Raw genomic sequence first — 144,179 nt, 5'->3', positions numbered from 1 at the left:
AGTGGCGGCGATATCGGCAGCGGCGGATTAGTGGTTAATCATTTTATTTAGGTAGCGGCGATATCGGGAGAAGCAGATTAGGGGTCAATAACTGTATGCAGGTGTCAGCGATGTTGGGGGCAGCAGATTAGGGGTGTTTAGACGTAGGGTTTATGTTAGGGTGTTAGGTTTAAACCGTATTTTTATTTCCCCATAGACATTGAAGAGGCTGCGTTACGGAAATTTTGTTTCCGCGATCGCAGGTGTTATTTTTTTTTTGCCGGCTCTCTCCATTGATGTCTATGGGGAAATTGTGCACGAGCATGTCAAACACAGTGCTTGTTTTGAGTGTGGTATGTTGCTCAACGCAACCATATCATACGCAAAAGGCGTATGTTTGAAAAATTGTAATGGCAACGCTAAAGAAAATAAAATAACGTAACTTTTGCTGCATTCGTTAATTTCTCTATAGCGCTCAAAACTCGTAATCTAGCTGATATTAAGTAATCGTATGAGTTTGACATAAATATAAATGAATTAGTTTACTACATATACGCATTCACATTCTGCATGAGTCTGTCAATCACATTTCCAGAACGAATGCGCAGTAAGCAGGAGAGACAGTATTTGTAGGTATTGCAGAATTGTCCCCCTGTGTAAACGAGCATTATTGTTATTTTAAGCTGTTTTTTATTTTTGGTAATGTTTTCTTTTCTTTTTTTTTATTGTAACTTAGAGGGTCTTAGGTTAGGGGTCTTGGGGGGTTGGCTGTTTTGGGGCTAGGTAGTGTAAGGTTTATTGTGGTGGGGGTAATGGGGGGTTAGGGATTAAGTAGTGTAGCTGTTATTAAGGTTTAGGGGTTAATAGTGTAGCAGCATATTTTGCAATTGAGGATGTGGCAGTTTAGGGGTTAATTTTAATCTAGGTCTAAATGTTTGTGCAGTTGTAAAATGGAAAAGATATGTGAAAGTATGTGAACTGGGTGTGAAAAGGAAGCTTTAAACCAACAGAAAATCTTTTTATTGATTTATAGCGCATGGTTAATGGGACATAATACTCATATTCTAAATCACTTGAAACTGATGCAGCATAACTGTAAAAAGCTGACAGGAAAATATCACCTGAGCATCTCTAAAAAAGGAAGATATTTTACCTCACAATTTCCTCAGCTCAGCAGAGTAAGTTATGTGTAAAAAGTTATACTCAGCTGCAGCCCAGGTGCAGGTAAATTTTTTTTTTTTAAAAAATGAAGAAATGAACAGCAGCCAATCAGCATCAACAGTGCTGATGTCATGAACTCGTTTACTGTGATCTCATGAGATTTCACTTAACTCTCATGAGATTTCATAGTAAACTTACTTACACTGAATAGGGAAATAACATGAGAGTGCATGAGGCTCAACCCCTTAGCTGTCCCGGGACAGACATACTGATTTGCTGCTTAGAAGTCCTTTACAATAGGATGTGGCTACTGAGGAACTTTTGAGGTAAAATATCTTTCTTTTTTACATAGAGATGTTCAGGTGATATTTTCTAGTCAGCTTTTTACAGCTATACTACATCACTTTCAAGTGTTTCAACATTTGGATATTATGGCCCTTTAATACTAATGTAAATTTGGCCAGTTGGTTTAATTGCTGCAAAGTGAATAAACACAGATACAGTCCGACTCAAAAGCACTAAACATTCCAGCACTCTGTGCAGGAAACCTCTTGTAATTGGTCCTTGTACAAATGCCGGCTCTGATTGGCTCACTTCACCAGCCCTTTCCTGCTCTAGATTTGTAATGCTAGATGTTACATAGATATATACAGGCTATTATCTTGTCTTTTCCTCGCACACATTATAGCACTTGTGTGAACCACTAAGAGATTTTATCAGACATAGAACTGGTTGTTGTGCAGTGGGCGTCGCTAATTCAGACCTAGTGATACAAGGATACAATTTAGGCGCCAGTCTCATTTCCATGCCCTGAGGAGCCAGGTGTTTGTAATCTGTGGCATCATATTTGTTAGCAATGAAGAATAGCAGAAATGCTCATGTATCTGCTAAAGTCCATTGCGGAAGACTTATGTTATCCATATGAGCACCTCTGATGAGACCCCTTTAAAATACTTAAAGCTACGGTCAGTAATAAAAAAACTATATCCCCTTAAATCTATTCTAATGTGCCATAATCTGCAAATATGACATTTGTATGAGTCTTCTTTACTTACCCAACTGAATCATGGTGTTCCATTTAACTGGACGTGATCGTGGTGTGATTATATAAGGTGACAGCTATATTAGAACAATGTGACACTGTAATTCTATATAAACATGTGTGACAGCAGCAGGATACATGTATGTGACAGCAGCAGGATACATGTGTGTGACAGCAGCAGGATACATGTGTGTGACAGCAGCACAATACATGTGTGTGACAGCAGCAGGTTATATTTGTGTGACAGCAGCAAGATACATGTGTGTGACAGCAGCAGGATACATGTGTGTGACAGCAGCAGGATACATGTGTGTGACAGCAGCACAATACATGTGTGTGACAGCAGCAGGTTATATTTGTGTGACAGCAGCAAGATACATGTGTGTGACAGCAGCAGGATACATGTGTGTGACAGCAGCAGGATACATGTGTGTGACAGCAGCACAATACATGTGTGTGACAGCAGCAGGTTATATTTGTGTGACAGCAGCAAGATACATGTGTGTGACAGCAGCAGGATACATGTGTGTGACAGCAGCAGGATACATGTGTGTGACAGCAGCACAATACATGTGTGTGACAGCAGCAGGTTATATTTGTGTGACAGCAGCAAGATACATGTGTGTGACAGCAGCAGGATACATGTGTGTGACAGCAGCAGGTTATATGTGTGTGACCGAAACAGGATACATGTGTGACAACAGCAGGTTACATGTGTGTAAAAGCAGGAGGATACATGTGTGTGACAGCAGCAGGATACATACGTGTGAAAGCAGCAGAATACATGTGTGTGACAGCAGCAGGTTACATGTGTGTGACAGCAGCAGGATACATGTGTGTGACCGCAGCAGGTTACATGTGTGTAAAAGCAGCAGGATACATGTGTGTAACAACAGCAGGATAAATGTGTGTGACAGCAGCAGGATACATGTGTGTGACAGCAGCAGGTTACATGTGTGTGACAGCAGCAGGATACATGTGTGTGACAGCAGCAGGATACATGTGTGTGACAGCAGCAGGTTACATGTGTGTGACAGCAGCAAGTTATATCTGTGTGACAGCTGCAGGATACAAGTGAGTGACAGCAGCAGGATACAAGTGTGTGACAGCAGCAGGTTACATGTGTGTGACAGCAGTAGGATACATGTGTGTGACAACAGCAGGTTACATGTGTGTGAAAGAAGCAGGATACAAGTGTGTGACAGCAGCAGGATACATGTGTGTGACAGCAGCAGGTTACATGTGTGTGAAAGCAGCAGGTTATATGTGTGTGACAGCAGCAGGATACATGTGTGTGACAGCAGCAGGATACATGTGTGTGACAGCAGCAGGTTATATGTGTGTGAAAGCAGCAGGTTACATGTGTGTGACAGCAGCAGGTTATATGTGTGTGACAGCAGCAGGATACATGTGTGTGACAGCAGCAGGATACATGTGTGTGACAGCAGCAGGATACATGTGTGTGACAGCAGCAGGTTACATGTGTGTGACAGCAGCAGGTTATATGTGTTTGACAGCAGCAGGTTATATGTGTGTGACAGCAGCAGGGTACATGTGTGACAGCAGTAGGGTACATGTGTGACAACAGTAGGGTATATATGACAGCAGCAGGTTACATGTGGGACATCAGCAAGTTATATGTGGGGCAGCAGCAGGTTATGTGTGTGTGACAGCAGTAGGGTACATGTGTGTGACAGCAGTAGGGTACATGTGTGTGATAGCAGTAGGCTATATATGTGGCAGCAACAGGAAACATGTTTGTGACACCAGCAGGACACATGTGTGACAGCAGCAGTATACATATATGTGACACCAGCAGGATACATGCATGTGACAGCAGTAGGGTACATATGACAGCAGCAGGATAAAGCAGCAGATTACATGTGTGACAGCAGCAGCAGGGTACATGTGTGACAGCAGTAGGGTACATGTGTGACAGCAGCAGGTTACATGTGTGACAGCAGCAGGATACATGTATGTGACACCAGCAGGTTACATGTGTGACAGCAGCAGGTTAAATGTGTGACAACAGCAGGTTTCATGTTTGACAGCAGCAGGTTACATGTGTGACAACAGCAGGTTACATGTGTGACAGCAGCAGGTTACATGTGTGACAGCAGCAGGTTGCATGTGTGACAGCAGCAGGTTACATGTGTGTGACAGCAGCAGGTTATATGTGTGACAACTAGTGACATCAAATTAAAAATTGGGAAAAGGCATTCTTTTGTTGTCACTGGTTGTCTCACATGTACCCTACTGCTGTCACACATGCAACCTCCTGCTGTCACACATGTACCCTGCTGCTGTCACACATGTACCCTACTGCTGTCACTCATGCAACCTGGTGCTGTCACACATGTACCCTGCTGCTGTCACACATGTACCCTACTGCTGTCACACATGTACCCTGCTGCTGTCACACATGTACCCTGCTGCTGTCACTCATGCAACCTGGTGCTGTCACACATGTACCCTGCTGCTGTCACACATGTACCCTACTGCTGTCACACATGTATCCTGCTGCTGTCACACATGTACCCTGCTGCTGTCACACATGTACTCTGCTGCTGTCACACATGTATCCTGCTGCTGTCACACATGTACCCTGCTGCTGTCACACCTGTACCCTGCTGCTGTCACACATGTACCCTGCTGCTGTCACACATGTATCCTGCTGCTGTCACATATGCAACCTGCTGCTGTCACACATGTACCCTGCTGCTGTCACACATGTAACCTGCTGCTGTCACACATGTAACCTGCTGCTGTCACACATGCAACCTGCTGCTGTCACATATGCAACCTGCTGCTGTCACACATGCAATCTGCTTTTGTCACACATGTATCCTGCTGCTTTCATATGTACACTACTGCTGTCACATGCATGTATCCTGCTGGTGTCACACATGTATCCTGCTGCTGTCACACATGTAACCTGCTGCTGTCACACATGTAACCTGCTGCTGTCACACATGCAACCCGCTGCTGTAACACATGCAATCTGCTGTTGTCACACATGTAACCTGCTGCTGTCACACATGTACCCTGCTGCTATCACACATGTAACCTGCTGCTGTCACACATGTAACCTGCTGCTGTCACACATGTAACCTGCTGCTGCTGTCACACATATACCCTGCTGCTGTCACACATGTACCCTGCTACTATCACACATGCAACCTGCTTCTGTCACACATGTACCCTGCTGTTGTCACACATGCAACCTGCTGCTGTCACACATGTACCCTGCTGCTGTCACACATGTAACCTGCTGCTGTCACACATGTAACCTGCTGCTGTCACACATGTACCCTGCTGCTGTCACACATGTACCCTGCTACTATCACACATGCAACCTGCTTCTGTCACACATGTACCCTGCTGTTGTCACACATGCAACCTGCTGCTGTCACACATGTACCCTGCTGCTGTCACACATGCAACCTGCTGCTGTCACACATGCAACCTGCTGCTGTCACACATGTAACCTGCTGCTGTCACACATGTAACCTGCTGCTTTCACACATGCATCCTGCTGCTGTCACACATGTAACCTGCTGCTGTCACACATGCAACCTGCTGCTGTCACACATGTAACCTGCTGCTGTCACACATGTACCCTGCTGCTGTCACACATGCAACCTGCTGCTGTCACACATGCAACCTGCTGCTGTCACACATGTATCCTGCTGCTGTCACACATGTAACCTGCTGCTGTCACACATGTAACCTACTGCTGTCACACATGTATCCTGCTGCTGTCACACATGTAACCTGCTGCTGTCAGGTTGAAGCTGACTCAGCTGTGAAGTAGAACTGCGCAAGTGCAGTTTGCTACGCTATTTGCTCAGCGTAAACAGTGAATCTGCTTTACCTTAACGATTCACTGTCTAAAACGGCTAAGGCCTCGCTTCCATTGAGTCGTTAAAAATGGAGCCGTAAGCTACCGAAGCGGCCGACAGCTAAAAGTAATTTACGGCTCCATTTTAGTACCAGGTTTGCATTGAAATTTTTTTCGGATAGCGTGCAGTCGCTCTTTTCGTGTAGCTGTAAGTTAACGTTGTGTTAATGCTTCCATCTGATGTCGGATTTCTTGAAAATCAATTAGTTGCTAAGGTAACCCGACCTTACGCTATAGAATTTACGTTTAACGTCCGTGCTCCTTACCGGTGATCACCTCTCAAGAAAAATAAAGATACACTTATCCATATTTTTAATAATCAAATACTATTTTTTTAATATAATTATATTTACCACTTCATAAATATAAGTAATATGTATTGCTGCCCTAGGCATAGGTCTAGTTTGCATTCTGTAGATATGTTCTTGCATATATTATTATATTTAAATATATACTGATATTTCTATTAGAATATAAGTTCAACTATTTCTATACATGAGACAACAATAAATATTACTTATAACAATTTATTTCTACATTAAAACACTTGCATTATTTGCAAGTTTTATAATTTCAATAGAAAATAGGTCTGAAAAAGCACAATTTTCCTCTTTTACACCTAGTTGAGCTGGGTGTAATATTTCTCAATGTATCGACAGCCTCCGACAGTATATTAACGGTTTGCGCTTTCATTGGAAACCTGGTATAATTTATCGATTAACGGCTTCTATTACTTTCTATGGGACGCGAAGATTTTTTCGGCAGCCGGAGTCCAGCTGCCGATATTGAGGTATAACGCGCCATTGGAAACAGTCGATAAACGATATTGCTTTCAACAGCATATTTAACGGTTTGCGAGTGCACACAAACTGAATTACGACTCAATTGAAGCGAGGCTTAAGTCGGCTTCAAGTTACCAGCAGGGGAGTTTACTGCAGTAACTTACATAGGGCATACGGTGCAGCTCCTATTGGCTACCACGGCTGCTTGTCAAACTGAAGTATAAGAAATTGTGAGACAGAGGCACTATTGAAGCAGGTAAGGGAGCCTCATTAAAAGGGGGTCTTAAAATAGATGTATTGGGTTTGTGACATAAATAAGCACATCAATATGCTTAATTCATTAATTAAAAGTACTTTCATAATATGCAAAATTACTTAGGTGAATTTACCCTCACTTTAATCAGGTGAAAACAAAAATTCTAAAAATGATACCATTCATCCATTTATTCTTATTATTTATTGAAATCATATTCACACACATACTATTAATAACACTTGAGCTCAGCAATTGTTTGAAGTAAATAAATAACAGGTAGTACCTTGTTGTAGGGGAGAGGAAATAACTTGACTGTAAGGGCTAGATTTATCAAGCCCCTACGGCAGCCCTACGGCAGCAAGTTCTCACAAGAACTTGCTCGCCGTGATTTATCAAGCAGCGGTCACCAGACCGCTGCTTCCCTAAGCTCTTCGCTACCTCTAAACTGGCGAAATTCAATCTCCTCGGTCGAGTCCGACCGAGGAGATTGACAGCTCCTGCCCGCGCGTGATTGGCTGTGCGCGGGCAGGGGGCGGGATTGCACGTGAGCGCAAAATTGCGCTCGTGTGCAATGCCAAATACCTGCGGGTAATTTCGCCCCGCCACAGGCGAGCTGAGGCGTACAGGGGCGCATATACGCGCCCCTGTACGCCTCAGCTATAATAAATCTAGCCCTAAGTATTGCCCGGAGTGCTGAAATATCTAACCCTTCTTGGCTAAACTCCTTCTATAGCAGGAGCTTTTTTATCATTTTCTAGCCTTATGGTACATCAATGCGTTAAATAAATCTAAGCTCCTACTATGGCGGGAGCTATATTATTTTTTATCTGTGCCAAAGGAAGGTGAGATGTAAAATAATCAATTTCAGCTACTCACTAATCATTAATTAAATATTTTCTTTAATGATTCAGATAGAGCAGCAATTTTAAGCAACTTTCTAATTTACACCTACTATAAATGTTTCTTTGTTCTCTTGCTATCTTTATTTAAATAACAGGAATTTAAAGCTTAGGAGCCAGCCAATTTAAGATTCAGCACCCTGGATAGTGCTTGCGTATTGGTGGCTACATTTAGCAAAACAATAAGCAAGCATAACCCAGGTTCTCAACCAAAAATGGTCCGACTCTTAAGCTTTACATTCCTGCTTTTTAAATAAAGATAACAAGAGAATGAAGAAAAAATGATAATAGGAGTAAATTAGAAAATAGCTTATAATTGCATGCTCTTTCTGTATCATTAAATAAAAAATGTGGGTTTAGTGTCCCTTTAATGGTTACAATTGTATCAGTATCATTTTCAAGTTGGCTTGAGCAAGCTAGTTAATAAAGAGAGACGACTTTCAGAGCGTTCCCCTGACACACGTTTCACAATAATGCTTCTTCAGATGGAGTGCACGCAGATGGAATATCCTTTTATTTATAGGCTTTCAAATCCCGCCAAGGCAGTTAAAAAACAAAGAGGCAAGAGCACCGGATTTTGGAAAAGTAAAAAATATTTCTTTATTTGTTTCATAAAACATGGAGGAAAACCCGGTTACAACAGATACCGGACAGGCGTATTCTTGTAGTGTGGGTAATCACGTACCCTCTGGCTGATGCGTTTCGGCTGTTGCCGTAATCGTAGCTGATGGGTACCTGTAACCAAACTCTATTTAAATGCCAAAAACAGTGCTCATAGGTTAAAACAACACTCGTGACCTTACCCTCACACCTGTAGTTTGGAAAACTAAACCCGCCTATATTGGAGGTGGACACCTTGTTCAAAAAATAGCTCCATAAACAAAAACTGTTCCTATTAATCCCTATCTAATGGATCTCATTGCTATATCTCCTGGCAAAACATTTTATAACTTGACTGTATTATTGCATTGCGTTATTTACTGAGCCATCTTGGCATACTTTTGGATATCTACACAACTATTTAATTTTCGCTCCCTGCATACACTGGATTACATGTAAACTTCCCAATTGGTGTGAGCTAATTTGTTTTCACGAAGAAGTCCTGTTTATTACTGTTGCAATTCCGTTATGTATATCTGTGTATAGATGTGCAGCTCTGGGGAGAGGTACTGTTGAACTGGATATATGTACTGAGGGGCTAATTGAGTGTTACAACTGATTGGAGCTCTTTGTGCTACTTGCATATTTTTTGACGGTGGGACTATACAATCATATTGCTGTGGATATACAACAGGCTCGACCATATATTGGTATACTGCTATATGAACTATTTAAAAAAAAATTCTTGGTGATATTGACAGGTGCTGCATTAACTATTTGTTTAAGTGTTTTAGTTACAAATCCCGCCCTCTCATTGTAATAGGTTTAATCAGAGTGTCATCCTTCTCTGATTCGGTTACACAAACATCAATCAATTGAATGGGACCAATAATATGCACAATAATACAATCATATGATCCTTATAGCAGGCAATAGGCAACTCATAGGACTTCATGAAATTGTGTCATTGGACTGATCATTGTAAACAAGATGTACTATGACAGCATTGCAACATTGTCTATGCTGATATTGATGCTAAATTACTGACTCACTTTACAATTAAGAAACAATACTTATGTCATGTTTAGTTAAGTTAATTTGCATAAAAACTATTGGAATATGCAATTCATTATCTTAGATCACATTATTAACTGATCATAAATATGAGTACTCATAGTATTTTTAAACTAAAGTATCAATATGCTTTTGATCAAAAATATGAAGTTAAAAACTCATCAGGTTTTAATAGATACAGTATGTTGCACAAATACACCTTCGATTTACCAAAGATCTTAATAATAAACTTACGTGACAAACTCTCTAAACATCTATTGGTTATGTTGTGTTTATTAGAATTGACAGTCTTCCTATTATATTAGAGACAGTCTACTTGCAAATTGATATTGTTTGTTTTAAAATATAGATAATCCCTTTATTACCCATTCTCCAGTTTTGCATAACATACACTGTTATGAAATCACAATACAGCTCTGCTCTGGTCAATAATGGGTTAAGACTTAAGATATATGATAATATCGGTGCTAAGGTCTAGAAGTTGAAGTATAAATTGAAAAAATAAATAAAAGAAACCTTATAGTAGCACTCTTTGTCTAATAAACCTTTTTACTGTATCATTATAGTTAACATACACTATAACAATAAAAAAAAATTGCCGTGTTTATTCCTTTCCTTTCTCAGGGTACTTGGTGTATTTATGGTGTGATATGTATTCCACATTTAGATTATTATGATGACATTGTAAGCTGTGCACAGTATTATTGTTATAGTGTATGTTAACTATAACATACACTGTTATATTATTACACTTTTTACCTCTGTGATTACCTTGTATCTAAGCCTCTGCAGACTGTCCCCTTATCTAAGTGTTTTGACAGACTTGCATTTTAGCCAATCAGTGCTGACTCATAAATAACTCCACAGGAGTGAGCCCAATGTTATCTATATGGCACACATGAACAATCACTATCTAGCTGTGAAAAACTGTCAAAATGCACTGAGCTAAGAGACAGCCTTTAAGGACTTAGAAAATAGCATATGAGCCTACCTGGGTTTAGCTTTCAACAAAGAATACCAAGAAAACATACGGCTAGATTACAAGTTTTTGTTGGTAAGACTTGTGGTGCTAACGTGCAGTATATGCTCACCGCTCACCTACAAACAACACTGGTATTACAGGTTTTTTAAACCCGGCGTTAGCTGCAAAAAAAGTGAGCAGAGAGCAAAACTTAGCTCCACATCTCACCTCAATACCAGTGCTGCTTACGGTAGCGGTGAGCTGGCTAAACGTGCTAGTGCACAATTTCCCCATAGGAATCAATGGGGCTGATTCGGCTGAAAAAAAGTCTAACACCTGCAAAAAAGCAGCGTTCAGCTCCTAACGCAGCCCCATTGATTCCTATGGTGAAATACTTTTCTTTCATGTAATTGGCAAGAGTCCATGAGCTAGTGACGTATGGGATATACAATCCTACCAGGAGGGGCAAAGTTTCCCAAACCTCAAAATGCCTATAAATACACCCCTCACCACACCCACAATTCAGTTTTACAAACTTTGCCTCCTATGGAGGTGGTGAAGTAAGTTTGTGCTAAGATTTCTACGTTGATATGCGCTTCTCAGCATTGTTGAAGCCTGATTCCTCTCAGAGTACAGCGAATGTCAGAGGGACGTGAGGGAGTATCACCTATTGAATACGATGATTTCCCTAACGGGGGTCTTTTTCATGGGTTCTCTGTTATCGGTCATAGAGATTCATCTCCTACCTTCCTTTTCAGATCGACGATATACTCTCAATTTACCATTACCTCTACTGATAACTGTTTCAGTACTGGTTTGGCTATCTGCTATATGTGGATGAGTGTCTTTTGGTAAGTATGTTTTTATTACTTAAGACACCTCAGCTATGGTTTGGCACTTTATGCATTTATATAAAGTTCTAAATATATGTATTGTACTTATATTTGCCATGAGTCAGGTTCATGTATTTCCTTCTGCAGACTGTCAGTTTCATATTTGGGGAATATAAACATTTTTTTAAGAAATTTATTTCTTAGCTGGGGTTTAGTCTTTTTTTCATGTGACTACTTCTTGCATATTGCGGGCGGTATTAGGCCCGCGGGTGCGTCAAATGCTAAACTTTATTGCGTCATTCTTGGCGTGAAAATATTTTTGGCGTGAAAAGATACGTCTATGACGCAACTTCGTCATTTCCGGCGTCATACTTGACGCCGAGACCTTTCACACGGACGGACCTTTCACACTGGATATATGTACTGAGGGGCTAATTGAGTGTTACAACTGATTGGAGCTCTTTGTGCTACTTGCATATTTTTGACGGTGGGACTATACAATCATATTGCTGTGGATATACAACAGGCTCGACCATATATTGGTATACTGCTATATGGACTATTTAAAAAAAAATCTTGGTGATATTGACAGGTGCTGCATTAACTATTTGTTTAAGTGTTTTAGTTACAAATCCCGCCCTCTCATTGTAATAGGTTTAATCAGAGTGTCATCCTTCTCTGATTCGGTTACACAAACATCAATCAATTGAATAGGACCAATAATATGCACAATAATACAATCATATGATCCTTATAGCAGGCAATAGGCAACTCATAGGACTTCATGAAATTGTGTCATTGGACTGATCATTGTAAACAAGATGTACTATGACAGCATTGCAACATTGTCTATGCTGATATTGATGCTAAATTACTGACTCACTTTACAATTAAGAAACAATACTTATGTCATGTTTAGTTAAGTTAATTTGCATAAAAACTATTGGAATATGCAATTCATTATCTTAGATCACATTATTAACTGATCATAAATATGAGTACTCATAGTATTTTTAAACTAAAGTATCAATATGCTTTTGATCAAAAATATGAAGTTAAAAACTCATCAGGTTTTAATAGATACAGTATGTTGCACAAATACACCTTCGATTTACCAAAGATCTTAATAATAAACTTACGTGAAAAACTCTCTAAACATCTATTGGTTATGTTGTGTTTATTAGAATTGACAGTCTTCCTATTATATTAGAGACAGTCTACTTGCAAATTGATATTGTTTGTTTTAAAATATAGATAATCCCTTTATTACCCATTCTCCAGTTTTGCATAACATACACTGTTATGAAATCACAATACAGCTCTGCTCTGGTCAATAATGGGTTAAGACTTAAGATATATGATAATATCGGTGCTAAGGTCTAGAAGTTGAAGTATAAATTGAAAAAATAAATAAAAGAAACCTTATAGTAGCACTCTTTGTCTAATAAACCTTTTTACTGTATCATTATAGTTAACATACACTATAACAATAAAAAAAAATTGCAGTGTTTATTCCTTTCCGTTCTCAGGGTACTTGGTGTATTTATGGTGTGATATGTATTCCACATTTAGATTATTATGATGACATTGTAAGCTGTGCACAGTATTATTGTTATAGTGTATGTTAACTATAACATACACTGTTATATTATTACACTTTTTACCTCTGTGATTACCTTGTATCTAAGCCTCTGCAGACTGTCCCCTTATCTAAGTGTTTTGACAGACTTGCATTTTAGCCAATCAGTTCTGACTCATAAATAACTCCACAGGAGTGAGCCCAATGTTATCTATATGGCACACATGAACAATCACTATCTAGCTGTGAAAAACTGTCAAAATGCACTGAGCTAAGAGACAGCCTTTAAGGACTTAGAAAATAGCATATGAGCCTACCTGGGTTTAGCTTTCAACAAAGAATACCAAGAAAACATACGGCTAGATTACAAGTTTTTGTTGGTAAGACTTGTGGTGCTAACGCGCAGTATATGCTCACCGCTCACCTACAAACAACACTGGTATTACAGGTTTTTAAAACCCGGCGTTAGCTGCAAAAAAAGTGAGCAGAGAGCAAAATTTAGCTCCACATCTCACCTCAATACCAGTGCTGCTTACGGTAGCGGTGAGCTGGCTAAACGTGCTAGTGCACAATTTCCCCATAGGAATCAATGGGGCTGATTCGGCTGAAAAAAAGTCTAACACCTGCAAAAAAGCAGCGTTCAGCTCCTAACGCAGCCCCATTGATTCCTATGGTGAAATACTTTTCTTTCATGTAATTGGCAAGAGTCCATGAGCTAGTGACGTATGGGATATACAATCCTACCAGGAGGGGCAAAGTTTCCCAAACCTCAAAATGCCTATAAATACACCCCTCACCACACCCACAATTCAGTTTTACAAACTTTGCCTCCTATGGAGGTGGTGAAGTAAGTTTGTGCTAAGATTTCTACGTTGATATGCGCTTCTCAGCATTGTTGAAGCCTGATTCCTCTCAGAGTACAGCGAATGTCAGAGGGACGTGAGGGAGTATCACCTATTGAATACGATGATTTCCCTAACGGGGGTCTTTTTCATGGGTTCTCTGTTATCGGTCATAGAGATTCATCTCCTACCTTCCTTTTCAGATCGACGATATACTCTCAATTTACCATTACCTCTACTGATAACTGTTTCAGTACTGGTTTGGCTATCTGCTATATGTGGATGAGTGTCTTTTGGTAAGTATGTTTTTATTACTTAAGACACCTCAGCTATGTTTTGGCACTTTATGCATTTATATAAAGTTCTAAATATATGTATTGTACTTATATTTGCCATGAGTCAGGTTCATGTATTTCCTTCTGCAGACTGTCAGTTTCATATTTGGGGAATATAAACATTTTTTTAAGAAATTTATTTCTTAGCTGGGGTTTAGTCTTTTTTTCATGTGACTACTTCTTGCATATTGCGGGCGGTATTAGGCCCGCGGGTGCGTCAAATGCTAAACTTTATTGCGTCATTCTTGGCGTGAAAATATTTTTGGCGTGAAAAGATACGTCTATGACGCAACTTCGTCATTTCCGGCGTCATACTTGACGCCGAGACCTTTCACACGGTTGCGTCATTAGTGACGTGAGTGTGTCATTTCCGGTTATTTTTGGCGCCAAAAAAATTTAAGTTACGTTGTGCGTCATACTTGGCGCCAAACTTTTTCATTATTTCAATACCCCATTGATGTTTGCCTCCTGCCTTTTTCTCTATCAGAGGGCTATGCTATTTGCATTTTTTCCCATTCCTGAAACTGTCATGTAAGGAAATAGATAATTTTGCTTTATATGTTGTTTTTTCTCTTACATTTTGCAAGATGTCTCAATCTGATCCTGCCTCAGAAGTTTCTGCTGGAACATTGCTGCCTGGCATCGGTTCTACCAAAGCTAAGTGCATTTGTTGTAAAATTGTTGAAATTATTTCGCCGAATGTCATTTGTAATAGTTGTCATGATAAACTTTTACATGCAGTTAGTATATCCATCAGTAATAGTACATTGCCAGTTGCAGTTCCTTCAACTTCTAATGTGCATGATATACCTGTAAATTTTAAAGAATTTGTTTCTGATTCTATTATGAAGGCTTTGTCTGCATTTCCACCTTCTAATAAACGTAAAAGGTCTTTTAAAACTTCTCATTTAGTTGATGAAATTTCAAATGACCAACAACATAATAATTTATCCTCTTCTGATGAGGATCTTTCTGATACAGAAGATCCTTCCTCAGACATTGACACTGAAAAATCTACTTATTTATTTAAAATAGAGTATATGCGTTCTTTATTAAAAGAAGTGTTAATTACTTTGGATACTGAGGTAACCAGTCCTCTTGACGTTCAGTCTAATAAATGTTTAAATGCTGTTTTTAAACCTCCTGTGGTTTCTCCAGGGGTTTTTCCTATTCCTGAGGCTATTTCTGATATGATTTCGAAGGAATGGAATAAGCCAGGTACTTCTTTTATTCCTTCTTCAAGGTTTAAAAAATGGTATCCTTTACCAGCAAAATCTATAGAGTTTTGGGAAAAAATCCCCAAAGTTGATGGGGCTATTTCTACACTTGCTAAACGTACCACTCTTCCTATAGAAGATAGTACTTCCTTTAAGGATCCTTTAGATAGGAAGCTTGAATCTTATCTAAGGAAGGCCTATTTATATTCAGGTCATCTTCTCAGACCTGCAATTTCTTTGGCTGATGTTGCAGCTGCATCAACTTTCTGGTTGGAGAATTTAGCGCAACAGGAATTGGATTCTGACTTATCTAGCATTATTCGCTTACTGCAATATGCTAATCATTTTATTTGTGATGCCATTTTTGATATTATCAAAATTGATGTTAGATCAAAATTGATGTTAGATCCATGTCCTTAGCTATATTAGCTAGAAGAGCTTTGTGGCTTAAATCTTGGAATGCTGATATGACATCTAAATCTAGATTACTATCTCTTTTTTCCAAGGTAATAATTTATTTGGTTCTCAGTTGGATTCTATTATTTCAACTGTCACTGGGGGAAAGGGAGTTTTTCTGCCTCAGGATAAAAAACCTAAGGGTAAATCTAAGGCTTCTAACCATTTTCGTTCCTTTCATCAGAATAAGGAACAAAAACTCAATCCTCCCCCCCCAAGGAATCTGCTTCCAATTGGAAGTCTTCCCCAAATTGGAATAAATCCAAGCCATTTAGGAAACCAAAGTCAGCCCCTAAGTCCCCATGAAGGTGCGGCCCTCATTCCAACTCAGCTGGTAGGGGGCAGATTAAGGTTTTTCAAGGATATTTGGATAAAATCTGTCCAAAATCAATGGATTCAGAGCATTGTCTCTCAAGGGTATCGAATAGGATTCAGAGTAAGACCTCCTGTGAGAAGATTTTTTCTCTCAAGTATCCCATTAAATCCAGTAAAAGCTCAGGCTTTCCTGAAGTGTGTTTCAGACCTGGAGTCTTCAGGGGTAATCATGCCAGTTCCTTTTCAGGAACAAGGTTTGGGGTTTTATTCAAATCTATTCATTGTCTCAAAAAAGGAAAATTTATTCAGACCAGTTCTGGATCTGAAAATTTTGAATCGTTATGTAAGAGTACCAACTTTTAAGATGGTGACTATAAGGACTATTCTGCCTTTTGTTCAGCGAGGACATTATATGTCCACATTAGACTTGCAGGATGCATACCTTCATATTCCGATTCATCCAGAACATTATCAGTTTCTGAGATTCTCTTTTTCTAAACAAGCATTACCAATTTGTTGCTCTTCCATTTGGCCTAGCAACAGCTCCAAGAATCTTTTCAAAGGTTCTGGGTGCCCTACTCTCTGTAATCAGAGAACAGGGTATTGCTGTGTTTCCTTATTTGGACGATATCTTGGTACTAGCTCAGTCTTTACGTACTGCAGAATCTCACACGAATCAACTAGTGTTGTTTCTTCGAAACATGGTTGGAGGATCAATTTACCAAAAAGTTTCTTGATTCCTCAGACAAGGGTCACCTTTTTAGGCTTCCAGATAGATTCAGTGTCCATGACTCTGTCTCTAACAGACAAGAGACGTTTAAAATTGGTTGCAGCCTGCCGGCACCTTCAGTCTCAGTCATTCCCTTCGGTGGCTATGTGCATGGAAGTTTTAGGCCTCTACAGCTTTGTATGCTGAACCAATGGTGCAGGGATTATACAAAGATATCACAATTAATATCCTTAAATTCCAATGTACGACACTCTCTGACGTGGTGGATAGATCACCATCGTTTAGTTCAAGGGACTTCTTCGGCCAACCTGGACTGTGATCACAACAGATGCGAGTCTTTCAGGTTGGGGAGCTGTTTGGGGATCTCTGACAGCACAAGGGGTTTGGAAATCTCAAGAGGCGAGATTACCAATAAATATTTTAGAACTCTGTGCAATTCTCAGAGCTCTTCAGTTTTGGCCTCTGTTAAGAGAGAACCGTTCATTTGTTTTCAGACAGACAATATTACAACAGTGGCATATGTCAATCATCAGGGTGGGACTCACAGTCCCCAAGCTATTAAAGAAGTATCTCGGATACTTGCTTGGGCGGAATCCAGCTCCTGTCTAATCTCTGCGGTGCATATCCTAGGTGTAGACAATTGGGAGGCGGATTATCTCAGCCACCAGACTTTACATCCAGGGGAGTGGTCTCTTTATCCAGATGTATTTTCTCAGATTGTTCAGATGTGGAGTCTTCCAGAGATAGATCTCATGGCCTCTCATCTAGACAAGAAACTTCCCAGATACCTGTCCAGGTCCAGGGATGTTCAGGCGGAAGCAGTGGATGCACTGACACTTCCTTGGTGTTATCATCCTGCTTACATTTTCCCGCCTCTAGTTCTCCTTCCAAGAGTGATCTCCAAAATCATCATGGAACAATCATTTGTGTTGTTGGTGGCTCCAGCATGGCCACACAGGTTTTGGTATGCGGATCTGGTTCGGATGTCCAGTTACCCGCCTTGGCCACTTCCGTTACGGCCAGACCTACTATCTCAAGGTCCATTTTCCATCAGGATCTCAAATCATTAAATTTGAAGGTATGGAAATTGAACGCTTAGTACTAAGTCATAGAGGTTTCTCTGACTCAGTGATTAATACTATGTTACAAGCTCGTAAATCTGTCTCTAGAAAGATTTATTATAGAGTTTGGAAGACTTGCATTTCATGGTGTTCTTCTCATAAATTCTCCTGGCATTCTTTTAGAATTCCTAGAATTTTACAGTTTCTTCAGGATGGTTTGGATAAGGGTTTGTCTGCAAGTTCCTTGAAAGGACAAATCTCCGCTCTGTCTGTTTTATTTCACAGAAAGATTGTTATACTTCCTGATATACACTGTTTTGTGCAGGCTTTAGTTCGTATTAAGCCTGTCATTAAATCAATTTCTCCTCCTTGGAGTCTTAATTTGGTTCTGAAGGCTTTACAGGCTCCTCCATTTGAACCTATGCATTCTTTGGACATTAAACTACTTTCTTGGAAAGTGTTGTTCCTTTTGGCCATCTCTTCTGCTAGAAGAGTTTCTGAGCTATCTGCTCTTTCTTGTGAGTCTCCTTTACTGATTTTTCATCAGGATAAGGCAGTTTTGCAGACTTCTTTTCAATTTTTACCTAAGGTTGTGAATTCTAACAACATTAATAGAGAAATTGTTGTCCCTTCCTTATGTCCTTATCCTAAGAATTCTTTGGAAAGATCCTTACATTCTTGGGATGTGGTAAGAGCTTTAAAATATTATGTGGAAGCTACTAAAGATTTCAGGAAGACTTCCAGTCTATTTGTTTTATTTTCTGGTCCTAGGAAAGGTCAGAAGGCTTCTGCTATTTCCTTGGCTTCTTGGTTGAAACTTTTGATTCATCAAGCTTATTTGGAGTTGGGTCAGGCCCCGCCTCAGAGAATTACAGCTCATTCTACTAGATCAATCTCTTGGTCCTCTTTGCATACATTTACTAAATTCTACCGTTTTGATGTATTTGCTTCTTCGGAAGCAGTTTTTGGTAGAAAAGTTCTTCAGGCAGCTGTTTCAGTTTGGTTCTTTTGATTTAATTTTTTTTCTTTCAATTATGAAAATAAACTTATTTTTTTGGGATTATTTTTTTTAGCGTTAAATGGCTGTTTTTATTTTATTCCCTCCCTCTCTAGTGACTCTTGAGTGGAGATCCACATCTTGGGTATTGCTATCCCATACGTCACTAGCTCATGGACTCTTGCCAATTACATGAAAGAAAACATAATTTATGTAAGAACTTACCTGATAAATTAATTTCATTCATATTGGCAAGAGTCCATGAGGCCCACCCTTTTTTATGGTGGTTATGATTCTTTTTATAAAGCACAATTATTTCCAAATTTCTTTTGTTGATGCTTTCTACTCCTTTCTTTTTTACCCCACTGCTTGGCTATTCATGAAACTGAATTGTGGGTGTGGTGAGGGGTGTATTTATAGGCATTTTGAGGTTTGGGAAACTTTGCCCCTCCTGGTAGGATTGTATATCCCATACGTCACTAGCTCATGGACTCTTGCCAATATGAAAGAAATGAATTTATCAGGTAAATTCTTACATAAATTATGTTTTTATGTCTACACCTAACACCCTAACATGAACCCCGAGTCTAAACACCCATAATCTTACACTTATTAACCCCTAATCCGCCGCCCCCAACATCGCCGACACCTGCATTATATTATTAACCCCTAATCTGCAGCTCCGGACACCGCCGCCACCTACATTATACTTATTAACCCCTAATCTGTCCCCCAACATCGCCGACACCTACATTATAGTTATTAACCCCTATTCTGCCGCCCCCAATGTCGTTGCAACCTACCTACAATTATTAACCCCTAATCTGCCACCCCCAACGTCGCCGCCACTATAATAAAGTTATTAACCCCTAAACCTAAGTCTAAGCCTAACCCTAACTTAAAAATAATTTAAATAAATCTAAATAAAAATACTATTATTCAATAAATTATTCCTATTTAAAACTAAATACTTACCTATAAAATAAACCATAAGATAGCTACAATATAACTAATAGTTACATTGTATCTATCTTAGGGTTTATTTTTATTTTACAGGCAACTTTGTATTTATTTTAACTAGGTAGAATAGTTATTAAATAGTTATTAACTATTTAATAACTTACTAGTTAAAGTAAATACAAATATACCTGTAAAATAAATCCTAACCTAAGCTACAATTACACCTAACGCAACACTATAATTAAATAAATTACCTAAATTAACTACAATTAATTACAATTAAATTAAATAAACTAAATTACGAAGAAAACCCCCCCACTAAATTACAGAAAATAATAAAATAATTACAATTTTTTTAAACTACTTACACCTAATCTAATCCCCCTAATAAAATAAAAAGCCCCCCAAAATAATAAAAATCCCTACCCTATATTAAATTACAAATAGCATCCTCTTCGTTCGACGGCGACTGGAACAATGACGGTTCCTTTAAATGACATCATCCAAGATGGCATCCCTTCAATTCCGATTGGCTGATAGAAGTTCAATCCTATTGGCTGAATTGTATCAGCCAATCGGAATTATGGTAGAAAAAATCCCATTGGCTGATCCAATCTGCCAATAGGATTGAGCTTGCATTCTATTGGCTGTTCTAATCAGTAAATAGGATTGAACTTCTCTCAGCCAATCGGAATTGAAGGGACGCCATCTTGGATGATGTCATTTAAAGGAACCGTCATTGTTCCAGTCGCCGTTGAACGAAGAGGATGCTCCGCGTCGGATGTCTTGAAGATGGACCCGCTCTGCTCCGGATGGATTTAGATAGAAGATGCCATCTGGATGAAGACTTCTGGTCGTCTGGAGGACCTCTTCTGCCCGGATAGGATGAAGACTTTGGAACATCTGGAGGACCACTTCTGCCCGGTTGGGTGAAGACGTCTCAAGGTAGGGTGATCTTCAAGGGGTTAGTGTTAGGTTTTATTAAGGGGGAATTGGGTGTGTTTTAGAGTAGGGTTGGGTGTGTGGGTGGTGGGTTGTAATGTTGGGGCAGGGTATAGTATTTTTTTTTACAGGTAAAAGAGCTGATTACTTTGGGGCAATGCCCCTCAAAAAGCCCTTTTAAGGACTATTTGTAATTTAGTATAAGGTAGGGATTTTTATTATTTTGGCGGGCTTTTTTATTTTATTAGGGGGATTAGATTAGGTGTAATTAGTTTAAAAAACATTGTAATTATTTTATTATTTTCTGTAATTTAGTGTTTTTCCCCCCCGTAATTTAGTTTATTTAATTTAATTGTAATTAATTGTAGTTAATTTAGGTAATTTACTTAATTATAGTGTAGTGTTAGGTGTAATTGTAATTTAGGTTAGGATTTATTTTACAGGTAAATTTGTATTTATTTTAACTAGTAAGTTATTAAATAGTTAATAACTATTTAATAACTATTCTACCTAGTTAAAATATATACAAAGTTGCCTGTAAAATAAAAATAAACCCAGCGATAGCTACAATGTAACTATTAGTTATATTGTAGCTAGTTTAGGGTTTATTTTATAGGTAAGAATTTAGTTTTAAATAGGAATAATTTATTTAATTGTAGTAATTTTATTTCAATTTATTTAAATAATATTTAAGTTAGGGGGTGTTAGGGTTAGGGTTAGACTTGGATTTTGGGGTTAATAAATTTAATATAGTGGCGGCGACATTGAGATCGGCAGATTAGGGTTCAATAAATGTAGGTAGGTGTCGGCGATGTTAGGGACAGCAGATTAGGGGTTAATAATATTTAACTAGTGTTTGTGAGGCGGGAGTGCGGCGGTTTAGGGGTTAATGCATTTATTGAAGTGGCGGCTATGCCCGTTAGGCAGATTAGGGGTTAAAAATTTTAATATAGTGTTTGCGATGTGGGGGGGCCTCGGTTTAGGGGTTAATAGGTAGTTTATGGGTGTTAGTGTACTTTTTAGCACTTTAGTTAAGAGTTTTATGTTACGGCGTTAGCCCATAAAACTCTTAACTACTGACTTTTAAATGCGGTAGGAGTCTTGACAGGAGAGGGTCTACCGCTCACTTTTTCCAAGACTCGTAATACCATTGTTAGGAAAAGCCCATCGAAAAGATAGGATACACAATTTACGTAAGTGGATTTGCGGTATGTTCGAGTCACGGAAAAAAAGTGAGCGGTACACCTGTACCTGACAGACTCGTAATACCAGCGGGCGTTAAAAAGCAGCGCTGGCACCTCTCAACGCTGCTTTTTAAGGCTAATACAAGACTTGTAATCTAGGCGAAAGGAAATTTGATGATAAAAGTAAATTGGAACGTTGTTTAAGATTGCATGCCCTATCTGAATCACTAGAGTGTCAAGTAGATACAGTATATCCATTTGCAATCTGCTCATAAGAGTAATTTTTATATACTTCCTTTTATTCCCAGACAGATCACTGAATACGTTAATTGTTTAGAAGATCTTTGATGTAATGAAAATGCCTGGAGTAGTGATTGCTTTAATTTAAGCTTAATCTTTGTTGGCATGTTTAATATTATTGGCAAATTCTAAACTTCTTATTCTCGTTTCCCTGGTCGTCATGCCCACATAGACTTTTTGGCATGAACAAGTTAAAACATGAATAACTCCCAAAGAACAATATGTATAGTGATGTAAATTATTAACTTTTCCTGTTTTATCAGTAATTTCTTTTATTTTTGTCACATAGGGACATGCAGAGTATGTACTATACATTTACTTTATAGGATCTAGAACTCCTTTTTTGGGATATGAGTGTAGTGACTAATTGGTCCTTCAAATTCCTTGTTCTTTGTACCCAGTCATAATCCTATTGCAGAATATGACAATTTCCATTTAGGATTTAAATTATCTGATAGATTTGAAGATTATAGACCAGATTATTAATGGAGTGCAAAATTGCTCTTTCGTGAGCTGATATTTGTGCTCCACTTGTAATACCAGCGTACGAAATTAAAAAGGACCCGCAAAACGAAAACACAACCTCGCGTTTGCATTGCATGGAAGCTTTGTGCTCACAAGAGAGTGCTTCCATAGGCTCCAATGGGTGCCTCGTTCTGGTGCCGTCATACACGGTACAGAACCTAAGCGCAGCAAATGGGGTAAATATGTATATGATTATATACATATATATTTATATGTGTTTATATGTGTATATACAAATATTAACACATACATATGTATGTATTTAAGCATATGCATAGATATATTTATAGAGAACACACAGTTCCCCATAGAACGCAATGTAAAGGCACTTTTCAGTGCCGTTTTGTTTCTAACACCCTACAGCCTCTCACTTTACCCCTAAAAACTGCTTCATGCAGTTTTATTTTAAAAATGAAAGATGTTACTTTCTTTTTTATTAATAATAAAAGCTTACAATTAAAGTGAAGGTAAACTTTCATGAATGAGTGCCCGGTTTTTAAAAATACTATTAAAAACAGGGGCACTTTAATTAACCTTTTCTTCCTGCAAGCTGGAGCAGTGATTTCTCCCGCCCGCCGCTCGTCTCTTCATACGTCAGCAATGAAGAATCCGACTTCCTCCAATCACGGTGTGGCCTTAGGCAATGTTTGCTCTGGGGGGGAAGCCATGATTGGAGGAAGCCGGATTCGTCATTGATGACGTATGAAGAGACGAGCGGCGGACGGGGGAATCGCTGCTCCGGCTTGCAGGAAGAAAAGGTAAGTATTTTAACAAAACCGGTGAAATGTAAACTTTCATGAATGAAAGTGCCTCTGTTTTTAATAGTATTATTAAGAACCGGGCACTCATTCGGGAAAGTTTACATTCACTTTAAGTTTGGGGGCAATTGGGGCACATTGTGAAAATTAGCCTGAGATCTGATCTCTGGTTAATTTTCTGAGCACTAATTATTACCGCAAGCTCTCTGTAGCAATAACCACTTGTAATGGCTGGTTATTTATCCTGCGCCCATAAACGCGCGATTTTGCCTGTTTACGGTAGCGAGATAAATTAGCTCTCCACTTGTAAACTAGCCCTATATGTGGTAATTAAAGGGACATGAAACCCAACATTTTTCTTTCATTATTCAGGAAGAGAATACAATTTTAAACAATGTTCCAATTTACTTCTATTATCTAATTTGCTTCAGATTCTTGTTTGAAGAAGCAGCATTGCACTACTGGGAGCTAGTTAACACATTGGGTGAGCCAATAACATGAGGCATATATATGCCTCCTGAGCCTACCTAGGTATCCTTTTCAACAAAGAATACCAAGAGAACAAAACAAATTAGATAATAGAAGTAAACTGGAAATGTATTTAAAATCACAGGCTCTTATAAATACGTACATTTGGGAATTTGAAAAAATTCTACATATTTTAAGGAACTACCCAAATGGTATGGCTGTTACCAGTGATGATTTCCAAAATCAGAGTCTATAAGTGGTGATATTATGGTGCAATGACGCCCCCTGCAGATTTGCGGCCAGTCAGCCGCTAGCAGAGGGTGTCAAACAACTCGATCGTATTCAATCTGGTTAATTTCTGTCTGCCGTACGGAGCTTGATAAATATGCCCCTATAAGTGATGATATCATGTATCCTCTAGATGTAGAAACAATAGATATTTAATTAGAGTCTATAAATGGTGATATCATGTATCCTCTAGATGTAGAAACAATAGATATTTAATTAGAGTCTATAAGGGGTGATATCATGTATCCTCTAGATGTAGAAACAATATATATTTAATTAGAGTCTATAAGGGGTGATATTATGTATCCTCTAGATGTAGAAACAATAGATATTTAATTAGAGTCTATAAGTGGTGATATTATGTATCATCTAGATGTAGAAACAATCGCCTAGATTTAGAGTTCTGCGGCCAAAGGGGTGCGTTAGCTACGCGTGCTTTTTTTCCCACGCACCTTTTAAATACCGCTGGTATTTAGAGTTCACAGAATGGCTGGGTTTTCAGTGCGTTAGGCTCCAAAAAGGGAGCGTAGAGCATAATTTAACGCCACTGCAACTCTAGATATCAGCGGTGCTTACGGACGCGGCCAGCTTAAAAAACGTGCTCGTGCACGATTCCCCCATAGAAAACAATGGGGCCATTTGAGCTGAAAAAAAAGCCGCGTTCAGCTCCTAACGCAGCCCCATTGTTTGCTATGGGGAAACACTTCCTACTTCTGCACCTAACACTCTAACATGTACCCCGAGTCTAAACACCCCTAACCTTACACTTATTAACCCCTATTCTGCCGCCCCCGCTATCGCTGACCCCTGCATATTATTTTTAACCCCTAATCTGCCGCTCCGTACACCACCGCCACCTACATTATAGCTATGTACCCCTAATCTGCTGCCCCTAACACCGCCGACCCCTATATTATATTTATTAACCCCTAATCTGCCCCCCTCAACGTCGCCTCCACCTGCCTACACTTATTAACCCCTAATCTGCAGAGCGGACCGCACCGCTACTATAATAAAGTTATTAACCCCTAATCCGCCTCACTCCCGCCTCAATAACCCTATAATAAATAGTATTAACCCCTAATCTGCCCTCCCTAACATCACCGACACCTAACTTCAATTATTAACCCCTAATCTGCCGACCGAATCTCGCCGCTACTGTAATAAATGGATTAACCCCTAAAGCTAAGTCTAACCCTAACACTAACACCTCCCTAAATTAAATATAATTTAAATCTAACGAAATAAATTAACTCTTATTAAATAAATTATTCCTATTTAAAGCTAAATACTTACCTGTAAAATAAACCCTAATATAGCTGCAATATAAATTATAATTATATTATAGCTATTTTAGGATTTATATTTATTTTACAGGTAACTTTGTATTTATTTTAACCAGGTACAATAGCTATTAAATAGTTAAGAACTATTTAATAGCTAAAATAGTTAAAATAATTACAAAATTACCTGTAAAATAAATCCTAACCTAAGTTACAATTAAACCTAACACTACACTATCAATAAATTAATTAAATAAAATACCTACAATTACCTACAATTAAACCTAACACTACACTATCAATAAATTAATTAAATACAATATCTACAAATAAATACAATGAAATAAACTAACTAAAGTACAAAAAATAAAAAAGAACTAAGTTACAAAAAATAAAAAAATATTTACAAACATCAGAAAAATATTACAACAATTTTAAACTAATTACACCTACTCTAAGCCCCCTAATAAAATAACAAAGCCCCCCAAAATAAAAAAATGCCCTACCCTATTCTAAATTAAAAAAGTTCAAAGCTCTTTTACCTTACCAGCCCTTAAAAGGACCTTTTGTGGGGCATGCCCCAAAGAATTCAGCTCTTTTGCCTGTAAAAAAAACCATACAATACCCCCCCCAACATTACAACCCACCACCCACATACCCCTAATCTAACCCAAACCCCCCTTAAATAAACCTAACACTAAGCCCCTGAAGATCTTCCTACCTTATCTTCACCTCGCCGGGTATCACCGATCGGTCCTGGCTCTGAAATCTTCATCCAACCCAAGTGGGGGCTGGCGATCCATAATCCTGCAGCTGAAGAGGTCCAGAAGAGGCTCCAAAGTCTTCATCCTATCCGGGAAGAAGAGGCGATCCAGACCGGCAACCATCTTGATCCAAGCGGCATCTTCTATCTTCATCCGATGAGGAACGGCTCCATCGTGAAGACCTCCAGCGCGGATCAATCTTCTTCCTCTGACGTCCAACTGAAGAATGACGGTTCCTTTAAGGGACGTCATCCAAGATGGCGTCCCTCGAATTCCGATTGGCTGATAGGATTCTATCAGCCAATCGGATTTAAGGTAGGAAAATTCTGATTGGCTGATGGAATCAGCCAATCAGATTCAAGTTCAATCCGATTGGCTGATCCAATCAGCCAATCAGATTGAGCTCACATTCTATTGGCTGTTCCGATCAGCCAATAGAATGCAAGCTCAATCTGATTGGCTGATCGGATCAGCCAATCGGATTGAACTTGATTCTGATTGGCTGATTCCATCAGCCAATCAGAATATTCCTACCTTAATTCCGATTGGCTAATAGAATCCTATCAGCCAATCGGAATTCGAGGGACGCCATCTTGGATGACATCATTTAAAGGAACTGTCATTCGGCGAGTAGGCGTTGGTTGAAGAGGATGTTCCGCGTCGGCTTGGAAGAAGATGGCTCCTCTCCCGTCCGGAAGAAAGAAGATTGAAGATGCGGCTTGGATGATGGAGTTCTTCAGCCGCCGCTTGGATCCAGACTTCAGCCCGAGGATGGACATCACTCTTCAGCCCCCCGCTTGGGCTTGGATCAAGACTTCGGACCCTCTTCTGGACAGATCGGGACCCGGTGAGGTGAAGACAAGGTAGGGAGATCTTCAGGGGCTTAGTCTTAGGTTTATTTAAGGGGGGTTTGGGTTAGATTAGGGGTATGCGGGTGGTGGGTTGTAATGTTGGGGGGGGGTATTGTATGTGTTTTTTTTACAGGCAAAAGAGCTGAATTCTTTGGGGCATGCCCTGCAAAGGGCCCTTTTCAGGGCTGGTAAGGTAAAAGAGCTTTGAACTTTTTTATTTTAGAATAGGGTAGGGCATTTTTTTATTTTGGGGGGCTTTGTTATTTTATTAGGGGGCTTAGAGTAGGTATAATTAGTTTAAAATTGTTGTAATATTTTTCTAATGTTTGTAAATATTTTTTTATTTTTTGTAACTTAGTTCTTTTTTATTTTTTGTACTTTAGTTAGTTTATTTAATTGTATTTATTTGTAGGTATTGTATTTAATTAATTTATTGATAGTGTAGTGTTAGGTTTAATTATACATAATTGTAGGTATTGTATTTAATTAATTTATTGATAGTGTAGTGTTAGGTTTAATTATAGATAATTGTAGGTATTGTATTTAATTAATTTATTGATAGTGTAGTGTTAGGTTTAATTGTAACTTAGGTTAGGATTTATTTTACAGGTAATTTTGTAATTATTTTAGCTATTAAATAGTTATTAACTATTTAATAGCTATTGTACCTGGTTAAAATAAATACAAAGTTACCTATAAAATAAATATAAATCCTAAAATAGCTATAATATAATTATAATTTATATTGTAGCTATATTAGGGTTTATTTTACAGGTAAGTATTTAGCTTTAAATATGAATAATTTATTTAATAAGAGTTAATTTATTTAGTTAGAATAAAATTATATTTAGCTTAGGGGGGTGTTAGGGTTAGGGTTAGACTTAGCTTTAGGGGTTAAAAAATTTATTAGAGTAGCAGTGAGCTCCGATCGGCAGATTAGGGGTTAATACTTGAAGTTAGGTGTCGGCGATGTTAGGGAGGGCAGATTAGGGGTTAATACTATTTATTATAGGGTTATTGAGGCGGGAGTGAGGCGAATTAGGGGTTAATAACTTTATTATAGTAGCGGTGCGGTCCGCTCGGCATAGTAGGGGTTAATAAGTGTAGGCAGGTGGAGGCGACATTGAGGGGGGCAGATTAGGGGTTAATAAATATAATATAGGGGTCGGCGGTGTTAGGGGCAGCAGATTAGGGGTACATAAGGATAACGTAGGTGGCGGTCGGCAGATTAGGGGTTAAAAAATTTTAATCAAGTGGCGGCGATGTGGGGGGACCTCGGTTTAGGGGTACATAGGTAGTTTATGGGTGTTAGTGTACTTTAGAGCACAGTAGTTAAGAGCTTTATAAACCGGCGTTAGCCCAGAAAGCTCTTAACTACTGACTTTTTTCTGCGGCTGCAGTTTTGTCGTTAGATTTCTAACGCTCACTTCAGCCACGACTCTAAATACCGGCGTTAGAAAGATCCCATTGAAAAGATAGGATACGCAATTGACGTAAGGGGATATGCGGTATGGAAAAGTCGCGGCTGAAAAGTGAGCGTTAGACCCTTTAATGACTGGCTCCAAATACCAGAGGGCGGTAAAAACCAGCGTTAGGAGCCTCTAACGCTGGTTTTGACGGCTACCGCCCAACTCTAAATCTAGGCCAATATATATTTAATTAGAGTCTATAAGGCGTGATATCATGTATCCTCTAGATGTAGAAACAATAGATATTTAATTAGAGTCTATAAGGGGTGATATCATGTATCCTCTAGATTATTATTATTCTTTATTTGTAAAGCGCCAACAGATTCTGCAGCGCTGCCCATGGGTACAAGGATAACAGTACAATGGAGAAACAATACAATAAAAGACAACATTTTACAGACAAAATACAGGGGGAATTGAGGGCCCTATTCCCGTGGGAACTTACAATCTAGATGTGTAGGAGGATGGGAAACAGGAGGCGGGGACTGCAAAGGTGAGAATGATATTAGTGAGGAGATAGAGGGCAACTGTTAGTTAAGTGAAGTTAGTTTGTTAATAAGTCGGGTGATAAGCTTCCCTGAACAAAAAGGTCTTTAGGGAACATTTAAAGGAGTAGAGGTTAGGGGAAAGTCTGACAGCACGAGGAAGTGCGTTCCAGAGGGTTGGTGCTGCACAAGAGAAGTCCTGTAGTCTAGCATGAGAGGAGGTGATGGTAGAGGACGGGATAAGGAGGTCATTGTTGGATCTTAGGGGGCGGTCAGGAGTGTATTTGTTGATAAGTGAGGACAGGTAGGGTGGGGCAGCATTGGTGAGGGCTTTGTAGGTCAGAGTAAGAATTTTGAATTTAACTCTGCTGTGAATGGGGAGCCAGTGAAGGAACTCACAGAGAGGTGCAGCAGAAACAGACCATTGAGAGAGGTGGATTAGCCTTGCAGATGCATTTAGGATGGATTGGAGGGGAGAGAGGCGGGAGAGAGGGAGGCAAGTTAGTAAGTTGTTACAGTAGTCAAGTCGGGAAATTACCAGGGAGTGGATTAGCTGTTTAGTAGTTTCAGCACTCAGAAATGGATGCATTTTGGAGATATTGTGTAGGTGGTTGTGGCAGTATGAAGAGAGCAATTGGATGTGGGGAATGAAGGACAGATTTAAGTCAAGCGTGACTCCAAGGCAGCGGATTTGGGGTGATGGGGAGATAGAGGTGCCGCCAACAGTGATAGAAAAATTAGAAATTGGAGTAGAGTTAGAGGGGGGATTAGAAGTAGTTTATTCTTGGACATGTTTATTTTTAGGTGGTGAGAGGCCATCCAGGAGGAAATGCCAGATAAGCATTCGCTGATAGTCGCTGATGTGAGAATTGACAGAAGGAGAGAGTGCAGGGGTGGAAAGGTAGATCTGGGTATCATCAGCATAGAGGTGATAGTTGAAGCCATAGCTGTTGATAAGTTTACCCAGTGAAGAAGTGTAAATAGAGAAGAGTAGAGGACCCTGGGCAGAGCCTTGAGGTACTCCAACAGACAGAGGCAATAGAGAGGATGAGTCACCAACAAAAGAGACGGAGAAGGATCTGTTAGAGAGATAAGAGTGAATCCAGGAGAGGGCAGTGTCACAGAGCCCAAGAGAGCTGAGAGTCCATAGGAGAAGGAGATGGTCAACAGTGTCAAAGGCAGCAGAGAGGTCATGTAAGATGAGTATAGAGTAGTAGCCTTTGTCTTTAGCAGAAAGGAGATTGTTAGTAACCTTTGTGAGGGCAGTCTCAGTTGAGTGTTGGGGAAGGAAGCCAGATTGCAGGGGGTCGAGCAATGAGTTGGAGGACAGGAACTGGGTTAGGCGATCAAAAACTAGTTTTTCAAGGATTTTTGAAGCTAGCGGGAGCAGTGATATGGTGCGGTAGTTTGCAGGAAAGTTAGGGTCGAGGGAGGGTTTTTGGAGGATGGGGGTGACCTTTGCATGTTTTAAGGAGGCAGGGAATAAGCCGGTAGAAAGCGATAGGTTGAATATGTGAGTAAGACCCGGAGTGAGGGTGGGAGACAGAGAAGGTATTAGATGTGAAGGAATAGGGTCAAGTGGGCAGGTAGTGAGGTGTTAGGAAGACAAAAGGGAAGCCACTTCACTCTCAGTGGTTGGGAGGAGGGTGCAGAGAGCGGCAGAGGGGGTGACTGGGAGTGAAGTTGGGAGATTGCAGGCTTGTGTTGGGATGTTTCTTCGGATGGTAAGTGTTTTATTGAAAAAAGTAGTCAGCCAGGTCTTGAGCACTGAATGCAGATGAGAGGGGTGGTGCAAGTGGGTAGAGGAGAGAGTTGAAAATGGAGATGAATCTTTTAGGGTTTGAGGAGTGAGTGGATCTAAGAGAAGAGAAGTAGGTTTGCTTAGGTAAGTGAAGAGCAGAGGTGTAAGAGTAAAGAATGAACTTATAGTGCATGAAATCAGGTTCAGAGCGGGATTTCCTCCAGGCATGTTCAGCAGTGCGGGAGCATTTTTGTAGGTTGCGCGTTTACTGGGAGTGCCAGGGCTGGATGTGACGATGAGGGGCTTTGCGAAGTTGGTACGGAGCGAGAGTGTCAAGTGCAGAGGAGAGAGTATTGTTATAGTGGGTTATAGCAAGGTCAGGGCAGGATATCGTGGAAGTGTGGGGGAAGTGTATTTGAATAAGGTTGGAGAGTTGGGGAGGGTCCACAGTGTGCAGGTTTCTACAGGTGCTGGGACGAGGGGTATTGAGGCAATGTGATATTTCCTGTCCACAAATTTTCACAGTAACCAAGAACTCAATTATTTTATTGTCCAATTACTGAAATTTGTACTGACTCATAAAATCTTTACATTCAAAGAGCAATTATCTGCAAATTCAGGGAACAGCAATGGGCACAGCTTGTGCCCCTACATATGCCAACCTGTTCATTGGATTTTGGGAATCTTTTAATGTATTTATTACAAGTATGGACACTTTCACAAAACTTGATCACTAAATCCAAACATAAAATAAAAATGATAAAAAGTAATGTACCAGGCTGTTCTAACATCGATATTTATTTTGGTTGTACTATTACCAAACGGCTAGATTACGAGTTTTGCATTATGAGGGGTGCAGTGCTAACTTGCACGCTATTGTCACCGCTCACTTACCTACAGTGCTGGTATTACAGGTTTTTATAAACCTGGCGTTAAAAGACAAGAAGTGAGCGTAGAGCAAACTTGTGCTCCATACCGCACTCCAATACCAGCGCTGCTTAAGTCAGTGGTGAGCTGGTTGTACTTGCTCATGCATGATTTCCTCATAGACATCAATGGGGAGAGCCGGCTGAAAAAAACACCTGCAATAAAGCAGCATAAAACTCCGTAACGCAGCCCCATTGATTCCTATGGGGAAACTAAATTTATGTTTACACCTAACACCCTAACATGAACCCCGAGTCTAAACACCCCTAATCTTTTACTTATTAAACCCTAATCTGCCGACGCCGACACCTACATAATGTTATTAACCCCTAATCTGCCGCTCCGGACATCGTCACCACTATAATAAACATATTAACCCCTAAACCGCCGCAATCCCGCATCACAAACATTAGTTAAATATTATTAACCCCTAATCTGCCGCCCCTAACATTGCCACCATCTATCTACATTTATTAACCCCTAACCTGCCGCCCCCAAAGTCGCCGCCACTATACTAAAGTTATTAACCCCTAAACCTAAGTCTAACCCTAACACCCACTAGCTTAAATATAATTAAAATAAATCTAAAGAAAACATACTATTAATACCTAAATAGTTTATATTTAAAACTAAATACTTACCTGTAAAATAAACCCTAAGCTAGCTACAATCTTACTAATAGTTACATTGTATCTATCTTAGGGTTTATTTTTATTTTACAGGCAAGTTTGTATTTATTTTAACTAGGTAGAATAGTTACTAAATAGTTATTAACTATTTAATAACTACCTAGCTAAAATAAATACAAATTTACCTGTAAACTAAAACCTAACTTGTCTTATACTAACACCTAACCTTACACTACAATTAAATAAATTACCTAAATTAAATACAATTAACTAAATTACAAAAAAACAAACACTAAATTACACAAAATAAAAAACAAATTACAAGATATTTAAGCTAATTACACCTAATCTAATAGCCCTATCAAAATAAAAAAGCCCCCCCAAAATAAAAAAAAAACCCTAGCCTAAACTAAACTACCAATAGCCCCAAATAAATCAGCTCTTTTACCTGTAAAAAAAATATAAACAACCCCCCAACAGTAAAACCCACCACCCACACAACCAACCCCCAAATAAAACCCTAACTAAAAAAACCTAAGCTCCCCATTGCCCTGAAAAGGGCATTTGGATGGGCATTGCCCTTAAAAGGGCATTTAGCTGCCCAAACCCTAACCTAAAAATAAAACCCACTCAATAAACACTTACCCCCGAAGATCCACTTACAGTTTTGAAGACCGGACATCTATCCTCAACGAAACCGGGAGAAGTCCTCAATGAAGTGGCAAAAAGTCCTCAACGAAGCCGGGAGAAGTCTTCATCCAACCCAGCAGAAGTGGTCCTCCAGACGGGCAGAAGTCTTCATCCAGGCGGCATCTTCTATCTTCATCCGACGCGGAGCGGGTCCATCTTCAAGACATCCGGCTCGGAGCATCCTCTTCTTCCAACGACTCCCAACGAATGAAGGTTCCTTTAAGTGATGTCATCCAAGATGGCGTCCCTTAGATTCCGATTGGCTGATTCCAATCAGCCAATAGAATGCGAGCTCAATCCTAATTGTATTTAATTTAGATAATTTATTTAATTGTAGTGTAAGGTTAGGTGTTAGTGTAAGAAAGGTTAGGTTTTATTTTACAGGTAAATTTGTATTTATTTTTGCTAGGTAGTTATTAAATAGTTAATAACTATTTAGTAATTATTCTACCTAGTTAAAATAAATACAAACTTGCCTGTAAAATAAAAATAAACCCTAAGCTAGCTACAATGTAACTATTAGCTAGCTTAGGGTTTATTTTATAGGTATTTAGTTTTAAATAGGGATTATTTAGTTATTAATAGTAGGTTTTCTTTAGATTTATTTTAATTATATTTAAATTAGTGGGTGTTAGGGTTAGACTTAGGTTTAGGGGTTAATGACTTTAGTATAGTGGCTGCGACATTGGGGGCGGCAGATTAGGGGTTAATAAATGTAGATAGGTGGCGGCGATGTTAGGGATGGCAGATTAGGGGTTAATAATATTTATCTAGTGTTTGCGATGCGGGAGTACGGCGGTTTAGGGGTTAATATGTTTATTATAGTGGCAGCGATGTCGGGAGCGGCAGATTAGGGGTTAATAATTTAATTTTAGTGTTTGCGATGCGGGAGGGCCTCGGTTTAGGGGTTAATAGGTATTTTATGGATGTTAGTGTACTTTTTAGCACTTTAGTTATGAGTTTTATGTTACAGCTTTGTAGCGTAAAACTCATACTACTGACTTTAGAATGCGTTAGGGATCTTGATGGTATAGGGTGTACCGCTCACTTTTTGGCCTCCCAGGAAAAGATTGTAATATCGGCGCTATGAAAATCCCATTGAAAAAAGACTTTACGCAATTTGCATAAGTTGATTTACGTTATGGCCAAAAAAGTGTGCAGTGCCCCATAACCTGTAAGACTCGTAATAGCAGCGGTAGTGAAAAAGCAGCGTTATAACCTGATAACGCTGCTTTTTCACCATAACGCAAAACTCGTAATCTAGCCGAAAGATACTACAGGCACTATCAGTACTATAATGTATTGCAAAACAGCAGCGACTAATAAGTTGTTACATAGCACAAGTGCTCATCCACAAAGCACGTTAAAAGCCATATCATTTGGGGAGCTCCTTAGATTACATAGAAATTGTTCAAATTTCCAAATGTATTTCCAAAAAAGTAATTTACTGGCAGAAAGACAAATTCAGAGAGGCTATAGCAAAAGGGCAGTCAAAAGAGCAAAGATGCAAGCTCTACATAGAGCAAGGAAAAATAGCATTACAACCTAATAGCAAAAGTCCACATGAAAAGTGTCCAAGATTAATTACCACATGTAATCCTCAAACGTATCGGGTAATTAAAATCCTAAATGGAAGTTGGCATATTCTGCAAAGTGACCATAATTTAGCTCCTATTATAGGCAATAAGATTATGACTGGATAGAGGAGACCAAGGAGTTTGAAGGACCAATTAGTACATATGCCTATAATGTAACCGTATGGTACATACTCTGCATGTACCTATGTGACAAAAATAAAACAAATTACTGATAAAACAGGAAAAGTGCATCATTTACATCACTGCACATATTGTTCTTCAGGCTTTATTTATGTTGCAACTTGTTCATGCCAAAAAGTCTATGTGGGCATGACGATAATATGAAAAATGCCAACAAAGATTAAGCTAATAGGAATGCAATTATTACTCTAGTCAAGCATTTTCATTACAACATCAAAGCTCATCTGAACAATTAAAGTATTCAGTGATCTATTTGGGAATAAAAGTAAGTAATATATAAAAATGACTCTTATGGGCAGAGTGCAAATGGATATGATTTAACGTCAAAAGGTCTCAATGACAACAAGTATTATTTATATCCTGAACAAAGCTTGTATCTGATCTATTGTTTTCCAATAAAAAATAATCATGGAATTCTTATATATTATATCTCTTTACTACACTGCATATTTAACAAAACTCTCTTGCACCCCTTGTGGAATAATATATTACCACTTTATTAACTAAATAAAATATTCTATATAATAAAAGGCCAAGTATGTTTGTCTGATGCAGTCATGCGCAGTAGAAACTGCACAAGGACAAACATACCTGGCCTTTATGATCTGACAGCAGAGCAGAGAGGGTGTGCAGAAGCGGTTGAAGCAGGGGCGTGGCCAGGCAGAGCGGCTGTGATGAGGGGCCATGGCCGACAGGAGTGCCATGATGGGCCATGGCCGGAAGGGAACGGTTTGAGTTGGCATGGCCAGGACATAGCCGGGCGGAGTGGACATGACGAGGTAGTATGGCCGGCAGGAGTGCCGTGATGGGGCGTGGCCGGGCGGGAACAGGTCGGGTGGGCCTGGTCGGACGGGAGTGGGCATCGTCTGAGAGAGTGCAAAAGAGGGGGAGAGAGCGCAAAAGATGGAGGAGAGAGAGCAAAAGAGGGGGGAGAGAGAGAGCAAAAGAGGGGGGAGAGAGAGCAAAAGAGGGGAGAGAGAGCAAAAGAAATGGGAGAGAGAGCAAAGGAGAGGGGAGAGAGCACAAAAGAGGGGGGTGAGAGAACAAAAGAGAGGGAGGAGAGACTGTTCAAAAGGGGGGAGAGCAAAAGAGGAGGGAGAGACAGAGCAAAAGAGAGGGGAGAGAGAGCAAAAGATGTGGAGAGAGAGAGAAAAATAGGGGGGAGAGAGAGAGAAAAAGAGAGGGGAGAGAGGGCAAAAGAGAGGGGAGAGAGAGAGCAAAAGAGAGAGGAGAGAGAGTGAAAGAGGGGGAGAGCAAAAGAGAGGGGGAGAGAGAGCAAAAGAGAGGGGAAGATAGAGAGCAAAGAGAGGGGAGAGAGAGCAAAAGAAAGGGGAAAGAGAGAGAGAGGAGAGTGAAAGAGCAAAAGAGAGGGGGAGAGAGAAAGAGAGAGAGCAAAAGAGAGGGGGAGAGAGAGAGCAAAAGAGAGGGGGATAAAGAGAGCAAAAGAGAGGGGGGAGAGAGAGAGCAAAAGAGAGGGGGAGAGAGAGAGAGAGAGAGCGAAAGAGAGGGGGGAGAGAGAGCTTAAAAGAAAGGGGGAACAGAAAGAGAGCCAAAGAGAGAGAGAGAGCAACATTTTGTGTTTTTTTATTGATTTCATTTTTTTCACACACTTAATTATTAATGTTAGCACTCTTTACTCTGGGGCCTATTTATTAATGTGCGAGCGGACATGATCTGATATTGCGGATCATGTTAGCCGCACATCGATAAATGCCGACAGCATACGCTGTCGGTATTTATCATTGCACCAGCAGTACTTGTGAACTTCTGGGGCAATACCGCCCCCTGCAGATTTGCGGCCAATTGGCCACTAGCAGGGGGCGTCTATCAACCCGATCGTATTGGATTGGGTTGATTTCCGGCAATGTCTGTACGCCACCTCAGAGCAGGCGGACAGGTTATAGAGCAGCGGTCTTTAGACAGCTGCTTCATAACTTGTGTTTCTGGCGAGCCTGCAGGCTTGCCAGAAAAACGGGACATCAAGCTGATAAATAGGCCCCTATGTGTATAATTATTATTTTTAAGTTCAGTAATAGAAAAGGAAGACAACATTCGTAGCTAAACAATAGAATTTTACTAACACTAAGGCCTAGATTTGAAGTTTGGCGGTAGCCGTGAAAACCAGCGTTAGAGGCTCCTAACGCTGGTTTTAGGCTACCTCCGGTATTTGGAGTCATTAAAAAAAGGGTCTAACGCTCACTTTTCAGCCGCGACTTTTCCATACCGCAGATCCCCTTATGTAAATTGCGTATCCTATCTTTTCAATGGGATTTTTCTAACTCCGGTATTTAGAGTCGTGTCTGAAGTGAGCGTTAGAATTCTAACGACAAAACTCCAGCCGCAGAAAAAAGTCAGTAGTTAAGAGCTTTCTGGGCTAACGCCGGTTCATAAAGCTCTTAACTACTGTACTCTAAAGTATATTTAACAAAACTCTCTTGCACCCAGCCAATCAGAATATTCCTACCTTAATTCCGATTGGCTGATAGAATCCTATCAGCCAATCGGAATTCGAGGGACGCCATCTTGGATGACGTCATTTAAAGGAACCGTCATTCGGCTAGTAGGCGTCGGGAGAAGAGGATGTTCCGCGTCGGATGGAAGATGATGGCTCCCGAAGAAAGAAGATTGAAGATGCCGTTGATAGAAGACTTCATCCGGATCATGGACCTCTTCAGCTCCCGCTTGGATGAAGACTTCAGCTGGATCATGGACCTCTTCAGCTCCCGCTTGGATGATGACTTCAGCCGGATCATGGACCTCTTCAGCCCCCCGCTTGGGCTTGGATCAGGACATCGGAGGAGCTCTTCTGGATCGATCGGTGAACCTGGTATGGTGAAGATAAGGTAGGAAGATCTTCAGGGGCTTAGTGTTAGGTTTATTTAAGTGGGGTTTGGGTTAGATTAGGGTTATGTGGGTGGTGGGTTGTAATGTTGGGGGGGGTATTGTATGTTTTTTTTTACAGGCAAAAGAGCTGAACTTCTTGGGGCATGCCCCGCAAAGGGCCCTGTTCAGGGCTGGTAAGGTAAAAGAGCTTTGAACTTTTTTAATTTAGAATAGGGTAGGGCATTTTTTTATTTTGGGGGGCTTTGTTATTTTATTAGGGGGCTTAGAGTAGGTGTAATTAGTTTAAAATTGTTGTAATATTTTTCTTATGTTTGTAAATATTTTTTTATTTTTTGTAACTTAGTTCTTTTTTATTTTTTGTACTTTAGATAGTTTATTTCATTGTATTTATTTGTAGGTATTGTATTTAATTTATTTATTGATAGTGTAGTGTTAGGTTTAATTGTAACTTAGGTTAGGATTTATTTTACAGGTAATTTTGTAATTATTTTAACTATTTTAGCTATTAAATAGTTCTTAACTATTTAATAGCTATTGTACCTGGTTAAAATAAATACAAAGTTACCTGTAAAATAAATATTAATCCTAAAATAGCTATAATATCATTATAATTTATATTGTAGCTATATTAGGATTTATTTTACAGGTAAGTATTTATCTTTAAATAGGAATAATTTATTTAATAAGAGTTAATTAATTTCGTTAGATTAAAATTAAATTTAATTTAGGGGGGTGTTAGTGTTAGGGTTAGACTTAGCTTTAGGGGTTAATACATTTATTAGAATAGCGGTGAGCTCCAGTCGGCAGATTAGGGGTTAATAATTGAAGTTAGGTGTTGGCGATGTTAGGGAGGGCAGATTAGGGGTTAATACTATTTATTATAGGGTTAGTGAGGCGGATTAGGGGTTAATAACTTTATTATGATAGCGGTGCGGTCTGGTCGGCAGATTAGGGGTTAATAAGTGTAGGCAGGTGGAGGCGACGTTGCGGGGGGCAGATTAGGGGTTAATAAATATAATATAGGGGTCGGTGGTGTTAGGGGCAGCAGATTAGGGGAACATAAGGATAATGTAAGTAGCGGCGGTTTACGAAGCGGCAGATTAGGGGTTAAAAATAATATGCAGGGGTCAGCGATAGCGGGGGCGGCAGATTAGGGGTTAATAAGTGTAAGGGTAGGAGTGTTTAGACTCGGGGTACATGTTAGGGTGTTAGGTGCAGACGTAGGAAGTGTTTCCCCATAGCAAACAATAGGGCTGCGTTAGGAGCTGAACGCAGCTTTTTTGCAGGTGTTAGGTTTTTTTTCAGCTCAAACAGCCCCATTGTTTCCTATGGGGGAATCGTGCACGAGCACGTTTTTGAGGCTGGCCGCGTCCGTAAGCAACTCTGGTATCGAGAGTTGAAGCTGCGTTAAATATGCTCTACACTCCTTTTTTGGAGCCTAACGCAGCCTTTATGTGGACTCTCAATACCAGAGTTATTTTTATGGTGCGGCCAGAAAAAAGCCGGTGTTAGCTACGCGGGTCCTTACCGACAAAACTCTAAATCTAGCCGTAAGTTATTCTTTCCTCCTCTCCTGGAAAAAGTTACGGCCAGATTACGTATTTTGCATTAGGAGCTATGCGGTGCTAACAAGCAGTTTTTTCTCACCGTTCACTTACACGCAGCGCTGGTATTACAGGTTTTTACAAACCCGGCGTTAAAAGGCAAGAAGTGAGCGCTGAGCAAAATTTTGCTCCATACAGCACTCCAATACTAGCGCTGCTTAAGTCAGCAGTGAGCTGGTCATAGGTGCTCGTGCACGATTTCCCCATAGACATCAATGGGTAGAGCCAGCTGAGAAAAAGTCTAACACCTGCAAAAAAGCAGCGTAAAGCTCCGTAACGCAGCCCCATTGATTCCTATGGGGAAATAAAAGTTATGTTTACACCTAACACCCTAACATGAACCCGAGTCTAAACACCCCTAATCTTACACTTATTAACCCCTTATCTGCCGCCCCTGACATTGCCGACACCTACATTATATTTATTAACCCCTAATCTGCCGCTACGGACACCGCCGCCACCTACATTATACTTATTAACCCCTAATCTGCTGCCCCCAACATCGCCGCCACTATATTAAATGTATTAACCCCTAAATCTAACCCTAACACCCCCTAACAAATATAATTTAAATAAATCTAAATAAGATTACTATTATTAACTAAATTATTCCTATTTAAAACTAAATACTTACCTATAAAATAAACCCTAAGCTAGCTACAATATAACTAATAGTTACATTGTAGCTATCTTAGGGTTTATTTTTATTTTACAGGCAAGTTTGTATTTATGTTAACAAGGTAGAATAGTTATTAAATAGTTATTAACTATTTAATAACTACCTAGCTAAAATAAAGACAAATTTAATTGTAAAATAAAACCTAACCTATGTTACACTAACACCTAACACTACAGTACAATTAAATAAATTAACTAAATTAAATACTATTAAATAAATTAAATTAAATTAGCTAAATCACAATAAAAAACAAACACTAAATTACAAAAAATAAAAAACAAATTACAGATCTTTAAACTAATTACACCTAATCTAATAGCTCTATCAAAATAAAAAAAAGCCTCCCCAAAATAAAAAAAAACCAGAGCCTAAACTAAACTATCAAAAGCCCTTAAAATAGCCTTTTGCGGGGCATTGCCCCAAAGTAATCAGCTCTTTTACCTGTAAAAAAAAAATACAAACAACTCCCCCAACAGTAAAACCCACCACCCACACAACCAACCCCTCAAATAAAAAGCTAACTAAAAAAACCTAAGCAAGGGCATTTGGATGGGCATTGCCCTTAAAAGGGCATTTAGCTCTTTTGCAGGCCCAAACCCCTAATCTAAAAAAATAAACCCACCCAATAAACCCTTAAAAACATCCTAACACTAACCCCCAAAGATTCACTTACCGGGAGAAGTCTTCATCCAAGCGGCAAGATGTCCTCAACGAAGCGGCAGAAGTGGTCCTCCAGACGGGCAGAAGTAGTCCTCCAGCTTGGCAGAAGTCTTCATCCTGATGGCATCTTCTATCTTCATCCTTCCGGCGCGGAGCGGGTCCTTCTTCAAGACATCCGACATGGAGCATCCTCTTTAAACGACGGATTCTTCGTAATGAATATCTCTTTAAGTGACGTCATCCAAGATGGCGTCCCTTAGATTCTGATTGGCTGATGGAATTGTATCAGCCAATCAGAATTAAGGTAGAAAAAATCCTATTAGCTGATTGGATCAGCCAATAGGATTGAGCTTGCATTCTATTGGCTGATTGGAACAGCCAATAGAATGCCAGCTCATTCCTATTGGCTGATTGCATAGTTAATTTATTTAATTGTAGTGTAGTGTTAGGTGTTAGTGTAACTCAGGTTAGGTTTTATTTTACAGGTAAATTTGTCTTTATTTTAGCTAGGTAATTATTAAATAGTTAACAACTATTTAATAACTATTCTACCTAGTTAAAATAAATACAAACTTGCCTGTAAAATAAAAATAAACCCTAAGCTAGCTACAATGTAACTATTAGTTATATTGTAGCTAGCTTAGGGTTTATTTTATAGGTAAGTATTTAGTTTTAAATAGGAATAATGTAGTTAATGATAGTAATTTTATTTAGATTTATTTTAATTATATTTAAGTTAGGGGGTGTTAGGGTTAGACTTAGGTTTAGTGGTTAATAAATTTAATATAGTGGTGGCGACGTTGGGGGCGGAAGATTGGGTAAATAATATTTAGCTAGTGTTTGCAAGGCGGGAGTGCGGCGGTTTAGGGGTTAATATGTTTATTCTAGTGGCGGCGATTAGGGGTTAAAATTTTTATTATAGTGTTTGCGATGCAAGAGGACCTTGGTTTAGGGGTTAATAGGTAGTTTATGGGTGTTAGTGTACTTTTTAGCACTTTAGTTATGAGTTTTATGCTACGGCGTTGAAGTGTAAAACTGTAATGTTAAAGATACTATGTTGTAATATGAAAAAAATATAAATGAATCACAACTGCTGAGTTAATAGGAATTGTAGCAAGGTTTAGACTAGATAATAACATGGATTACTAAAAGAAGTAATGTCAGAATCCGAGTGTAAACTTTGCAATTTTGTTATATGGATAAATAGCATTAGATATTTCTATAGCTGTATCGAGTAAATGATTACTGGAGGAACAACAGAAAAACCATGACTATAACCAAAGGAAAAAATGAAACAGTGTTAACACAAAAATAGCTAATATGAAAGTATAAAGCTTTACCACAATATAACAGGAAATTATGGGCAGGTATGCGTAACAGTTATTGCAAAAAAGATAATAGCATGAAAAATAAGTAAGAGGTTACAGACTGTACCTTGAGGGTAAACAAAGTATTTAGAAAGTTTAAGGAAAAATCTCACAGCTTGAATTGGGGAAGCGGTTGCAGCGCTGATGCCGAAAATGTTGGCGTGTGACGTCACAGCTCCACGATGCAGGGCGGAGGATTAGGCTGAATGAAGTAAGCTGACAGCAACGGCTTGGGAAAAAAGGTCAATCTGGTAACACAAGATGTAGGTTGATTTCAGCAAAAAAAGTTTGGTGAATCCGAAAAGATATATTTTAGGATGAAATCCAAAGAGGTAAATTAGAGCTCAGTTTGAACCACACTATGGTTAGTGGAAAACAATAACAAGCAAAGTGGAGAGGGGGGAGGAGGCTTAAATAGCATAGCAAGTAAATTGATCAGAGAATTAAAGGGATATTCTCAGTACAAGTAACTGGTTGTTATTAAACGATATGTAAACGTGACAGGATGCTCCCCTAAATGATCCACTCCGTGGATCAGGGATGAGGACGATCCGGATTCTGTTGATGGAATTGCGAGATGAGTTTGGGGGCAGATATATTAACAGCTGGCTCCCAAGAGTCATGTTCCGAAGTGTAGCCTTTCCAACTTATCAGATACTGTAAGTTACCCCTATACATTCTAGAGTCAAGTATGGATTTCACCTCATATTCAATGTTGGGATCAATGGAGATAGGAGGAATACTTTGGCGTGAAGTGGCATCACGTACAGAACGGTAGGGTTTTAGTAGGGAAACATGGAAGGTAGGGTGTATTTTCAGAGTGCTAGGTAATTGTAACCTAACTGCATTCTCATTTATGATTTTGATTATCTGAAAAGGTCCAATGAATAAAGGTGAAAGTTTCTTGCTAGGAGTGTTAAGATGTAAGTTTTTGGTTGACAGCCAAACTAAATCTCCAAGGGAGTACCGTGGTGGTGCCATCCTTCTTAAGTCGTATTAAAGTTTCTGTTTGGTTTTAGCTTGTTCAATAGCGGTCCTGACTTTTGCAAAATTAGAAGTGATGGAATTTGTTAAATCAGAGATATATGGTAGTGAACTGATTTGGGGTAGTAGTTGAAATGTTGGATGGAATCCATAGTTAATGAAGAATGGAGTCTGGTTGGTTGTGGAATGTACTGTGTTGTTGAAGGTAAATTCAGCATAGGGCAGATGTTGAGACCAAGAGTGTTGGTCGAAATGACAATAAGACCTTAGGAATTGTTCAATGCTTTGGTTAGACCTTTCAGTCTGACCATTAGTCTGAGGATGATAAGAGGTTGAAAGTCTTTTGTCAATATTGAAAATCTTGCAAAATTCAGTCCAGAGAGAACTAGTAAACTGGGAGCCACGGTCTGTTAAAATGCGTCGAGGGAGACCGTGAAGTCTGAAGACGTGTAGTAAGAGCAAATGTATAGTTTCGGCAGCGGTAGGTAGCTTGTGGTACGGTATAAGATGTATCATCTTACTGAATAAGTCCACCACGACAAGGATAGTAGTATTATTGGAGGATCTGGGGAGATCAACGACATAATCCAAGGCTATGTCGGCCCAAGGTCGTGATGGAGTAGGTAAAGGCATGAGTAACCCATAGGGCCTATGTTTTGATCTTTTAGTGGTAGCACAAACTGAACAGGTGTTAATGTACTTCATTATGTCGGTATTCATATCAGGCCACCAGTAACTTCTTTTAATAAGCTCTTGTGTCTTGTGGATTCCAGTATGTCCCGCAAGTAAGGATTCATGGGCTGAATGTAATATCAAATCTCTGATAGAAGGGGGTACATATAACTTCTCATCAAAATAATAAAGGGAATCCTGTTTCATTTGTAACTGTTGAAGAGGCTTAGTTTGATCTTTATGTTGTTCTTCTCTTAGGAATGGAATAGAATCAATGAGAAACAACAGGTATTTATTCTCTGGGATTACAGATTCTTTTGGAAGACAGAGATCGGAGGGAGTAGGCAGTCGTGAGAGAGCGTCTGCCTTCTTGTTCTTACTAGCCGGTCTGTAAGTGATAAGGAAATCAAATCTGGAGAAATACAGATTCCAACGAACATGTCGGGCAGTGAGGGTTTTCGTACTTTTGAGGTACTGTAAATTCCTATGATCAGTATACACTATGGTTGGGTATGTCACACCTTCAAGGAGATGATGCCACTGTTCAAAAGCAACCTTGATAGCCAGTAACTCTTTGTCACCCACGGGGTAATGCAACTCAGGAGCCGTCAAACATCTTGAATAAAAAGCTACGGGATGTAGAGGTTTCTTTAGGTGTTCTCTTTGTGAAAGAACGGCTCCAATAGCATAATCGGAGGCATCGACCTCTAATACATATTGGAGTTGGTTGTTAGGGTAACGTAATATAGGTGCAGAGGTAAATTTTTGTTTTAGGAGATCAAAAGCCTTTTGGGATTCAGCAGTCCAGATGAACTTAGTATTTGATTTTGTGAGGTTGGTAAGTGGTTTGGCAATTGCTGCAAAATTATTTATAAATTTTCGGTAAAAATTTGCAAAGCCAAGGAAGCTTTGTACCTGTTTCTTATTACTTGGCTCTGGCCACTGTCTTATGGTGGTGATTTTTGAGTCATCCATCTGTATGCCAAATTCTGAAATCTGATAACCAAGAAAGGTGATCTGGTTTGTGTGAAATATACATTTCTCGGCTTTAGCATATAAAGAATGTGAGCGTAAGCGTGATAATACCTGTCTGACGTGTTTTATGTGATCTTCTAATGTTTTTGAATAGATCAAAATATCATCAAGATAGATTACAATATAGGTGTCAAGAATATCTTTGAAAATATCGTTAATAAAGTGTTGGAAGGTTGCCGGGGCGTTGCAGAGACCGAATGGCATGACGGTATATTCGTACAAGCCATAACGAGTACGGAATGCCGTCAGCCATTCGTCTCCAGCCCTCATACGAACGAGATTATATGCACCTCGAAGGTCAAGTTTAGTGAAGACCTTGGCACCTTCCAAACGCTCAATTAGCTCTGAAATAAGGGGCAAAGGATACCGATTTTTAACAGTAACCTTGTTCAGCTGCCGGTAGTCCACTATGGGTCTTAAACTGCCATCTTTATTTTTTACAAAAAACATACCGGCCGCAGCGGGGGAAGTAGATGGTCTGATGAACCCCTTCTGTAGATTTTCCTCAATATATGATTTTAAGTGTTCCAGTTCAGGTTTGGACAACGGGAACACATGACCACAAGGTATGACTGCACCTGGTAATAAATCAATAGGGCAGTCGTAAATACGATGCGGCGGTAGATTTTGAGATTCTTTTTTACTGAAAACATCAATAAAGTCAGCATAAACATCAGGTATCTCTATATCAGTGGAGATTTGAGGTGGTTGTAAAAGCAGAGTAGGGTAGCAAGTGGATAAGCAGTAATCAGAATTAAGCTTTACAGTTAGATCTGACCATGAAATCAGAGGGTTATGTAATTTTAACCATTGTAGGCCTAAAATGAGAGGGAAGACGGGGGATGTAATGACATCAAAGGAAATGTACTCCCTATGGTGGTCTGGTGTGGATAGGAGCAATGGTATTGTTTCATACATTACCGGTCCAGAGGACAAAACCTCCCCATCAATACCCCTTAAAGGTACAGGAGCCTTTTTTTTTATAAGCGGAATTTTATTTTTTGTGGCAAAAGACACATCAATGTAAGAGGCAGAAGCACCAGAGTCAATTATCCCTGAAACGTTCACTCGAAGTTGATCCCACTGCAAGAGAAGGCATAGGTTACAGTAGCTTGCAAAGTGTGACACAGCATTTAAGGAATAAAAAGGATGGGAGTTCTTACCCTTATTCTGTTTCTGGAGAATGGGACAGGCCTTGACAGTATGCTCTTCTGATGCACAGTACATGCATAAATTCTGGGAGCGCCTTCTTAACTTTTCTTGATTGCTTAATGGGCCTTTAAGAAACCCAATTTCCATAGGTTCAGTGGTGTTTTTAACATGAGAATGTGTAGGTAAAGAAGGGTTTTGTTTTTTATGTGTTGATTCATGATAACCTTTCTCGTTTTGTCTCTCCCTAAGCCTTCTGTCAATACTGATACTGAGATTAATTAGTTCCTCCAAAGTGTGAGGAATTTCAATGCGAGAAAGTTCGTCTTTAATAGATTCTGACAAACCCAGTCTAAACTGTTTTTTTAGAGACAAATTATTCCATTGGGTGTCAGTAGCTAGCCTCTTAAAATCTGCAATATAATCTTCTACATCTCTTCTTCTCTGTTTAAGAGAGCGCATTGCAGTTTCAGCGGTTAATTGTTTGTAAGGGTCGTCATAAAGCTGACCAAGGGTAGAAAAGAAGGAATCTAGAGAGTTAAGTATATCATCGTTTGTTTCCAGGAAGGAATTAGCCCAGCTTCTGGGTTCTGCTCTTAAATAGGAAATGGTAGTCATCACCTTAACTCTGTCAGTGGGATATGTGTATGGTTTTAGTGCAAACAACAGAAGACAAGAGTTTTTAAAATCTCTAAATTGTTTTCTGTCCCCTGAGAATACATCTGGGAGACTAACTTGTGGTTCCTGGAACCGGGTTCTACTATCTACAAAGTCTTTAATATAAGTTTTCAGTCCCTGGTTTTCTTGTTTGAGGGTATTGAGGCCATCAGTTAAGGCATCCACTTTTTGAGAGAGAGTTTGTATCTGATTAGACATCTCAGCTGGATCCATATTTTAGGGCTTGTTATTCTGTAATGTTAAAGATACTATGTTGTAGTATGAAAAAAATATAAATGAATCACAACTGCTGAGTTAATAGGAATTGTAGCAAGGTTTAGACTAGATAATAACATGGATTACTAAAAGAAGTAATGTCAGAATCCGAGTGTAAACTTTGCAATTTTGTTATATGGATAAATAGCATTAGATATTTCTATAGCTGTATCGAGTAAATGATTACTGGAGGAACAACAGAAAAACCATGACTATAACCAAAGGAAAAAATGAAACAGTGTTAACACAAAAATAGCTAATATGAAAGTATAAAGCTTTACCACAATATAACAGGAAATTATGGGCAGGTATGCGTAACAGTTATTGCAAAAAAGATAATAGCATGAAAAATAAGTAAGAGGTTACAGACTGTACCTTGAGGGTAAACAAAGTATTTAGAAAGTTTAAGGAAAAATCTCACAGCTTGAATTGGGGAAGCGGTTGCAGCGCTGATGCCGAAAATGTTGGCGTGTGACGTCACAGCTCCACGATGCAGGGCGGAGGATTAGGCTGAATGAAGTAAGCTGACAGCAACGGCTTGGGAAAAAAGGTCAATCTGGTAACACAAGATGTAGGTTGATTTCAGCAAGAAAAGTTTGGTGAATCCGAAAAGATATATTTTAGGATGAAATCCAAAGAGGTAAATTAGAGCTCAGTTTGAACCACACTATGGTTAGTGGAAAACAATAACAAGCAAAGTGGAGAGGGGGGAGGAGGCTTAAATAGCATAGCAAGTAAATTGATCAGAGAATTAAAGGGATATTCTCAGTACAAGTAACTGGTTGTTATTAAACGATATGTAAACGTGACAAAAACTCATAACTACTTAACACAGACGGAGGGTGCTGGAGGGGCTGTGGAGAGGAGGGATCACTTCTGCACATCTGGTGGACTTGTCCGCGAATAAGACCATTTTGGGAGGAGGTGCTGGGAGAGATGAACAAAATTCTCAGACTCATTATCCCCCCCAAACCATCTTACCTACTCTTTCATGACCTACCTAAAGTGGTGGGAGAGCACAGACATATACTTTTTCTCATTATGCTGGGTTGCGCGAAGGGACTAATTTCCGCGCATTGGAAGGTCCCCGAGACACCGACAATCCAGGAATGGAGACACAAAGTAGGGGACCTACTCAAACTAGAACGATATCACTTTCTCAAAACAGGAAAACTTGTCACCCATGAGATGATGACGTTGACTTGGGAGGGCCGGGAGCTGTGACGGCGGTCCCTGTGACTTCTTATGGAGTGTCTCTCCAGTCTTTCTTTGCGCTTCACTCCCTCCTGTTTCTTCTTCCCCCCACTCTCTTCTCCCTCCCCCCCCCCTTTTTTTTTTTTTTTTTTTTTTTCTTCTTCTCCTTTCCACTTCCCTGTTCTCCTCTTTATTGTCTTCTTATACTTGTTACTGGTCGTGACATCAGACTATATGGTTTATCAGCAACATGTAGAAAACGTGCTGAAAACACACACGAGTAAACTATCTTAATTATCTGATGTCAAGCTTCTAATTTGATACTCTAACTGTTGATAATGTTTGTCCTATATTGCCGAACTACTAGTTCGTGGAAACAAGCTCAGACTATCTACAATGTTCCTAATATAAAGTTGACAAGACATCGAGAGATTTGCTGGACTTTGAATATAAAATATCTTCTCTCTGTATTATATATACTTAATCATTGTGATATTGATGATGGGAAAATATTTGATACTTTGCACTATGTAAGAAAATAGTATGTAATATTCAAGCAAACACTGTATATGATTTTTTTTCTGTATGTCATTTTTGTCAACCTTAATAAAGCTTGTTTGGAAAAAAAAACAAAAAAACTCATAACTACTGACTTTAGAATGCGTTACGAATCTTGGAGGATACTCTGGTTTCTCTTCAGATCAAATAAATCTTTCGCTTTTTACAGAAAAAAAAAATGGATCGTGGGTGTACCGCTCACTTTTTGGCCTCCCAGGACAGACTCGTAATACCAGCGCTATGGAAGTCCCATAGAAAAAAGGGTTTACGAAGTTTATGTAAGTCGTTTTGCGGTAAGGCCAGAAAAGTGTGCGGTGCCCTTAAGCCTGCCAGACTCGTAATAGCAGCGGTAGTGAAAAAGCAGCTTTTCAGCTTTTTTTTTTATATCTTTATTAACGCAGAAAAAAAAAAATATACAAACAAAACAAAAACTCATACAAAGAGAAAAACATACGCCTAGATTTAGAGTTTGGCGTTAGCCGTCAAAAGAAGCGTTAAGGGGTCCTAACGCTGCTTTTTACCGGCCGCTGGTATTTAGAGAAAGGCAGGAAAGGGTCTACCGCTCACTTTCTTTCCGCGACTCGAGGCTACCGCAGATCCCCTTACGTCAATTGCGTATCCTATATTTTCTATGGGATTTGCCTAATGCTGGTATTACGAGTCTTGGAAGAAGTGAGCGGTAGAGCCTCTACCGACAAGACTCCTACCGTCAAAAAAAGTCAGTAGTTAAGAGCTTTATGGGCTAATGCGAGAACATCTTAACTACTGTGCTATAAAGTACACTAACACCCATAAACTACCTATGAACCCCTAAACTGAGGCCCCCCCACATCTCCAACCCTATAATAAAAATTTTTAACCCCTAATCTGCCGCTCCGGACACCGCCACAACCTACATTATACCTATGAACCCCTAATCTGCTGCCCCTAACATCGGCGACACCTACATTATATTTATTAACCCTTAATCTGCCCCCCCAACGTCGCCGCCACCTACCTACAATTATTAACCCCTAATCTGCTGACTGGACCTCGCCGCCATTATAATAAATGTATTAACCCCTAAACCGCCGCACTCCCGCCTCGCAAACACTATAATAAATTGTATTAACCCCTAATCTGCCCTCCCTAACATTGCTGCTACCTACCTACAAATATTAACCCCTAATCTCCCGCCCCAACGTCGCCACTACTATAATAAAGTTATTAACCCCTAAACCTAAGTCTAACCCTAACACCCCCCTAAGTTAAATATAATTTAAATTAATTTAAATAAATGTACTATAATTAAATAAATTATTCCTATTTAAAACTAAATACTTACCTATAAAATAAACCCTAATATAGCTACAATATAACTAATAGTTACATTGTAGCTATTTTAGGATTTATATTTATTTTACAGGCAACTTTGTATTTATTTTAACTAGGTACAATAGCTATTAAATAGTTAATAACTATTTAATAGCTACCTAGTTAAAATAATTACAAAATTACCTGTAAAATAAATCCTAACCTAAGTTACAAATACACCTAACACTACACTATCAATAAATTAATTAAATAATTTATTATTCTATCAGCCAATCAGAATTAAGGTAAGAAAAATCTGATTGGCTGATCCAATCAGCCAATTGGATTGACCTTGCATTCTATTGGCTGATCGGAACAGCCAATAGAATGTGAGGTCAATCCAATTGGCTGATAGGATCAGCCAATCGGATTGAACTTCAATCTGATTGGCTGATTGAATCAGCCAATCAGATTTTTCTTACCTTAATTCCAATTGGCTGATAGAATCCTATCAGCCAATCGGAATTCGAGGGACGCCATCTTGGATGATGTCCCTTAAAGGAACCGTCATTCGTCGTTGGTCTGTCAGTTGAAGAGGATGGCTCCACGTCGGCTGTATGGAAGATGGGTCCGCTCCGCTCCGGATGGATGAAGAAAGAAGACCCCGCTTGGATGAAGACTTCTACCGCATGGAGGACCTCTTCTTGCCCTGCTTGGATGAAGACTTCTACCGGATGGAGGACCTCTTCTTGCTCCGCTTGGATGAAGAATTCAGCTCGGCTGGGTGAAGACGACTCAAGGTAGGGAGATCTTCAGGGGGTTAGTGTTAGGTTTATTTAAAGGGCCACTAAACCAAAAATCTTTCTTTCATGATTCAGAAAGAGAATACAAATTTAAACAACATTACAATTTACTTCTATTATTTATTTTGCTTCATTTTTGAGATATCCTTAGTTGAAGAAAAAGCAATGCACAGGGGTAAGCCAATCACACAAGGCTTCTATGTGCAGCAACCAATCAGCAGCTACTGAGCATATCTAGATATGCTTTTCAGCAAAGAATATCAAGAGAATAAAACAAATTAGATAATAGAAGTAAATTAGAAAGATGTTTCTAAATCATGAAAGAAAAAATTTGGGTTTCATGTCCCGACTCCCTTTAAGGCCGGTTTGGGTGGGTTAGAGTAGGGGTATGTGGGTGGTGGGTTTTAATGTTGGGGAGGTTGTATTTTTATTTACAGGTAAAAGAGCTGATTATTTGGGGCAATGCCCTGCAAAAAGCCCTTTTAAGAGCTGATTACTTTGTCATTTAGAATAGGGTAGGGCATTTTATTATTTTGGGGGGCTTTTTTATTTTATTAGGGGGCTTAGATTAGGTGTAATTAGTTTAAACTTATTGTAATTTTTTTTATTTTCTGTAATTTTGTGTTTTGTTTTTTTTTGTATTATAGATTAGTTTATTTAATTGTATTTTAGTTTAGCTAATTATAGGTAATTTATTTAATTAATTTATTGATAGTGTAGTGTTAGGTGTATTTGTAACTTAGGTTAGGATTTATTTTACAGGTAATTTTGTAATTATTTTAACTAGGTAGCTATTAGTTATTAACTATTTAATAGCTATTGTACCTAGTTAAAATAAATACAAAGTTGCCTGTAAAATAAATATAAATCCTAAAATAGCTACAATGTAACTATTAGTTATATTGTAGCTATATTAGGGTTTATTTTATAGGTAAGTATTTAGTTTTACATAGGAATAATTTATTTAATTATAGTACAGTTATTTAGATTAATTTAAATTATGATAATCCAAAAATACCCAGACCGGCATCAAACGTATAAGTAAAAGTTGCTCCTTTTACTTATACGTTTGGTGCCAGTCTGGGTATTTTTGGATTATCGTTATTTGTGAACATTAAGGAGACTCATAGGGCACCTTCGTTAGGTACCGGATACATGTTGGAGACCTGAGCTTTGAGTGCCGATTTGAGTTCCGGAGGACCGGAGGTACTTTTATGCTCAGCCAAGAGAGCTGGGTCTGAGAGCAAGATCTTGTATCGGAATACCTACACGGAAGGGGATCAGCGAGGACAAGCTTTCACCCGCAGTAAGTGACCTCAATGTGTACTTTTTGCTAATAGGCTGCTGGGGTTGATTAATGCTAATAAGGAGGATTGAAACTTTATTTACAGTCTAAAGGTGTTTAGCTGTTAATGACTGTCGGACTATATTAAATTGATAGTAGTCTGAATTTCCTCTGAACATATTTGTCCAGCTTTGTTGATGAACGACGCAGGAGTGTGTGAGTGGAGATGGACTATGTAATGTAAATTATATTTAACTTAGGGGGTGTTAGGGTTAGACTTAGGTTTAGGGGTTAATAACTTTATTATAGTAGCGGCGACATTGGGGGTGGCAGATTAGGGGTTAATATTTGTAGGTAGGTGGCGGCGATGTTAGGGAGGGCAGATTAGGGGTTAATAAAATTTATTATAGTGTTTGCGAGGTGGGAGTGCGGCGGTTTAGGGGTTAATACATTTATTATAGTGGCGGCGAGGTCCGGTCTGCAGGTTAGGGATTAATAAGTGTAGGTAGGTGGCGGCGAAGTTGGGGGCGGCAGATTAGGGGTTAATAAATATAATGTAGGTGTCAGCGATGTTAGGGGCAGCAGATTAGGGGTTCATAGCTATAATGTAGGTTGCAGCGGTGTCCGGAGCAGCAGATTATGGGTTAATAGTATAATGCAGGTGTCAGCGATAGCGGGGGCAAAAGATTAGGGGTTAATAAGTGTAAGATTAGGGGTGTTTAGACTCGGGGTTCATGTTAGGGTGTTAGGTGTAGACTTAGAGAGTGTTTCCCCATAGGAAACAATGGGGCTGCGTTAGGAGCTGAACGCTGCTTTTTTGCAGGTGTTAGGTTTTTTTCAGCCAGCTCAGCACCATTGTTTCCTATGGGGATATCGTGCACAAGCACGTTTTTCCAGCTTACCGCTACCGTAGGCAACGCTGGTATTGAGGGTTGAAGTGGAGCTAAACTCTACGTGGGGTTAAATAGTCCCTATGCACCACTCTAAATTGTGTTTGTCTATAATATGATGAAGAAAAAGAGTCTTTGAGTTTTTTTTTAAGGCTATTCAACAATACTTTATCTAGTTCCTCAAGATCTACCATTTTTGTCCAATGAGAAACTAACTCCCCTATTGTGGAACTTTCTTCTATGGACAGGAGAAACCCAAAAATAACGGACAATAGCCTCTTCCCTAATTTTTTGGAATCCATAAGGGGATGATCGATCCATATTTGAGGAAATATCTTAGTTAAACTAAGAATATAACTCCTTATCTGTAGAAAATAAAATATATGTTTTCTCTGCACCACTGGAAAGATTTTTTGAAAGTTATTAAAAGTATATAGCTTATCAGATTTATAGTCGAAGAAATCTCTCACGATCAGTTGTTTAGATGGTGACCATCTTTCAAAAATATCTGACATGTTACCCAGCGGGAAATGACCATTTCCCTTTATCGGTAACCATTTAGAAAAAATTTGCACCATTCCCAAACGTTTAGATAGATTTCTCCAAACCCATAGTATATCTCTATATAGAGGGTGCACAGAAATGTCCCCCCACCCTCCCGATCTCTATTTGGAGCAAATATTACAAAATTCAAAGAAAAAGGGGAACAGACGTGATTTTCTAAAGACTCATCTGAATATATAAAAGACCATCGCAGCCAGTCCACCGGAAAACGCAGAATAGAAGCATGATTATACCACTCTAAATTAGATAATGCTATCCCTCCTTTGCAGTAAGGTTGATATAACTTATCAAGTTTAATTCTTGCTTTCCTCCCACTCCAAAGGATGTACCTCAATGATTGATTGAAGCGCCAAAGATCAATTTTCTTAATCAAGAGCAGGAGCATCCTCAATATGTAAAGGAATTTTGGAATAATAAACATTTTAAACAAAGCCACTTTACCTGTTAAGGAAACTGGGAAAGTTGCTAAGGAAACTGGGAAATTTGCCCAGGTTTTCAGCTTGTCTCGAGTATCACTCAAAACCATTAGAATGTTATCCCTATACCAGTTTACCATATTGGCAGAGATTTTCAGCCCCAAATAAGTTTTAGTTTCTATAAATTGATAGTGCTGAGACTCCCCCGGGCTTTCTTTCAACCAAAGAATTTTGGATTTTGCAAGATTCATTTTATAACCTGAAACTATACTTTACTGATCCAGAAGGTTTACAATCTCATTGATATGATTTTTTGGATTGGCTACAAATAGCAGAAGATTGTCTGCAAATAAAGCGGTTTTAAGTGTCACCTCCCCTATGCTAATTCCGATCAGCATTTTTCTCAGTCTTATAGCCAAGGGCTCAATTATCAAATCAAACAATAAAGGAGACAAGTTGGGTTCCTCTTGTCAAGCAAAAGGCATCTAAGATACCATTATTAATCAATATAGAAGCTTTAATATCTGAGTAAACATTTATAACAAACTCTCTAAAATGCCCTACAATCCCAAATCTCCCCAGAACCTGAAAGAGGAAGGGCCACTCCACTCTGTCGAAGGCCTTCTCTGCATCCAAGGATAGCAGGAAGGCCTCAGGCAGAGCAGAGCGCCCCCCCCCCCCACACCGACAGATTACATGTAGGATTTTCCTTATATTACCCTCTGAGGCGCTTCCCATAATAAACCCCACATGATCTTGATGAATGACTTTTGGTAATATTGGTTTCAATCTATCCGCCAAAATCTTCATTAAAATGTTATAATCAAGACCAAGCAGGGAAATAGGTCTATATGAGGCAATATCTGAATGATCCCTATTGTTCTTGGGAATTAAGATGATATTAGCTCTCTTAAAGTTTTCAGATATTTTGTGATTTGTTCTAAAGTAAGCATTATAGAGATTCGTCAAAACTGGACCGATTTCTACCCGCAATATTTGATAAAACTCAAGAGGCAAACTATCCGGGCCTAGAGTTTTCCCCCTAGCCATCAAACTAATTGTTTTTTGGACCTCATTTTCAGTTATTGGTTGACTCAAAATTTCACAATCTAAATCTGAAACCTTGGGAATCTCAACATTGTCCAAAAATTCTTTATTTTTTTTCTGGCACTGGACACTGAGATGTATATAGATCAGTGTAGAAGCTCTGAAATAGTTGTGCAATTTTCTCTTGTTCTGTATAGATTTCATCTTTTTATTTTCAAAGCTGCCACTGGTTTTCTCCTGGTTTGCCTCTTAAACAATGAGGCCATCAGCTTGCCAGCCTTATTGCCAAATTTTTAAAATCTAGCAGCATTTTTATAAATAAGTTCCTGTGCCTCTCCCATAAGAAATACCTCTCTTTCTTTCCTGTACGAAAAGTAATTATTTGCTGGGATTTTCTAAATACAAAATATAAGCTTCCCTTACCTTGTCTCACAGATCTTTATCGTTCCTTGACTTCTCCTTCTTTAATCTTGCCACATAAGTGTTAATTTCTGCTTTTAAATAGACTTTAGCAGTCTCCCAAAATAATTGAATATTCTCTCTACAATGATGATTAAATATTTTAAATTCTCCCCACAAATTTTTTGAATTTAACAGAATCCCTTAAATATGTGGGAAAGAAAAAGGAGTTTTTACTTTGAATGATAGAATCACCGGGGCATGGTCTGACAGAACGAAGTCAAGAATATTACATTTCTCAATTCTAGAAATAAATGACTCCGAGATCAAAAACAAATCCAGACTCGAAAGAGTATTATGAGTTTTTGAACAGCACGTATATTCCAGGCTATTTGGATTTAGCAATCTCCATATATCCACCAAATTCAGTGACTCCTTAAGTAGATTAAAAATCTTCTTTTCAAATTTAAGATGAGAAGTTTTATATTTACTTTTAGTACTATCAGTCCCCATTTTCCTTCTATTCAAATAGGAGTTAGGAGTAACATTAAAGTCACCTAGCAGTATTATCTTGGCTTTAGAAAAATTAAACATGTTTTTCACTAGCAAATTCCAAAACCCTTCATTAGGATTGTTTGGGCCATAAATATTAACTAGTAAATATTCTTAATTTTGAATAATCAGCCTAATAATTAAATATCTTCCTTCCTTGTCTCTTAAAACTTTAAGGCCTAGATTTAGAGTTTGGCGGTAGCCGTGAAAACCAGCGTTAGAGGATCCTAACGCTGGTTTTAGGCTACCGCCGGTATTTGGAGTCAGTCATTAAAGGGTCTAACGCTCACTTTTCAGCCGCGACTTTTCCATACCGCAGATCCCCTTACGTCAATTGCGTATCCTATCTTTTCAATGGGATCTTTCTAACTCCGGTATTTAGAGTCATGGCTGAAGTGAGCGTTAGAATTCTAACGACAAAACTCCAGCCGCAGAAAAAAGTCAGTAGTTAAGAGCTTTCTGGGCTAAAGCCGGTTTATAAAGCTCTTAACTACTGTGCTCTAAAGTACACTAACACCCATAAACTACCTATGTACCCCTAAACCGAGGTCCCCCCACATCGCCACCACTCTATTAAATTTTTTTAACTCCTAATCTGCCGACCGCCAGCTACATTATAGCTATGTACCCCTAATCTGCTGCCCCTAACACCGCCGACCCCTATATTATATTTATTAACCCCTAATCTGCCCCCCACAACGTCGCCGCCAGCTACCTACACTTATTAACCCCTAATCTGCCGTCCGCACGCCGCCTCCAGCTACATTATAGCTATGTACCCCTAATCTGCTGCCCCTAACACCGCCGACCCCTATATTATATTTATTAACCCCTAATCTGCCCCCCACAACGTCGCCTCCACCTGCCTACACTTATTAACCCCTAATCTGCCGAGCGGACCGCACCGCTATTATAATAAAGTTATTAACCCCTAATCCGCCTCACTCCCACCTCAATAACCCTATAATAAATAGTATTAACCCCTAATCTGCCCTCCCTAACATCGCCGACACCTAACTTCAAGTATTAACCCCTAATCTGCCGATCGGAGCTCACCGCTACTCTAATAAATTTTTTAACCCCAAACTAATTTTAAACCTAACCCTAACACCCCTCTAAATTAAATATAATTTTATTCTAATTAAATAAATTAACTCTTATTAAATAAATTATTCCTATTTAAAGCTAAATACTTACCTGTAAAATAAACCCTAATATAGCTACAATATAAATTATAATTATATTATAGCTATTTTAGGATTAATATTTATTTTACAGGTAACTTCGTATTTATTTTAACCAGGTACAATAGCTATTAAATAGTTAAGAACTATTTAATAGCTAAAATAGTTAAAATAATTACAAAATTACCTGTAAAATAAATCCTAACCTAAGTTACAATTAAACCTAACACTACACTATCAATAAATTAATTAAATTAAAATACCTACAATTACCTACAATTAAACCTAACACTACACTATCAATAAATTAATTAAATACAATATCTACAAATAAATACAATGAAATAAACTAACTAAAGTACAAAAAATAAAAAAGAACTAAGTTACAAAAAATAAAAAAATATTTACAAACATTATAAAAATATTACAACAATTTTAAACTAATTACACCTACTCTAAGCCCCCTAATAAAATAACAAAGCCCCCCAAAATAAAAAAATGCCCTACCCTATTCTAAATGACAAAAGTTCAAAGCTCTTTTACCTTACCAGCCCTGAACAGGGCCCTTTGCGGGGCATGCCCCAAAGAATTCAGCTCTTTTGCCTGTAAAAAAAAAACACATACAATACCCCCCCCAACATTACAACCCACCACCCACATACCCCTAATCTAACCCAAACCCCCCTTAAATAAACCTAACACTAAGCCCCTGAAGATCTTCCTACCTTATCTTCACCATACCAGGTTCACCGATCGATCCAGAAGAGCTCCTCCGATGTCTTGATCCAAGCCCAAGCGGGGGGCTGAAGATGTCCATGATCCGGCTGAAGTCTTCATCCAAGCGGGAGCTGAAGAGGTCCATGATCCGGCTGAAGTCTTCTATCAAGCCGCATCTTCAATCTTCTTTCTTCTGGAGCGGAGCGGAACCATCTTCTTCCAAGCCGACGCGGAACATCCTCTTCAACCGACGACTAGATGACAAATGACGGTTCCTTTAAATGACGTCATCCAAGATGGCGTCCCTCGAATTCCGATTGGCTGATAGGATTCTATCAGCCAATCGGAATTAAGGTAGGAATATTCTGATTGGCTGATGGAATCAGCCAATCAGAATCAAGTTCAATCCGATTGGCTGATCCAATCAGCCAATCAGATTGAGCTCGCATTCTATTGGCTGATCGGAACAGCCAATAGAATGCAAGCTCAATCTGATTGGCTGATTGGATCAGCCAATCGGATTGAACTTGATACTGATTGGCTGATTCCATCAGCCAATCAGAATATTCCTACCTTAATTCCGATTGGCTGATAGAATCCTATCAGCCAATCGGAATTCGAGGGACGCCATCTTGGATGACGTCATTTAAAGGAACCGTCATTCGTCGTCTAGTCGTTGGTTGAAGAGGATGTTCCGCGTCGGCTTGGAAGAAGATGGTTCCGCTCCGCTCCAGAAGAAAGAAGATTGAAGATGCGGCTTGATAGAAGACTTCAGCCGGATCATGGACCTCTTCAGCTCCCGCTTGGATGAAGACTTCAGCCGGATCATGGACATCTTCAGCCCCCCGCTTGGGCTTGGATCAAGACATCGGAGGAGCTCTTCTGGATCGATCGGTGAACCTGGTATGGTGAAGATAAGGTAGGAAGATCTTCAGGGGCTTAGTGTTAGGTTTATTTAAGGGGGGTTTGGGTTAGATTAGGGGTATGTGGGTGGTGGGTTGTAATGTTGGGGTGGAATTGTATGTGTTTTTTTTACAGGCAAAAGAGCTGAATTCTTTGGGGCATGCCCCGCAAAGGGCCCTGTTCAGGGCTGGTAAGGTAAAAGAGCTTTGAACTTTTGTAATTTAGAATAGGGTAGGGCATTTTTTTATTTTGGGGGGCTTTGTTATTTTATTAGGGGGCTTAGAGTAGGTGTAATTAGTTTAAAATTGTTGTAATATTTTTCTAATGTTTGTAAATATTTTTTTATTTTTTGTAACTTAGTTCTTTTTTATTTTTTGTACTTTAGTTAGTTTATTTCATTGTATTTATTTGTAGGTATTGTATTTAATTAATTTATTGATAGTGTAGTGTTAGGTTTAATTGTAGATAATTGTAGGTATTTTAATTTAATTAATTTATTGATAGTGTAGTGTTAGGTTTAATTGTAACGTAGGTTAGGATTTATTTTACAGGTAATTTTGTAATTATTTTAACTATTTTAGCTATTAAATAGTTCTTAACTATTTAATAGCTATTGTACCTGGTTAAAATAAATACAAAGTTACCTGTAAAATAAATATAAATCCTAAAATAGCTATAATATAAATATAATTTATATTGTAGCTATATTAGGATTTATTTTACAGGTAAGTATTTAGCTTTAAATAGGAATAATTTATTTAATAAGAGTTAATTAATTTTGTTAGATTTAAATTATATTTAATTTAGGGGGTGTTAGTGTTAGGGTTAGACTTAGCTTTAGGGGTTAATACATTTATTAGAATAGCGGTGAGCTCCAGTCGGCAGATTAGGGGTTAATGTTTGAAGTTAGGTGTCGGCGATGTTAGGGAGGGCAGATTGGGGGTTAATACTATTTATTATAGGGTTAGTGAGGCGGATTAGGGGTTAATAACTTTATTATAATAGCGGCGCGGTCTGCTCGGCAGATTAGGGGTTAATAAGTGTAGGCAGGTGGAGGCAACGTTGTGGGGGGCAGATTAGGGGTTAATAAATATAATATAGGGGTCGGCGGTGTTAGGGGCAGCAGATTAGGTGTACATAGGGATAATGTAAGTAGCGGCGGTTTACGGAGCGGCAGATTAGGGGTTAAAAATAATATGCAGGGGTCAGCGATAGCGGGGGCGACAGAATAGGGGTTAATAAGTGTAAGGTTAGGGGTGTTTAGACTCGGGGTACATGTTAGGGTGTTAGGTGCAGACGTAGGAAGTGTTTCCCCATAGACAACAATGGGGCTGCGTTAGGAGCTGAACGCGGCTTTTTTGCAGGTGTTAGGTTTTTTTAAGCTCAAACAGCCCCATTGTTTTCTATGGGGGAATCGTGCACGAGCACGTTTTTGAAGCTGGCCGTGTCCGTAAGCAACTCTGGTATCGAGAGTTGAAGTTGCGTTAAATATGCTCTACGCTCCTTTTTTGGAGCCTAACGCAGCCATTCTGTGAACTCTCAATACCAGAGTTATTTAAAAGGTGCGGCCAGAAAAAAGCCAGTGTTAGCTACGCGGGTCGTTACCGACAAAACTCTAAATCTAGCTGTAAGGATTTTATAGTCAAGTCTTGTATGGAACAAGATAATAACCCCTCTAGATGATTTATATAGGATGAAAAAAAGGACTCTCCCAACCACTTTGCCCTGATCTTCCTATGCTCCACGTCTGACAAATGAGTTTCTTGTAGGCAAGCTATGTCAAAATCTATTTTACTTAAATGATTTAATACTGCTTTTCTTTTTATTGGGGAATGAATCCCTCTTATGTTCCATGTTAGCACTTTTACCATTTATCCACTAAAACCGGATAATGAGGAGAGGAAAGAGAGGACGGAGAGAGAGAGAGAAGAGAAAGAAGAGAAGAAAAAAAAAAAACACAAAAACCCATACATTGTGCATTTTACAGAATATTGCCAATTACCCTTGGACCTTTCAGTGCATACATCCAAATTAACCACATTATTTTCAATTATAAAATTTCTAAAACAGTGCTGTTTACACTTAAAAACCAACCAATAGTATTTAAACAATAATATCCATAATATCTTCAAATACATAATATCCAACTCTTTAGTGCTGAGAAAAAAAACAAAAAACACCTTGTCTCTAAACCTTTTAGTGAATAAATCTGGAGTATTTTCAATTATAAAATTCCTAAACCAGTGCTGTTTAGAGGTATCTAATACCCACCAAAAAATATTTATACTTTAATAACCATATTGCTCTCAGTTAAATATCTAACCCCTTAGTGCTTATACCTGTTCTGTGTAGTATAAATATCCACAATATCTTACGCCTAGATTTAGAGTTCTGCAGCCAAAGGGGTGCGTTAGCTACGCGTGCTTTTTTCCCCCCGCACCTTTTAAATACCGCTGGTATTTAGAGTTCTCTGAAGGGCTGCGTTAGGCTCCAAAAAGGGAGCGTATAGCATAATTTACCGCCACTTCAACTCTAAATACCAGCGGTGCTTACGGACGCGGCCAGCTTCAAAAACGTGCTTGTGCATAATTCCCCCATAGGAAACAATGGGGCAGTTTGAGCTGAAAAAAAACACCTGCAAAAAAAGCAGCGTTCAGCTCCTAACGCAGCCCCATTGTTTCCTATGGGGAAACACTTCCTATGTCTGCACCTAACACCCTAACATGAACCCCGAGTCTAAACACCCCTAACCTTACACTTATTAGCCCCTAATATGCCGACCCCGCTATCGCTGACCCCTGCATATTATTTTTAACCCCTAATCTGCCGCTCCGTACACTGCCGCATCCTACGTTATCCCTATGTACCCCTAATCTGCTGCCCCTAACACTGCCGACCCCTAAATTATATTTATTAACCCGTAATCTGCCGCCCCCAATGTCGCCGCCACCTACCTACAATTATTAACCCCTAATCTGCCGACCGGACCTCACCGCTACTCTAATAAATGTATTAACCCCTAAAGCTAAGTCTAACCCTAACACCCCCCAAATTAAATATAATTTTAATCTAACAAAATGAAATAAATCTTATTAAATAAATTATTCCTATTTAAAGCTAAATACTTAACTGTAAAATAAACCCTAATATAGCTACAATATAAATAATAATTATATTGTAGCTATTTTAGGATTAATATTTATTTTACAGGCAACTTTGTATTTATTTTAACCAGGTACCATAGCTATTAAATAGTTAAGAACTATTTAATAGTTACCTAGTTAAAATAATTACAAAATTACCTGTAAAATAAATCCTAACCTAAGTTACAATTAAACCTAACACTACACTATCAATAAATTAATTAAATAAACTATCTACAATTATGTATAATTATATCAACTAAACTAAATTACAAAAACAAACAAACACTAAATTACAAAAATAAAAAAAGATTACAAGAATTTTAAACTAATTACACCTACTCTAAGCCCCCTAAAAAAATAACAAAGCCCCCCAAAATAAAAAAATGCCCTACCCTATTCTAAAATTAAAATTGTAAAGCTCTTTTACCTTACCAGCCCTTAAAAGGGCCTTTTGCGGGGCATTCCCCAAAGAAAACAGCTCTTTTGCCTGTAAAAAAAAACATACAATACCCCCCCAACATTACAACCCACCACCCACATACCCCTAATCTAACCCAAACCCCCCTTAAATAAACCTAACACTAAGCCCCTGAAGATCTCCCTACCTTGTCTTCACCACGCCGGGTATCACTTATCCGTCCAGAAGAGGGTCCGAAGTCTTCATCCTATCCGGCAAGAAGAGCTCCTCCAGAGGGTCCAAAGTCTTCCTCCTATCCAAGCAGAAGAGGACATCCGGACCGGCAGACATCTTCATCCAAGCGGCATCTTCTATCTTCTTCCATCCGGCGCGTAGCGGGACCATCTTCAAGCAGCCGACGCGGAGCCATCCTTCTTCACCGACGGACTAACGACGAATGAAGGTTCCTTTAAGGGACGTCATCCAAGATGGCGTCCCTCGAATTCTGATTGGCTGATAGGATTCTATCAGCCAATTGGAATTAAGGTAGGAAAAATCTGATTGGCTGATTGAATCAGTCAATCAGATTCAAGTTCAATCCAATAGAATGCGAGCTCAATCTGATTGGCTGATTGGATCAGCCAATCGGATTGAACTTGAATCTGATTGGCTGATTCAATCAGCCAATCAGATTTTTCTTACCTTAATTCCGATTGGCTGATAGAATCCTATCAGCCAATCAGAATTCGAGGGACGCCATCTTGGATGACGTCCCTTAAAGGAACCTTCATTCGTCGTTAGTCCGTCGGTGAAGAAGAATGGCTCCGCGTCGGCTGCTTGAAGATGGTCCCGCTCCGCGCCGGATGGAAGAAGATAGAAGATGCCGCCTGGTTGAAGATGTCTGCTGGTCCGGATCTCCTCTTCTGCCCGGATAGGATGAAGACTTCGGACCCTCTTCTGGACGGATCGGTGATACCCGACGTGGTGAAGACAAGGTAGGGAGAGCTTCAGGGGCTTAGTGTTAGGTTTATTTAAGGGGAGTTTGGGTTAGATTAGGGGTATGTGGGTGGTGGGTTGTAATGTTGGGGGGGGGTATTGTATGTTTTTTTTTACAGGCATTTGGGGCATGCCCCGCAAAAGGCCCTTTTAAGGGCTGGTAAGGTAAAAGAGCTTTACAATTTTTATTTTAGAATAGGGTAGGGCATTTTTTTATTTTGGGGGGCTTTGTTATTTTTTTAGGGGGCTTAGAGTAGGTGTAATTAGTTTAAAATTCTTGTAATCTTTTTTTATTTTTTTGTAATTTAATGTTTGTTTTTTTTGTAATTTAGTGTTTGTTTTTTTGTAATTTAGTTTAGTTGATTTAATTGTAGGTAATTGTAGGTAGTTTATTTAATTAATTTATTGATAGTGTAGTGTTAGGTTTAATTATAACTTAGGTTAGGATTTATTTTACAGGTAATTTTGTACTTATTTTAACTAGGTAACTATTAAATAGTTATTAACTATTTAATAGCTATTGTACCTGGTTAAAATAAATACAAAGTTGCCTGTAAAATAAATATAAATCCTAAAATAGCTACAATATAATTATTATTTATATTGTAGCTATATTAGGGTTTATTTTACAGGTAAGTATTTAGCTTTAAATAGGATTCATTTATTTAATAAGATTTATTTTATTTTGTTAGATTTAAATTATATTTAATTTAGGGGGGTGTTAGTGTTAGGGTTAGACTTAGCTTTAGGGGTTAATACATTTATTAGAGTAGCGGCGAGGTCCGGTCGGCAGATTAGGGGTTAATACTTGAAGTTAGGTGTCGGCGATGTTAGGGAGGGCATATTAGGGGTTAATACTATTTATTATAGGGTTTTTGAGGCGGGAGTGAGGCGGATTAGGGTTTAATAACTTTATTATAGTAGCGGTGAGGTCCGGTCAGCAGATTAGGGGTTAATAATTGTAGGTAGGTAGCGGCGACGTTGGGGGGGGGCAGATTAGGGGTTAATAAATATTATGTAGGGGTCGGCGATGTTAGGGACAGCAGATTAGGGGTACATAGGGATAATGTAGGTGGCGGCGGTGTGCGGTCGGCAGATTAGGGGTTAAAAAAAATTAATAGAGTGGCGGCGATGTGGGGGGACCTCGGTTTAGGGGTACATAGGTAGTTTATGGGTGTTAGTGTACTTTAGAGCACAGTAGTTAAGAGCTTTATGAACCGGCGTTAGCCCAGAAAGCTCTTACCTCCTGGCTTTTCTCTGCGGCTGGAGTCGTGTCGTTAGATTTCTAACGCTCACTTCAGCCAAGACTATAAATACCGGCGTTAGAAAGATCCCATTGAAAAGATAGGATACGCAATTGGCGTAGGGGGATCTGCGGTATGGAAAAGTCGCGGCTGGAAAGTGAGCGTTAGACCCTTTCATGACTAACTCTAAATACCAGCGGTCGGTAAAAACCAGCATTAGGACCCCCTAACGCTGGTTTGGACGGCTAACGCAGAACTCTAAATCTAGGCATTAATTTCTTTCCTACATAGCTTATAATGAGCAGCTTCAACATCTTTAACACATAATACAAACAGTGTAGTGCCATGAAGAAGAGAAAAAAGAAAAAGAAAATACATTTACCCCTGAACCTTTAAAAAATAGATCCGGAGTATTTTCAATGATCAAATTCCTAAACCAGTGCTGATTACCCATAATTAATAACCACCAAAAGTACTTATACATGCATAACCATGTTTCTTTCAAGTAAATATCTAACCCTTTAGTACATTTCTGTGTACTACATATATCCATACTATTTTCATTTCTCTACTGCATAGTTTCTAATAGATCACTTCAGCATTTTTAATGCACCCAATGCAGTGCTTTGGGGAAAAAAAAAGAGGGGGAAGAAAATATTAAAGTACCATACAACAATACAAACTCCTAAGGAACCCTTAAAGGGACAGTCTAGTCATAATTAAACTTTCATGATTCAGATAGGGCATGCAATTTTAAACAACTTTCCAATTTACTTCTATTATCTAATTTGCTCAATTCTTTAGATATCCTTTGTTGAAGAAATAGCAATGCACGTATGTGAGCCAATCACACAAGGCCTCTAGGTACAGCAACCAATCAGCAGCTACTGAGCATATCTAGATATGCTTTTCAGCAAGTGATATCAAGAGAATGAAGCAAATTAGATAATAGAAGTAAATTAGAAAGTTGTTTAAAATGACATGCTCTTTCTAAATCACGAAAGAAAAAAATTGGCTTTCATGTCCCTTTAAGTATGTTCTTCCTATCTGCCTTCTAAGAGTAGTTCTAACTAACATTTCTTTTTCTTTCCTTCTTTGTAGAAGGATTGAACTCATATTTAAGCAAAAACTGAACAAATAAACAAAGGATAAAGGACTCTCATTAAACACATTAATTTTTTTCTTCATTTTCTAAAAAAATTTGAGCTGCTTCAGGTGAGACAAAGAGAAAAAAATCCCACCCAGGTTTAATCTTTAACTTGGCTGAGTATAACAATGAAAATAATCTGTTTTCAGACATCAGACGAGTGCATACAGCTGAAAATTGTTTCCTCTTCAGTGACGTTTCCATGCAGAGGCGTAACTAGAACTCTCAGGGCCCCGATGCAAGAATCCACGAAGGCCCCCCCCTCTATATTTGCTGAGCATTATGTGTTGAGATCAAAATGTGCTTTTTGGGGAAGGTTGCATCTAAACTTTGGTGACATGGTTCGGGGAAATGCTTTGGTATATAAACATGCAGTGCAAACTGCAGCAATCCATCTATATACGTAAGACTCGGGGACACACACAAAATACACATACATATACACAGATACAGACAGCCATAAACACACATACATCCACTCATGCACAAACACAAATAAAATACCCATACATGCAGATACAGACACTGATCAACACAAATATATATGCACGCTTATACACACACAAAATACACATACATTCACACAGATACAAACACAAATATATATATATATTTACACGCCTTTACACACAAAATACACATACATTCACACAGATACAAACACAAAAAAAAAAAATATATATATATATACACGCCTTTACACACAAAATAAACATACATTCACACAGATACAAACACAAAAATATATATATATATATATATATATATATATACACGCCTTTACACACAAAATACACATACATTCACACAGATACAAACAAATATATATATATATATATATATATATATATGTATATACACGCCTTTACACACAAAATACATATACATTCACACAGATACAGAAGCTCATCAACTCACATACATACACTAGTGCAAACACACAGAAACCACACAAAAAACACATACATACACATTGTGTTGATTAAATACTGTTTACATTTGTTTTCACTTTTCTGAGAGCTCCCTTTTAGCAGTGAAATAGTTCAAAAGTGCTTAGAGAAAGGCTGGTCAAACCGGCATGGTGAGGGGGATAATTTTGCCCTGCATTATGACCTCAAACCTCCTAAATAAGCAGCAGCAGGACAAAGGTTGTAAAAACTAAAATTAAAGGGACAGTCTACACCAGAATTTTTTTTTTTTAAATAATTTTTATTGAAGTCTTAAAGAAATACAATATATGAAGGGTATGCCTCAAAACATTTACAGATATATGTATACACAATACAATTAGAAGAGTAATGCAATCAAATATCACTAGCGTTGCTATAAAATGTGGGCTATCTTATAGAGAGACTTCAGTTTTTATTATAGAGTATCATAAAAGTTAAATAAATAGAAATGGTTCTCTCCCAGCTAGGTAAAAAGAAGATTAGGGTTTCTATTCAGAGAAGCGTAAGGCTAGGGAGGAGGTAGCTCTTATAGTTTTATGGGGAAGGGTGATGCAGCGGGCAAGAGCCGCTCAAATAGAGTAGGGGGGGAGGGAGGAGGGGTGGAGGGCGGAGCCAGCTAGTAATCTATGCATATGGATTTAGCGAGTACACAGCTCAATTAACAACTAACAAACAGATTAAACAGCCATAAACCAAATAACATCAGAGATACCCTTATAAACTTTCCTTCTGTGGCTTTAGTAGAAGATCATAATCTGAGTCTTAATCGAACCAGTAATACAAGTGAATTAACTTTCTATAAAATGGATAGGGGTAATTCCCAACAGTATTAATTGGGGGGGGGACATTAGAATGTTTGAAATATAGGGGATTTCTAGGTGAGCCCCTCCCCTAGGGAAATACCAGCTATAGGCGATGTGGGAGAAAGGAGTGGGGGTATGACCCACAGGCAACCAGTACCGGCGGGAAAGGGAGGGGCCCACCAGAAGCAGATAATTTGTATTAATATTAAACTCAACGTAGGCAATGCCATGTCCTAGTAACATAAATATAATAAAACATAAGCATAGCGTGATTCTATAAACAGTTATAAGAACTAAAAGTATTAAGCAAACTGCTATGTTTTAAATAAATTAAGGTTGCGCAATATAGTATAATTAGATGATGCCGTCTCGGCTGCAGACAGCAAAGATAGAGGATAAAAATGTAAAATTGCAACCTGAGTATCATAGCCATAGGTGCCTGGCGGAGGAACGTGTACACTAAATCGGAGTATAAAGAGTAATATTTCAAACGTAGATAATTTTAGTTAAATCTATATAGGTATCTCTCAATCTGTGTGAGTCCCAATGGACAACTTCTGAGCAACTATTTGCGATGCTATCAGCCAGGCCTAATGAAGTTTAAAGACACATATAGCAATATTATTAACTATGTATATAAATACATGCAGTTAGGGCATAGTTATGTACTATATACATATCTTAAGTCTTGGTTAGCCTCCATACCAATGGCTGTGTAATGTTGAAACCTCCAATATAACTCCCGTATTGTAGCTTATTAACTAAACCCATTACTCCATCCAGCTCAGCAAAAACAATTAAGGGTAATTTACATGCTACTCTGCAAGATTAAAGCTAATACGTGAACTTTAAAGTGGAATGGAGTCATAAGGAGTTCCAGGTAGTTTCAGATAAAGATGTTTCCTATATGTGTCCTTGTATGGGCTTAACACTTAAGTGATACCGTGAACATACTAATCACATAGTGATGTATAATACATGACCAGAAAAACCTCAGGCGGGGAAATTTACTACATATACGGCTAAAAAAGCAGGTCAGGGTCAGCATACACACTATAGTAGATGATATCTGTTATGTATGGGAGGGATAAGAGAGCCCAGAATATAATAGCAGGAGTCCAGTTTCAATTAGATATTGCCAATAATGTTTTATGCATAATGCAAACCCATATAAATCTATAGATTATATAGGGGGGGAGGGTAAGTCTGTAGATTAAGTAGAGGGGTAATCATCTTCTGCTTCACTCTCAATCATCTAATAGGTATGTTAAGGAGGCAGAATAAGAAGGTTGAAAACCCAGATAGCTCCAATTAAGCAAACTATATTTTATGTATAATAAATGGCATCTAGGAGATTTTATGACGTCAAACAACATCTAACTAGGCAGAAATTTAAATATGAAAAATAACAAGAGCTTTTGGACTGTTTAAAACTTGACAGTAAATCAAATGAGCTACAGCTACTATGGGAACATAAAACTTTTAGGAGACTTAGCAGGGTTGTTCATCAGATATTATAATAAACTTTCAACCTTAAAAATCAGGTAATATTTATACCAAACAAAGCTGTGTTTAAAAGGAAAAACTATAGTTCCAGTGTCCTGGTATTTCTCATTGCGCTATGTAGGCAAATACGGTGGTTGTTAGAGAAATAATCATATAGAGAGTGTCCATGATACTGTGATTAGACATATAAGGAAAGTCACTTTCAGACAATATCATCGTCATTCATATGCTAACTAAAAGGTTAATGAGGCTGATGTGAAAGTCTGTATGGAGATACAATGTCCCATATATCATATACCTGTAAGTCTAACAAAGCGCATCTGATTAACACTTTGCTGAAATCAGGTTTTACACAGGACCTGAGTCGATTCCGCCTATTCCCCTTCTGATGCAGGCAGTAAAAAGAGTGATGGCGGGTAGGAGCGCTGGATAATGTAGTACATTCGGCTCGGAGCTCCATGTTTCCCAAACCATCGGCATGAGCAATAGCTTACTCCGCAACCAAATACTGCCCTGAGATTTTATTTGGCCAGTATACCAAAGGGCTCCTGTAGAAATGTTCCTTTTCAGCTTAATCGCCAAGGGTTTACTCTCCGCTGCTGGGGTAATAATAGAAGTGTTTCCGTCTCCAGCCTGAGTGAGCATGTCAGCCGTCTCCTCCGACTCCGAAGGATGTCCATCACTGTAGTCTCCGAAGAACGGGATCCCCGAGAGGACCAGCACCTTCCGCGGAGACCGGGCTTCATCCACTGAGGTATTGGGTTGGGGGTCGCCTGAGTATGAATGGCAAACGCCATTTTCAGTGTCAAATCTTTGCGGTGGAGGGGGGGAGACAACCGACAGATCAATCGGATATTGTAGCTTCTCAGCGTAGGGTCTGTTCGTCACTCCGATAGTGCATCGTTCTGCAGCAAATGTTTCTCGCAACTCGAGGAAATAGAGATCTAGTTTTGTCTCTAGTTGTTTCAATATGAGAACGACGGTCGCCATCTTGATAGAGGTTCAGCCCTAGTAAGACTTGTTATATCTGTGGCGTAGCAATCTCCGATAAACTGCTCTTCTAGTCCTTTTTCCGCTCAAAGACTGTCATTATTCCCTCTGGGATGCTTAATTGCATGAGTGTGATGACAATTTTCACGATTAATAACTGTTATAAAGGGTATAGGGCCAGGAGCTTCCTCTAAACACGTCTTGCTCCATGGATAGCTAGCTCCGCCCCCCTACACCAGAATTTTTATTGTTTTAAAAGACAGATAATCCCTTTATTACCCATTTCCCAGTTTTGCATAACCAACATAGTTATATTAATACACTTTTAGCCTCTGTGATTATCTTGTATCTAAGCCTCTGCAAACTGCCCCTTTTTTCAGTTCTTTTGACAGACTTGAGGTTTAGCCAATCAGTGCCTGCTCCCAGATAACTTCTCGTGCACGAGCACAGTGTTATCTATATGAAATACGTGAACTAACACCCTCTAGTGGTGAAAAACTGTTAAAATGCAATCTGAAAGTGGTGGGCTTAAAGGCTTAAGAAATTAGCATATGAACCTCCTAGGTTAAGCTTTCAACTAAGAGTACCAAGAGAACAAAGCAAAATTGGTGATAAAAGTAAATTGGAAAATTGTTTAAAATTACATGCTCTATCTGAATCATGAAAGTTTATTTTGGCCTAGACTGTCCCTTTAAAAGTGATAATATAAAAGATATATATATTCATCACTCTGCACAGAAACGAGCAAGGTTGCCTGCACTCCTGGCCTGATTCATAATGTCTACCAGAAGGTTTCAAAAAACGGACAAACTCAATAAGCTTACATCTATGGATACATTTCTTAGATCCAATGCAGCCCATAAACAGCTAGAAACTACCACAATGGAGGCAGAAGAGGATTCTGATTTAGAGTCTGAACAAAGCAAGCCTGCAGACGATCAAACACCGGTAACCAAAGCAGACCTCAGTATGCTGGTGTCAAAACAGGACATTGCATCAAATTTTGAAAAGCTCTGGGATAAAATTGATAGTCTACATACTACAGTGACTTCCAGTCTAACAGAAATCAAGAACGAAATGCTTGAAATGGGAAACAGGGTGGAAGCCCTAGAAAATGACAAGGAGGATATTGAGGAAAATGTAGCTGTTATGTCGCAAACAATCTCCCTCCAACAACAACAAATTGATGACCTCCAAGACAAAATGGAGGACATTGAAAATCGCACTAGGAGGTCGAACCTCCGGATAAAGGGTATACCGGAATCGATTGGACCAGCTGACCTTTTGCCTTATTTGCAAGGCCTCTTTAAAGCTATCACAGTGGCTACAGATGATACAGAATACCATATCGAAAGGGCCCACAGAGCACTCAGGGCCAGACCACAGAAAGATATGCCACCAAGGGATGTGATCATCAAATTCCTCAGGTTTCTTGACAAAGAAAAAATCTTGAATGCATCTCGGAAGAACCCCACGTTTAAATACCAGGGGAACGTGGTGCAATTCTTTCAGGATCTATGTGTGAAAACGCTACAACGACGGAGCACACTTCGACCATTAACCTCATTGCTCAGAAAACGCCAGATCACATATCGCTGGGGTTTTCCATTTGCCCTTAACATACTTAAAGATGGCAAGATAACTTCAATCAAGACAATACAGGAGATTCCTGGGGCTTGTAAGACCCTAGGTATCGAAGCACCGGACATACCGCCTGACCCCGATCTCGGGGAGAAGAGAGGGACACAAATCTTAACACATCCTCTCAAGAGATCCAGTTGGATTAAAGTGAATAATAAACGATCCAAGACATGATTCCTTATCTGACTGGAACTTTATTGGTGGCAGATCGAATTTAGGAGATTGGTGAGACTCTTTTCTAAAACACTATCAGAGATGTATTTTGAAAATGATATGCAATATAATTAGACTGTCGTGGATAGTGAGCTGAAACCACTAGAACTTATTTTGTATACACAGATTATTTTGTTAACCTAACACTGCTCTTCAATTTTGTTATTCTTCATCCACTACCACCTATGGTAAACAAGGATAATAATATGATCTACAAAGTATCACTGGTTATATGTTATATCAATGCAAATTAGGGAAATTTTGTATTGTTGTTACTGTTTTTTATTACAGGATTATGTAAGTTTTGTTATGTTATTTAATTGGTTTGTTTTGTGCCAAGTCAACTGCATCTTCGTTAACACCTTTTTGGGGCGCTACACCGAGGTTAAAAATACAGGGACTATAGGAATAGACGTACAGAATAGCACAGAATCTGACACTTCAGGTTACCTAAATAACGAAAAGAGATGGTTATATACTGATGTATGCATTATTTTACTGAAATATTGTTATGGCTGAAAAACTACACTTACCTGGAGTAAACTTGATTTCACATAATGTGAGAGGCCTTAATTCAGACATAAAAAGGAGGACTGCACTAACACAATATAGAAAGCTTAAAGCAAATATTTTATTCTTACAGGAAACTCACTTTCTGAAAACACAAATACCTAAATATTGGTCCAAAGAATACTCACAACACTTTCATTCCACCGCTAACACTAAAACTAGGGGAGTCTCTATACTGATTCATTCATCCTTGGGTTTTGAACACAAAGACACAGTGAAAGATAGTGAGGGCCGCTATCTAATAGTGAGGGGGAATATACAGGGAACTGAAGTACTCCTATGCAATATCTATGCACCCAATGAGCAACAAGAACCATTCTTTAGATGTATAACTAATTTGCTTACCAACTGGTCCAGATCGAGAATCATACTGGCGGGGGATTTCAATATAGACCTTGTAGCATTAGGGAGGGCGACGACAGGGAACATTTCAAAAAAGAAAATAAGACAACAAAGCATAGCTAGGAAGGTTGGTGAACTATTCCGGCCACACGGGTTACAAGATACATGGGTCACACTGTACGGCGATACTACTGACACAACTTATTACTCCTCAGCGCATAAATGCTACACGAAAATTGATTATGTTTTCACAAGTCAAATATTGCAACCTACATTACGTGAGGCACATATACACACTTGTGTTTGGTCGGACCACTCTATTACACAGCTTCTTCTGGGATCCCTTATGGAACCAAACAGAACCAAAACATGGACTTTCGACCCGACCTGCCTGAAACACCCTACCACAAAAGACAGATTACTAAAAGACATGAGTGACTACTGGAGAATCAATACAGACTCCACAACAAACCCTATCTCGGTGTGGGCAGCCCACAAATCAGTTTTCAGAGGACTATTAATAAAAGAAAAAACAAATTACAAAAAACAAGCTAACATTCGCTATCTGCAGCTCCAGCAAGACATTAATCTTTTAGAAAAGGAACACAAACAGACTGGCTCCCAAAATATATTGAACTCCCTAAACCAAAAGAAGGCAGATCTACTAACATTATTAAACGACAATTCTATTAGGGCAGCCCAAAGACTTAAAGCTAATTATTTTATCTATGCAAATAAGCCTGATAGGTATTTAGCTAAAAAAATTAGAGAGGAGTACCAGTCAATGTCCATTCCACATATACAGAACACATCAGGCAATATCACATCTCACCCACAAGAAATTGTGAACACTTTTGCAGATTATTATAAAAAGCTATATGATGGGGAAAAAGTCCAACACAACACCCAAACGCAGACTATTCTCGAGAGGTTTTTGATCTCCGCGAAGCTGCCACAATTAACTGAGGAAGATCGAGACCAGTTAAACTCAGTTGTTACACATGCTGAAGTGGTATTGGCCATAAAGGAGCTCAAACCAGGCAAAGCCCCGGGACCGGATGGATTCCCGGGGGAATACTATAGGCTTTTTAAACAGCTATTGACCCCCCACATAGTTAAATTTGCCAACCATGTTCTGGAGGGCCAACCTATACCCGCTGACCTCCTACAAGCCAAGATAATTGTAATTCCCAAAAAAGGTAGAAATGCTTCGCTGTGTTCAAACTATAGACCCATATCCTTAATAAACCAGGATATGAAAATCTTGACCAAAATACTTGCCAATCGCCTGAAACACATCTTACCCTCGATCATACATCCAGATCAGGTTGGCTTTGTAAAAAATAGAGAGGCTCCAGATAATATCAGACGAATGATTACGGTTATAGACTACTTACAACGCGAGCGGACGCCTTCTCTGATCCTGTCATTGGATGCGGAGAAGGCGTTCGATAGAGTGGACTGGGTATATATGAACACAGTGCTGATAAAGATGGGATTTAAGGGATCTTTCATGAAAGCAATGAAAAGCTTATATTCAACACCAACAGCATATATCAGAGCAATAGGACACCAATCTGCAACTTTTCAAATTCTCAATGGCACAAGACAGGGTTGCCCACTTTCACCCCTCCTTTTTGCACTCTGCATCGAGCCATTAGCTGCAAACATAAGAAATTCCCCAATCATTACTGGCTTGCAAATACAGCAGTCCCAGCACAAAATTGCACTATTTGCGGACGATGTGCTGCTGACAGTAACAAAACCACTCATTTCTCTCCCTCACATATATGACATCATACAACAATTTTCGGACGTTTCGGGATACAAATTAAATTTAGATAAATGCGAAGCACTCCCATTAAATTTACCAAAGCAGACCATCAAACTGATTGAAACAAATTTTGATTTTGACTGGGTGAAAAGCGATTTGAAATATTTGGGGATAAAACTAACGACACACTCTTCTCACCTATATAAAGCTAACTATATACCCATGTTTAAATCGATTAGAGCTGATTTGCAGAAATGGAAGAGTTATAATTTCTCCTGGTATGGGAGGCTTTCCTCAATTAAGATGACGGTACTCCCGAGACTCCTGTATTTGTTCCGTACCTTACCCATAAGCATAGATAAATCTGACCTAAAAGCTCTTCAAACAGACCTTCATAAATATCTTAGAGGGTCTAGACACGCAAGGATACCTCATGACACACTCACTAGGCATAGACAGCTGGGGGGAGTGGGACTCCCAAATCTAAGGGACTACTACTCGGCAGCTAGACTGGCCCAAAACTCTCTCTTAGGGAGAAGACAGGAGGACATACTATGGCCTAAATTAGAAGCACTCGTAGGGGGCTATGATGACCCAGGAGATATACTATGGGGTAGAGATACTGGTGAGAGACTTAAGATTTCTCAGAACCTAATTACCAAGACGACGATCAAACAACTAGAAATATATAACAAACAATATGCATTTTTACCGGCTAATTCTTTAATAAGACCCATAAAATATATAGTTTCCAGAGAATCTAGTCGCCTCATAGATAAATGGGCACACAAAGATTTATATAGAATAGCAGACTTCTTGGTCAACAAGAAAATTATAACGTATCAACAGCTTCAAGATAAACTTGGAATGATACGTCTTCCCTGGTTTTTATACTTACAGATAGCTTCGGCTGTTACATCATATCTTAGGCTTGGAATAGAGACCAAAGGCACAACCATCTTTGAGAGGTTGTGCAGTGCGGAGTTTAGACAGAAAAGTGCGGTATCACATTTATATTTACACATCCAAGAATCACACACAACAACAAAATCTCCTGTCATTCTTCGGTGGGAAGCGGACTTAGAGAGAACATTTGACTTAACAACATGGAACCAGATTTTTTTAAACTCAGCTAGAGGCTTATTGGGAGCGGATCTGAGGGAAAACAATATAAAGACAACTTTTCGCTGGTATTTGACCCCTCTAAAAACAGCGCACATGGTTCAGGGAGGCACCACACAGTGTTATAGAGGTTGCACGCAATTAGGTACATATTTTCATATGTGGTGGGAATGCCCAAATGTTCAGAGGGTTTGGCTAGACCTGTCCAAGATGTTAACCACCATATTAGAGGAGCAAGTTATATTGACACCTATGCAGGCACTATTGAACGTCGATGATTTGAGGTTTAACACACCAATAAATAAGTTAATTAGAATCTTATGTACAGTGACCCGCACAGCTATAGCAAAACACTGGAAAATAGGAGTGCCAGAAAGGGGGGAGATACTTGGAAGGATTAAAAACATGTTTGACATGTGTCAGACAGCTGCTTATATACAGGATACAGTTGAAGTCTTCAACCAAGTTTGGTTCTATTGGATTCTAAATGAGAAGCAAATATAAGGACGAGATAACAGGAGAGACAGAAGGAGACAAGGATATAAGTATAGGAGAAGATGGGAGGGATTGGAAGGTGCGCTCTGAGGGTTCTTGAGATACGATGATTTGTTAAGAAACGTTTATTGATCACTTATTAATATGATTTATGCAGTTGACTGGCATAGGGGTTACATTAGTTAAATATGTTGATTGTTATATATGTTCAGATACAGAAAATTAAATAAATAATTGTTGGCTTCAATAGGAGCTATGATTGACGACACATGGTAAAGAGTGACTAACAGAACTCATTAAAAAGGAGGAAGCGGTGGACCATTAGAATCTGTTAAATGGCTTACATTTGTTTGAAATTTGTCAACTGTTTTTTTTTCCACCGAACTGACCCATGTATTATTCACACTGTATAACAATAATAAAAACTATTTCAATCTAAAAGTGATAATATAAGATAAGTAACACAGCACATACCTTTCACCCGTGGGAGGAAACTGCAAATACATTAGGCTGTCTCTTGCAGTGCTGGACAGCAGCATGGCAAACATTGACATTGACAGGCTGCTTTGATTTTGAGCTATTGAGAGATTTGTTAAAGCTAATCTGCAGAAAAAATTGAGAGGTGCGCACAAATGCCAGTCCTTGTCTTCTACAACTACTTAAATGAAATATGGGAGGTTCAAAGGTTATTAAAAAATCTCTACAATGAGAGCTAGCACTCACTCAATAGATGACTCTTGTCAGGTGGTGAGCCACTCTTACATCCAGACCGCGATTTTCAAACAGCCCGCCCTAAGTAAGTAGCACACATTAGGAAGAGCTACTCTTTTGCTGGACCCTCAAAAAAAATAATTATATAAATATAGATATTGTATATAGCGCACCATCCAGTTCCTGTGCAGCTGTGCTATCTTTAAAAAATGTATGCGTGGGTCTGGAGGGAACTCTGTGCTAGTAAGAGCACAGCTTTAAGGCAGCAGTGATGACTTTGGGCCCCTTGAAATGAAGGACCCGGTCGCAATGGTGAGGCGACCCCTGGCCTGCACCTTCTGAAGTTACTCCCCTGCTACATCCTCCTGCACTGCCGCTAACTGCTTGTCTGCCTCTGACTACTTCCTACCTTCTTCTTCAGACAGTTAGCGCTGCGCGCTTGGCTGCCCTGCAGCCACTCAGTGTCACTCACAGACCGGAGAACCTGCAAAAAAAAGTATTTCCTCCGGATTCGGTAATGGTTCCAGCAATGCACTGACTTACCTCTGGCTCTTCCTACTTCCTTCCACTTCACAGTCTAGGCAGGGACTTTCAACTGCGTTACTGGCTGCGGTAGCTGCATTGATTCAGGGCAGAGACCGCTCTGCTCCAGTCTCCTTTCCCGCACTCAGCAGCAAATGTTTCAGATCGTTGCCATGGTAACCTGCAGCAACAAAAATGGTTTAGACTGTGTGATTGGTAGGGAATATAGCTCACCTTTAAAAACGTTATCCCATAAGTTTACAAGTAATTTATGATATAAGGTGGCGCAATTTAGCTTGCTATTCCCAATGTGAGTGTATAAATGTTTCAAATGTTGCAGGTCATTATACACACCTGTATCTATATATTCCTCTTGGGAAATATATGTCAAAAAACACAATGGTAAATTAAAAAATACAAAGTTTTATTATTTGGTAGATCCTCATAATCTAAAATAAACAAATAGTCATATACAGTATATAAAAACTGGACACCGGTGTCTATTTAAAATTCAATGCATGAATAGTAAAAACGTAAAATATATCTGTTCTTTGCAAATGTATCCAATATAGTTAAACTTGAGTTATACAATGTTGCTAACAAAAATATGTCTGCGAATCTAAATAGCCTGTCTGTTTTGAGATATCTGAATTCAAATGTACTCCAAAGTTAAACAATCTTGTACATATATGTTCAGGATTAATATCAGATTATACCCAATGTCTGTGGGCACAGTTTATGGAAATGTTATTCGTTTAGAGACAAAATTGCCCAATAGTACCTTATAGTGTATCTGAGTGAATACACTATTACCGGTGAATCCGTAGTGGAAAAAATTGTTGTGTATATCCCCAAAGATTCTCGTTGAGAACTGTGCTTCTGTTCTTTTATGTTGGCTTCTATTTGTAATGGTCTTACGTTAACCGTTCCTATGGGTCTTTGCTCCGTACCTTTAAATGCTGATATTGCTTTTTCCTTAGCGGGTTTCTTCTTGCGGTCTGTGGTTAACCGCTTCCTGCTGTTGTGACCGCTCCTGTTTTTTGCGAAAAAACTAGGAGAATTGAATAAAGAAATACCGTATGCATATATAAGAGGAAACCATATAGCTGAACTACGTAGCAGATACCACCTTATGGTTTGCAAAGCTTCTCTAGATCGCTAGATACAGGTGTGTATAATGACCTGCAACATTTAAAACATTTATACACTCACATTGGGAATAGCAAGCTAAATTACGCCACCTTATATCATAAATAACCAGCAGCAACGCTCTGATTTAAAACTGTTAGGGCGCAGCCACTGAAAAAAATTATGTAACAAAAAAAGTTTGTTAAAAAAAAAAAAGTATTGAAAAAAAAAACATTTGTGGAAAAATAAAAAAGTTTGTTCTGCTGAAGCTGGGCCCCCCTAAGGGTTGGACCTGCTGTGTCCGGTCGCAAGTGCGACCTCTGCACCACCGTTAGTTACGCCCCTGTTTCCATGGAGAAGTCCTGAAAAAGTAAGATTTTTGAAACTGTAGGGACCGCTGTTTCCTGTAGGCCCTTATGATCTCATTTTTCCCTTGGAAATTTAAGAATTTTGCTATCACTGACCTTGGTTTCCTAGCATTCAATGCATATTCCTCTCTTTCTCTTCCCAGCCTGTGTATTCTTTCAATTGTAAAGATATTCTTCTCTGCATTTAGGCCTAGTAATTCAGGAAGCGACTGTTCCACAAACTTTTTCAGATCTTGAAATTTCAGGGATTCCGGGAACACCAATCAGCCGCAGATCATTCCGCCTTGACCTATTCTCCATATCATCAACTTTGCTGGCCAAGGTTACATTTTGTTTTAAGAGCGCTTCTATTTGCAACTGTATAGCATTTTGAGTTTCCTCACAATTTGAGACTCTCTGCTCTGCTTCCCTTATTCTCTCTGCCTGGATTTTTAATTCCTCCAGTATTGTATCCACTCTTTTGTAGATCTCCTCTATTTTAGGGCTGATTAAAGCTGATACCAGAATTGCGATTTCACCAGCATTAGAAATGTCAGAGTTTCTGTCATCCACTGAGAGATAGCATAAACAATTGATTTATTGCTTTTTTTCTCCATTTGTTTCAATTTAGGTGACATCTTTACTTGGGTGAGGTACTTATCCATCAGTTTTATATTTCAGTTTCAGCTCCACTTTAGTCACCTGAGCCTCATTCACTACTGTACTGCAACTTACTGTGAGATTGTACCAAATTAATCTCAAATCTTTATGCAATCACCAACAGTTCTTATACACACCCCCTAGGTTCTATATGCAACATATATTGGCAAGTGTCTTTACAGTAGAAAGCACAGAGGGGTGGTTTAATAGCATAAAAATCAAGTTCCTGCGGCAGTCCTATAAGTTTAAGAGAATATCACAAACTGGAGTGATCCCTTTTTATAAGCCCTGTTACCAAGTTTCAAACAAATCTCAAACCTGGATAGGTATATAGATACACAGGTATACAAAGCAGTTCTTAGTGGAGGTAGGATCCACAAATTAATTATCATGAGTCAAGCAGCGGTTCCTACCTTTTCCCAATGCTCCACCTTCTTTTATTAGGGGGCGAAGACCTCCAACAGAGGCAAACCTATATCTGTAGGGCGTCCACCTCCGTCCTCCAACCTCTGAGGCACCCAACAGTTACATCGTTGGTCGGTAGCTTACAGAAATAAAAGTAGCTCCTAGACCCTCCTTGTGTTGCTGCTCTTGCAGTCTGCACGGTATCCCGTGCCTTAGCGCTCACCCTCCGTTTCCTCCGATCGGGAGGTGCTGATCTAACTAGCTCCGCCATGCAAGGCTCTCCTTCAGCTCCAGAAAACTTAAGGAAGGCTCCTTGAATCTCAGTTTCCTCTCTAATGCTGTTTCTGTCTCCACTCGTCCTAAGTTTTGCGTTTCTCACGCTGCGCGCTGACGTAGCACCATACACGCCACAGTGTTATTATATTACAGGTAAACTGTGAGATACACTGTCAATTATAATAAACACAACATAACCAATTTATATTTTAACAGTTTGTCACAAATAGATTATTATCATGACCTTTGGTAAACACAATGTTTATTTGCACATCATATCTATTAAATAAATAAAAAGTACAATATGATCTTATATACAAATGTAAAAAATCATAACAAGTAAAAATAAAATAATAAAGATATTTAAACCACTCTGTGTCCTTAATCGTGTCTTTCTTTTTTTTTTAAATTTTGGGGGTTTTGGGTTTTTTTAGATTAGAGTTATGGGCCTTCTTAAAAATACTGAATGCCCTTTTTAAGGGCAATGCCCATACAAATGCCCCTATAGGGGCAATGGGTAGTTTATTTTTTTTTTAGTGTTAGTTATTTTTTATTTTGGGGGGTTTGGTGGTGGGGGGTTTTCCTGTTAGAGGGGGGGCTTTTTTAAGGAAAAGAGCTGTTTAACTTAGGGCAATGTCCTACAAAAGGCCCTTTTAAGGGCTAGTGGTAGTTTATTATTAGATTAGGTGGTGATTTTATTTTGGGGGGCTTTTTTATATTCATAGGGATTGGGTATAATTTTTTTATTTTTGATCATTTTGTTTTTTATTTTCTGTAATGTTAGCTTAATTTAAACTTATGGCTAGATCACGAGTTTTGTCGGTAAGGCTGTGCGGTGCTAACACTCCTTTTTTTCTACAGCTCCCTTAAGCCAACGCTGGTATTACAGGTTTTTTTTAAACCTGGCGTTAGCTGCAAAAAGGTGAGCGTTGAGCAGAATTTAGCTCCACATCTCACCTCAATATCAGCGTTGCTTACAGAAGCGGTAAGCTGGCAAAGCGTGCTCATGCACGATTTCCCCTTAGGAAACAATGGGGCTGAGCTGGCTGAAAAAAACCCAAACACCTGCAAAAAATCAGCGTTCAGCTCCTTACGCAGCCCCATTGTTTAATATGGGAAAATAAAAAATATGTCTGCACCTAACACCCTAACATGAACCCCGAGTCTAAATACCCCTAATCTTATACTTATTAACCCCTAATCTGCCGTCCCCGACATCTTCGCCACCTGCATTATACTATTAACCCCTAATCTGCTGCTCCGGACACCGCCGCCACCTACATTATACTTATAAACCCCTAATCTGCTGCCCCCAACATCGCCGACACCTACATTATAGTTATTAACCCCTAATCTGCCCCCCCAATGTCGCCGCAACTATATTAAATTAATAACCCCTAATCTGCCGCAGCCAACGTCGCCACCACTATAATAAAGTTATTAACCCCTAAACCTAAGTCTAAACCTAACCCTAACACCCCCCTAACTTAAATATAATTTAAAAACATCTAAATAAATTTACTAAAATTAAATAAATTATTCCTATTTAAAACTAAATACTTACCGATAAAATAAACCCTAAGATAGGTACAATATAACTAATAGTTACATTTGTAGCTATCTTAGGATTTATATTTATTTTACAGGCAAATTTGAATTTATTTTAACTAGGTACAATAGTTATTAAATAGTTATTAACTATTTAATAACTACCTAGCTAAAATAAGTACAAAATTACCTGTAAAATAAATCCTAACCTAAGTTACAATTACACCTAACACTACACTATCATTAAATACATTCCCTAAACTACCTACAATTAATTACAATTAAATTCAATAAACTAAATTACGCAAAAAAAAACACTAAATTACAGAAAAATAATAATTTACAAGAAGTTTAAACTAATTACACCTAATCTAAGCCCCCTAATAAAATAAAAAATTCCCCCAAAATAATAAAATTCCCTACCCTATACTAAATTACAAATAGCACTTAAAAGAGCCTTTTTCTTAGCACTTTAGTTATGAGTTTTATGCTACGGCGTTAGCCCATAAAACTCTTAACTACTGACTTTTAAATGCGATAGGAGTCTTGACAGGAGAGGGTGTACCGCTCACTTTTAGGAAGTCTCGTAATACCGGCGTTAGGAAAATCCCATTGAAAAGATAGGATACGCAATTGACGTAAGTGGATTTGCTGTATTTTTGAGTCATGAAAAAAAAGTGAGCGGTACACCTATACCTGCCAGACTCGTAATACCAGCGGGCGTTAAAAAGCAGCATTGGGACCTCTCAACGCTGCTTTTTAACCCTAACGCAAGACTCGTAATCTAGGCAATTGTGTGTTTGGCAGTATGAGTGAAAACCCTTTTATGTAATTATCTCTGTAAGCCCTTTGTAATTTGGGCAGATAGTAATTAAAGCTCTCTCTCTCTGGTAAAGAACTGAAAGGGCGAGATTACATATGCAGCATCGGGCGCAAAAGCCAGCATCCTGTATTTTTAGTTGGATCTAGCGAGTACATGTGAGTAAATTGTTTGGGGTTAGTGATAGTTTTTTTTTTTTTTTTTTTTTTTAGATTAGGGCTTTTTTTTTTTTTAATGGACACTAAAGAGCTGATTGCCCATACAAATGCCCCTTGGTTTTGGTAGGGGGTTTAACTGTTATGGGGTAATTTTTTTTATGTAAAAGAGCTGTTTAACTTAGGGCAATGCCCTACAAAAGACCCTTTTAAGCGCTATTTGTAGTATATTATTAGATTAGAGGTGTTTTTATTTTAGGGGGGCTTTTTTGTTTTTATAGGGGTATAAGATTAGGTTTAATTTTTATTATTTTGGATAAATTTGTTTATCATTTTTATAATCTTAGTTTTTTTTGGTAATGCTATTTATTTTATTTTTTTCTTAGTGTTAGGATTTTTTAATTTTGTAACAGGTTTTTTTATATTTCGTTTATTTTAGTTTTTTAAAATTGTGATGTAAGGTTAATTTATAGTTTAAACTTACATATTTTTTTTATTTCACAGGTAAGTTTTTATTTATTTTAAGGTAGTTAGTATTTTGTAAATTTAATTTAAAGTTAGGGGGTGTTAGGTTTAGGGGTTAATAGTTTAATTTAGTGTGTGGCAATGTGGGGGGCTGGCGGTTTAGAGGTTAAAAGGTTTATTAAAATAGTTGCGATGTGGGGGCAGCGGTTTAGGGTTAATAGGATTATTATAGTAGTTGCGATGTGGGGGCAGCGGTTTAGGGGTTAATAGGTTTATTATAGTAGTTACGATGTGGGGGATTGGCGGTTTAGGGGTTAATAGGTTTATTATAGTAGTTGCAATGTGGGGGTCGGCAGTTTAGGGGTTAATCCTTTATATTAGTGTTGGCTATGTGGGTGGGCGGTGGTTTAGGGGTTAATACGTTTAAAGGGACATTAAACACTAAATAAATACTAGATAGAATGACATTCAAATAAAAGATTAGTCTGAGAATAATATGTATATGTATGTTTTTTAAGTTTCATTAGTTGTTTAAATATTTACAAAATAAGTGTAAAGTTTTAGTGTCTATAAAACAATAGGAGCTGCCATGTTGTAACTTAGGTTACCTTCTCTGCTGTGGTCAATTAGGGACAGTTATAAATAGGTCATCAGAGTGTGCAGCCAATGGCTGTGTGTGATATAACAGTGTTCTGCCCTTCCATTTCTAACAGGAACTGAAAAACTCACAATTTCAAAATGGAATAACAGGAAAAGGGGACAAAATATATCATGAAAGTATAATGCAGACTTTTTGTATAGATATGATTTATGATTTTATATTACTATATAAAAGTGTTTAATGTCCCTTTAAGAACATATTTGCGATGCAGGGGGATGGCGGTTTAGGGGTAAAATAATGTAGTTTATGGGTGTTAGTGTACTTTGTAATAGTGATATTTAGTTAGATTGCAATGTGGGAGGTTGGCGGTTTAGGGGTTAATACTTTTATTAGTAGTTGCAATGTGGGGGGATGGCGGATATAGGGGATTTGACATGTTGTTTTGTTTTTTTTAGACGGGTTATATTTTTACGGGAAATTTGTTTTAAAATGTAAGCGCCGGCAGGTCATATACTGCCATAAATCACTGGCGACTTCAGAAATATGTATTTATGAACATTTCTGAACCTCATCAGTTTATCAGGCTTACTGCAGTATATGATCTGCCGGCGCGGTTTATGTGATTCACCCGATGTGCGAAGTGAAGTTTAGGGGTGACAGGGGTTTTGGCAGTTTTGCTGAAACCTACGCCGCATATGTAATCTGGCCCTGAGTGTCTGGTAAATCATTTAGCCTAGAATTACTATGAGTAGTATAGTGGCTATATTTCTGTAGAGCTACACAACCAATTTTTACTTGGGACTGGTGGTAAAGAGTGAATTGTGTACAAAGGTGTGGTGAAGTGACACTAGGGGTTATTTCATGTATTACACAATGCAGAGGATATTATACAGAGCATATACAAAGTGGATATATTGAATGTTATCCTAGTGGATTTGAGGGATAAATGTGCAACACTACTGAGCATGTACACAAGTTTACAGTGTTTACATATACTAGTCTGTGATTGGCTGATGGCTGTCAAATGATACAGAAGGCTGGCAAATAAGGAAAATAATAAATTAGTAAAAAAAAAAAAAAACAATTCAGAGTAAATGCTATTGCAGTGTCTTTTTATTATGCACTTGATAATAATGGAGTTATACTGTATTTAATGGTCTTAAAGGGACAGTCTAGTCAAAATTAAACTCATGATTCAGATAGGGCATGCAATTTTAAACAACTTTCCATGTTACTTTAATTTTAAAATTGGCTTTGTTCTTTTGGTATTCTTTGTTGAAAGCTTAACCTTAGGTTGGACTCATATGCTAATTTTCGAAGCCCTTGAAGGACGCCTCTTATCTCAGTGCATTTTGAGAGTTTTTCGCAGCTAGACAGTGCTAGTTGGTGTGTGCCATATAGATAACATTGTGCTGATTCCCGTGGAGTTATTTATGAGTCAGCACTGATTGGCTAAATTGCAAGCCTGTTAAAAGAACTGATATAAGGGGTAATCAGCAGGGGCTTAGATGCAAGGTAATAACAGAGGTAAGACTATATTAATATAACTGTGTTTGTTATGTAAAACTGGCGAATTGGTAATAAAGGGATTATCTATCTTTTTAAACAATAAACATTTTGGAGTAGACTGACCTTTAAGTGCCCCTTTAAATAGTGGGGACAAATAAACTGGCATTTAAATATTAACTGTAGGTACTTGCACTTCCTCTTTTCACAGGTGAATGTACATTTTCTATCAGACAGTTTCACACACCTGTCACAATTGAGCAACAATGTACATTTTACAATATAGCTCACAAATACAGATTCAGTAAACTTTGTTATACAATCCTTTTTTTCTCAGCACCAATTATGTGTAGCTATTCACAGATACATATTAGATAAGATAGTAATTTCATTCCTGATCAAATGTCAGGAGATTTTTATAAAATAGTAATTCACAGAATAGATCTGATCTAGTTATACAAAAATCCGACAAGGGAGGTTTAGTAGTGGATCCTGGAACAATAAGTTCAATAAGCTTCTGAGGCACATAGACAATTGAATGATGAAACTACCAACAGTCATTTCAGTCCCACTAGCACATTTAAAACAAAATTAGATACTTTGTATCTATCTACACATATAAATATATAAATACATATGTACACATACAGTATATGAAATATATATATATATATATATATATATATATATACTGTATATATACCCTGTGTAATTACCTTGTTCTAAGCCTCTACAAACTTCCCCCTTATTTCAGTTCTTTGGATAGACATGCATTTTAGCCAATCAGTGCCCTCTCTTAAGTAACTCCACAGGCGTGAGCACAATGTTATCTATATGGCATATATGAACTAATGCCCTCTAGCTGAAAAAAAACTGTGAAATGCACTCAGATTAGAGGCAGCCTTTCAGGGCTTAGAAATTAGCATATGAGCCTACCTAGCTTTAGTTTTCACCGAGGAATACCATGAGAACAAAGCAAATTTGAAGCTAAAAGTAAATTGGAAAGTTGTAAAAAAATTGCATGCCCTATCTGAATCATGAAAATTTAATTTCGACTTTAAGTATAATCCACTGCTTTTTTTATTACAAAAATAAATCCATTTAATCATGGGTCTGATTTCCGGTAGGCTTATCATTTCAGTGACTAGAACATTGGTGAAAGACTGAGAGCTTTTTTTGCATCATTTTTACAACCTATAATAAAATCTACACCTGGGCACATTACTGATATTAAATATCTTTCAGAGTTGATACAAAAGTTTCCTTTGAGAATAAAATACGTTTTACAATGAACATGACAAGTCTTTATTCATGTAACCCCCATAACTGTGATTTTGTAACTGTTCATGCCTAAAATATATACAAATTATGATAATACTTTTAAATGGGCTGTTTACAATAGAATTTAAATTGTTTTAAAATATAGATAATCCTTTTAGCCATTCCCCTGTTTTGCATACCCAACACAGTTATATTAATACAGTTTTTACTTCTGTGATTATCTTGCATCTAAGCATCTTCTGACAGTCCCCTGATCACATGACTTTTTACTTATTATCTGTTGACTTGTATTTGAGCTAATTAGTGCTGTGTTGTGCTGACTCTTAAATAACTCCTCGTGCATGAACACAATGGTATCGATATAGCCCACATGAACTAGCAGTCTCCTGTTGTGAAAAGCAAATAAAAAAGCATGTGATAAGAGGTTGTCTCTATTGTCTTAGAAAAAGGCAGAAATGTAAAGGTTTAAATGTTATAAAGTATATTAATGTAACAATGTTGGTTGTGCAAGGCTGGGGAATGGGTAGTAAAGGTGTTATCTATCTTTTTAAACAATAACAATATTAGTGTAGACTGCCCCTTTAAACACCTTTTATTTAATGCTGGACAGGACCTCATACCACACAATTATTTTTTGTTTCAGGGGAAATATATTGTAACAAATATGTAATAAATGTCATGGGGCTGAAATTCGACCCCTCTTATGTCATTTGAGTGTTTTTGAGTTTAAAATATTTTTTTTCCGTGGAAACTCCATTCAAGAGGTTAATTCAAAGTTTATATCAGATTTAAAGTTAATTGTTTGATTGTCTAAAATGGGAATAAGGATTCTGTAGATGAATTTGTTAAATATCTAAATAACAAAACAGAAATCTTCAGTTCACCTATATGCTTTCTAATATACCAATTTGCTGTTCTAGATGTTACACCAAAGTGAGAGACAGATTTATTACAGAATCTTACTGTAAACCTATTGCTGGAAATACAATGTTATGGAATCATCCTCTGGACTTTAGAAAGAAGACAATATATGTGGATATGTTGTAATTGTACTGATCATACTACGCACCAATAATAAACCAGTTGACCCTAAACATTGGCTATTTCTTCTTTTTTTTATCATATAAAGTTAAGTTGTAATGTTTATATCTCCTTGTCTTTTGCTGACTGGTATTGTTCTGCTCACAGATATAGGAACAACAATGAACAAAGTATTAGATATGTGCATGATCGAAAAATTCGTTTCGGTTCGGATCGATTCAGAGGTTTTCAAATTTTGTTTCGGATCGATTCTAATTCGGAAAACTTTGAATGAATTTGTTTCGGATTCGTTTCGGATTCATTCGGATTTGAAAAAATTCGTCTGGATTCGGTTCGATTCGGTTCGGAAATTCGGAATTTCGGTATGTGTGCTGTGTATTAGACTAGTATTATGTACTGTATATTAGGTGTAACCCATAGCAGAGTGATATAACCTAATATACTGTACAATACTAGTGTAATCCATGTCCATCCGAATTTACCGAATAAATCCGAACTAATTTGGATTTATTCAGTAAATTCGGCAGTATTTTAATTCGGAAATTCGGTTCGATCCGAATCTCCGAATTTGCCGAATTTTCCGAATTTCCGAATCGAACCGAACCGAATTGCACATGTCTACAAAGTATTGCAAAGAGTGCAAAATGATTGTTTCTGATTGCTAATTACCTAGTTTACATGATTAGTACAAGTGCAGTATCTTTATGACCTTGTTAAAATGCTTTTAATTACTTATCATGTGCATTACAGTCTGTGTGTGAGTGACAAGCCGTACTCATCATGTGCATTACAGTCTGTGTGTGAGTGACAAGCCGTACTCATCATGTGCATTACAGTCTGTGTGTGAGTGACAAGCCATACTCATCATGTGCATTACAGTCTGTGTGTGAGTGACAAGCTGTATTCAACATGTGCATTACAACCTGTTTGTGAGGGACAAAACTTACTCATCAAGTGCATTACAGCCTGTGTGTAAGTGACAAGCCATACTCATCATGTGCATTATAGCCCGTGTGTAAGGGACAAGCCGTACTCATCATGTGCATTGCAGTTTGTGTGTGAGTGACAAGCTGTACTCATCATGTGCATTACAGTCTGTGTGTGAGTGACAAGCTGTACTCCTGATCATGTGCATTACAGTCTGTGTGTGAGTGACAAACATTACTCATTATGTGCATTACAGTCTGTGTGTGAGTGACAAGCCGTACTCATCATGTGCATTACAGTCTGTGTGTGAGTGACAAACCTTACTCATCATGTGCATTACAGTCTGTGTGTGAGTGACAAGCCGTATTCATCATGTGCATTACAGTCTGTGTGTGAGTGCCAAACCTTACTCATCATGTGCATTACAGTCTGTATGTGAGTGGCAAGCCGTACTCATCATGTTCATTACAGTCTGTGTGTGAGTGACAAGCTGTACTCATCATGTGCATTACAGTCTGTGTGTGAGTGGCAAGCCGTACTCATCATGTGCATTACAGTCTGTGTGTGAGTGACAAGCCGTACTCATCATGTGCATTACAGTCTGTGTGTGAGTGACAAGCCCAACTCATCATGTGCATTACAGTCTGTGTGTGAGTGACAAGCTGTACTCATCATGTGCATTACAGTCTGTGTGTGAGTGACAAGCCGTACTCATCATGTGCATTACAGTCTGTGTGTGAGTGACAAGCCTTACTCATCATGTGCATTACAGTCTGTGTGTGAGTGACAAGCTGTACTCATCATGTGCATTACAGTCTGTGTGTGAGTGGCAAGCCGTACTCATCATGTTCATTACAGTCTGTGTGTGAGTGACAAACCTTACTCATCATGTGCATTACAGTCTGTGTGTGAGTGACAAGCCGTACTCATCATGTGCATTACAGTCTGTGTGTGAGTGACAAGCCGTACTCATCATGTGCATTACAGTCTGTGTGTGAGTGACAAGCCGTACTCATCATGTGCATTACAGTCTGTGTGTGAGTGACAAACCTTACTCATCATGTGCATTACAGTCTGTATGTGAGTGGCAAGCCGTACTCATCATGTTCATTACAGTCTGTGTGTGAGTGACAAGCTGTACTCATCATGTGCATTACAGTCTGTGTGTGAGTGGCAAGCCGTACTCATCATGTTCATTACAGTCTGTGTGTGAGTGACAAGCTGTACTCATCATGTGCATTACAGTCTGTGTGTGAGTGACAAGCTGTACTCATCATGTGCATTACAGTCTGTGTGTGAGTGACAAGCCGTACTCATCATGTGCATTACAGTCTGTGTGTGAGTGACAAGCTGTACTCATCATGTGCATGACAGTCTGTGTGTGAGTGGCAATCCGTACTCCTCATCATGTGCATTACAGTCTGTGTGTGAGTGGCAATCCGTACTCCTCATCATGTGCATTACAGTCTGTGTGTGAGTGACAAGCCATATTAATCATGTGCATTACAGTCTGTGTGTGAGTGACAAGCCTTACTCATCATGTGCATTACAGTCTGTTTGTGAGTGACAAGCCTTACTCATCATGTGCATTACAGTCTGTCTGTGAGTGACAAGCCTTACTTAAAGTTTTCATGTGCATTACAGCCTGTGTGTGAGGGACAAGTCATTCTCATCATGTGCATTATAGCCCATGTGTGAGGTACAAGCCGTAATCATCATGTGCATTACAGTTTGTGTGTGAGGGACAAGCTGTACTCATCATGTGCATTACAGTCTGTGTGTGAGTGACAAGCCGTACTCATCATGTTCATTACAGTCTGTGTGTGAGTGACAAGCCGTTCTCATCATGTGCATTGCAGTCTGTGTGTGAGTGACAAGCCTTACTCATCATGTGCATTACAGTCTGTGTGTGAGTGACAAGCCTTACTCATCATGTGCATTACAGTCTGTGTGTGAGTGACAAGCCTTACTCATCATGTGCATTACAGTCTGTGTGTGAGTGACAAGCCGTACTCATCATGTTCATTACAGTCTGTGTGTGAGTGACAAGCCGTACTCATCATGTTCATTACAGTCTGTGTGTGAGTGACAAGCCGTTCTCATCATGTGCATTACAGTCTGTGTGTGAGTGACAAGCCTTACTCATCATGTGCATTACAGTCTGTGTGTGAGTGACAAGCCGTACTCATCATGTTCATTACAGTCTGTGTGTGAGTGACAAGCCGTACTCATCATGTTCATTACAGTCTGTGTGTGAGTGACAAGTCATTCTCATCATGTGCATTACAGTCTGTGTGTGTGAGTGACAAGCCGTACTCATCATGTTCATTACAGTCTGTGTGTGAGGGACGAGCTGTACTCATCATGTGCATTACAGTCTGTGTGTGAGTGACAAGCCGTACTCATCATGTGCATTACAGCCTGTGTATGAGTGACACGTAGTACTCATCATGTGCTACTGCTAATTACAGCCTGTGTGAGTGACAAGCCGTACTCACCATGTGAATTACAGCCTGTGTGTGAATGACAAGTCATTCTCATCATGTGCATTATATCCCGTGTGTAAGGCCCAGGGACAAGCCATTCTCATCATGTGCATTACAGTTTGTATGTGACTGACAAGCTGTACTCATCATGTGCATTACAGTCTAGTGTGAGTGACAAGCCTTACTCTTCATGAGCATTACAGTCTGTGTGTGAGTGACAAGCCGTACTCATCATGTGCATTACAGTCTGTGTGTGAGTGACAAGCCTTACACATCATGAGCATTTCAGTCTGTGTGTGAGTGACAAGCCTTACTCATCGTGTGCATCACAGTCTGTGTGAGTGGCAAGCCATACTCATCATGTGCATTACAGTCTGTGTGTGAGTGACAAGCCATACTCATCATGTGCATTACAGTCTGTGTGTGAGTGACAAGCCGTACTCATCATGTGCATTACAGTCTGTGTGTGAGTGACAAGCCGTACTCATCATGTGCATTACAGCCTGTGTGTGAGTGACAAGCTGTACTCATCATGTGCATTACAGTCTGTGTGTGAGTGACAAGCTGTACTCATCGTGTGCATCACAGTCTGTGTGAGTGGCAAGCCATACTCATCATGTGCATTACAGTCTGTGTGTGAGTGACAAGCCATACTCATCATGTGCATTACAGTCTGTGTGTGAGTGACAAGCCGTACTCATCATGTGCATTACAGTCTGTGTGTGAGTGACAAGCCGTACTCATCATGTGCATTACAGCCTGTGTGTGAGTGACAAGCTGTACTCATCATGTGCATTACAGTCTGTGTGTGAGTGACAAGCCGTACTCATCATGTGCATTACAGTCTGTGTGTGAGTGACAAGCCATACTCATCATGTGCATTACAGTCTGTGTGTGACAAGCTGTATTCAACATGTGCATTACAGCCTGTTTGTGAGTGACAAACCTTACTCATCAAGTGCATTACAGCCTGTGTGTGAGTGACAAGCCATACTCATCATGTGCATTATAGTCTGTGTGTGAGGGACGAGCTGTACTCATCATGTGCATTACAGTCTGTGTGTGAGTGACAAGCCGTACTCATCATGTTCATTACAGTCTGTGTGTGAGTGACAAGCCGTACTCATCATGTTCATTACAGTCTGTGTGTGAGTGACAAGCCGTTCTCATCATGTGCATTACAGTCTGTGTGTGAGTGACAAGCCTTACTCATCATGTGCATTACAGTCTGTGTGTGAGTGACAAGCCGTACTCATCATGTTCATTACAGTCTGTGTGTGAGTGACAAGCCGTACTCATCATGTTCATTACAGTCTGTGTGTGAGTGACAAGTCATTCTCATCATGTGCATTACAGTCTGTGTGTGTGAGTGACAAGCCGTACTCATCATGTTCATTACAGTCTGTGTGTGAGGGACGAGCTGTACTCATCATGTGCATTACAGTCTGTGTGTGAGTGACAAGCCGTACTCATCATGTGCATTACAGCCTGTGTATGAGTGACACGTAGTACTCATCATGTGCTACTGCTAATTACAGCCTGTGTGAGTGACAAGCCGTACTCACCATGTGAATTACAGCCTGTGTGTGAATGACAAGTCATTCTCATCATGTGCATTATATCCCGTGTGTAAGGCCCAGGGACAAGCCATTCTCATCATGTGCATTACAGTTTGTATGTGACTGACAAGCTGTACTCATCATGTGCATTACAGTCTAGTGTGAGTGACAAGCCTTACTCTTCATGAGCATTACAGTCTGTGTGTGAGTGACAAGCCGTACTCATCATGTGCATTACAGTCTGTGTGTGAGTGACAAGCCTTACACATCATGAGCATTTCAGTCTGTGTGTGAGTGACAAGCCTTACTCATCGTGTGCATCACAGTCTGTGTGAGTGGCAAGCCATACTCATCATGTGCATTACAGTCTGTGTGTGAGTGACAAGCCATACTCATCATGTGCATTACAGTCTGTGTGTGAGTGACAAGCCGTACTCATCATGTGCATTACAGTCTGTGTGTGAGTGACAAGCCGTACTCATCATGTGCATTACAGCCTGTGTGTGAGTGACAAGCTGTACTCATCATGTGCATTACAGTCTGTGTGTGAGTGACAAGCCTTACTCATCGTGTGCATCACAGTCTGTGTGAGTGGCAAGCCATACTCATCATGTGCATTACAGTCTGTGTGTGAGTGACAAGCCATACTCATCATGTGCATTACAGTCTGTGTGTGAGTGACAAGCCGTACTCATCATGTGCATTACAGTCTGTGTGTGAGTGACAAGCCGTACTCATCATGTGCATTACAGCCTGTGTGTGAGTGACAAGCTGTACTCATCATGTGCATTACAGTCTGTGTGTGAGTGACAAGCCGTACTCATCATGTGCATTACAGTCTGTGTGTGAGTGACAAGCCATACTCATCATGTGCATTACAGTCTGTGTGTGACAAGCTGTATTCAACATGTGCATTACAGCCTGTTTGTGAGTGACAAACCTTACTCATCAAGTGCATTACAGCCTGTGTGTGAGTGACAAGCCATACTCATCATGTGCATTATAGCCCGTGTGTAAGGGACAAGCCGTACTCATCATGTGCATTGCAGTTTGTGTGTGAGTGACAAGCTGTACTCATCATGTGCATTACAGCCTGTGTGTGAGTGACAAGCTGTACTCCTGATCATGTGCATTACAGTCTGTGTGTGAGTGACAAACATTACTCATTATGTGCATTACAGTCTGTGTGTGAGTGACAAGCCGTACTCATCATGTGCATTACAGTTTGTGTGTGAGTGACAAGCTGTACTCATCATGTGCATTACAGTCTGTGTGTGAGTGACAAGCTGTACTCCTCATCATGTGCATTACAGTCTGTGTGTGAGTGACAAACCTTACTCATTATGTGCATTACAGCCTGTGTGTGAGTGACAAGCCGTACTCATCATGTTCATTACAGTCTGTGTGTGAGTGACAAGCCGTACTCATCATGTGCATTACAGTCTGTGTGTGAGTGACAAACCTTACTCATTATGTGCATTACAGTCTGTGTGTGAGTGACAAGCTGTACTCATCATGTTCATTACAGTCTGTGTGTGAGTGACAAGCTGTACTCATCATGAGCATTACAGTCTGTGTGTGAGTGACAAGCTGTACTCATCATGAGCATTACAGTCTGTGTGTGAGTGGCAATCCGTACTCATCATGTTCATTACAGTCTGTGTGTGAGTGACAAGCTGTACTCATCATGAGCATTACAGTCTGTGTGTGAGTGACAAGCCGTATTCATCATGTGCATTACAGTCTGTGTGTGAGTGACAAGCCTTACTCATCATGTGCATTACAGTCTGTCTGTGAGTGACAAGCCTTACTTAAAGTTTTCATGTGCATTACAGCCTGTGTGTGAGGGACAAGTCATTCTCATCATGTGCATTACAGACTGTGTGTGAGTGACAAGTCATTCTCATCATGTGCATTACAGCCTGTGTGTGAGTGACAAGTCGTTCTCATCATGTGCATTATAGCCCGCGTGTGAGGGACAAGCCGTAATCATCATGTGCATTACAGTTTGTGTGTGAGGGACAAGCTGTACTCATCATGTGCATTACAGTCTGTGTGTGAGTGACAAGCCGTACTCATCATGTGCATTACAGCCTGTGTGTGAGTGACAAGCCGTACTCATCATGTTCATTACAGTCTGTGTGTGAGTGACAAGCTGTACTCATCATGTGCATTACAGCCTGTGTGTGAGTGACAAGCCGTTCTCATCATGTGCATTGCAGTCTGTGTGTGAGTGACAAGTCATACTCATCATGTGCATTACACTCTGTGTGTGAGTTACACTGACAAGCCGTACTCATCATGTGCATTACAGTCTGAGTGTGAGTGACAAGCTGTACTCATCATGTGCCATAGAGCCTGTTTGTGTATGGCACAAGCTTGTACAACCCTTTAATAGGACCATGTGCACAAACAGACATATGGCACAAACTTGTACAACTCCTTGATATGTTGTGCCGCAGTGCACAAACAGACATATGGCACAAGGCTTTACAACTCCTTGATAGGATCATGTACACAACCAGACATATGGCACAAGCTTGTACAACTCCTTGGAAGAACATGCCCCGTGTGCACAAACAGACATATGGCACAAACTTGTACAACTCATTGATAGGACTATGTGCACCAGCAAACATATGGCACAAGCTTGTACATCTCGGTGATAGGGCATGCTCCATGTGCAGAAACAGACATATGGCACAAGATTGTACAACTCCTTGATAGGGCATGCTCCATGTGCAGAAACAGACAAATGGCACAAGCTTTTACAACTCCTTGATAGGACCATATGCACAAACAGACATATGGCACATACTTGTACAACTCCTTAAAAGGGCATGTCCCTTGTGCAGAAGCAGACATATGGCACACGGTTGTGCAACATATTGAAAGGACATATCCTGTGTGAACAAGCTTGTACAATTCATTGGAAGAATATGTCCCAAGTGCAACAGGACATTCACAACTTGATGTGCAATCGGCTGCAGACTTACTGGGAGGGGGAGACAATGGCTATATCCCAGGAAAGTAACTAGACCTCACTGCATCCCAGGACAGAGTCTGAGCTAGAGCCCTGTTTTGTGTGTGGTGATAGACATGATGCAGGGGAACCATAGACGCCACCAGGCCCCCTGTAGGCATGCCCTAGAGGTATAGTAAGGGCCAGTTGGCCCCCTAAGTGTGTGGGGCTAATATTAGATGAAACCTCTGCAGTTATGCTCCTACCCTGTCCTGAATTTTCAAGAACTCCAAACTGAACTGTATTTTGCAGGAATTTCGTGGTTTGGAAGATCAGCCCCCTCCCTCCCCTGTAAATATCCCACTTCATAAAGTGAAACTATGGACTCTAGCTATACCCCAGATCACCTGACCATGACTACATGAATGTCCCTAACCCATCACACCTGACCAATGCAAAACACTGTGACTCCACCCCAGGTCTCCCCTGACTGACAGATATTTTCCAGGACCTGTTGGCAGGTTTAGATTTCCCCCTCCCTAAACAAACACACATGAATGACGTGACATACAGAGCTTTTATTTTTAAGCTTTTTGTTTTATAACTATTATTTCACTTTGGATGGTCCCTAGATGTATGTTCTTTATATAAAAGTTTTCCAGATGTGCAGAGTGCAAGTAGTTATTCCTTGTATTGAAAATCTTCCACCAATAGTTAATAATTGATTCTGATAATACACAAAACAAGACGCTATAAGAACTCACAGTAGCATTTATATCGAAATACATGTACAATAGGACCTTTTGTGGGGAATTAGTAGAATAAAGCCTTTGTAATGATAATACCCTTATAATGAACCCCTTGTAGGAAACAGTATCAGAAATATAATAGATGAGTGAATAGTAATGGAAGAAATGTATTCATAGCGTGCTGAACACATAAAGTCACATAACTCAATCTAAAAAGGACAGAAGAGCAGTGTGTTAGTAACTCAATATGGCTTATGTACGAAAATACTATTTTTTTGGTGCCAAAATCCATCTGCCATCTTATCAGTTCACACAAAAGTAATTTAGCTTAGCTAGTTTTGTTATGTTATGATTTTGTATAACCAGTGATATACAGTAGCTGTCTATCTATCTGTTTGTATATCTGTCTGACTGTCTTTCTCTCTCTCTCTCTCTCTCTCTCTATCTCTATACAGGTGACCCTCGTTTTACAACGGTTCAATTTACACCGTTTCAGAATAACAACGTTTTTTTCCAGTCATGTGACTGCTATTGAGAAGCAGTGCATTTATTAAAATAGCCAGTAGGTGGAGCTGTCTGCTTGTGTTGCAGCAAAGCCAAGCAAGCTGAAATGAATCAGTTTAACCAGACCTGAGCTATCGAGCAGATTTCAAAGGAACAAGCTCTTCCTGTCTATAAATCAGTCCAGATTGGAATGCATAGAAATAACTGTTTGCAGAAAAATGCAAGTGAAGTCTGTGTTGTGTGATTATTTTATTTGGTTTATAATGCTGTTTAGCAAATGTTTTTGTTCATTTAACTTAGTTTAATTATATATTCTGTGTCGTGTGATTATCTTATTAGGTTTATAATGCTGTTTAGCATTTAAAGTCTTCATTTCAAAGCTTTAAAAATAATGTATTAGGTGTTACTTATGACAATTTTGAGAGGGGCCTGGAACCTATCTCCCTCACTTCCCATTGACTTACATTATAACCTAGGTTTCAATTTATGACGAATTAAATTTACAACCATTCCTTCTGGAACCTAACCCCGGCGTAAACTGAGGGCTACCTGTATATATATATATACAATGACTGCGCTAGTAATTGGATCTCTAGCTCCAGCGTTTCATGCAGTCTCTAGCAAGGTGTGTTTTCCATTGGAAATACAAAACATGGCAAGGGGCTGCACAGATAAGACTCACAGCTTCTTGGTGAGCACTAGAAGGCAGCAGTGAGTAAAGTGTGTAACTATTGAAAGCACTGATGCAAAACTGCTGTCATACAGTGCTCATTCCTGAGCCTATCTAGGTATGCTCTTCAACAAAGAATGCTTATATATGTATATATATATATATATATATATATATATATATACAGTAGTGCATATACACTTTTGTTCTGAAGTTGACTTGGTTCTCATACTATTCTTTGCTGAAGAGCCTATCTATATAGGTAGCATGCATGTGCTTGGAGCACTATAGAGAAGCAGTTTTGCAATAATGCTTTTGAGTACTAGATGGTCTAATTTTATAATAGAAATAAATAAGACTGGCAAGGGGGTTCCGTAAAAAAAACTCTTTAATGATCCATTTTCAAAAAAATCCAAAAAACGCTCAAATGTGGCAACAAGCCTTAAAAACAATGGTTCAGATAATTCATGTTCAGGAACCAGTCTGTCCTACTTGTTTCGGTAGTTCCTTAATCATGGACATGATTGGCTATCCCTACTTCCTGTCTTAAATACCTGAAGCTGTATTCCTATTTGTCTTCAGTAAACATTAACCCATTCAATACCTCTATTTTGCATCTCTCCTGAAACTTTAACCTACCTTATATAGATATATGCTGGTAACATATTTAACATTTTTAGCCATTTTAAACATATTGCATATGTATATACTCAAAATTTTATGTGTGAGTGAGGATAAAAATCACTACATGGTACAAATGGGAATTTATATTCATTATGTATTCCAAAATTAATCAAAAACCATTTTAATTCCTAACCTATTTATATGTAGCTTTCTCCACTCAGGCAATTTTATGATAATAAAAATGATAATGTTAGTCATTTTAAATCCATTGTAAAGCTTTAACTAATATCAATGTATTAATCTATATGGTATGATTAAAATATTCAGTTATCATCTCTTCCAGAAATTGATGAGATCCCCTCAATATTGAAGCCCTGCGGTCTCCTCATCTTTAATTTAAAGATCCAGAAGGCTTCACGTAACATTAACCGTGCTGTTCTGTCTCCACCCCTTGGGGGGTAACGAACACACTCTATCACCTGCCATGAGAGTGACGAAACATCACCCCCATGAACATTTATAAAGTGTTGCGAGAGCCCAGAGCACTCATTATTGTGAGAGATGTCATTCAAATGCTCCCTTATTCTTGAGCGGGCCTCCCTAGTCATGCAGCCTACATATTGTCCGTTGCAAGTTGAGCATTCCACCAAGTAGACCACAAAAGTGGTTCTACAATTGGTACAATTGGCTAGATCAAAAACCCGATTGGTTGTTTTAGATTGCAAAGTGGACGTAACTTTGCAATGCTGGCATGCTATGCACTTAGAAAAGTGATATTTAAAGTGCCCTTTGACACTTAGCCAACTACTGTTGGCCTTCACCTTGTCCCTTAGTACACTTGGTGCCACCAAGTTACCTATTGTACACGCTCTCCTAGATACAAAGTTACAGCCCCTAGATACATAGGCCTAGATTTGGAGTTTTGTCGGTAACGACCCGAAAATCTAACGCCGGCTTTTTTCTGGCCGCACCATAAAAATAACTCTGGTATTGAGAGTCCACATAAAGGCTGCGTTAGGCTCCAAAAAAGGAGCGTAGAGCATTTTTAACGCAGCTTCAACTCTCGATACCAGAGTTGCTTACGGACGCGGCCAGCCTCAAAAACGTGCTCGTGCACGATTCCCCCATAGGAAACAATGGGGCTGTTTGAGCTGAAAAAAACCCAAACACCTGCAAAAAAGCCGCGTTCAGCTCCTAACGCAGCCCCATTGTTTGCTATGCGGTAACCCTTCCTACGTCTGCTCTTAACACTCTAACATGTACCCCGAGTCTAAACACCCCTAACCTTACACTTATTAACCCCTAATCTGCCGCCCCCGCTATCGCTGACCCCTGCATATTATTATTAACCCCTAATCTGCCGCTCCGTAAACCGCCGCTACTTACATTATCCCTATGTACCCCTAATCTGCTGCCCTAACATCGCCGACCCCTATATTATATTTATTAACCCCTAATCTGCCCCCCACAACGTCGCCTCCACCTGCCTACACTTATTTTTTTTTTTGATTTTCAAACAAGCTTTATTGAAGATAAAGTAAGATGACATACAGACAACATGGTAGCTTCTCGTTTGAGTAACAATTGAAATTGTACATTCATGGTAAACAATGCAACAGTAACAGTGAAGTCAAGTCTTCGTAAGAAGAAGTAAAAATGAGCATAATAAAGCGTTGGACTCCTTTTAACACATAGGGAGCACAAATAACAAAGGAGCCAGAGGAGATAGTGGTGTTAGTAGAATAGAAGGGAGAAGAGAAAAGCGGGGGAGGGGGCAGAAGAGGGGAAGAAAGAAGATGAAAGGAAAAAAAAAAAAAATTGGGGGGAGGGGGGGGGGAGAGGATAGGGATGCATTCTGGGAAATTAAATAGATCTATTCCAGATAGCCAGGATCATCTCGTGGGTAGCTAGGTTATGTGTTTGAAGATAGTGAAATTTCTCGAGGGCAATGAGGTCTGATACTTGAGCTTTCCAATCCAAGAAGGTGGGGATGTTTTGCGTTTTCCAATGTCTGGGGATTAATTTTTTAGCTGCGTTTATCATTATTAGCCAAAGGGCCTTGTGTGCCGTAGTGCTGGTTTTGGGAATTGATCTAAAGAGAAGAGACTCGACGTCTATCTGGATATGTGTGTTTAGCAATGCGGAGGCTTCGTGAGAGATTTCCCTCCAAAAATCTTTTAGTTTCGGGCAGGAACACCATATGTGGTGTAGAGTACCTTCATCCCCGCAACCTCTCCAGCAAAAGTTTTTGAGTTTGGGGTAGATCCTATGAAGCCTAACTGGAGTTAAGTACCATCGGCAAAGAAATTTTAAGTGCATTTCTTGGATTTGAGCGGAAACCGATGAGCTTTTGGTAGCAGCGAAGGCCTTTAGCCATGACTGTGCGTCGGTGTCTACATCTATCTCTCTGTGCCATGCCACAGTATAAGAGGGGAGGGTGTCTGTTTCTGGAACTCCTAGGATTTTATAAAGTAAGGAGATGAGCCGTCTGGGGGCGATGGCGGTGGAACAGATTTTCTCGAATTGTGTCAACTCCCTACTGAAATGTTTTTTGTGTTTGTGATGGGAGATGTAATGAAGGAGTTGGGGGTAATGGAGCCAAGAAGAGAATATTTCACCGTGTGTTTCCTGTAAACTTGATAGGGATTTAAGCTTTCCTTTGTCTATGAGGGAGTGAATTGAATTTGATAGGAGGCTGTGAGGATTTTTAATTTTGGAACCTGTCCTATGGTATGGGATATCAGGGTTTTCCACAAAAGAAGTTAGAGGGCTGTGCCTTGACGAGATATGGGTGCTAGTGGCTATTATTTTGTCCCATTCTGAGAGTGTTGCAGAGGCGATTGGAAAATTGTGTAGATTTTTGGGTCTGTGGTTTGGGGGGAACCATGCCAAAGACCCCACATTGTTAAGTTTAAATATATGTCTGTCTAGGTCAATCCAGGCCTTGCCGCTAGAGTTGTGAGACCATTCAACAATATGTTGGAGCAATATAGCTCTTCTGTAAATAACCAAGTTGGGAACTCCCAGGCCGCCCCTGTCTCTTGGGAGGTACAAAGTTTTTCTAGGGATTCTCGGCCTAACCCTCGCCCAGATGAATTGCTTGATTAATCCTTGAAGTTGTTCTAGGTAACCTCTCTGGAGGGGGATAGGGAGCGTTTGGAGGATGTACAAAATCCTGGGTAGGACATTCATTTTGACCACCCCTATTCTACCCAGCCAAGTGAGTGGTTTATTTTTCCAGGTAGATAAATCATTAGCGATTGTTTGTTTTAGGGTGAGATAATTGAGTATAAATAAGTCTTGTGGGGAGGCTGAGAGGAAGACACCTAGGTATTTGATTTTCTGATGTGCTATTGTGATATTAAAGTTGTTTTTGAGGAATTGAATGTGGTGTTGTGGGGTGTTTATGTTAAGGAGTTCGGATTTGTTGAGGTTGAGACTGAAATTGGATACAGAGCCGTAAGCTTTAAGTTCTTTAAGCAAAGCAGGCACGGAACTCTCTGCCTCAGTCAGAGTGAAGAGAATATCATCAGCAAAGAGGACCTGTTTGTGATGATTATTGCCTATCTGAAGCCCTTTGATGGCATGGTTTTCTCTAACTTTTTGTGCCAGGATCTCTATCGAAATGTCGAACAGGAGAGGGGAGAGCGGGCAGCCCTGTCTTGTGCCGTTTTTGATGTCAGACGAGTCTGATAGGGTGTTATTGACCCTTATTCTGGCATTGGGATTCGAGTAAAGGGAGAGCGTCATATTTATAAAGGCCTCGGGAATATTCATCTCCTGCATCGCTCTTTTAAGGAAGGACCATCTGACCCTATCAAAGGCCTTTTCCGCGTCTGTTGCGAACAAGACCATCGGGGACCCCTCAGTTCTAGCATAAGAGATCAGATTTAGTACTTTGGTGGTGTTGTCCCTTGCCTCCCTCCCTGGGACGAACCCGACCTGGTCGTTAGATATTAAGTATGGGAGTACCTTGTTGAGCCTGTTGGCAAGGACCTTAGCTAGAATTTTCATATCGGTATTGATTAAAGAAATGGGTCTAAAGTGTTCGGGACTTGTGTGGGGTTTACCCGGTTTGGGAATAACGGTAACATGAGCTTCTAGGAGGGATCTAGTTAGATGGGGGAATTCTCTTAATGCATTAAAAATATGGAGCATATGGGGGATCAATATATCTTTAAGGGTTTTATAGTATCTGGGGGTAAAGCCATCGGGACCCGGGCTTTTTCCCGAAGGGGAGTCCTTAATGGCCTGGGTTAATTCTTCTATGGAAATGGGCGATTCTAAGCTATGGGCTTGTTCTGTGAATAGTGAGGGTAAATTTAATCCCTCGAAATACCGGTTGGTTGCTTCCAGTAGAGAGGAATCTGGGTTGTCGGGTTGTGGCTCTTTGCTTTGGGGGACGTCTATGTTGTATAGATTGGAGTAGAATGAGTGGAAAGCTGCCGCAATCTGGTCGCTGCTCCTAAGGGCAACGTTATCTTTTGTTAAGATAGAGTGGATGTGTGAGTTGAGTTGCTTTCTACGTAGACAGCGGGCTAAAATTTTTCCCGGTTTGTTACCTCCGTCAAAATAGTATTGCTTTAGGTAGAGAGCTTTTCTTTGGTGGGCTTCTGTGAGGTGTTTTTTAAGGGAGGATCTAGCTTCAAGTAAGCGAGTTTTAAGGGATACATTGGAAAGGTCTTTTTTGTGTTCAGCTTCCAAGGAGCTGATTTGGGTTAGTATAGAGGAGTATTTTTCTCTGTTCAATCTGTTGATTTTGGCTTTATGTTTGATGAAGCTACCGCGAATAACAGATTTATGGGCTTCCCATTCTACCAGGTTCGAGCTAGAGGAGTTAGAATTGAGACGAAAATATTCTATCAGCTCAGTCTGGATGTCTTTTAAGATTAAAGGATCGTCAAGAAGAAAATCGTCAAGTCTCCAGGTTTTAGAGGTGATTGGGAGGTCAGGCCAAAGCACTGTGCATGAGATCGGGGCATGGTCCGACCAAGTGATTGAGCCGATATCACTTTGAGTGGTTATCGAAAGGCCGTTGGTGTCAGTGTAAATGTGGTCAATGCGGGTATAACAGTTGTGAGGAGCTGAGAAAAAGGTGTAGTTTTTTTGAGTGGGGTGTAGAGTTCTCCATATGTCATGGAGAGTGAGGCTAGCTAGAATGGATTTGATTGCTTTCAAAGTTTTAGGAGGGGTACAGGAAACACCCTTCGATGAATCAAGAAGGGAGTCCGACCAAGTGATTGAACCGATATCACTTTGAGTGGTTATCGAAAGGCCGTTGGTGTCAGTGTAAATGTGGTCAATGCGGGTATAACAGTTGTGAGGAGCTGAGAAAAAGGTGTAGTTTTTTTGAGTGGGGTGTAGAGTTCTCCATATGTCATGGAGAGTGAGGCTAGCTAGAATGGATTTGATTGCTTTCAAAGTTTTAGGAGGGGTACAGGAAACACCCTTCGATGAATCAAGAAGGGGGTCGAAGGAGAGATTGAAGTCGCCTGCTAAATATGTCACCCCTTTTGCGTGTTCCAGAAGTTTGGAGGTAACCCTTCTAAAGAAGGGGATTTGTGTATGATTGGGCGCATAAATATTGGCGATAGTGATTTGGTGGTTGTAAAGTGTCCCTGTAAGGATCAGGTACCTGCCGTCAGTGTCCCTTTCTAAGTGGGAGACCTGTAGGGGAAGGGATTTGTGGATGAGAATTCCGACGCCGTTTTTCTTGTGTGGGACAGAATTTGGCTGTTTAATTTGTGTAGATCTTTCAAGGCAATAGATCTCTTGCCGGGGCTATTAAGTCCCTTGGCGTTGATGGATGTTAATTTGAGAGTATGATCCTGGAATCTGCTGTGTTTAGCCATTTAAGGGAGGGGGTGGGAGAAAAAAAAAAAAAAAAAAGAAAAAGGAACCTAGAAGGGTGTTAGAAAGAAGGGAGCAGAAGGGAGATATTAACAGAAAGAAGACAGGGAAGGGAGAGAAAAGGAATGTTTTAAAGCGAGGGAGGTTAAGTAGAAAGAGATAGGGCAGTCAAGGTTGTTAACAAGTTGAGAAGAGGAAAATAGGATTGGGGGAAGTAATCCCAAGATCAGTTATACGTATCTTAATGATTAAAAGTGGTAATGGTCTACCTGACAAATTGAGGGACAGGGGAGGATAAATATAGGAGGGAGGAGTTTATGCTGAGGACTAAAGGAGCGAATGAAGGGGGAGGGGAGAGGAATGGGGGGAGGGAGGAAGGGAGGAGGATAGGGGATAGGTGGAGAGGGAAAAGAGGGGGAGGGTTAACTCTATGTGATTAATGCTTATGAAGGTGATAGAGAAGGGAAAAATACAAAAGAACCAGAGCCGGGGTGAACAGGATGGTAGGGTATTTAAGATGTCCAGGATGTTAGATGGCCTGTTGTGCAACCCTGCAGGACCAGAGTTGGCAGATTGTAATACATAAGGAGTTATGCACTTGTGGAGGATCATAGACAGGGGGGTGAATTTTCTTCCGTGCCTTTGGTATTAGGGGGGTATTAGGCGGGGGTATAGGGAGGGTAAGGTTTGGGGAAAAGTGGGGGCATGTGGGAGGAGGAAAGAGGTCGACTCTCAGGCATCACAATAAACAACATATGCAACAAATATGTACTAAATGCAAAAATATAAACATATGAAGAGGAAAAAGGCAACTGCAATAATTAACACATCAACAGACTAGGCTCAGTAGAGAGCTAGAGGGAGGCCAAAGACCGGAACCAGGCCAAGAACTAAGTGATAGAGCATGACCTATTCATTAAAGTGTAAACTAGAAGTATTTGTCAAAATATAATAAATGATGAGAGCATTAAGTGTGAGCGAGGCTTAATAATATGAAGTCTGCGCTGGTGTGATCTAGGTCTAGTATTCCAATGTGGGGCCTGGGGTGTATAAAGAAAAGGGGTATAGATGATCTAGTAGTACATACAGTCTTAATTAAACCAGGATTTAACATTGTGGCACTGTAAAATTCAAACATAGTATTAGTGAAATAATTAACATAACAAAAAGAAAAGCGAATGCAAAAAACAACACAACATTATTGATAACTTTATACTGCACCAATATCAGAATTGCAATCGTCCTCAGTTCCTGTAAGGGAAGGTATCGACAGTTCTCTGAAGAAAAAAGTTGGGTCAGATCCAGGTCTATACGTGATAATTTTGTTGTTGTAGTTCACAATTATGGAGACCGGGAAACCCCATCTGTAAAGGATCTTATGTTCTCTGAGCTTTGAGGTAATGGGGGAAAGTTCTCTCCTCTTCTGTAGCGTAGATTGGGCTAGATCAGAGTAAATGTGGATCTCTTCTCCGGCATGAAAAATCTTCTTGTTTATAGCAAAACGGAGGATGTCTTCTTTGTCTTTGAAACTTGAGAGCCTGACAATAATGTCCCGAGGGGGGCTTTTGGAGGAGGCTTCGCCCTCAGGGCTCTATGGGCTCTATCTAGAGGTATGTCTGGGGCCGTGGGGTTGTCCTTAATAATTTTGAAGAGGGCTTGCAAGTACCCCTCCAAGGCTGCAGGTGAAACCGTATCAGAGACCCCCCTGAATCTTAAGATGTTTCTACGGCATCTGTTTTCTAGATCCTCTAGTTTTTCATTTAAGATAGAGAGTTTGTCTTCGTGGTCGCTGATAATAGCAGCATTATTTTGTATCCTGAGGTTGGTGGGATTTTGCTTTTCTTCTAAGGCCTGTACTCTGCGGTCCAGAGCGCCCAGGTCTTTTCTTAGGTCTCCAAAGAGTGATCTCATCTCTTGGAGCACCACATTGATGTCCTCTTTGGAGGAGAGGTGTTTGATGTCATGTTTGGTGACATAGGAGGAATAGTCCTCTGATGGATTAGTGTCCTGAACATCTTTCTGTGTATTAGACATAGTAGCGTTGATTGTCCCAGGGGGGATATCTCTTGGGGTGAGGTACTGCTTCAGAGTTTTACCTGTGCTTTGTACGTTAGGCTTGTTGTGCTTCTTGCACGGCATTACCCAGATGGTGGGGGTGATTGTGTGGCCAAGTGAGAGAGTATTCAAGAGGCTAGCAATAGTTAACTAGCTTAATGGTTAGTTGCTGGTAGGCTCCGGCTTGAAACTGTTATCTCAGCAGGGGTCCCTGGCCTGGAGCTGCCCAGGTGGAGGCTGATTGTTGTAAGCTAAGGTCAGGAAAGAGCCCCAAGCCAAGGGCAGGGATGAAAAGGTGCCGTAGATAAAATTGTGTCCTACTGGTTATATGGGGCCCAATAGGTTGCAAGGCTTCGGGAGCACAGAGAATAAAGTGGAAAAGGGTACCAACATACCGTATCTGGCTAACCGGTGTTTGATTTCAGTTCCTGGGTGCAAACCGCACTGATCGCCTCCCAGCTCGAGGCTAGCTGTATTAGAGAGAGTCTTGAAATAGAGCTGAGGCCTGGGGTAAGGTGGTGCAAGGGCCCAGCTAATAGTTGTGTTCTCAGGGCAATTCGGAGGCTGTCGCTGAAGTCTGGAGTCGAAGGGGCCTTAATCCGTTGTGGACAAACCAGGGTGAGATGCAGTCGCTACGTGATTAGCAGGCAGGCCCCTGATGCTGATGTCTGGAAGCGCTTCGCGGCGGACCCACGTGGTCCGGTAATGGCCGCTAGACAGTGAGGGCTATATGGCTTAAACGCCAGTCACCGGGGGCTCCATCTGAATCGGGTAGGCAAGGCGCCCTTAAGGTGGTAAGTAGATGCCTGATTGCTTCTGTTTGAGCGGATACCGCTATAGCGGTGCTGAGGCGTCAGCGGCCTTGGTTGGGCCCGAGGTGTGTCTGAGGTGTTGTGCGGCAGTTAGTCAGGCTTTCCTCCCCTGCCCGAGCTGTCGGGTTACATCGGATGCATAAAGGTGAGGTGTGAGAAGGGATTGAGGGTAAAAAGGTCAGGTAGAAGGGATAAAACTGACTTGGGATTTGGGAGCCCTCTTAGAATGCGGCCATCTGCAAGCATGGCCAGACTCCGCCCCCTGCCTACACTTATTAACCCCTAATCTGCCGAGCGGACCTGAGCGCTACTATAATAAAGTTATTAACCCCTAATCCGCCTCACTAACCCTATCATAAATAGTATTAACCCCTAATCTGCCCTCCCTAACATCGCCGACACCTAACTTCAAACATTAACCCCTAATCTGCCGACTGGAGCTCACCGCTATTCTAATAAATGTATTAACCCCTAAAGCTAAGTCTAACCCTAACACTAACACCCCCCTAAGTTAAATATAATTTAAATCTAACGAAATTAATTAACTCTTATTAAATAAATTATTCCTATTTAAAGCTAAATACTTACCTGTAAAATAAATCCTAATATAGCTACAATATAAATTATAATTATATTATAGCTATTTTAGGATTTATATTTATTTTACAGGTAACTTTGTATTTATTTTAACCAGGTACAATAGCTATTAAATAGTTAAGAACTATTTAATAGCTAAAATAGTTAAAATAATTACAAATTTACCTGTAAAAGAAATCCTAACCTAAGTTACAAATAAACCTAACACTAGACTATCAATAAATTAATTAAATAAACTACCTACAATTACCTACAATTAACCTAACACTACACTATCAATAAATTAATTAAATACAATTGCTACAAATAAATACAATTAAATAAACTAGCTAAAGTACAAAAAATAAAAATGAACTAAGTTACAAAAAATAAAAAAATATTTACAAACATAAGAAAAATATTACAACAATTTTAAACTAATTACACCTACTCTAAGCCCCCTAATAAAATAACAAAGCCCCCCAAAATAAAAAAATGCCCTACCCTATTCTAAATTACTAAAGTTCAAAGCTCTTTTACCTTACCAGCCCTGAACAGGGCCCTTTGCGGGGCATGCCCCAAGAAATACAGCTCTTTTGCCTGTAAAAAAAAACATACAATACCCAAGCCCCCCAACATTACAACCCACCACCCACATACCCCTAATCTAACCCAAACCCCCCTTAAATAAACCTAACACTAAGCCCCTGAAGATCATCCTACCTTGTCTTCACCATACCAGGTTCACCGATCCGTCCAGAAGAGCTCCTCCAATGTCCTGATCCAAGCCCAAGCGGGGGGCTGAAGAGGTCCATGATCCGGCTGAAGTCTTCATCCAAGCGGGGCAGAAGAGGTCTTCCATCCGATTGAAGTCTTCATCCAAGCGGCATCCATCCGGAGTGAAGCGGCAGCATCCTGAAGACCTCCACCGCGGAACATCCATCCTGGCCGACGACTGAACGACGAATGACGGTTCCTTTAAATGACGTCATCCAAGATGGCGTCCCTCGAATTCCGATTGGCTGATAGGATTCTATCAGCCAATCGGAATTAAGGTAGGAATATTCTGATTGGCTGATGGAATCAGCCAATCAGAATCAAGTTCAATCCGATTGGCTGATCCGATCAGCCAATCAGATTGAGCTCGCATTCTATTGGCTGTTCCGATCAGCCAATAGAATGCAAGCTCAATCTGATTGGCTGATTGGATCAGCCAATCGGATTGAACTTGATTCTGATTGGCTGATTCCATCAGCCAATCAGAATATTCCTACCTTATTCCGATTGGCTGATAGAATCCTATCAGCCAATCGGAATTCGAGGGACGCCATCTTGGATGACGTCATTTAAAGGAACCATCATTCGTCGGCCAGGATGGATGTTCCGCGGTGGAGGTCTTCAGGATGCTGCCGCTTCGCTCCGGATGGATGCCGCTTGGATGAAGACTTCAATCGGATGGAAGACCTCTTCTGCCCCGCTTGGATGAAGACTTCAGCCGGATCATGGACCTCTTCAGCCCCCCGCTTGGGCTTGGATCAGGACATCGGAGGAGCTCTTCTGGACGGATCGGTGAACCTGGTATGGTGAAGACAAGGTAGGATGATCTTCAGGGGCTTAGTGTTAGGTTTATTTAAGGGGGGTTTGGGTTAGATTAGGGGTATGTGGGTGGTGGGTTGTAATGTTGGGGGGCTTGGGTATTGTATGTTTTTTTTTACAGGCAAAAGAGCTGTATTTCTTGGGGCATGCCCCGCAAAGGGCCCTGTTCAGGGCTGGTAAGGTAAAAGAGCTTTGAACTTTAGTAATTTAGAATAGGGTAGGGCATTTTTTTATTTTGGGGGGCTTTGTTATTTTATTAGGGGGCTTAGAGTAGGTGTAATTAGTTTAAAATTGTTGTAATATTTTTCTTATGTTTGTAAATATTTTTTTATTTTTTGTAACTTGGTTCTTTTTTATTTTTTGTACTTTAGCTAGTTTATTTAATTGTATTTATTTGTAGCAATTGTATTTAATTAATTTATTGATAGTGTAGTGTTAGGTTAATTGTAGGTAATTGTAGGTAGTTTATTTAATTAATTTATTGATAGTCTAGTGTTAGGTTTATTTGTAACTTAGGTTAGGATTTCTTTTACAGGTAAATTTGTAATTATTTTAACTATTTTAGCTATTAAATAGTTCTTAACTATTTAATAGCTATTGTACCTGGTTAATAAAAATACAAAGTTACCTGTAAAATAAATATTAATCCTAAAATAGCTATAATATAATTATAATTTATATTGTAGCTATATTAGGATTTATTTTACAGGTAAGTATTTAGCTTTAAATAGGAATAATTTATTTAATAAGAGTTAATTAATTTCGTTAGATTTAAATTATATTTAATTTAGGGGGGTGTTAGTATTAGGGTTAGACTTAGCTTTAGGGGTTAATACATTTATTAGAATAGCGGTGAGCTCCAGTCGGCAGATTAGGGGTTAATAATTGAAGTTAGGTGTCGGCGATGTTAGGGAGGGCAGATTAGGGGTTAATACTATTTATGATAGGGTTAGTGAGGCGGATTAGGGGTTAATAACTTTATTATAGTAGCGCTCAGGTTCGCTCGGCAGATTAGGGGTTAATAAGCGTAGGCAGGTGGAGGCGACGTTGAGGGGGGCAGATTAGGGGTTAATAAATATAATATAGGGGTCGGCGGTGTTAGGGGCAGCAGATTAGGGGTACATAAGGATAACGTAGGTGGCGGTGCTTTGCGGTCGGCAGATTAGGGGTTAATAAGTGTAGGCAGGTGGAGGCGACGTTGAGGGGGGCAGATTAGGGGTTAATAAATATAATACAGGGGTCGGCGGTGTTAGGGGCAGCAGATTAGGGGTACATAAGTATAACGTAGGTGGCGGTCGGCAGATTAGGGGTTAAAAAAATTTTTCCGAGTGTCGGCGATGTGGGGGGACCTCGGTTTAGGGGTACATAGGTAGTTTATGGGTGTTAGTGTACTTTAGAGCACAGTAGTTAAGAGCTTTATAAACCGGCGTTAGCCCAGAAAGCTCTTAACTACTGACTTTTTTCCTGCGGCTGGAGTTTTGTCGTTAGATGTCTAACGCTCACTTCAGAAACGACTCTAAATACCGGAGTTATAAAAATCCCATTGAAAAGATAGGATATGCAATTTACGTAAGGGGATCTGCGGTATGGAAAAGTCGCGGCTGGAAAGTGAGCGTTAGACCCTATTTTGAGTGACTCCAAATACCGGCGGTAGCCTAAAACCAGCGTTAGGAGCCTCTAACGCTGGTTTTCACGGCTACCGCCAAACTCCAAATCTAGGCCATAGTCTTTTAAACTATCTTCTGCTGAGAATATTGGCAGATGTTTACTAATTATGTTAGTGATGTCATTAAACTGAAGGCTATAGGTGGTGATCAATGTTGGTCTATATGAATCATAACCATTTCCTTGCCTACTTTTAACCCCCATTAACATTTCTTTTCTACTCATTCTGCTGACCTCAAGATGGGCTCTATTAATTACCTTCTGTGAATAGCATCTCTCAGTTAGAAGGCATTTCGAAATTTCACTCTCCTTTATGAAGTCTTCTTCCAAGGAGCAGTTCTGCTTAATCCTCATGAACTGCCCCTTGGCCACCCCAAACCCCATGTGACGAGGATGATTACTCCTCGCATGAAGCCAGGAGTTGGATGTTATGGGCTTACGGTAGAAAGTGGTAAAAATTCTCCCACTAACCATATCCCCCTTAAGTTCCACATCCAAGTAGGGTATGGTGTTGACTTCTGTTTGTACGGTGAATTCAAGGCCCACCTCATTTGAGTTGAGGTAGGCCAAAAAGTCTTGTATTTCCACAGCCTCACCTACCCAAACAAAGAGAAGGTCATCTATAAACCTTTTATACAATCTAATCTTATCCATGAACGGGTTCTTATCTCCAAAGACATGGGACAGCTCTCACCAACCCATGAAGAGGTTGGCATATGCCCCCATCACTGTCCCATGCCTCTGGAGATAGAAGGTGTGTTCAAATTTGAAATAATTGTGGGTTCCGTATGTGGGCAGAGTCATGCACAACGTGCATGCTTGGTACACAAAAATAGGGAGAGCGCTACCCAGCCCACCCCTAGCTGACCAAATCCTTAGTGGAAGAATCAGTGATACCGCCCGGATACTGACTCACAGCTGTTGTGTATACCTTTAAGTGATTCATATAAACTCCCATGGTACTTTTCAGCACTTGCCAATTAATGTTTAAGGTGTGTAGCATAGCTGCATGTCTGAACGATACTGCTCTTGCAGTAATCTGGCTCCAGCTGCTAAAAGCTGACTTCTACCCCAAATCACAGCTTTCGCAAACTACTACAATTCCTGTTATCATAAGAGTTGAGACCCCTACCTAACGGAATGCTTCTATCATCGCAGTGAAACGGCATCTGGGTAACTTAAACTCTGTGTCTACTCATCTGACAGATAATAACCTGCTTCAGCTCATACAGGCAGCCTCGCCAACTAACCTCCTTGACGCTTGCCCCTATCATCGAACCAAATGGGTTATTCTCTATTCCTGCCTAAGACTTACACTGGACTTTGTCGAATATTCAGGCGGCTCCGTTACCGCATCTACGTCACTCTGACGTATCTCACTAGCATACTCGCTACAACTCCGGGCTGGACTGCCCTTCTTCTTTGTCACTGACATACCTCCAACTTGAGGGCTGACATGCCCCTACTACCTCCTCCCAGAGAACTGTTTCAGGCTCAGGGCTGACACACCCCAGTCTGCAGAAGCAAAAATTAAATCTCTGAAACAAGGCAGATGTCCCATAGAGGAATACCTCACAGAGTTCAAACTGTATATCAAAGACTTAGAGTGGAGCGACATCGCTCTTCGGAATCAGTACAGGCTTGGATTGTCTGACACTCTTAATGACGAACTGGCCCGAGTCGAGCTCCCTAGGTCATTAGAGGGCCTAATAAACCTCTACATTCAAATTGACAGGAGGCTCAGAGAGAGACATACAGAACGCCAACACTCTGACTCACCATATAAATATCACTTCTCTGCATCATCAACCACTTCTGCCAAAGATTCACCAGTTCCTATGGAGGTGGGTTTTGTGAGAGGTCCTTTACTGCCAGAAGAGAGGATCCGCAGGAAACAGAAGAACCTGTGCATGTACTGCGCCTCACTTTCCCATACTGTAAGAGACTGCCCATTACTCCAGCGACAAAAGAAGAGTAAGTCAAATAATGTTAATACTTGTTGCACTAGTAAGATCACTAATGCTGCTTACTGTACACTTCCTCTCTCTCTACAGTGGGTTCATCAAACACTGAACTCTGAAGCTATCATTGACTCAGGAGCATATTCCAAATTCCTTTGGTGTTAAAAGCAATTCCTGTCTCAATTAGACTTATTGACGGATCTTTCATTACTACCGGACCTATTACACATCAGACCATTCCTATCATGGTCACCACAGGTTTGCAGCATGTTGAATTTATTTCCTTTGATGTGATTCCCTCACCTCTTTTCCCATTGTATTAGGTCTATGATGGCTCCAACTACATCAACCCACAATTCTATGGGACCGGCTACATGTTGATCTTAACTCTCCTTATTGCAAGAGTACTTGTTATCCTCATCAGAACTTACTCCAGACATCAGAAACTCTTCTACCAGAAGAATACCATGATTTCATAGATGTATTCAGTAAAAAAGAGGCCGAAACCCTTCCACCACACCGTATATATGACTGTCCCATAGACCTTCTACCAGGCTCATCCGTACCCTACGGACACATCTATCCCTTGTCCCAACCAGAACTAGAATATCTAAAGTCATACATCGACGAGAACCTCAAGAAAGGATTCATTAGGCCATCAACATCACCTGTTGGAGCAGGTATTTTCTTCGGGAGGAACAAGGACGACTCACTTAGGCCTATCATAGATTATCGGGAACTCAACAAAAGAACAGTAAAGAACAGGTACCCCCTTGCCCCTGATTCCTGAATTAGTTGAACGTCTCAGTTATGCTAAACTCTACACTAAACTTGATCTCAGTGGTGCTTACAATTTGATCAGGATCAGAGATGGGGATGAATGGCTCACAGCCTTCAGAACACGATAAGGCCTATACGAGTATACCGTGATGCCATTCTGGCTTTGTAATGCCCCAGCCACATTCCAATACTTCATAAATAACATCTTCAGAGATTTATTGGACGTGTGTTTGGTGGTTTATCTGGATGACATCCTGATATATTCAGACAACATAGAGGACCATAGGAAACATGTTAGATGGGTACTCGGTGGGTTGAGGACTCACCAACTCTATGCCAAGCCTGAGAAATGTATATTTCATGCCACCCAGGTCTCATTCCTAGGTTATCTCATATCCTCATCTGGGATTAATATGGAAGATAATAAAGTAGATGCCATAAAGAACTGGCCCACTCCCAGAAACCAAAAAGATGTACAGCGGTTTCTGGGATTTGCCAACTTCTACCACAAGTTTATAAAGGAATTCTCTAAAATTGCTAAGCCTCTTAGTACTTTCACCAGTACACATCTTCCTTTTACTTGGAATTCCTCTGCACAAGACGCATTCGACTTTCTGAAGGAATATATTACCATTGCTCCCATACTCCATTTTCCTAACCCAGAACATCAGTACCTCCTTGAGGTTGACGCTTCCGACTATGCCCTTGGTGCCATTCTTTCCCAACGACCATCTCCAACTGAACCTTTACATCCCGTTGCCTTTTTTTCCAGATTAATGACAGCTCTGGAATTTAATTATCCCATCAGAGAGAGAAAGAGCTATTAGTGATTAAATAGTCTTTTGAACACTGGGGTCATTTATTGGAAGGCACTAAAGTACCCTTACTAGTCTACACAGATCACTGAAACCTAGAATACCTCCAAACAAGTAAAGCCTTGTCAGCACGTCAACTTCGTTGGAGTCTTTATTTCACGAGGTTCAACTTCCACATTACATAGAGACCTGGCTCAAAAAATGGTAAGGCTGATGCACTTTCCCGAAAAGATAACCCTTACTCCTTCACCTCGTACTATACTTTCTACAGAACATTTCCTTGATGCTGTTACTGATTTTGTTGACTTACTGCGATTAAGACAAAAGGAAGATTCTACTTTCCCAAAAGAAAAACTCCAAAAGAAAATGGATGGGCTTTATTACTTTGAAGACAAGGTGTATGTACCTCCTACCTTAAGGAGTACCTTCCTGCACAATCATCATGACTCTCCATTGGTGGGCCATCCAGGAATTAATAGAACATCAGATCTACTGAAAAGGAATTATTGGTGGCCTATGATTAATCAATCAGTAAAGGACTATGTAACCACTTGCCAGGTTTGCATTGTTTCTAAATCCGAAAAGGCACGCCCATATGGTCTCATGACCCCCCTACACATTCCAGATAGGCCTTGGTCAACCATAGGGATGGACTTCATAGTTGATCTCCCCAAGCAAACAATAACAACACCATTCTGGTTGTCGTAGACTTACTCACAAAAATGGCTAATATCATCCCGAATAAGAAGCTACCAACTTCCACAGAGACAGCAGACCTATTCCTATCGCATGTCATGTGCTTACATGGCTTACCTTCAGTTAACCAATGGCTGGAGCAATACATCCAGTGTTACTGTTCCTACGAACAGGATCAATGGTACTATAGCATACCAATGGCAGAATATGCCTACAACAACTCAACTTATGCTTCCACTAAAACAACACCATTTTACTCCAACTATGGATATCATCCAACTTTTCAACTCTACCCCCACTTGAATGACACTTCGCCTCAAATAGTTGACACGATTAATTCCCTCTCGGAAGTCTTTTCGTTCCTTAAGGATAACATCAAAGCTGCACAAGAAAAACAAAAATCTTGCTACGACTCAAAAAGGAGGAAACCTCCACTATATGCTATCGGGGAGAAAGTGTGGCTCTCCATGAAGCATCTAAAAATGAAAACGCCATCTAAAAAAATTCTCTCAGCTTTTCATAGGACCTTTAGAGATCAGGAAGGTAGTGAATGACAATGTTGTGACATTGAACTTACCTGAGAATCTTCATATCCATCCAACTTTTCATGTTTCTCTATTGAAACCATACTCACCCATACGTACAAATGCACCAGTGATTCCCAAGATCCCCATCCTCCAGGAGGAAGACTTTTTTGAGATTAGTTCTATACTCGATTCCAGACTCTTCAAGGGGAATTTACAGTATCTGGTTAGGTGGAAAGGCTATACCTCCGAGGAGGATTCTTGGGAACCTTCCGGTAACATTCAGGCTTCACGCCTTATCACACGTTTCCATCGGAGGAACCCTGATAGATCGGGTCCATTGACCACAGGGCGCTCCCTTTGACGGGGGGACATGTCATGATCCTAACAGCTGTTGTGTATACCTTTAAGTGATTCCTATAAACTCCGATGTTATCTTTCAGCACTTGCCAATTAATGTTTAAGGTGTGTAGCATAGCTGCATGTCTGAACAAAACTGCTCTTGCAGTAATCCGGCTCCAGCTGCTAAAAGCGGACTTCTACCCCAAATCACAGCTTTCACAAACTACTACAATTCCTGTTATCATGAGTTGAGACTCCTACCTAACGGACTGCTTCTATCATCGCAGTGAACTGGCATCTAGGTAACTTAAACTCTGTGTCTACTCATCTGACAGATAATAACCTGCTTCAGCTCATACGGACAGCCTCGCCAACTAACCTCCTTGCCGCTTGCCCCTATCATCAAACCAAAGGGGTTATTCTCAATTCCTGCCTAAGACTTACACTGGACTTTGTCGAATATTCAGGCGGCTCCGTTACCACATCTACGTCACTCTGACGTATCTCACTAGCATACTCGCTACAACTCCGGGCTGAACCGCCCCTCTTCTTCGTCATTGACATACCTCCAACTTGAGGGCTGACACGCCCCCTACTACCTCCTCATGGAGAACTGTTTCAGGCTCAGAGCTGACACACCCCTGTCTGCAAGTCATGGATACCTCACTAAGATCAGCTGCTAGATACATAGATACATAGTGAATACCAGGCTAAGGATTGATACCTTGATACAAGAGAATTGCCTCACTATAAGATCTTGTGCACAAACGTCTATCTCTATCTATACAAATTACAGGGGAATAACATCTTTCCTCCTGTAACCAACTGAAAAGACAAAGGCTTGTTGCCTTCTAATATATAATTTCACAACCTCGTTCCATACCTACTAGGAATCTGCAGTTGTGATCCATCTATACAGTTCATACCTTAAGCCTGACACTTAGTGACATTGGAGCAGTCCACGAACCTCTAGCATAAGTGCTGATAGCAGGCCCTATCGCAAAGGCTGTTGCCTCTGAGAAAGGAGAGGCTCTCCCGACCCGGTTCTTACATTTCACTGCACCTTTTCGCATTGAAAGCTATAGGCGCGATTGAGCAGAATCAGTTCTGAGACCGGGCTGCTTCCAGGATCCCTGATTGAGGCAAGAGGTGAGGACAGCGAGGCATAAACGGACCCCCCATCTTAACTGTCTCTCATGATGAAAGCACTCAAATGTCCTTTGGGTCCTACCTTAGAGAGAGGAACAAAGTCTACAGAAGTCACAGTGAAATTATTAATGCATCCATCATCACTAGACGTATAGAAGCATAATCTCCAGAGGAAGTCAAAAGCTGCAGGCATGACAGTTGAACAGCATTAAGATAATTAATAACTTATTTTTTTTACTGCATAGTGACACCAGACGTGGGAATTACAAACTGTATCATACATCAGGGGGCAGTTAATCATTCCCCCCGCTAGCTTACACAGTGTGGTTTAGTGGACACGGTGTTCACCCATTATAAGGAGCAGAGATGGTTCTTATCTGCCTTAGATAAATGTGGCCCGAATATCTTAAGAGGGCAATACTTATGATTACAAACCCTGGAGATGGAAAAGAGTAACTGAAAAGGTACTCTACCGCTGCAAGAAGGTGGGCTTTGGTAGTGTAACTGCCAACGAGAAGAGCCCTCTTCTGCTTCTACTAAAGAAAGCATCTTTTATGTAACTGTAAGATTTGGTCATCCATCAAGAAAGAAACTAAGCTGCATCTGGCTTCAGAGCCTTCTTTTCCCTGGATATTATATGTTCATATAAGTACTGTATGGGACATGAACTCCTATTAGCAAGCCAAACACCAAGTCAGGAATATATATAGGAGTTCTCCTTTGTAACTTAGTGGCTGTAAGAAGCCTGCCCTACATGGTTTGATCTGTGGAATAAGAGTTTTGCTCATACATAATGTTCTAACTGGACTTGGTTTCTTTAACTGTTTAGAAGACCTTTTGTTCAAGGTTGCAATAATGTGGATCTAAAGCTTAAAGGGACATTAAACACTTTTAGATGATAATATAAAATGATAAATTGTATTTGTATAAAAAAAAGTCTGCAATATACTTTCATTATTTATTTTGTCTACATTTCCTGTAGTTCCATTCTGAAATTATGAGCTTTTCAGTTCCTGTTAGAAATGGAAGTGCAGAATACTGTTATATTCCACACAGCCATTGGCTGCACACTCTAGTGACCTATTTATAACTGTCCCTAATTGGCCACAGCATAGAGGGTAGCCTAAGTTACAACATGGAATATGGCAGCTCCCATTGTTGTATAGACACTAAAACTTTACACTTATTTTTTCTCTATTTAAACAATTAATGCAACTTTAAAAAATCACATCTACATGTTATTCTCAGACTAATCTTTTATTTGAATGCTTTATGCTATCTAGCATTTATTTAGTGTTTAAAGTCCCTTTAATGATTTATTTTCTTTTTGTCTTGCCAGAGATCCGATATATATTGTATGCATGTTTTATGTTTATAACATCCAAGATTCGTAGATGATTTTCTTTTTCATGGGAACATTTTTTGTGTCATTAAAAATGGGGAAGTCATATGCTTTATAATAGGTACAAAAGTCTAAATCTAAGGAGAATTAGTGTGGATATTCGACTACCAGGAGAGGAGGAACTATCCCTCAAATCACTTTTTTTTTTTTTTGTTTAAACAAAAACAAAAAAAAAACACCACATATACAGATTTACAAGTTGGGAGCTATTTTGCTCTTGTCTCTCTTCTTGGTTCTTGGCTAATATATATACCCTAACCCTTTGTATCTTTCTGCTCTAACTGAGCAAGGTATAAATGAAGTTTAAAGTCTATTCACAAAATCACAAGATTATAACTCACAAGTTTGACATGCGTATATCACTAGCTTAATTTTCTTCCTGAGATACAATATTATCCCTTTACTCTTTACTGTATTCTCTTCCTTTTTTTTCCCTTTTATATATTGGTATCTGTGGTAAAATCTGTTCCCACACAGAAACACATTTGTACACAAACGAAAAAATATATTAATAGCTCTAAATCTAAATCACCAGAGATGCCCCCCAAACATGAAGACAAAAAAAGCTAGAAACACTGATATCTCTTTAGATAATATTAGAGAACCCATTGCGCCAAAGGTGGTAATTGATTCACAGCGTTTAGATATTCAAATTACGGAAATTATATTGCCCCAATATGACAGACTAAGAAAAGATTTCCTTTATGTAACAGCAGAATTAAGACAATTTTCAGCAAGAATCTTAGAAGCAAAAAACAGAATTTCAGACTTGAAGGATTTAACTAGTTCACAAGATCAAAGTATTAAGAGACAAGAAACCAATGTCCAGTTTCTACAGAATAAAATCGAGGAACTTGAGGACAGGTCACGACGAAATAACATGAGGGTTATAGGCCTGTCTGAACTTCCTGAATACTCAGACCTTGTACATTTTGCCTTGATTATATTACCAAGAGAGCTAGGAATGCAGACTCATTCTTCGGGGCGAATAAGGATTGCTAGAAATGAGGGGAGAGATAAAAACAGGAAAAGAACAATATTAATCAAATATTTGAATTTTCAAGATAAAATTAATATTCTCACGCAATATAGAAAAACATCATCACTGCAAATAGGACGTAACAACATTTTACTTTTTCAAGATTTCTCAAGTGACACCTCCAACAAAAGATGCCTATTCTCCCCAATATGCTCTCAATTGATAAAATCGGGCATGCAAGCTACAATTGTATATCCAGCAAAGCTCAGGGTCGCAAACAACTCAGAAACATTATTATTCAATTCATACTAGGAGGCGAAAGATTATGCAGATAACCTTAATAGAAATAGGTAGGAGGCAAATGAAAGGCTAGAGTTAAACATAGAGCCATTATGCAGAATATGAAAGGGATAGGGACTCATTTCCTTGAGATGGTTTTTATTTTGTCGGAAGACATGGTTTGTTCATTTTATAGAAATTCTTTTTTATTATTATTTTTATTAAAAAAAAAATTATTTCTTTTTTTTCACTCTCCCGCCCACATTCACCCGTATGACTTAAAGAGTGAACCCGATCACTTGTTTACTACATCAAATGTCTTAAATGGCTAAAAAATATTTAAACATAGTATCCTGGAACATGGGTGGCATAACTTCCCCTATCAAGAGGAGAATGGTGATGTCACCTTTAGAGATTTCAAAAGATAAGACAAAAAGAGGGCGCCTCATAGTGTAGTAGGTTTCAAATGTACTGGTAAATGCTGATGGTAAATATGCTTACAAGATTAAGTTGCACCATACTGTGACTGGTGCTAAAGAGAAGGCTAGCTTTTAACAGTAGCTAGTACATTGATCACGGTGTCTCCCTGGCGTGGTTCTCAACTGGAATCCAGGTCTCAGCACGTAGCACAGATACTTTCAAAACCCACTTGTGGCATCAAAGACAAAAGATAAAAGAATGTAGACATCCTCCAATAATAAAAGGTAAGAAAAACGCTTTATTTTTCACAGCAACGCGTTTCTCGACCAAAACACACTGGTCGTTTCATCAGGCAATAAAAAACGAATACAAAGCGTTACAATTGATAACATTATATACCCTTGCAACATTGTGAAAATCTATTTTATTATTATTATTATTATTATTATTGGTTATTTGTAGAGCGCCAACAGATTCCACAGCGCTATTAACAAAGGCGGAGTACAACAAAACAATTATAGGGATCAAATGGGTAGAGGGCCCTGCCAAGAGTTGCACTGTTGTAGTCAGCTCTTGAGAAGGTGATCAACAAACAGCTGGACTCTTAGGCTTACATGCTAAGGGGGTTCAGGGGATAGCAATGGAGGAGAGGAACTGGTATAAAGAAAGGGTAGCGTAGGTTGTATGCATCCCTGAACAGTAGAGTCTTTAGGGAGCACTTGAAGCTTTTAAAACTAGAAGAGAGTCTTGTGGAGCGAGGCAGAGAGTTCCACAAGATGGAAGCCAGTCTGGAGAAGTCCTGTAAATGGGAGTGTGATGAGGTGACAAGAGAGGAGGAGAGGAGGAGGTCGTGAGCAGAGCGAAGGGGGCGGGAGGGAGAGTATCTGGAGACAAGGTCTGAGATATAGGGGGGAGCAGTGCAGCTGAGGGATTTGTATGTCAGAATGAGAATTTTGTGTTTGATCCTAGAGGCAAGAGGAAGCCAGTGAAGAGATTGGCAGAGAGGTGCAGCAGATGAAGAGCGACATGTAAGGAAGATGAGTCTGGCAGAGGCATTCATTATGGATTATAAAGGAGCTAGGTGGTAGGTGGGGAGACCAGAGAGGACAGAGTTGCAGTAATTGAGGTGGGAGAGAATGAGAGAGTGGATTAAAATCTTAGTTGTTTCTTGTGTAAGGAAGTGTCTAATTTTAGAGTTGTTTTTAAGGTGGAAGCAGCAGGCTTAGCTTTAGCCAATGACTGAATGAGAGGAGTGAAAGAAAGATCTGAGTCAAATGTGACCCCGAGACATCGGGCATGCGGGGTAGGGGTAATGATGGAGTTGTCGACAGTTATAGAGAGATTGGTGGTGGAGAGTTTAGAAGAAAGGGGGGGGAAATAAGGAGCTCAGTTTTGGAGAGATTTAGCTTGAGGTAGTGAGAGGACATCCAGTTGGAGATGTGAGAAAGACAGTTAGTAAGGAAGGAGAAAGGTCTGGTGCAGAGAAGTAGATTTGGGTGTCATCAGCATACAAATGATATTGTAAACCGTGGGACTTTATTAGGGAACCTAGTGATGATGTGTAGATTGAGAAGAGAAGGGGACCAAGGACAGAGCCTTGCGGTACTCTGACAGAAAGTGGTGACAGGGCAGAGGAGGCCCCAGAGAAGGCTACACTAAAGGTACCGTTTGACAGGTAGGAAGAGAGGGCTATGTCACATATGCTGAAGGATTGGAGGGTTTGGAGCATGAGAGGGTGGTCAACAGTGTCAAAGGATGTGGACAGATCAAGGAGGATAAGCAGAGATAAGTGGCCTTTTGATTTTGCTGTAAGTAGGTCATTGGTAACCTTAACAATTGCTGTCTCTGTGGAGTGATGAGGACGAAATCCAGATTGCAATTGGTCAAGGAGGGAGTTTATTGTAAGGAAATGGGATAGGCGTGCATAAGATAGTTTTTTGAGAAGCTTTGATGCAAGAGGGAGGAGGGAAATAGGGCGGTAATTGGATGGGGAGGTAGGATCAAGGGAAGGTTTTTTGAGGATAGGTGTGACCAGTGCATGTTGCAGCGATAAGGGAAATATACCGGTGCTAAGGGAGAGGTTGAAAGTGTGTGTGAGTATAGGGGTAAGGGTGGCAGAGAGGGAGGGGAGTAGCTGTGAGGGGATAGGGTCAAGGGGACAGGTAGTGAGGTGAGAGCGCAGTATAAGTGCAGAAACTTCTTCCTCAGTAACAGGGGAGAATGAGCTAAGTTTAAGGTTATGTGGGTTGTGGTTGATTGAGAGCATTTGAGGGGGTGAGAGAATGGAATTATGTTGAGAGCTGATTTCACTTCTGATGCAGTCGATTTTGTTATTGAAATGGTTGGCAAAGTCTTGAGCTGACAGAGAAGTTGTATTAGGAGGTGGGGGAGGGCGGAGAAGAGTATTGAAAGTGGAGAACAAACGTTTTGGGTTTGAAGAAAGATTAGCGATAAGAGTAGAGAAATTTAAATTTAAAAACGGAAGTTGTCATATTTAAGACAATGAAAATGCAAATGGAAGCAGTGTCATGAGAAAATGAAACCGCTTTGGCCGAAGCCAAAACAGGTGTTTGAATGTCAAGTGCTAATTAATCAGAATGATCAATACTTGAAAAGAAAAAAAGGGGGAGAACTTTTTTGTGATGATTGCATATGTCCAAAAGGCATTCTAGTAGTGCCATATGTTAAAAATAATGTATAATTTTTGTTCCTCCATTTTTATTTGCTGTCATCTCTTATCAAATAAAGATAAAACCTTATTTAAAAAGAATACTTTTTTAGCATCTGCATGAAAGCGGAGGTACATTGCTTTCTCAAATATGATCCAAATTTTAGCTCAATATAATCAGGCAATTTATGAACTATAGATATATTTAAAACCAAAGATGTGAAACTGTTTAATAATACAAATACAGTCTAAGTCATCCGTATTGACAATTTCGACAGATGTCGAAAAATTATATGTAAAAATATATGTAATTCCTCAGTACAATAAGATACAGGACGATATATCCAAAATAATAAAATCTGTAATAAAATCGTATGCATAGATATCAGTTGACCATAAAAGCTGGTCTGTAATAGTAACCTCAAAGAGCCTCATAAAATCTTTTAAGAAACTATGTGAACGAAAAATAATGAATACTTGAAATCCGGTGGGAGCTAGCTGTGTAGTCAAATGTGAAATGTAGTGTGTATAATTGACCCACATATCATCATCATATTTCTTATCGGGTTATGACTGATATCAAACCCCAAAGAATGTTGAGTGGGGGCTGACTATATATTCCCAGACATAAATATGATGTATATATATATATATAGATATCTATATTGACTGCACTGATGATACATATGTGGCCCCTATCCCCGGAATATATGGATGAAGAGAATCAACTGAATGCCCACTACATGGACAGTGAAAAAAGAAAAAGAAAATCAGTGGGAGAAATAAACAAATTAGTTGTGTATGAAATGGATACATTTTATAACACCTAGAAATGAGGTGTATGAAATCATGCTATGTAAATGTGAGTCTATGTAAACTTATAGATCTGAGTTAAAGGGCCATGATACCCACATTTTTTCTTTCATGATTTAGAAAGAGAATGCATTTTTAAACATCTTTCTAATTTACTTCTATTATCTAATTTGTTTTATTCTCTTGATATTCTTTGCTGAAAAGCATATCTAGATATGCTCAGTGGCTACTGATTGGATGCTGCACATAGAAGCCTCATGTGATTGGCTCACCCATGTGCATTGCTTTATCTTCAAATAAGAATATCTAAAAAATGAAGCAAAATAAATAATAGAAGTAAATTGTAATGTTGTTTAAATTTGTATGTTCTATCTGAATCATGAAAGAAAGATTTTGGGTTTAGTGGCCCTTTAAGTGCCAAGTGAAAGAGTGAGATAATAAAAGAATATATTAAATATACGAAGTGAAGAATGGGGCGCTGTCTAGAAGAATGAACAGTGATATGCTTGTTGTGCAAACTGGTATATGTATGTTGAGAGACAAATGAAAGATTAGATGGATGAATAAGTACGTGTATATATTTAGAATGGAATCAGACATCACAAAAAATAATGTGTATACAAAATGTTAGAAATTGTCAAAAATCACAAACACTGGTATACTTAATTGTATATTGATGTGGCTATTTTTAATATCAATTATATTGATATTGGTATTGATATTTAGATAATGTGCTGTCTATGATGAAAGGTAGGTGTAATTCAATTAAAGGCTGCTAGATCTAAATTGGAATTAAGACCCACTGGATAAAGGGTCTTTAGTTTATATATCCAGTAGGTTTCCCATTGTCTTAATCTTATAAGCCTATTGTAATCTGATGATTTTGGGATCTGCTCTATCGGATAATATTTAAAGATATGTGGGTTACCATCATGTTTGTGTAAAGAATGGTTAGGAATACTATCTTTGATCTTAGTTTTTTTGCAATTTTTACAATTGCAATGGTGTTCGCCCCATTTGGTCCTAATTTTTCTAGAGGTACGGCCTACATACTGTAGGCCGCATAAACATTCTATAAGATAAATTAAAGAGATCTGATTCACAATTAAAGAAACCAGGAATATTAAAAGATTCCCCTGTGGCTGTTGATTTAAAAGTCTTACAACCGGATTTTATGAGTTTACATGATCCACATCCAGTTTTCCCCTCTAGTACGCAGAGTTATGTTTGTTGATGTTTTTTAACAATTTCGCTGCAATTGACACCTTTTTTATGTATGCAATTGACAAATGTTTTATGTATGTTAGAATGATTATTTGCCATGTTGTTACAGTTTGTGTGTGTCGATGTTGGTAACAACCAACTCCCACTGTTGTGCACCATTCAGCACGGAGCCACCAATCTCTGTATTTGTATTGGTTCATATATGTGGGTGTTAACACATCTAGTGATGCTATATGCTGGGTTTGACAATATATATATACACACCCTTGGTATTGACAAATAAGAGTCATGTCGACTTTTACCATGTACTGATTGGTTTGTTACTTTTGTACGCAGGCGCATTCAATGTTGTTAGACGCCGACTAATCATTTATAAGCTGTGATGTCTTTTAATATGTATACACCTGATGAAACGGTCGGAGGACCGGGAAACGCGTTGTGTTTCAACAATAAACTAAGTTGATTTTATACAGATATCACTAGCTTTATTTTATCCTTATATTGTGCTGCATTTGCAAATACCGCACTACAGTAATCCAGGACTGACAACTGCGAGGCTGTCGTTATCAACTCATACGAAAAGTAAGCTCGCTGAACAGCTTGAATAGTTCAGCCCGTACCTGTGGCACTTCTCAAGTGCTTTGGATCTCGTAAGTTTGCATTTGACTTGTGCGTGATGGTTTTATCTTATTGATAGAGCACTATTGTGGCGCCTTCTTCTCTGCTTTTTCCACTATTTCCAGATCCCTGCTTGTTTTTGTCAAACAACATTTGAAGAAGATTTGCTGCCGGTTTCTACACGGATTCAATTGGTCATTTGAGACTTTCCTTATTATTGATCTCAAAGGTTTCTTTCGTTTGGAACACTCGAATGGGGACTTTCTCTGTGGTTTGAAATTATTTTACCATTGACATTGCTCTTCTAAGCACTGCTTTATCGCATTTTTGCTGCATTTAACCTCTTTGTGTTTATCTAAATGTTTTATCACTTTATGTATTTTTTTGTTAACAGTTTTAAGCACTCAATTTTGCTTGGGTATTAGTGATCAGTCTTTTAGATTGCACTTTTTGATTTTATAAGTATAGTTAAGAATTTATGTACTTAATTATATTATCTTAATGATCCGTCTGCTTTGAGAGTATCACACGATTTGTAGCAGAGAGGCAGTAGGATCTGTAATATCTTTTTGGTAAGCAGAGACAAGCAAGTAACTACTCTTGGTAATTGTAGTAGAGAGGCAGCAGGATCTGTAATATCTTTTTGGTAAGCAGAGACAAGCAAGTAACTACTCTTGGTAATTGTAGTAGAGAGGCAGCAGGATCTGTAATATCTTTTTGGTAAGCAGAGACAAGCAAATAACTACTCTTGGTAATTGTAGCAGAGAGGCAGCAGGATCTGTAATATCTCCTGGGTAGGCAGAGACAAGCAAATAACTACTCTTGGTAATTGTAGCAGAGAGGCAGCAGGATCTGTAATATCTTTTTGGTAAGCAGAGACAAGCAAGTAACTACTCTTGGTAATTGTAATAATAACCCCTTTCCACCAAGAACTAGACGACACATAGCTTAGGAGTCAACAACAACTTTTTCTTCAACAGAAAAAAACTTTTTAAAAACAGTCTCCCCTACAAGGGGTTTCCCAACTGAAACAGCAGGGAGTTTAAACAGTAACATACAGTTTAACATACATTTTAACCATTAGCCTAAATAACAATTCCTGCATAGTTCATAAGTGGCGAGGTTTGCCACACGATTGTTTAGTGATATATCACTATTTTTCATGTTTTAGGCGCCTTTAACTTATATACACTTCGAAAAAAAGGTGTTGCATGGCTATTCAATACAAATATAAAGGTTAAAATTATGTTTTATGTAATGTATATAGACCTAACCAATTAGATACAGAATTCTGGGATAAGCTATATCTACTACCATAGATATAATTTAATAATGGTAGACAATTTTAATATGACTATGCACCTTAAATTGGATAGAATGGTCATGGCCTCCAGACGCTACAATATTGAAGCAAAGTTTCTTCATAAATTCTGTAAAAGTCTTAAACTTAGAGATATTTGGCGTATTCGCAACCCAGATGCTAAATCATTCACGTGCAAATCTAAGGCCCACAAAACATTTTCCTGAATAGATTTTTTTTTTAATAAATGAGAATATCTTCAGTTTGGATATGTAAACTAGCATTCAGGATATATATTTGTCAGACCACACATGTATCTCTCTCCAGATCAAATACAAAAACAATCGGAACAATAATTTTTCCTCCCAAAATATGTTTTACATAACAGCAAATTTCACCATGAGTTGAGAAGATTATGGAGAGAGCTCTTTGATAATAATAATGCGTATTTAAACAAAATTGAGATCTTCTGGGAATCAGCAAAGGCATTCTTCAGGGGCGAAATTAAAGCTCTAATGTCCAAAGGGATAAAGGTATTTAAGGTAAGGGAAACACAACTCTCTAATGCAGTGAGGAATTCTTACAGAAAATGTATTAAAAACCCCAATACAAGACTTTGGCGCAAGTACCAAGAAGCTAAAAATGTGAGGGATAGTTTTTTGCATCAAAAAGTGTACCAGAGTGAACTTAAAAATAAGGCTTCCATCTCAATTTGTTCAGGTAAAACGATTAAATGGCTGGCCTATATAGCTAATGCCCCTAAAAAGAAAAATGATAAGGCGGCCATAAAAAATAATATGGGAAGATTTATGACCAGCATTGAGATTAATAATTTATTTAATTCATTCTATCAGGTAATTTATACCTGTGGCGGTATAAATAGCATCAACAAAGCGTCTTTTTTGGAAGAAATTAGAGTATCTAAACTGTCTAGGGAGAGTCTATACTCTTTGAATGAACCTATTTCTCAAGAAGAGATTGAAAAAGTAATTAAACATTCAGCTTTAAAGCATGGGCCCCGATCAGATGCCTATTGAGTTCTATAAAATCCTCCAAGACTCAATTGTGCCAACACTACAATTCCTGTTTAATCAGTATTATATACAAAACAAAATTACATATCCCTATTTTACTTCATCAATTATAAATCTTTTACTGAAAAAAGTTAAAGATCTTAGAGTCAGTTGATGCATATAGGCCCATCTCTTTGTTAAACAATCACTACAAGCTCCTGACCCCAATAGTGGCAAATAGGCTAAAATCCATCTTGGACCCTTTAATACATAAGGATCAATCTGAGTTCATGCCAGGTAGGAGTCCTACGAAGAATATGCAAAGAGTTCTCTCATTAATTAAATATTGCTGCCTCAGTAAATGAAAATCACAAGATAGTTTATGAACTGTTGGTCATTTTTAGTCTGTTTGGGCGGAGGTGTAACAATTATTTGTGGTAACTGTTTGGGAAAGAGGTTTCAGTAATTTTATATACCACATTTTATGGTGTCATATGGGGCTATTTTCTTTACTTGGTACGTTTTTGGCTAATTTTATTACATTTGCTATGGAGGAAGAAAGTGTGAGCTTCAATAGATCTATTTTTAACATGGAACATAGAAAGAGCTTCTTTGAGAAAATTTTCACCATGGGTGATACTCCTGGAGGGACTAATAATACTCTTAAGAGTCTCTTTTTTCAGTTGGCAAAAACTATTGCTTATTGATCTTCGATTGATGTGGGATGTGGTCTCTTTTGACAACTACATAAATGCTAAAAAAATCCCACGGGAACTGCATATTAAAAAATACCCTTCTTTTGATTTAGAGGTTCCTGCATTAACAGATGAATGGAACAATACCCTTACCATTTGCTCATTAAAGTTAATGGACATTGCCAACAGGAGCAATAATTTTAAAAGGGACAAATTGAAAGATCAAATAACCTCTGTAAAAAGTGACCTTACGTCATTTAAATCAGATGAGAAGTATAAGGAATTTAAATCTGTGCTGAAAAAAAAAATTAATTGGTCACAATTTCAACGTAAGACAAGAGGGAGATATTTCAAAAGGGGCTCTGGTAACAAACATAAGAACACACCCTCGAATAAACAAGACAGTAAGAAGAATGATAAAGATAAAAGTGAAGTCTTGGATGTGGCCCCTCAAGTCCATTCTGAAAAAGAATAACAAACGTAGAGTTGTTTTTTCCTCTACAGAAAATTCCGATCAGGAATCCATTTTTTCTGATGGCAGTGGAGCGTCTGCACCTCTTTCTGTTTCCAACTCTTCTTCTTCTTCTCTGTTTTACTCTTCTTCTTTTTCCTCTTGCTCTTCCTTGTCTTTGCAATTACCTGATGGCGGTGATGATAGTGATCCTGATGAGGAGGAAATGGTTGTTCGTCCCAAGGTTAAAGAACAATCAGTAATCCCTTTAGGAAAAAAACAAGAAGAGCTGGGAATGAAGAAAGTCGGGGAGAAAGTCAAAATTGAACAAGAAGGACTAACTGTTCTAAATATTTCTGATACCACTTTAACAGCGGAACAGATTACTCTTTTGTCTAGGGGACTTGGTTTTGTACCAACTAACACCTTTTCTGCATTCAAGACACTTTTGGATTTAAATAAGTTTGCAAGGAAGTTAACTTTGAAAAAGTTTTTTTTAGTGCAGGATCAAAGTTTACCCATAAATAATATTGAGGATCAAGGAGATTGTAATAGTTTTGGTGAAACAAATAATATAAGTACTAATTTACAATTAGACTTTAGAGATAACATCACACTAGAAAACCTTAGAGGTATGGAAAGTGATTTTGGTATGGAGGATGGGGATAATCATATCCCCTTTAAACACTCCTCAAGTTGTTATCCAATCAAATTCAGAGGTCCAGCATTAAACCTATATCAGAAGAAAGTAGAAAGGGAGATAATAGCTTTAGAGGATTCTATCAAACAAAAGAAGAAAAAAACGTTTAATTTGACTCATAAGGTAAGAGCTGCCCTAATGATACTTGAGAATAACAGGGATGTTGTTATTAGAAACTCTGACAAGGGTGGGGATGTAGTCATCACTGAATAAGGATGACTATGTTTGGGAAAGTATTAGACAACTTAGTGATTGTCACTTCTACAGAAATCTTAGTTCTAATCCTACATCCCTGTTCAGATCAAAACTACTGAGAATATTTGAACAGACTGTTACTGTTGGACTCCTCACCAGGTTGAGTCATTGGTTCCTGAGAATCCTAGGATTCCAATATTTCATTACTTAGCCAAAGCACACAAAAGTATGACCCAACCCCCGGGAAGTCCTATTGTCTCGGGGATTGGGTCATTGCTTGAACCCACCTCTGATTGGCTTGACTCAATTCTGCAACCCCTGGTGAGGGGTCTGAAGAGTTACCTAAGGGTCTCTACTCACCTCTTACAATTGTTTGAAAACTTTAGGTGGGAATCAGAGTTTAGATGGGTAGTGGTAGATGCCACTGCATTATACTCTAGTATACCCCACATTTTTGGTATTCAAGCTATGAGATATTTTTTTTTATATGTACACTAGGCTCTCAGAAGATATTAAGTTGGTTTTATGTGAAATCATTGAATTTATTTTAAAACACAATTTTTTCATGTTCAGTAAGGAGTTCTACATACAGATTTGCGGCACGGCGATGGGGGCAAATTTGCCCCTTCGTTCGCAAATCTGTATGTGGGATGGTGGGAGAACTTGTATTTATACACTGAACAGAATCCCTTTAAAGAACAGATTATATTATATATGCGTTATATAGATGATTTGATTTTCGTTGTTAGGGAGCCATTTGATAATAGTTTCCTGGCATATCTTAGTCAAAATGAGCTGAATCTCAAGTTTGTAGGTGATACTTATGGAATTATAGCTAATTTTCTTGATTTGACGTTGAAAGGAGATGTTGACAAGGGTGTTGATTAAAGCGATACGTTTTGTAAACCAACAGCTGGGAACACTATCCTACATGTGAAGTCATGTCATGCCCCACATTTAGTGCGGTTTATTCCCAGAGATCAGTTTATACGCTTACGTAGGAATACTAATTCTAGTGAATTATTTGAACAGCAAGCTAAAGCATTAATTGAACGCCTAAAAATGAGGGATTATGATAAGCAACAACTTAATCAAACATACAATGAAGTAAAGAATAAGTCTCAGTCTGAGTTAATTCAGGGGACAAGGAGAAAGGATCCTATAACCCAGAAAACAGTGGTCTTTTCAACAGAATATTCAAGCCAATTCTATCAAGTATGCTCTATTGTGAAAAAGAATCTTCATTTACTTGAGGAGGATGCTACTCTTAGATCCTTTATAGATGCTTGTAAACTTGTGCCTAAAAGACCTTCCACTTTGTCCACTAGACTATCTCCTAGCCTAGTCTATTCTGATTATACTGATAGAAGCAATTGGATTAAAAAGAAAGGGACCTATAGGTGTGGCCATGGTCCATGTATCACCTGCGGTTTTGTAATGGTTTTAGGAGTACCACAATGGGTGAAGAATTTACACATAAATTCTATGCTAACTGTAGAGCTACTTTTGTAGTTTATCTTCTTGAGTGCAAACTTTGTTCATTGCAATATACTGGTCAAACGACCAGAGAATTGAGATCCAGGATTTGGGAGCACATAAGGGATACTAGAGAGTATATTAAAGAATATGCAGTGGCTAGGCACTTTAATTTGACCCATATGACCAACACTTTCAATATGAGGGTTCAGGTCATTGATCGAGTAGCTCTTCCACCCAGGGGAGATGACAGAAGTTGTTATTTAAACAAGAAATATATTGGATATATAGATTGAGGACTGTCACCCCCCAGGGTTTGAACCTCGAATGGGATATAAGCTATTTTGTTGAATAATAATGGAAATTTGAATATTTATATACATATACACATGTTATTATGTTTTCAGATTTTCCCATTCTTGGTTCATTTAGCTTTATGCATTGATGAAATAATAAATTAATATGTGTCATTCAATATTCTATCATTACTCTATTGCATTATGCTAGATTCCAATGTGAATTAATATAGGGGTGCGCTTGTATTTGTGCACTGGTATATGTATCCTTTATCTTTATATTTATATTGATGTTACTAGTGCAATGGTGTATTGGAAGTTTGTTCCATAATTAACACACTGGACTTATTTTGAATAACTTTTGTATAATTATACAACTGCTGCTTATGTTTTCTATTGCTCATCCTTTGCTTCTGATATTATAGCATTTGTATTTAAGATACTTTTTTTGTATAAATTGTATATACTTTTGTATTGTTTTTAATTAATTGATTATTTGGTGCTCTTTCCCTTTAAATAGGGAACGTGCGGCTAGCAAACTTACCCTATGATTAAGTGCTCAGTGGAGAACGAAAATAGTCAGGGCGTTTGTCAGCCTTGTACCGTTTTTTAATGGATAATCAATAAAGATACACTTTTTTTACTTAGCCCTCTGATTCTTCTTGTTGTGCGGCTGCATTCTCTTTAATTTAGGAAAAGGAGAGAGGCAGCAGTGATCACGATTGATGTGGAGAAGGCCTTTGATTCTATCCCATGGGTCCATCTATTCACTTTTATAGGAAAATTTGGGCTGACTGGGTATTTTGAGCATTTTATTTGAACTATCTATAGTAATCCAACTTTGGTTTTATCAATTAATGTTCAATTATCTCCTAAAATCAACATCACAAAAGGCACTAGACAAGGTTGCCCTCTCTCGCCACTAGTTTTGAAACTGGCAATAGAGCCCCTAGCAATAGTAAGTAGGAAAGAACTAGATGGCATATTTTTATGAAGTAGAAAAATAGTTATTTGTTTATATGCAGATGACCTCCTGGTTTTCATTGGAGACTCTAAAAAGAACATTCCTATTCTATTTGAAAATATTCAGAAATGCAGTACATTCGTAGGCTATAGAATTAAACTTTTGAAGTCAGAAATTCTTTGTAAAATTCTATAGAAATACCAGGAGTATCTCTTCTACACCTTTAAAGAGGTTAAAGACCAGATTCAATATCTAGGTATTATTTTAAGTAAAAATCCCAAAAATTGGTATGACTTAAACTTTAAAAAATATGAATCTCCATTACCAAAGATCTGCAAATATGGAAGATACTACCCCTAATCTTATCAGTGAAAGTGCATCTAGTTTAGATGATACTCCTCCCAAAAATTCTGTATCTCTGTCAGAACCTCCCATTATTATTAGACAAAAAGACATGAAAAAGTTTTATGCAAATTGCACATACTTTTTTTTGGAAAGGGTGAAATCCTGTATAGCTTTAAGGAGAATAATGCAAAAGAGAGAATTTGGAGGACTGGGCTTCCCGAATATTAAGCTCGATAACCGTACGTTTATGGTGAAGATTGCGTGTGATTGGTTAGTCAGGGAAAGATCTTGTTTCATATTCACAGATGGAACAAAACATAGTACATCCATACTGATTGAGAAGGTTACTACATCTAAACCTTAAACCTTAGACATATACCTAAAGAGATAGTTAGACGAAAAACAATATGCAATGTGTTAGTTGCCTGGATTAAATATAATCAAGAATTAGACATCAGTAATCAGATATCACGTTATCTTACTATTCTAGGAAACCCAGAGTTTTTTCCAGTACTCTCTTCCAATATTTTCAGGAGGTGGGAACAGAAAGGCTTAAGTCATTTATCTCAACTAGAAGATATAGAGCTACAGACAATTAAACCAGTTAGCACACTTTCTCAAGAATTTGCTTTAGTGTCAAAAGAGTTATATGCATACTTACATATCAGACATTATTATCTATAATAAACAGAAAAGCATGGAAACAACTGGTCTCTTGGAGTAATAGATACAAGCCTGAAAATCTACCAAACAGGTATAAGCCATATTTCAATCGGGTATAACTTGGTTATGCATGATGAATCCCTGAAAGAATTTAAGAAAATACTCTTACAGATGTATCTTGAGCAGTTTGAGGTTAATATGCCACAGGGGAGTTAGGGGCCGATTTATCAAACGCGGATTAAGCAGCATCATCTGCTTCATAAATCTCCCCTTAGTGTTATTTCCAGATATGGATGAAGGTTATAAGGACATTTCTCAATAGAGTACAAAGACATATAATATTCCCTTTTTGGAAATCTGACTTCGTCAGCATGGTAATTCTAACAGGAAGATTTCCCAGTATTTAGGCTGATTGATTCAAAGAGAAAGAGGAGACTCTGAGATAGGGGGATGAGGATGAGGACTTCCCTTTCACTTTTGTCTGACATAAAAGTTAATATCTGCTCTATAGGTGCCTGACATAAAAATTAACCTCTGCTCTATAGGTGCTTGACATAAAAGTTAATATCTGCTCTATAGGTGTCTGGCATAAAAGTTAATCTCTGCTCTATAGGTGTCTGACATAAAAGTAAATCTCTGTTGTATATGTGTCTGACATAAAAGTAAATCTCTTCTCTATAGGTGTCTGACATAAAAGTTAATCTCTGCTGTATAGGTGTCTGACATAAAAATAAATCTCTGCTGTATAGGTGTCTGACATAAAAGTTAATCTCTGCTGTATAGGTGTCTGACATAAAAATAAATCTCTGCTGTATAGGTGTCTGACATAAAAGTAGATCTCTGCTGTATAGGTGTCTGACATAAAAGTTAATCTCTGATGTATAGGCGTCTGACATAAAAATTAATCTCTGCTCTATAGGTGTCTGACATAAAAATTCATATCTGCTGTATCGGTGTCTGACATAAAAATAAATCTCTGCTTGATAGGTGTCTGACATAAAAATTCATATCTGCGGTATAGGTGTCTTACATAAAAATTAGACTCTGCTCTTTAGGTGTCTGACATAAAAATTAATATCTGCGGTATAGGTATCTGACATAAAAATTAATCTCTGCTGTATAGGTGTCTGACATAAAAGTAAATCTCTGATGTATCGGTGTCTGACAAAAATTATTCTCTGCTGTATAGGCACCTGATATAAAATTAAATCTCTGATGTATAGGTGTCTGACATAAAAGTTAATCTCTGCTATATAGGTGTCTGAAATAAAAATTAATCTCTGCTGTATATGTGTCTGACATAAAAATAAATCTGCTGTATAGGTGTCTGAAATAAAACTTAATCTCTGCTGTATAGGCGTCTGACATAAAAATGAATCTCTGCTCTATAGGTGTCTGACATTAAAATTAATATTTGCTGTATAGGTGTCTGACATAAAAAATAATCTCTGCTCTATAGGTTTCTGACACAAAAATTCATATCTGCGGTATAGGTGTCTGACATAAAAGTTAATATCTGCTGTATAGGTGTCTGACATAAAAGTAAATCTCTGCTGTATAGGTGTCTGAAATAAAAATTAATCTCTGTTCTATAGGTGTCTGACATAAAAATTAATCTCTGCTTTACAGGTGTCTGACATAAAAATAAATCTCTGCTGTATAGGTGTCTGACATAAAAGTTAATCTCTGATGTATAGGTGTCTGACATAAAAAATAATCTCTGCTCTATAGGTTATTTGACATAAAAATTAATCTCTGCTGTATAGGTGTCTGACATAAAAAATAATCTCTGCTCTTTAGGGCCTCCATTACATATGCAGCGTCGCCTGTAAAATCCTCCGCCGCCGGATTGTACGCGATTTTGGTATTACATATATGGCGTAGCATACAAGTTACGTGCGTATATTTCTCCCTTCGGCCGTAATTTTTATCCCCATAGACTAACATAGAACAGCCGCGCAATTTGGTATCCAATATGCAACGTAAGGACTTATGCACGCAGAATTAAAAAAATCTACTCCATTCTCATCTTGCCACATATTGCAGGCGCAGCAACCCTTGCACTGACTAAAAAAGCAACATAACTCCCTGGAAGCCTTACATACAAACACATACATTTGAGCAGCATCTCAAGGTTAAAGGGACAGTATACTATGATATTGTTTTTTTAAGGTTTATTTGTGTATTTGAAATAGTTTGAAGTCACAACATAATCAAATGGATTGAGCTTGTAGGTACTTTATCACATTGTGGACATATACTTGCTTATTTACTTAAAATTTGTTCTCAAAACAATCAACAATACTTGGAGGAGAGAACAATGGGAAATCATAATTGTATTACCTTCATCTCTTTAGAACCCACTGGAGTGTAATTTATTCTAATGTTAACACAGCTTGGCATTGATGCCAAAATATATAAAGGGACCGTCAAGTCCACAGAAAAAAAACCTTCTTGTTTTAAATAGGGCATGTTATTTCAAACTACTTTCAGATTTAATTCTAACACTTGCTTTGTTTTCTTGGTATTCTTAGTTGAAAGCTAAACCTAGGATGGCTCATATGATAATTTCTAAGACCTTCTTGAAGGCTGCCTCTTTACAATTGTGTCAAACCAATCACAGACAACACAACCTCTCACCTGCAGCCTTAAAACATATGGGTTTATATATGAATTTTGAATAGCGTAATTACGTGTCGCATTTATATTTGAAATCACGGTTAATTTTTACGAGTGTTAGCCTAATTTGCATAAAACTACTCTTTATTGACACTTTCCGTGGAAAAAATACTGGCGTAAGTTACTTACGACGACTGAAATGTGTATTTGCGCACATTTCAGAAGATCGCCAGTTTGTCCTACTGACGCCAGTATAGCATCTAATGGCGCAGTATATGTAATACCCTGATGTGTGAGGTGAAATTACGGCCGCCGCAGGTTCCCACGCTTGCGCCGAAACCTGCGCCATGTATGTGATTGTGCCCCATGTGTCTGACATAAAAATTCATATCTGCGGTATAGGTGTCTGACATAAAAGTTAATCTCTGCTGTATAGGTGTCTGACATAAAAGTAAATCTCTGATGTATCTGTATTTTACATAAAAATTAATCTCTGCTGTATAGGCGTCTGACATAAAAATGAATCTCTGTTGTATAGGTGTCTGACATAAAAGTAAATCTTTGTTGCTGTATAGGTGTCTAACATAAAAATTAATCTCTGCTGTATAGGCATCTGAAATAAAAATTAATCTCTGTTCTATAGGTGTCTGACATAAAAGTTAATCTCTGCTGTGTAGGTGTCAGACATAAAAATAAATCTCTGCTGTATAGGTGTCTGACATAAAAGTTAATCTCTGCTGTATAGGTGTCTGCAATAAAAATTAATCTCTGCTCTATAGGTGTCTGACATAAAAGTTAATATCTGCTGTATAGGTGTCTGACATAAAAATAATCTCTGCTCTTTAGGTGCCTGACATAAAAATTCATATCTGCGGTATAGTTGTCTGACATAAAAGTTAATCTTTGCTTTATAGGTGTCTGACATAAAAAATAATCTCTGCTCTATAGGTGTCTGACATAAAAGTAAATATCTGATGTATCAGTGTTTGACATAAAAATGAATCTCTGCTGTATAGGTGTCTGACATAAAAGTAAATCTCTGCTGTATAGGTGTCTGCAATAAAAATGAATCTCTGCTCTATAGGTGTCTGACATAAACGTTAATCTCTGCTGTATAGGTGTCTGACTTAAAAATAAATCTGCTGTATAGGTGCCTGACATAAAAGTTAATCTCTGCTGTATAGGCAACTGACATAAAAATTAATCTCTGCTCTATAGGTGTCTGACATAAAAAACAATCTCTGCTCTATAGGTGTCTGACATAAAAATTCATATCTGCGGTATAGGTGTCTGACATAAAAATTAGTCTCTGCTCTTTAGGTGTCTGACATAAAAATTCATATCTGCGGTATAGGTGTCTGATATAAAAGTTAATCTCTGCTGTATAGGTGTCTGGCATAAAAGTTAATCTCTGCTCTATAGGTGTCTGACAAAAGTTAATCTCTGCTCTATAGGTACCTGATATTAAAGTAAATCTCTGCTGTATAGGTGTCTGACATAAAAGTTTATGGGGCCTATTTAAAAAAGGTCTGTCGGATCAGGTCCGACAGACCTCGCTGAATGCGGAAAACAAAATGTTCTCCATATTCAGCATTGCACCAGCCCTCCAATCGGCCACCAGCAGGGGAGTGTCAATCAATCAATTGAATTGCGGCAATGTCTGTCCACCTGCTCAGAGCAGACGGACAGGTTATGGAGCAGTGGTCTTTAGACCGCTGCTTCATAACTGGTGTTTCTGGCGAGCCTGAAGGCCCGCCAGAAACACAGGGCTTCAAGCTCCATACGGAGCTTGATAGATATGCCCCTATATCTGCTGTATATGTGGTTGAACCAAGGGGGCATATTTATCAAAGCGTCAACTGAAAATACGCTTGAATTCTGTGTCGTATTTGTCACGAGATTGATCCGCCGTAGTTATCAAAGCGTCAAAATCGGCAAGTGTTGAAATTTGTGACATAATATACGATCAGGCGATCTCAATCCGATGCGAGTTGAAAACAGTGGTATTTGAGCGGAATTCTGTTCATTCGCCCTCCTAATCGACACTATTTGAACCTCTCTCAAGTTATCAAAAATTCTACATTTATGCTCGCGTCTTTTCCGACTCTGCGTACCTAGTTTTTAATCCGCCACCCTTGAGGTCGCAGATGACATAGAACACAATGGGAGTCTGAAAACACAGAAAGCTTTTGTTCGATGCTGCAAGAGAATTAATTAAATTACATAATAAAAGTAAATTAGACACTTTATTAAAATTGTTTACCCTTTCTAAATCAAACAATATTATTGCTCCACATTTGGTGCACTAGTAGATATAGGGATAACAATGAACTTTGTCTCTCATTACAAAGCAAGGGGAGAATATTATTTCTCAAAATTTGGTGCAAAGTTTTGCCCCAAACTTGTCGCACTAATAAATATAGAGATGAAAATGAAATAAATACACAACATAATATAGCTAACTTCCTTTTTATTTTTTTGAAAAATCTATGTGCACCATGTTTAAGCCATGTAATACAAGTCCCACTCTCCACTTTGCGCAAAATTTGACTCAACACACTTTTCGCACCAATTATGACGCAAACTCCTAAACAACCCACACACTAGTGAATTTTTCCACCACTTTTGATTAGAATATGCATAATCACATGATTTATTACATCAGCCAATCTGATTTAAATACACATTATAAACTATCACTAACAAATCAAATTGCTTGATACTTGTGTCATTGATCACACATCAGAACTTGTAAGTGCCATTTGTTACATTGTGTATTGTTACATAGAGGCCTACTTATCAAGCCGTCAACTTATTTGCATTCGATGGTACCAATACGGTCGGCTGACATCGCCTAACATCGCGGCCGCGGACCTTAATACGCTCTCCATATTTAACAAAAAAGCTGTCAAAAAGCTGCGCACCAAGTACGGGGCGATGAGCAGCGGACTGTTGTTAACTAACAGTCATCGATCTCGCTGCTATTCGGCTTTTTCACAGCTTTATTTGTATATTATCACTAATCACTGCCACTATACTAAACTGATTAACCTCTATCCCACCACTCCTGGACCCCGCCGCAACTAAATAAAGTTATTAACCCCTATCCCGCTGCTCCCGGAGCCCACCGTAACTCTAATAAACTTATTAACCCCTATCCTGCCGCTCCTGGACCTTACCGCAACTCCAATAAAATTATTAACCCCTATCCTGCCGCTCCTGGACCCCACCGCAACTCTAATAAAATTATTAAACCCTATACCGCCGCTCCCGGACTCCACCGCAACTCTAATAAACTTATTAACCCCTATCACGCTGCTCCCGGACCCTGCCGCAACTATCTAAATGTATTAACCCCTAAACCTCTGGCCTCCCACATCACTACCACTTACTAAACCTATTAACCCCTAAACCGCCAGCCCCCCACATCGCCATAAACTAAATAAACCTATTAACCCCTAAACCTAACAACCCGCTAACTTTATATTAAATATTAACTCATCCCTATCTTATGATAAATTTAAACTTACCTTTAGATTTAAATTAAACTATATTAAACTAATAATTAACCTACCCTAACTGTTATACTAAAATTACATTAAACTATATTAAACTAATAATCTACCCTAACATTTATACTAAAATTATATTAAACTATATTAAACTATTAATTAATCTACCCTAACTATTATACTAAAATTACATTAAACTATATTAAACTAATAATTAATCTACCCTAACTGTTATACTAAAATTGCATTAAACTATATTAAACTATTAATTAATCTACCCTAACTATTGGCTAGATTTAGAGTTCTGCGGCCAAAGGGGTGCGTTAGCTACGCGTGCTTTTTTTCCCCCGCACCTTTTAAATACCGCTGGTATTTAGAGTTCATAGAAGGGCTGCGTTAGGCTCCAAAAAGGGAGCGTACAGGAATATTTACCGCCACTGCAACTCTCAATACCAGCGGTGCTTACGGACACGGCCAGCTTCAAAAACGTGCTTGTGCACGATTCCCCCATAGGAAACAATGGGGCCGTTTGAGCTGAAAATAAACCTAACACCTGCAAAAAAGCAGCGTTCAGCTCCTAACGCAGCCCCATTGTTTCCTATGGGGAAACACTTCCTAAGTCTGCAACTAACACAATAACATGAACCCCGAGTCTAAACACCCCTAACCTTACACTTATTAACCCCTAATCTGCCGCCCCCGCTTTCGCTGACCCCTGCATTATACTATTAACCCCTAATCTGCCGCTCCGTACACTGCCGCAACCTACGTTATCCCTATGAACCCCTAATCTGCTGCCCCCAACATCGCCGACACCTACATTATATTTATTAACCCCTAATCTGCCCCCCCAACATCGCTGCTACCTAACCTACACTTATTAACCCCTAATCTGCCGCTCCGTACACCGCCGCAACCTACGTTATCCCTATGAACCCCTAATCTGCTGCCCCTAACCCCGCCGACCCCTATATTATATTTATTACCCCCTAATCTGCCCCCCCAATGTCGCCGCTACCTACCTACAATTATTAACCCCTAATCTGCCGACCGGACCTCACCGCTACTCTAATAAATGTATTAACCCCTAAAGCTAAGTCTAACCCTAACTCTAACACCCCCCCTAAGTTAAATATAATTTTTATCTAACGAAATAAAATACATTTTATTAAATAAATTAATCCTATTTAAAGCTAAATACTTACCTGTAAAATAAACCCTAAAATAGCTACAATATAAATAATAATAATATTGTAGCTATTTTAGGATTAATATTTATTTTACAGGCAACTTTGTATTTATTTTAACTAGGTACAATAGCTATTAAATAGTTAATAACTATTTAATAGCTACCTAGCTAAAAGAAATACAAAATTACCTGTAAAATAAATCCTAACCTAAGTTACAATTAAACCTAACACTACACTATCAATAAATTAATTAAATAAACTACCTACAATTATCTACAATTAAACCTAGCACTACACTATCAATACATAAATTAAATACAAATACCTACAAATAAATACAAATAAATACACTAACTAAAGTACAAAAAATAAAAAAAGAACTAAGTTACAAAAAATAAAAAAATAATTTACAAACATTATAAAAATATTACAACAATTTTAAGCTAATTACACCTACTCTAAGCCCCCTAATAAAATAACAAAGCCCCCCAAAATAAAAAAAATGCCCTACCCTATTCTAAAATAAAAATTGAAAAGCTCTTTTACCTTACCAGCCCTTAAAAGGGACTTTTGTGGGGCATGCCCCAAAGAATTCTGCTCTTTTGCCTGTAAAAAAACATACAATACCCCCCCAACATTACAACCCACCACCCACATACCCCTAATCTAACCCAAACCCCCCCTTAAATAAACCTAACACTAAGCCCCTGAAGATCTTCCTACCTTGTCTTCACCACGCTGGGTATCACCGATCCGTCCAGAAGAGGGTCCAAAGTCTTCCTCCTATCCGGGGCGGAAGAGGTCCATCATCTGGCTGAAGTCTTTATCCAAGCGGGGGCTGAAGAGGTCCATCATCCGGCTGAAGTCTTTATCCAAGCGGGGGCTGAAGAGGTCCATCATCCGGCTGAAGTCTTCTATCAAGCGACATCTTCAATCTTCATTCTTCCGGATCCATCTTCATCCCGCCGACGTGGAACATCCATCCTGGCCGACGACTTCCCGACGAATGACAGTTCCTTTAAGGGGCGTCATCCAAGATGGCGTCCCTCGAACTCCGATTGGCTGATAAGATTCTATCAGCCAATCAGAATTAAGGTAGGAAAATTCTGATTGGCTGATGGAATTAGCCAATCAGATTCAAGTTCAATCCGATTGGCTGATCCAATCAGCCAATCAGATTGAACTTGAATCTGATTGGCTGATTCCATCAGCCAATCAGAATTTTCCTACCTTAATTCCGATTGGCTGATAGAATCCTATCAGCCAATCGGAATTCGAGGGACGCCATCTTGGATGACGCCCCTTAAAGGAACTGTCATTCGTCGGGAAGTCGTCGGCCAGGATGGATGTTCCACGTCGGCGGGATGAAGATGGATCCGGAAGAATGAAGATTGAAGATGCTGCTTGATAGAAGACTTCAGCCGGATGATGGACCTCTTCAGCCCCCGCTTGGATAAAGACTTCAGCCGGATGATGGACCTCTTCAGCCCCCGCTTGGATAAAGACTTCAGCCGGATGATGGACCTCTTCAGCCCCCGCTTGGATAAAGACTTCAGCCGGATGATGGACCTCTTCAGCCCCGGATAGGAGGAAGACTTTGGACCATCTTCTGGACGGATCGGTGATACCCAGCGTGGTGAAGACAAGGTAGGAAGATCTTCAGGGGCTTAGTGTTAGGTTTATTTAAGGGGGGGTTTGGGTTAGATTAGGGGTATGTGGGTGGTGGGTTGTAATGTTGGGGGGGTATTGTATGTTTTTTTTACAGGCAAAAGAGCAGAATTCTTTGGGGCATGCCCCACAAAAGTCCCTTTTAAAGGGCTGGTAAGGTAAAAGAGCTTTTCAATTTTTATTTTAGCATAGGGTAGGGCATTTTTTTTATTTTGGGGGGCTTTGTTATTTTATTAGGGGGCTTAGAGTAGGTGTAATTAGCTTAAAATTGTTGTAATATTTTTATAATGTTTGTAAATTATTTTTTTATTTTTTGTAACTTTGTTCTTTTTTTATTTTTTGTAACTTAGTTCTTTTTTTATTTTTTGTTCTTTAGTTAGTGTATTTATTTGTATTTATTTGTAGGTATTTGTATTTAGCTTTAAATAGGATTAATTTATTTAATAAGATTTATTTTATTTTGTTAGATAAAAATTATATTTAACTTAGGGGGGTGTTAGGGTTAGGGTTAGACTTAGCTTTAGGGGTTAATACATTTATTAGAGTATCGGTGAGGTTCGGTCGGCAGATTAGGGGTTAATAATTGTAGGTAAGGTAGCGGCGACGTTGGGGGGGGGGCAGATTAGCGGTGAATAAATATTATGTAGGTGTCGGCGGTGTTAGGGGCAGCAGATTAGGGGTACATAGGCATAATGTAGGTTGCGGCGGTGTGCGGTCGGCAGATTAGGGGTTAAAAAAAATTATTAGAGTGGCGGCGATATGGGGGGCCTCGGTTTAGGGGTACATAGGTAGTTTATGGGTGTTAGTGTACTTTAGAGCACAGTAGTTAAGAGCTTTATGAACCGGCGTTAGCCCAGAAAGCTCTTAACTCCTGGCTTTTCTCTGCGGCTGGAGTCTTGTCGTTAGATTTCTAACGCTCACTTCAGCCAAGGACCCCCTAACGCTGGTTTTGACGGCTAACGTAGAACTCTAAATCTAGGCGTATTATACTAAAATTACATTAAACTATATTAAACTAATAATTAATCTACCCTAACTGTTATACTAAAATTACATTAAACTACAAATTAAATTAACTATATTATATATTTAAATACCTAACCCTACTCAAATAATTTAAATCTACAAATAAAAATTACAAAGTTACAAAAAACTAACAACTAAGTTACAAAAAATAACAAACACTAAGTTACAAAAAAAATAAACACTGTTACACAAAATAAAAAATAAATGATCAAATATTTAAACTAATTACACCTAATATAAGAGCCCTATAAAAATAAAAAGCCCCCCCCCAAATAAAAAAACCCTAACGTACAATAAACTGCCAATGGCCCTCAAAAGGGCCTTTTGCGGGGCTTTGCCCCAAAGAAATCAGCTCTTTTACCTGTAAATGAAAAATACATATACCCCCCAACAGTAAAATCCACCACCCACATAACCAACCCCCCCAAATAAAAACCTAACTAAAAAAACCTAAGCTCCCCATTGCCCTGAAAAGGGCATTTGTATGGGCATTGCCCTTAAAAGGGCATTTAGCTCTTTTGCAAAAGCCCAAACCCTAATCTAAAAATAAAACCCCCCAATAAACTCTTAAAAAATCCTAACACTAACCCCCGAAGATCCACTTACAGTTTCTGAAGAGCTGACATCTATCCTCAACGAAGCGGCAGAAGTCCAGATCGAAGCAAGCAGAAGTCTTCATCCAAGCGGCCAAATTATTCATCCAAGCCCACAGAAGTCTTCACTCAGACGGCATCTTCTATTTTCATCCATCCGGCGCGGAGCGGC

The sequence above is a fragment of the Bombina bombina genome, chromosome 7, assembly GCF_027579735.1.
Source record: "Bombina bombina isolate aBomBom1 chromosome 7, aBomBom1.pri, whole genome shotgun sequence".
Classification (NCBI taxonomy): Eukaryota; Metazoa; Chordata; class Amphibia; order Anura; family Bombinatoridae; genus Bombina; species Bombina bombina.
Note: the sequence above shows the minus strand (reverse complement) of the source record.